Source organism: Callospermophilus lateralis, chromosome 9, assembly GCF_048772815.1.
Source record: "Callospermophilus lateralis isolate mCalLat2 chromosome 9, mCalLat2.hap1, whole genome shotgun sequence".
Taxonomy (NCBI): Eukaryota; Metazoa; Chordata; class Mammalia; order Rodentia; family Sciuridae; genus Callospermophilus; species Callospermophilus lateralis.
Genome location: NC_135313.1, coordinates 17531641 through 17649967, shown reverse-complemented (window position 1 = coordinate 17649967; position 118327 = coordinate 17531641). Strand labels below are relative to the sequence as shown.

Genomic DNA, 118327 nt, shown 5'->3' with positions numbered 1-118327 from the left:
TTCTTACTGCCCTTCCCTTGCCTGGGCCCCTCCTCAGTTCCTCAGATGAACGCCCTCCGCCCCATCTTGGACCAGCGATGCTGCAGTCGTGGGGACCCCTGGTCTCTGAGTGGGAGTAACTGCATAGGGATGGAGGGTGTGGGTTCAAGATACAGGAAAGGTGCTGTGCTGCCCTGGCCTCCGGAGGACAGGGTGGGGGGTAAAAAGTACTGGTGACAGTGGGGGCAGGGCCTGGCGGTGGGACGCTAACCCTCTTCAGTCCTCTCAGATCACGTCCAGGCCTCCCCACCCCCTTTCGCCGGGACTCTCATTAACCGCTTCTCCTGCCTCGTTCGCGGCATAAATAACCCAGATAAATCAGCCGCCGTCCGCCCCCCGCCCCTCACCCCCGCACAGCCCGTTTGTCACCGCTGCTCGCTCACTAGCCAGGCCTGGCCCAGCCCAGCTTCCCCTTCCTTGTCCCTTCCTGCCCACGTCTGTCCCACACTGGCTCATACCCTGGTCCGCACCAGAGGCAGGTTTCTGGTCGGGGAGGGTGGTGAAGGGGTGTCTTCTGAGAGTAGGGGAGGCTGGGGACTCTCTGGAGAATGCTACCTAGGAGTTTGAGGGTCATGTGGTTTATTAATGGGGCCAGACAGATGGAGCTTGGGGCCTACACATGTAGGAAGGGCAAATGCAGCTTAGCTTGGGGGTCCCTGTCCTGTGAACAGAAGCCCCCTTGGAACCCTGTGAAGTTGAGTCCTGGGATGTCTCCAGGTCTCCCTTTGGGGTATTTTGCTCAAATAAAAGCCCTGTGCCTCCTCCCAGATTCATTGAGCCAGAACCATTCTGCCCTCCCTGCTACTCCTCATTCCTCTGCCCCCATTCCCAGCCCTGCCTCATCTAACCTCTGCCTCCTCACTGTCACAAAGCCTGGGGGTGGAGAATTGGACTGTGAACAAATCTGTGGAATGGGGACAATTGGAGGGCAGAGAAACTCCAGCTGAGACTTCACGTCCAGACCCTGCAGCAATGCCCCCAGCCCTTCTGTTCAGCCCAGGGTCCCTATCAGCCCCACCCTGTTTGCTCACCCCCAGCTCAGGTCCTGTCCAGCCCCACTTGGCTCTGATTCTTCACTACAGGGGGCAGCTGGTCCCCTGGGAGTGGGTGGGGGGAGCAGGGAGGGGATGGGGAGCTTGGGCGCAGGACTGGGGATGGGGGTGGGGAAGAAGCTGGGCCGGGCCCCAGGGACCAGCTGGGCAATGAGCCGGGGAAGCAGCCGGGAGGCTAAATGAGGGAGATTATCACCCAACTGCAGCCGGGCAGAGAGAGAGGCAGGCAGGGAAGCAGGGAGAGGCGGGGAGAGGGGACGGGGGGCCAGAGGCGACAGGGGTAAAGAGGGACAAGAAGAGGGCCAGCAGAGGCTGGAGAGGAGTGGATGGTAAAAACCAAATCAAGAGATGGGCTGGAAGGATGGGTGGGGGTGAGGGAAGACTCCTACCGAGCATAACCAGATTCCTGGAGATCTGGGAGACTGGAGGTGGGGACTTGGGGACAATTGGAGACAGCTGGCCATCGGGCAGTGGTGGGGGTGCAAGTGTAACTAACTGCTGTACCACGTCCAGGCAGCCTGGAGTTCCTCCACAGCCCCCCATGCTCCCCCTGTGCCCAGTTACCACCCAACTTCATTCCTTTTAGAGGTTGAAGCTTCCCTGCCATCCCTCAAGGGGAAAGGGGGTGCGATTTGGGCTCTGATGGAGGCCAGTATGTGATGGGAGAGTGTGACCCTGAGATCTCAGCAGATGACAGGGGAATTCAGGGACATGTACAGGCGCCAGGGCAGCAGTGAGTGCAGGGGAGAGCTTGGGGGGCAGCTCCCTGCTTTCTTGGCAGAGCCCCAGACTGAAGTAACCTTAAAAAAGCAATTAAATCACCTTTTTTAAAAAAACCTAGTAAAGAAAAATCAATATTGGGAGAAAGGGGAAGAGAGAAGGATGGGGAGGAGCGGTGGGGGGAGCTCTGGAAATGTCTGTTAAGTCTACCAGGGAGGGGAGAGCCTCGGAGGGGGCTGCCAAGGCATGGGGCATGGGGGCTGTCTGTGGTCACTTGGATACTTGAGTAGTAATGTGGCAGCTGCTTCCAGTGCCAATCTCACTTTCCCCTCTAGGATGTTGTGTCCCAGCCAGAGTCAGCACTGGACCCAACCCCAGGGGTCTTCTCAGTTTGCCAAGCTTCTGACCCTGACTCAGCCTCATGGGAATCTATGGGAAAACCCAGCTGTGGGACGCCTGGAAGCCACTTTGCTGAAAGGCTTGGAACAACCTAGTCAGGGCACCATGCATAACCAGGGTGGGTGTGTGGGCAGGCTCCATGCTGAGGTGACCCTGAGAGGACCTGACCTGGCCTTGCAGCCAGGGTGGCAGAGCAGCTCCCTGCTCCCTAGGGAACATCCTTGGGTCCCTCCCTCAGGTCCAGGCGGAGACCGCGGGGCCAGGTCTGACGCAGGGGAGGGGTGGCCGACGGGCAGCGGGTGGACCTCGGGCTCTAATCCCCAGCAGCTGCCGTTTCCCTCAGATCGATTCCCTTCTCACTTTTTTTTTCAGCTGCTGGTTCCGCGGCTTGGATCGATGGAGCCGCCTCCCCCGCCCCTTGGAGCTTCCTCTCCCTGCTGCTCATTAGCGCCCCGATTAATCAGCCCCCCCGTTCTTGCAGGGGACAAGTGCTTCCTCCCCCATGAGGGTTCACACTCTCACATGGGTCCCCCAGAGCACAAGCAGCTCATTCTTGCCACCCCTCACCCTGGGGGCCACAAATGTATCCCCTCCTGGCAGGCCAGCCAGGCATCCTTCCCCTGCCTGTGTTGACAGACCACGTGCCCACTTGCCCCTCCACAAGAATATGGCAGTCCCTCAGGGTTACCCTGCCCCCATTCTACCAAGTGACAGGGCACCCCTGGCATTGGTTTCCTGAGGATGGCATTCTCTCCCACTGAAAACCAGCACATCTTCTCGCTCCCTGGGAAACCTCTATCTGGGCTCTCCTCTACCTCCTTCCACATTTGAGAGTTCCCATTTCCTCCCTAGCCTATTCACCCAGCACCCCCCCCACCCCCAGCCTGGTTGTGGCAAGAGACTTGGCGGACATTTGGGGTGAAAGTGGCCATAGACATGCAAGTTAGCCAGGGTGGCCTCACTCCCAGTCGTATGAGTGGCTCAGGGGTTAGGGACAAGATGAGAGAGACAGAGCCAGTCTCCTGGAGCAGGGACAGGGATACAGTGGGGCATTGAAGTCGACAGCAAAGCTCTAGGGAAGCTAGAATCTTAGTGGAGTCACGGTTGTCCCCTAGTCTGTCTTGCCTGCCCTCTTCCTCCTTTCCCCTTCCTCATTCAAACAAGTGGCTCTCTCAAGGAGTTTTTGGAAGCTGTTGTGAGCTGGGTAGTGGGACCAGGTGTTGGCTGGAGTCCGGAGTCAGGGAGGCTGGGAAGTGGAGGACAGAGTTGGCTGACCCTCCATGGGGTGTGGTTCAGAAAAGTGGCAGAGGAGGTTGAGCGCTCTGGGTGTTGTTCTCTTGCCTGAGTGCCCTGGGAGTGGGACATCTGGGGCTCCCTGCAAGTGGCTAGGGTGTAGCAAGACTTTGGGGGATAGCCCAATCCCTGGATCCCTGTCCTGGACCAGGGGTTTTCCCCTCCCCTGGCCTGGCTCCTGCCGCCCATGCCGCCGGTGAAACGCTGTTGACATGTCCTGAATTATTAAGCACGGGGTGGGCTCCGGAGCACATGCTGAGCGGAGCGGCTGGGGCTGCGCGGCGTGGCGGAGCAGCGCTAGCTCCCTCGCTCACTCGCTCGCTCGCAGGGACACACGCAGGGGCTGACAGCTGTGCTGGTGCTGATAAGGGAAGCCACAAGGAGACGATCGAGGAGAGAGACAAGCGGCAGCAGAGGCAGCGGCGGCAGAAGCAGCACCAGGGCTGCGGAGCTGCTGGGAGTGGGAGTGACGCCCCCACCTCGGGCCCCCACCCTGTCCCTGTCCTCCTCCTGCTTGCCCTGAGTTTAGAAGAGCAGCCGCTGCCACCACCGCCACTCCGGAGGGCACCAGGGCTGCTGGCCAGGGAGGGACAGGGGCAGGGAGGCTCTGGCCAGTCCCAGCAGCCAGGGACAGATGCCGATCGAGATTGTGTGCAAAATCAAATTTGCTGAGGAAGATGCGAAACCCAAGGAGAAGGAGGCAGGGGATGAGCAGAGCCTCCTGGGGGCTGCTCGGGGGGCAGCAGCCCCCCGGGACCTGGCCACCTTTGCCAGCACCAGTACTCTGCATGGGCTGGGCCGGGCCTGTGGTCCAGGCCCCCATGGACTGCGCAGAACCCTGTGGGCACTGGCCCTACTCACCTCGCTGGCTGCCTTCTTGTACCAGGCAGCTGGCCTGGCCCGGGGCTACCTGACCCGGCCTCACCTGGTGGCAATGGACCCTGCTGCCCCAGCCCCAGTGGCGGGCTTCCCAGCTGTCACCCTCTGCAACATCAACCGCTTCCGGCATTCAGCACTCAGCGACGCTGACATCTTCCACCTGGCCAATCTGACAGGGCTACCCCCCAAAGACCGGGATGGGCACCGTGCTGCTGGCCTGCGCTACCCAGAGCCCGACATGGTAGACATCCTCAACCGCACTGGCCACCAGCTTGCCGACATGCTCAAAAGCTGCAACTTCAGTGGGCATCACTGCTCCGCCAGCAACTTCTCTGTGGTGAGTTCTGCCAGCTGGGCTGCCTGGCCTGGGGTGGTGAGGCTGGCGTGGGGCGGGGGTGGTACGTGAGGGCATCCTCAACGGGGCTTCCCTTCCTTCCGCCACCAGAGGCGGGCCTGGTGTCTCCCCAACCGGTGTTTCCCTCTGGCTTCCCAGCCCTGGAGCGGTGGACAGTCCTAGGGACTTACCCCAGTGCTGCTGCTCCTCTTCTTGGTCCTGCCGCTGCTGCAGTACCCAGGGCTGGAGGCCAGGGGTTAGCCTGGGGTGAGCCCAGGGGTCTTGAAGCTGGTCAGCTAGCAGGGAAGGGATGTACCCTCCCAAGGCTGGACTGACTGATCCCCACTTTGCTCTTGCTCCCCTTTTCTTCTGGAGCAACTGAATTCTTCTCCCCCCCCAAATGAAGGTGAAAGGGAGGGGTATTTGGGGGGCTTTGGCTAGGGAAGGACTCAGGGCTGCCTTCTGGGGAGCTGGCCCCGCTGGCAGACTGGATAGAGATGGTCTTCGTGTACACTGGGTGCCAGTGTCTCTTCTGTCCCTGTGTCTCTCACTGCCCCCCTTCACGGATACCCTCACACATCCCTCTTTCATGCTCCCCCCAGCTTCGCCTGCCAGTGGCCCCCTCCATCCCCTTGTTGCTCCCTTGCCCGGCTCTGGCTCCTACACTGAGGATCACTCATTCACTCTGTGTGCATAATTCACCCTCAGTGCTAGCACACGCACATGCACGCGCGCACACACACACACACACACACACACACACTCCTACTGCTTGGGGACACAGTTTCCTGCACACTCCCTCTCACACGCACTCAGTGTCCCTGTCACTCCACTCACATGCACACCTGCACGCCCACATACCCACACGCCCAGAGAGCTATTCAGCTCCATGCCCATATTCCAGCTCCTAGCTGCCAAGGATGGGGTCATGCTGTGGGTGCCATTTCACCTCATGACGCCCCTTCATCTACCCCAAGTGCTGCTCCCCATTCTCCACGCAGAGATTGCTGGCGCCATCTCTCACACATGTAGGAACACAAACACATGTACCCTGGCTGGGAGTGTCGGCTCGGGCTGCTCTCCCTGCACACCTCCCACAGTCAGGTGTGTGAGTGCGAGGGGTGTGTCTGGTGTACTGTCTGTCTATCACCAATCCGTTCACCCACAGTCACAGGCTCTCTATTATTCACGGTGCTTGAGATGGCTGTCCCCAGTCCACAGTTGACTCGCAGCACTGTGTGTATCTGTGTTTTCATCCTCGGTACCAATGCCCATGCAGGTGCAGATGTGTGGTGTCAACACGGTGCCCACTCAGGCCAGCCTCCAGCAGCAATGGGGACTTTCCTTCCTCAAGGCCCAGCCCCCAACCAACCCCAGGCTTTCACTCACTTGCTGCCTCAGTGTCACCAGGAAACATACTCCAACCAGGTCCTGGCCCCCACCATGATTGCTGTCTGGGGCCTCCTGACATTGGGTGGGGGCAATTAGATGGCAACAGAGAGCCAAGAAGGAGAGGATTGTGCTGGGAGCAGAGTCAGAGGGCATCAGCCCATTGTCTGGCTGTACACCTTGTCTTCTAGGAAAACTCACTGCTCCTCAAAGGCAAGCCTGGGAGGGTCCCTGAGGAGGAGGTGGGATATAGAGTATGTGGCCTCTAAGATCCATGGGGCTCCTCTGTCCTGCAGCCTCACCCCTCCTTGTTGCAGGGGTCCAGTCTTAGCAGGTGCTGTTGGGGCAGAAATCAATGGGGTCTTTGTGTCCCCTAAGCAAGCTAGAGCAGGAGTTTGTGTCTCAGGCCCTTGTTGGGGGTGGGCAGGAAAGGGGAAGGGTAATGACATATCAGTGGGAGGGAAGGGGAGAAAGAGATGGAGGGGGGCTGAGGAAGTAAAGAGAGGGAGCCAGAGTTCCTGCCTAGCCTCCAGGGAGGGAGGAGGTGCCTGGAGGATACAGGGACAGGGAGTCCCCTGATCAAAGCTGGTGAGTCCCTGGAAATCCCGGGAAGGGCTGGGAGGAGTGAGGGTGGATTTCCCACAGGCCTTTTGCTACCCTGGGGCTGCAGAAGAGAGGACAGAAGTTGTGGGTCTCAGCTCTGGGGCTGCAGCAGGATAACAAGGGGAGGAGGAGCAAAGCAAGTACTGGGGGGTGAGTCCCCTTTGGGGTTCCTATTCTCCATGTCAGATCTAGATTCATACCCTTATGCCCATACCTTGTTCCCATCTGCTGAGTGTAACTTCCCTTGGATCTGACACCTTCGAGCTGAGCCTGCTGCAAATGCACCAGGGTCTGGAATTAGAGATTGAGATGGGGCCCATGATCCGCGGCCTCGGGGAAGATGAGAGCATGTCATCTGGGCAAAACTGGAGAAGGGACATGAAGACATTGCGGTGTCTGGTGAGGGCATGAGGTCTGTAATTGTCTCTGTGGAGAGGACATGGAGTCCATGTTGGGGATGTGTGGGGTCTGTGATGGGGAGATGGGTACCTGAGACAGTTGGTGGGGAACATGGAAGCAAGTGGGTCATGAAATGGTCAGTGACGGCGACAGCCTTCAGTAAGGGGCTATTATGTGTTTTCTGTTGCTTTCCCTGTTTCCTCTTTCCCACTCCCCACTCTGCTGTGACCTTTCCTCCGGAATCCAAGTTAATAAATGTCACATTTTCCAGCCTATTTTTACTCCTGGTAATGCACCCTCCCCCAGTCCCCTAAGCTGCTGCTCTTGTTTCTGTTACCACTGCAACTGCTCTCACCCGGTGCTCCCAGATAGCCCCTCATTCACTCCCAGGCAGTCCATCAACATGGAGCTCGGTGTACCTACTATGTGTTGGGATCCCTGCTTGGAGTTGTGGGGGACAGCAAAGAAGAGAAGCCCTAGTCCCTGGTCCCTGTCCTCAAGCAGCCTACAGTCCCATGGTAGAGCAAGGACAGGGATGCTCAAAAACTTAAGCAACCATGCAAGAGTTAATCAGCCATGCAAGTGGTGTCATAAGGTGCCAGGATTAATTGCCAGATGAGGTGCATGGATAGGAAGAACCTGAGTTCAGAGAGAGAGGCCACTTGGGCTGAAGAGGGCTGGGGAGGCTTAAGGGATGAGGCAGGATGAGGCAGGCTGGTCACGGTGTGGAGAGGAGGAGAGGGGGGAGGGGAAGAAGAGAGAAGAGGATGCTGGGGCTGGGGGTGCTCTCCCTCCACACTGCTCTCCTCTAGCTAGTCCCCAGCTCTCCTCCTCTTTCCCTTTCCCTTTCCCTGCCATGCTTAGTCTCACACCAATCCACTCCCACTTATACCTCCTACTTTCTCTGTCACCTATGTGTTCCCCTGCCAATTTGTAGATGGTTCTCTCTTTCTTCCCCATTCCTACCACCATTTGCTCCAGGGGTCCTGTGCCCCAAGCCCCAATTCCACTTTCACTACCAGGCTCATGCCCAGCCTGCCCACTTTCTGGAAGACAGGCATCACCCTTTAGCTGTACAAAGCCAAGGCGGCTCTAAAATTCAGCATCTCCTCTTAGCTAGAGACTGTACCTGGAGAGGTCAACTGTGTGAGTTCTGGAGTCTCCTGATTGTGTGGATTTGAACCTTGGCTCTACCCTTTCTGCTGTATGGCTTTGGGGGGACCTAAAAATGCTTCTGGGAGCTTCGGTTTTTATATTCATTAAATAGGATATTAGAACCTAAACATTTAGGGTTGTCCTAAGGATTAAAGAGATGCCTGAAGTGCTTAGCACGCTGCCTGGCACCCACATCCTAGGCACTCTGCAAGTGTCAGCTGTCAGAAACGCCACCAACCCTGCTCCTAGCTATCTTTAACCTGACTGTTCACAGCACCACCTACTGGTTTTGGACCCCTGGCATTGTTGCTGCTGTCCATCACCTGGTCTTCCCTCCCTGTTACCCTCGGGCCCAAGTCCTCCTCTGTGCCGTCGTATCATTTCTGTTTGATTCAAATAGGCACGCACATGTGCATATGTGCCAGAGTGTACGCACACTCTAGGTCAGTGCTAGCTAAAAGAACATTCTGTGATGACAGAAATGTCCTGTGTCTGTGCTGTCCAGCATGGTAGTCACTAGCCATACGCAGCTGATGAGTATTTGAAATGTGATTAGGCATGTGTGGCTAGTGGCTACTGTCTTGGACAGTGCAGCTCTTGATGATTCTAGGAATGAGGTTCAGACTGCCTGGCAGGCTGGAATTAGAACTGGGATCAAGGACAAACTGTAATGGCTGCAGGCTATGAACTACTGTTCAGGCTGAGGTACCAGGCTGAGCTGAGGAGGGTGCCTGGGGCACTGGGGCATCTAGAAACACCTTGCAAACCAAGGGACCTTTTTTCCCAGGTGCAGATCAAAAATTGGCCTTTCGTCTTCCATTCCACTTCTAGGAAAATTGAGGCATGGAGGAGCGGGAGAGTCCCTAAGGAGGGAGGTGTAGGACCCAGACCTTCTTCATGGGGGTTTAGAAAATTCCTGGAGGGGTGGGAGACAAGGGCCCTGTGGGTGCCTCACTGTCTCTATCCCCTCTTGGCTCCCAGGCTTCCCTCCCCCTCCCAACACTCCTTCCCCACAGGCTGGTGACTGCCGTGACTATTAATCACTCGCCCTGTTCTCTTCCTCTCTACTAATCAGGCACAATTAGACAAGGCCTCTTCCAGCTGGGCAGTCCCCCTCCCTGCCCTCCTCCCTCTTCTCCCAGCCCTACCCAGCCGCCACCCAGGGCAGCTCTGATACAAGAGGAAGAGCATGTAAGCCTTCTCTCTCTCTTTGGCTGCCCAAGTTCCCCGTTTGGGGCTCCTCAGCAATCCCCTCCTTCCATCCAAGCTTCCCCCTTAGCCCCTTCAGTTTCTTTTATGGTCAGACCAGTACTGATAGTCTCTACTCCCCGCAACACTAGACCCCCTGCCCTTGGCCATGGGAGTGGCCACTCCATGATCCATCCCAACTCCATTCTTTTGCTTTTGGGTCTGAGAACCTAAGGGCTACTTCTAGCCTTTGTTGGCTCTGGAAGGATTCCCAATTGGCTGGGGTTGGTTCAAGCCTCTTATATACCAGATGAGCTCTGACCCCCATACCCTATGTCCTCTGTCTCCTCTGGTACCATCCTCTTTCAAGGTGTGAACCTTGAACACAATTAGTTCAACATCTAGTTCAGGGTCAGTCCTTCAGGAGCCAGGCAGTCAGGTCAGGGAGGGAACACAGTGGGGAAGGGAGGGGTCTGAGGAGAACTAGAGATTACTTAACAGAATGGACAGCTGCTCTTCATTTCCAGTTAACTGGAGGGTGCCCAGTTAACATGAGGGTGCCCAGTGTTGGAAGGTTTCCTATTTTTGTCCAACTAAGGCCCAAATCTTGCTTATTTTAATATTTTTTTTTCTGATATAAAAAACAGCAAGGGCTGTCTCCAACTTACCCGGAACCCAGTGTGATCGCTGGTCCTGCTCACCACTTACTCCAACACTGGCTGCTGTCCCTTAGGCCCTCCTGCAGGGGGCGCCTCAGTCTGGCTACTTTAGCAGTGGAGTTGGTGGACCAGGATTTGGATGGTGTGGTCCTGCAAGGAAGGGCAGAGATTGTTACTGTCACAGAGGGCTGGTCTGCAAGGGCAGTGGGGAGGGTCATGAGGAACATGCCCCACCCGGCCCCACTCAGCAGCCCCGTGGCCTCTTCATTAATCAGGAATCAGCCCTGAGCTGGGCTCATTATCAGCTCAGCTTCTCCTGGCACTGCCGGAAGATGCTGATTAGCATTTGAAGAAATGGCCCCCACGTACTGTTCCCCTCCTGTCCTCCCTCTTTCTTCCCTACAGTATTCCTTCCTGGACACCCATTCCTGCCCTTCAGCTTCCCAGGAGCGATCTGCTCCCTCTTGTGGTTGGTGGCAGGGCTGCCTCTGTTAGATCAGGGCTGGGGGCAGAAAGAATCAGGAATGTAGGGGATCCCAGGGAGCACTGAGCGCACCCAGCCTCAAGGTTATTCCTGCTGAGGCCCCTGACTCAGTGGTTCAGTGGGTCCTACTGGGTGGGGGAGGGAGAGTGGGGGATGGAACCTGAGGGTGGTTCAGGAAAGATGCACAGACACCCTGGAGGAAGATGAGAGGGCAGCCTCAGGCTGGGGGTTAGCAGTGTTGCCTGCCCTTCCAGATTCTTCTGCTCTTCTGCATCCCACCTCCTTTGAGCAGCTGGGCAGAAGAGGTGGGGACAGCCAGCTTGGTGGGCAGGAGGCCTGAGGGGAGAAGACCTACCAGGGCATTTTCTTGTTGTCATTTTTTGCAAAACATGGTAGAGGCTTAGGATCTTCAGAGCCACCCCAGATTTGGGGGGGGGGGGGTTGGGGGGTGGTGGACAGGGACCCTGAGGGTGGGGACAGGAAGATTCCCCTGCTTTGTGTTTTCCAGGAAGGTGGTGGGGGTGTCTGTATTTCTTCTTTGGGTCCCCAGGCTGGGGGCTGGCAGCTCTGGAAATCCAACCCACCCCTCAAATGTTCACGGTGCCCTTGGGACACTCGTTTTGGTTGGAGGGGAAGCAGTTCCAGAGAGATAGGCATAGGCTGCGGCAGCCGAGGCAGCAGCGAGAGTTCAGAGAGGAGCCACGGGATGATTAAGGGGAAATGGAGGATTGATTTAGGAGGAAAGATTAAAGGAGCTAAATCCGTGGCGCTTGGCTCAGCGGTGACTAAGCGTGGACAGGATAATAGCTTACAAATGTGTGAAAGGTGTAAATACCAAACGGGGGGAGGGGAGGCGGCTAGGCGGGCCAGGGGAGCGGGGCCAGGGGGCTGGGCAGGCCCCGGGAGGGCTGGGACCCCAGGGTGACTGCTCCGTGGCGCTGGCCCCTCCCCAGCGGGAGTACAAAGCACAGAAACCCGGGGTAGGGGTTTCGTTTCTGAGGCTCCGCTTTTCTGGGCCTCGACTGACCTCCACGTCTCATTTCTGCCCGACGAGGCACCTGAGGTCCCGGGTTCAAATCCCACCCGCGTTCCTCGGTGCCCCTGAGCACCAGACCTTTAGGCTATCCCCACGCCCGCCAGCCACCCCCAGCTCTGCAGACATCTCCTCGCGACCCTCTCCAGGCTCTCCGGGCTCCCGCCCCCTCGTCCCTCCCTGGCCGCGGCGGGCGGCGGGCGACGGTGTCTCCCTCCGCCGTGGAAGCCTCTGGCGCTGCTGTGTGCGCGGAGGTCACTTTGCCGAGGAGCCGGGAGCCGAGGGAATGCAAATGAGGCAAACCCAGGGAGGAGAGCCGAGGCGCCCGGAGGAGAGGAGGAGACGGGAGGAGGGCGCTGGCGCGGTGATGGATGCCTGCCCCGCAGGAGCACGCGCGGGCGTGGAGAGTGGGCCCGGTGCGGCTCTGGGCTGCGGGTGGGCCAGGCCTGGGCTTTCAGGGTGGGGGGTATGCGCGGGACAGCAGTGGGGGCTTGGGGGCCGGTCAAAGTTCCTGGTGGGCACACAGCCACCCATGGCTGTCCCCAAGGCCACCTCAGCTTTGTTAGGAACTGGCAACTCACATCCGGCGTGGGTGTGTACTCCGCAGTGTAAGCACAACTCTTAGCGACAACTTTGCATGGGAGGGGAGGTCAGGGAAGGACTTAATAACCAATTAAAAATATTCTCGCCTGAAAAATTGATTTTCTAGGGTTTAAGGCCTAAGCGTGGCTGCCAGGGGAACATGGTTGACTGTCCGGCCTCCTCCTTCCAGTTAGAAGCTGGCGCTCCCTGGACCTCCACATTCTTCCATCATTCTTCCACCGCTTGAGCTCCCTGCTCAGAAATCTCAAGGCCTTGCTGGTCCTCCTTCCATCCACCACAGTGCTCACATTTACATTTGAACAAACACAGTGACCATTGCTTCTCAGACTCACCTTAGGAAGGAAGTCTCCTTGAAAAGCTCATGGGTGATAGTGGGGACTAGGGGCTGTGTTGACCATAAGGCAATGGAGACCTACACCATTCACATGACAGCCAGGACCCCTGGAGGGGATAAGTGTATTCTCTGGTCTTGACTGTGACACAATCCCTATGCCCCTCCTGGGCAGTGGAAGGTAGCTCTTCCTGACCCTCTAACCCAATGGTCCTGTTCCACCATCAGAGGGCTTGACTGGGCTTTGACATCATAGCATGGACCACAGCTAATAACCTCTACCTGTGATAGGATTGTTGGATTTTTGTGTTTTCTTCTTGTTTGTAGACCTGACACTTAGAATTTGCCTGGCATGTAGTGCTCAACACTTTTTGAATGAATGAATGCCCAAGGGCCGGATGGCAAATTCCCTAAAGGCAGAGACTGTTTTGTTCTATGATGCATCTGTACAGGCTTCACCAATAGTATTGGACACATGTTGTTTGAACATCCACCTTTCCTTGAGCACCTACTGTTTGTAAGTGCTGTGTGCCAGGTGTATATTGCACAGTGGCTGAATGCAGACTCTGGGCCAGACTGACTGGTCCACCAATCTACCATACTACATGACCCTGGCAAGTTCTTTATCTGTGCCTCCATTATCTTGTCTGTACAACAGAGACAGTAGGGATACTCCTATCATTTCTGTCAGCATTGACAAGCAAATTTATGTAAAATACTTGGACTGTGCCTGACACAGAGTAAGCACTCATTAAATGTTAGCTGATTCTAATATGTTATGTAATTATCTCTTTCTTCATAACACCTCAGAGAGGTGCCTATTTAAAAAAAAAAATTTTTTTTTAGTTGTAGTTGGACACAATACCTTTATTTATTTATTTTTATGTGGTGCTGAGGATCGAACCCTGTGCCTCACATGTGCTAGGCAAGCACGCTACCACTGAGCCACAACCCCAGGCCAAAGGGTGCTTATTTTGATTCCCATTTTATAGATGAAAAAATGGAAGATCAGAGCAGTTAAAGCCCATGGACTTAAGGGTAAGGCCTGCTGGTAAACGAGGCTAGGCTTTCCAGCTGGTAGGACAACCGTATCTATATCAGAGCCTGCGGGATTTTCTCTGACAAAGTGCCATCCTCTGAGCAGCTTCCAAGTTCCAGAGAAAGCCTTACCAAGGGGCATGCTGCCCTGTGAGGGTGGGCCCAGTGAGAATCCAAATCAGAGCTGCTGTACCATCTCTGCAGGAAGCTCCATTTCCCAAATGGGCTCACCTAGCATACGTCACTCTGAATTTCTCTAATCCTCACTCCTAATTTTAGGAAAATGAATCACCACTCCCCTTTTATAGAGGCACAAGCTGGGGCTCAGAGAGGTTAAATCAAGCTCCTAAGGTTCTTTGCCCAAGATTGGTGGAAGAGGCAGGATTTGAACCCTGTTTTGTTAGGCTCCAAAATGAGATACACAAAATGAGACTTCTGTGTATCCATTTCCAGTATGACATCCAATGGGCAATCCATGCCCTATCTTGGTTCATATTGGTCTATACAACTCCCATTACTAATATTGAGGCCTCATATACATAATTTCATCTTGCAAATGCCTTTTTTTTTTTTTTTTTTTTGAGATTGGATGTCACTCTGTTGTCCAGACTGGCCTTGAACTCCAGGGCTCAAGCAATCCTCCTGCCTCAGCCTCCTGAGTAGCTGGGTCTACAGGTGCACACCATCATGCTTGGTCTCTTATCTCTTTTGAGACTTACAACTACCCTGTGAAATGTCAGGCAGGAATTTTTGTCCCCACTTGAGAGATGTGGAAACTGAGGTCTAGAGAAGTTGATAAATCACTTGGCTAACCAAGGCCACAAGCTGTTAATGGTAGAGCTGGAGCTGGGACCAGCATTGACTGACTCCCAGAGAAGTGGCTGAAATGAGTGGAGAATGCTGGTGCTTATAAGGGAGGTGGGACTGTGTTCCAGTTTTGAATTTGTCAGTTTCCTGTGTGCACTTGGACTTGGACCTTGTCATCTTTAGGCTTCTGTTTCAGTCTTGGGCAAAGAAGGGTTGGACTGAGTGACATCGAAGTTCTGACTGGCATAAACACCCAGAAGTTTTGGGTTGGTGCCATTTTTCTTTCTCTGCTCCTGGAGGATAAAGAAGGAGGAGGCTTTGATCCTGGTCACTCCTGAGTAAAGCCAGGTCTGGGAGCTGTCTGACTGCAGAGTGCAAGACTCAGTCCAGGGAGGATGGAGTTGCACCCCCTTCCACTGGCCCACCCTGGACCTCGGGGTATTGTAGTGGTAAGAGAGGCCCAAGTGAGAAGCATGGGGGTGGACTTATCGGAGGAGGGCTGGTGGAATTTGGGAGAAGGAACTACCATGGAAAAGTGAGTGGGAGGGCGGGTGCCAGGGTTTTGGCAGAAGCAAGGTGCCCAGAAGGTGGTGGAGATAAAGCCTGGGCTGCAGATTAGCTCTGGGATTAGCCCAGTCTGGTCTTCACTGCTCCTGGCTGCTTCTTATCTCCTGAAGGCCCAGGGCCCTCTCCCCCACAGCTCTGAGCCCTGGCCCTGCTAATTGCCTATTAACCCTGTGGGCTCTGTGACTGCAGGGAGAATGAGGGACTGGGGAGGGCTCCTGGAGAAGCCAGCCAGCCAGCCAGCCAGGGAGAGCTATCTGAGGAAATAGGAGCTGTGGATAGATGGAGCTCAGGAGGCTGAAGGAAGCAATCGCTCAGGGGAGCAAGCTCTGGACAGATTGCTCCCAACTTCTGATCATTGTCTCAGACAGACCCAGAGAAGGGGGAGGAGAAGAAGGAGGGGCACCTGGTGGGGATGACCTCAGGCTCAGGGGATAATCTCAGAGGAAGACAAGAGACAGAGATCAGGCAGAGAAGAAAGCAAGTGAGAGAGGCAGAGGGCAGAGGACAAAGAGGCCAGGGGGCCTCCACACAATGTAAGAGAAAGACAGAGGCTGGGGGGAGGGACAGGCTGACAGAGGGCAGAGAAAAAGTCTAGACAGACAGTCGATCAGGTGCCAGAAACAGATAGACCAGGGATAGAGAAGCGTTGGAGAGACAGAACAAGATCAGAAAACAGAGGCTGGGGAGGCGGACTCAGGCTGGGCTCCAGGCCAGCTCTGTAGGGGACAGAGAGGTAGTCAGAAGGGACCGGCAGAGGATTGTCCAGAAAGGAGGTGGTAGAGGGGATCCAAGAGAGTCCTATGGAGAAGCTGTTCACCCTGAGTTCAGAGGGGCCTCTGGCAGGCCATAAGCTCCGGGTAGGGTCAGGAAGTGGGCCTGGGAGCCCAGGCAGAGAGAAGGAAGGACCAGACCAAGAGAGGTGATCGGCACAGGGTGCAGAGGCTGAGGAGTGGTGTGGGTGGGTGATCTGGAGAAAGCCCCACTGCCATCAGGACACTTCTTGGCCTGGGACTTTCCCCTCTAATTGGGCCATGGACTCTTAACCCCTGTCCACATGCCCTCCTTCCAGGACAGTCCATGTGGCAGGAGCAGTGGACTGCCAGTGGGACCTTGTGGCTGAGCAGCCGTGCCGTCTCCATGGAAGAAGCTGTGGGCTGTGCTGCCACCAGAGTTCTGCCACTTAGGAGCTGGCGGCCCCAGCGACGCTGCCTGGGCCAGGGACTGTCTCCGGGGCAACGCTGTGCTCTGCTCAGCAGTGGGGCCTGACCTGGGCTGTGCAGGTGGCCTGTCCTTTCCGCCTAGCCTGTTCATTCCCTGCAGAGGGACTCTCTTAGGCCTGGACTACTTCTACCTACCTCCCTGCACAACCACCTCAAGGGCACATGTGTCCCACAATCACCCCCTTCCCAAGCTAGGGATTTGTTCCATCCTGTGTGGGGCTGGCTGAGCATCCTGTAGCGTGTGTCCCTCCAGTACTGCCCCACCCAGGATCAGGAGCCTCCAGAAGTCACTCACTCACTGAACACCCATCTACCCACCAGGTATTTCGTAAGCACCTACTGTGCCTTCACAGGGGTCTGTTCTGTTTGCATCTTGCCCGTCATTTACTTGCTGGGTGCCCAGTCACTTTCCTTCTCTGAGCTTCAGTTTGTCTCATCGCTAAACAGGGGGCAATGACACTTACCTCCTGTGGCTTCCTTGGAGGCTCAAAGGAGAAAACAGATCAAAAGCATCTATCAGAGGACCTGGTAGGAAGTGGGAGTGTTTGATGGCGTTTGCCTTCCTCTGTCGCTCACCTCTCCTCTGCAAATCTCGTTGGGCTCTGGGTATGCCAAGAGGGAAACAGGACTCCCAGCCTCAGAGAGTTCATCCCCCCATTCTTGGGTGAGGTTGAGCTTCCAAAAGATCTTGGCATTGCCTGGCAGTCAGGGCTCTGCCAAGGTGGTATGAGAGTGGAGGGGAAATGAGTGAACTGCTCATCTCCCAGGTCCCCCACACAGTTCAGGCCTTGTTTATCCTCTCAACTGGAGCATGCCCTCAAAACTGGCTGTGTCAGCAAGAGCTGATTCCAGCATCTTCTTGGCTGGAAATAGTATGAGGTCAGGCATGTTGAGATTTGTATGTGTGTGTCTTGCTGGGGATTGAACCCAGGGCCTCACTCATGCTAGGCAAACACTCCACCACTGAGCTACATCTCCAGCCCTTTTTATTTTATTTTGAGACATGGTCTCCTTAAGTTGCCCAGGTTGGCCTCAAATGCTATCCTCCTGCCTCAACTTCCCAAGTAGTGAAATTACAGGCATGTACCACTATGTCCTGCTCACTTTGAAATTTTTGCAAATACTTACATATTCCCCCCATCTACATTTTCCCACCACCAGGGACCCAGGAATCTTGTACCCAGCCCATTTGGGGTTCCTCTACCTCTGGTGACATGTTGAAAGAACACAGGTCTTGGTTAGACCATTTTGCTGGCCTCTTACCCCTTCACCTAACATCTTTCTTCTCACAGTGTGGTCAGCAGGTTATTAGAAACACAGAATCTCAGTCCTGCCCAAATCCAACCCTATCTATTAAATCAGAATGTGCACTTTAAAAAAGTCCCCAGATAGCCAGCTTTACGCCATAGCACGTGCCTGTAATCCCAATGACTCAGGAGGAGAGATCCTAAGCAACTCAGTGAGACCCTGTCTCAAAACAAAACAGAACAAAAAATAAAAAGGGTTGGGGATGTAGCTTACTGGTAAATGCCCCTGGGTTCAGTGCCCAGTACCAAGAAACAAGAAGAAATAAAAAGTTCCCCAGGTGATTTGTGTGCACATTGGAGTTTGAGAAGCACTGATCTTGGAGATCTTGGCATATCAGCTTAATTATCTGAGCCTTGATTTCTTCATCTGTAGAATGGGGAGATAATAATACCAACCTCATGGTATTATGTTTTTCATGAGGATTCAATTAAACAGAGCATGTTCAGTCAACACTGCCCAGGGCATATCAAGGGCTCCTGGAACTGTGGGGCCTACTCCAGGCCCTCAGATGGACACAGGCAGGGAGGACACAGATGAGAGCAGGGGTGATATAGATGGGGATCAAGAACTGGAATGCAGAGGCTGGGCGGGGGACAGGTGAAGCACTAAAAAGCAGCAGATATGGAGAGAATGAGTGCAGAAGATGCAGAGGAGTGGAGCAGAAAGGAAAAAGGTACAGGGGAAAAGACACATGGGGTCGCATCCTGTCTCATTTCACCTGGATGGAGGAAAAGCCTCTTGAGGTGGAGTGAGCTTAGGGTGGGAGAAGCTAGAGCCTTGCCCATGGCTGAGTTCCACCACTCCTGCTCACCAGCTGTGTCACCCTGGGCAAATCACTTCACCTCTCTGAGCTGCAGTTTCTTCATCTGTAATAATAGAGATAATAAACCTACCTGATACCAGAGAGGCTGCGTGGATGAGATGGAGCAGCAGTAGATGTTGCCCCATTTTGTAAACTCCAAGCTACTTGTTATGCGTGTGTTTTTGATTTAGGAATCAGGCAGGGTAGCCTACTGGATGCAAGAACTGCCTGAGGGAGAGGAGCAGGGTGGGATCCCTGGAGCACTCAGGCTGGGTGGTTGACCCAGCGACAGAGGGAGGACTTAACTCTGCCCCATGAGATGTCCCCCGGACCCCCTAGGCTCTGCTACGATCTCTGCACTTCACTGCCCTCAACCCCGCCTCTCTGTCCCTTCTGCCCTCTCCTCCGCAGCGAGGCCTCCAGGAGATCTTTTCCTTCGACACAGCTTCGTGCCATTTGTCCCAGCTTTTACAGTGTGAACATGTTCCGCTGAGGAGCAGGGAGGGGGAGCGCAGGAGCGTGATTGAGTGCGCTGACCTCCTGCCCCCAGGGAAGGTGCTGCCTGTGATGGGTTTGACCCAGGGGCTTGTCTCTGTGGGGTGAGCCTGGCAGGAGGAACTAGATCCACCTCTCCCTCGGCCGCTTTCCCACCCCAGCTGCCGCGCAACTCTGGCTCAATCCCCAGCCCGAGCCTCAGCTTCTATCTCTGGGCCGTCAGCGCCATCTGGTGTCCATTCCGGAGAATCCTCCCCAAAGGAATAGGGAGAAGGACTTCGCTCTGCAGTTAACAGCTTACCTAAACATCGCTTGTGCTCCGCACTGGGGCAAGAGAGGAAGATATAAGGCAGGCTCGCTGCTCCTGCGAGGCGTGCGCTCTGGTGGTGGTGGTGGGAAGGCGGACAGGTAGACGAACCAGATCATCTCAGGTCTTGGTAACTACCTGAGCAGATCAACAAACTGAACATGTGTGTGGTGTATGAGCGAGAAGCTTAAGCTCAGGCTTAACAGCTGTGCCAAGAGTGTGTGTGTGTGTGTGTGTGTGTGTGCGCGCGCGCGTGCATGTGAGTGTGCATGCGCTCACTTGTGCATTCCAGGAGAGTGAACAACAACAACAAAGACCAGAGGGGAAAGGAGGGGCAGATGTTTGAAGTTGTCACAGATCCAGGGGTGGAGGGGCAGGAGAGGCAGGCAGGGGTTACATCATATGGAGACTTTCAGGCTAGGAAAGGAACTTGACTGCATTTTCTAGAAAAATGGGAATCCATGGTTGTTTTTTAAAAATAAAATTTATTTCATTGTGTATTTGAGGTGTATAACATGATGGTGTAGGATGCAGATAGTAAAAGCCAGCAGGTGGTTTGATGGCATCTAAGTGTTCTGGCTGCTGTGCAAAGGATGGAGGGGCAGGGATGAATGAAGGGAGATCAGTTAGGAAGAGATGATGGGGGCGTCACCGGAGAGAGAACAGAAATAGAGGGATTCTGTCTCAAGCAGAATTGCTGGGGACTTGCTGCTGGATTGGATGTAGGGTGAGGGAGATGGAGATTTTAAGGATCCTCACTTGAAAAACAGATAGCAATTATGGGACCCTCTATTCAGAGAGGAGAATGGTGGTTGGGGACAGGATATTGAGATGATATCAAGAGTTCTGGCATTGATGTGTTGTAAATTCGAGCTTCCCTTTAATCATCAAAGGGGCATGACAGTAGAAAAGATGGAGCTCAGGGGAGAGTGGACTGTACATTAGTTGCTTTTATAATGGCCTTTGGGGCAGGGGTGGCCTTTGGGCAATAGGGAAAGAGAATTTTGGAGTTGTTTCAGCTCCTGGTCTCTCACCTTGCCCCCCTCCAGGTCTATACTCGCTATGGGAAGTGTTACACCTTCAACGCGGATCCGCAGAGCTCACTCCCCAGTCGGGCTGGGGGCATGGGCAGCGGCCTGGAGATCATGCTAGACATCCAGCAGGAGGAGTACCTGCCCATCTGGAGGGAGACAAGTATACAGGCGGGAAAGGGACAAGGGCCAATCTGGGGACTGGGGTCTGGACCCTCTGTCTGGGATAGGTTTCCAAAGATTTTCATCTCTGCTGTGTAGATGAGACATCGTTCGAGGCAGGTATCCGGGTGCAGATCCACAGCCAAGAGGAGCCACCCTATATCCACCAGCTGGGGTTTGGTGTGTCTCCAGGCTTCCAGACTTTTGTGTCCTGCCAGGAACAGCGGGTGAGCACTCCCAGCTAGTCCTGGATTAGGCATGGGGTTGGGCCTCCATGATCAAAGGGGGTCCCAACAAGGCCTGCCTTCCAGAGGCTCACAGCCCACCAGGTCCCTTGGTCCTTGCTGTGGCTTTGGGCATCAGGAAGGACTCCTGGCCTTGACCCCTTCATGCCCTACCTCTGCAGCTGACCTATTTGCCCCAGCCGTGGGGCAACTGCCGGGCAGAGAGTGAACTCAGGGAGCCTGAGCTGCAGGGCTACTCAGCCTATAGTGTGTCTGCCTGCCGGCTGCGCTGTGAAAAGGAGGCCGTGCTTCAGCGCTGCCACTGCCGGATGGTGCATATGCCAGGTAGGCACCCCACCCCCAGCTGGTCCTCTGTGCCACTCTGCGGGGCTCCATAACTTCTGGGAATGGGGATGTGTGCTTAGGTACCTGCAGGTGTACAACATATGCCCATGTCTTATAGCCATGAGAGTGTGCTTGTGTACATGCTTGGGATCTTCTGCATGTTTTTACATAGACATTTGGGAATGTATGTTAATATGTATTTGTGCATGTGTGTGCTTATGTACATGTTGTGTGCATGTGTATTTTGGGGTATTGTATGCTTGTGCTCAAATAAATTGCATACCATGTATATATGTGTGTGCAAGGATGCATATTTACAGGCATAAATGCACTTTCACGCTTATGTGCAGAAGTGTGTATCAGTTCATCTGTGCATGTGTATGTGCAAACATGTACATTCGTGTACATATGGTGCATGCATGCCCACACTGGGTGTATGGTAAAAGAGGGAGGGGAAGGGATTGTAGATTCCAGGAATAATGTTTTCTCCTTTCAGGCAATGAGACCATCTGCCCGCCAAATATCTACATCGAGTGTGCCGACCACACACTGGGTCCGTGCTGCCTCCCCTCTCCCTCACCTCTTCATCACCCTCTTCATCTCTCTGTCCACCCTTTCCCTCCCTGTCTTGGCTCCTCTCCCAATCTCTCTCTGGAGGATTCTTCCTGGGACTTGAGCCTTATCCCATACCTCAGGGGTGTCTGAGAACCTCTGCAGGTGCAGACACTTGGGTAAGTGATGCTCACAGGGTGAGGTTGCAGAGAGCCCAGGACTGGGGCTGAAGGGCTGGGCTTCCAATCTTGGTTCAGCCAATGAGCTCAACTTCTCTGAGAAAGCAAAATGACTTCTTGCCTCAGGAAGAATACGTTGCTGCCTGTCGGTGTGAGCCAGGCAACCCCATCTGTCCACAGGTCTCGCCTGATTTGCAACTCACCCATCCATTCATCCATCGATTGATTCATTCATTCTTCAGACCTTTACATTCCTCTGGGGTGCTAGAGGTGGGAGTGCAACAAGAGTCCAGCCCTTGATGAGCTTACAGCCCACCTGGGCTGTGACACAGTGGGGATAGGGAGCCTGGGGGTGCTACAAGGCCCCAAGGATGGTCATGCAGCCCCAAGGAGGGCAGGAAAGATTCCTAGGAGAAGTGAAATATAGCTGAGCTTGAAGGGTGCATGAGAGTCAGCCAGCTGCAAAGGACATGTTTTAGGTGATGGGAACAGTGTGCACTAAAGAGCTTTCGGCCAGAGAGTGTGCTTTGCTAAGGCCAGAAAGGTCAGTGTGGCTGAAGGCAGAGAAGGAGGGGCTGACAGAATGGAAGGGGAGGCTCTGGGAAGCCAATGAGGGCTTAAGGCAAGGCAGGAATGCCACTGAACCTTCCAAAGGTGAGTCTGATAGGACTTGAAGCAGGGGCACTGGCCACAGCTCATTGTAATAATTCAGAAGTGATAGGACCCTGGGGGATGGGCCTGGGGGGCAGGGCGAGAGGCTGCATGGCAGACTGGCACATGCAGATCTTCTTTGACCTCCACACCACCTGCATCCATTCAAGGGGTGGTTGAAGAGTGTTCAGTGAAGGAACAGATGTGTGATCAGGGATAAGGGAGGTGAGAGCCCACAGAACTAGAGAAACCAGGGAGCCTTCACTCTCCCAGGTCCAAATCAGGCAGGAAGGGAGCACCATGGAACCCAGACAGAGACTTGGGGCAGAATGATGATGGCAGGTGAGGGGGAACCACAACCTCTGCCAACCTACAGTCTGACAATCAGGAAGTCATACCCTGGCCTCTCCTACCTCACATCCTCTGACCCTGCCCAATCCAAGGCCAGAGGGCAAGAGAGTCTAGGTGATTCATTTGACAAACAGCCTCCTGGGGATGGAACAAGAGAGAGGAGAGTGGAGAATAGATCTGAAGGCATGTGTGGAGAAACCCCAGCACAATGAGCTTGCACATCTTGTCTGCCTGTTTGTTTTGTTGTCTGTCTGTCCATCCATCCTAGCATCCTCTCTATACTTACTTGTGTGTCTGAGGCCTCGTGGTTGATTGGTTTTGCAGATGGGCTCTGACCTCCCTCTGAGCATGGGGCCTCCTTGACCCAGGGGCTGGGAGCAGAGGGATAAACCTATGGGAGGGTGCTGTGGGTTCTCCTACACCTGCCTTCTTGGTTTTTCTAAAGCTGGTCCAGCAAGAACTCCTGGCCAGTGTCCTCTAGGAAGTGCTAGGGCTGGCTCTCAGGGTGGACATGCCTGCCTCAGGACAACCCCTGTGCCTCCTCCCTGCAGCTAGTGGGCTTGTGGGCCACTCTCCCCTACTGCAGTTGATACCTCTGTGTTGCAGACTCCCTGGGTGGGGGCTCTGAGGGCCCGTGCTTCTGCCCTACCCCCTGCAACCTGACCCGTTATGGGAAAGAAATCTCCATGGTCAGGATCCCCAACAGGGGCTCAGCCCGGTACCTGGCGAGGAAGTACAACCGCAATGAGACCTACATACGGTATGTGCCTACTTATGGGTTTTGTGTGTGTGTGTGTGTGTGTGTGTGTGTGTGTGTGTATGGAGTCTGCCTTCAATAGGCCTGGTACATTATGGAGACTGAGAGTGGGCTGGATATTCATGTTTGATGAATCTTCTTTGCCAGGAATGATGTTCACAATTCTTTTCTTCTGACTACCCATCCTTTAAGTCCCATATTGTATCCACCTCTAGGAAAGTACTTCCTGGCCCAAATGTCCTCTCTCAGCTCCCACAGCCTCCTGTACATATCCCTGCTGTTGCATGGACTCCACTGTTTTAAAACCTTTTATATGTCTTTCTTCCTGGCAACCCCAGAGCCATTAAATACCCAGGGAGTGAACTGCATGCTGACGAAGAAGAGGGTGGGTGGGAGAGGCACGGGGAGGGGCTGTACTGAGCCTTGAGTCTAGTACTGCAGCCAGTCAACAAATACTAAGCATGGTCTACATGCCAGGCCCAGTGCTGGGTGGTGGGTACAAATAATTCTGATACAAAACCTACGTGCCACATTTGGAACAAGCCACATTTGATGGTGTTATGCTGGTTTTCAGACCCTGATGGGGGAAGGAAAGTAGGGGAGGCATGAGTTGGGTCTTTGAGGACTCTGGGTTGCAACCTTGGGGGAGAGAGGGGAGGCTTCTTAGTGGAGAACTGTAGAGTGGTGGGTACTCAGAAAAGCCTGAGCAGCAGGAAGCCTGTGTGGAGGGAAGCTCAGAAGAAAACTGGATAAGAAGACACAATGTAACAGATCCGGGGGGACAGCCTTGAAAGACTAATGAGCAGTAGGGAACCACTGAAGGTTCTTAGAGAGGCATAAGGAAGAGGCAAGGTGAAGATCCTGCTGATTTTGAAGAGATAGGAGACAATACTTCAGGCCTCAGAGGTCTCTTGGGCCTTTGCCTACCATTCAAAATATGAAGCTAATACCTCGGGGACTACCTCCCCTCATGGCCCTTGAGAGTCTGAGAGGGTGGTCACAAGCTCCCCAGCACACAAAGGGTATTCAGATCAGAATCTGCCGGAGCTGAGTTGCTCCTGCCAGCTATCTCCTCAGGAAGAGTGGCCCTGCAGATACCTTGTTTTCTTTTTCCACAGGGAGAACTTCCTGGTCTTAGACGTCTTTTTTGAGGCCCTGACCTCTGAAGCCATGGAGCAGCGAGCAGCCTATGGCCTGTCAGCCCTGCTTGGTGAGACCTAGCCCCTGCCCCTGCTCCCATGGGCTGGATCAGCCCAAGCTGCTCCCTCTGACCCTTCCCTCCTGATCCCCAGGAGACCTCGGGGGACAGATGGGCCTGTTCATTGGGGCCAGCATCCTCACGCTGCTGGAGATCCTTGACTACATCTATGAGGCAAGGGAGTCAGGAACAAGGATGTGGGGGAACAAGCATGTGGGAGACCCAGAGCTGGGTGGGCAGGCTCCTAGTGGAGCTGGTCTGGCTGGGCAGTCAGCTGGAGCTGGGCCTGACTGGCTGGAAGACCTGAGGGCCCTGAGGAAGCAGAAGGGTTTGGCCAGAATGATGTGGGATCTTACTGGGGAGTTGCTGGGCAGCAAGTCCTATAAGTCAGCCCTCTTTTTACCAAATTTCCTGAGCCCGCTTCTATACCCCACCCTGACCCTCAAGGTGTCCTGGGACCGACTGAAGCGGGTATGGCGGCGGCCTAAGACGCCCCTGCGAACCTCCACTGGAGGCATCTCCACTTTGGGGCTGCAGGAGCTGAAGGAGCAGGTGAGGGCAAGCTCTTCAGAGTTTGCAACCAGTGCCCTCTTCAGGACCTAACATCCCCCCAGAATTTCTGAAGGGCCCGAGGGGACAAGGAAAGGCTGTTGCTTGAGTCCTCCCGTTCTACTCCCTCTTCATCCTACAGAGTCCCTGTCCAAGCCGGGGCTGTGCTGAGGGTGGGGGCGCCAGCAGCCTGCTCCCCAACCACCACCACCCCCATGGCCCCCCCGGAGGCCTCTTTGAAGACTTCGCTTGCTAGGATGGTGCTGTGTTAGAAAAGCCCCAAGAGTCCGGAACCCCTCCCTGGATCCCCAATATTATCTCCTCCTGCTCCTGGGACAGAAGGCCTGGGGGCAGCACAAGCTAAGAGGTGCAGGCGGTGCTCACTGAGGGCCAGGACACAGTTCTTGCTCTCACCTGATCCTTGCCTCTGCTGCTCTTTAGGAGGGTCTCCCCACCCCCAGGGCTGGTGCCCAGGGAGGGTTGGGGACTAGACCAAGGGCCCCTGTGAAGGGGGAGGAAAGAATAGAGAGGGAGGTGGAGATGGAGCCCACCCCTGCAGGGTGGAACCCTCTGTACATTTGTATATATTTAGGGAAGACAGGGTGGGGGTGGGGTACATATGTAGAAGGTGGGTGGGGCTACAGGGGTGGGTGATTCCAGGACAGCCAGGGTCCGAGAGCCAATGTCAGCAGAAGAGGGCAAGTCCCTGGGACTCAGGTGTGCTGGGCTAGTCCTACTTCCTCCTCTCCAGGCTCAGTTTCCCTCTTGGCAGGGGGAGTGGGTAGCCCAGCAGGTCTGGCCTAGCTCCCAGTCCCCTTGCACTAACCCCTCCCCAAGTCCTCTCCTCAGGGAGCGGGTAGACCTTTCAGAGCTTGACTGAGCTTGGGTTGGGGTGGGAAGGCAACCCTCCCAGGCCTCTCTCCCTCCAGACTGGTTTTATAAAGTATTGACAAAATTATGAATAAAGAAGCATAAAGAATTCTCTGAGTGTGTGTGTGAGACCTAACATATGCCAGTGGCTGGGGCTGGGATGGGCATGCTCATGACTTGGTCCCCCAAAAGGAAATGCAGTCCCCAGCAAGAACAAGACACCTCCATCCTCAGGATCAACCCCCCACTTCTCCAACCCCTACCTTTCAAAAACTCAGATTCACCAGTCCACGTTCAGCCAGTTTATTAAGGGAGCTTCATCAGGGGTCCAAAAGGGAGAAGGTGGGAGATGCCCCCCTCCCTCAGCTCCCCCTGTCTCCAACTCATCTGCAGCCCGGCCCCTAGGACAAGAGCCCAGGAGATGTGGCTGGCGTCAGGCATAAATACACAGAGGCCACAGCCTGAATCAGCAGTGTCATGGGGAGACTGGGCTTAGGGCATGAAGGGGTGACTCTGGGGGTGCGTCCCCCAGGGTTTGTCCTGAGCCCAGGGTCCCACAAAGCCAGAGCAGGGGACCAGCAGGCAGCCCCGGGGTCTGAGGTTTTGGCCAGCGAGACTGGCAGGTGGCTGTGGGTTATTGGGAAAGAACAGGGCAGGGTGCAGCCGCGCCAGGGTACAAGGGCCCATGGTGGATGGGGTCAGGTACTGTTGCCCTGCTCCTGCTCAAAGAGCAGCATGGCAAGCTGGGTTCGCGAGCCAAGGCCCTCGAGCATGCTCTGGCGGCAGCGATGGTATAGGTCCTCGCTGAGCCGCGCACTGCAGGACTGGGCCCGATAGCGCTGCAGGAGTGCTGGCTCCACCGCACGCAGTACGTGCAGGCTGGAGTAGCGCAGAAAGAGCTCATACACATCCAGGCTCTCCAGCAGCTCCTCCTCCTGCTCTGAGGCTGCTGCCAGCCTCCCTCGGGCGGTCACATAGTCGGAGTTGTAGAAGCAGGCCTCGCTGGCTGCCTGGCGATCGAAGCGGCCAGTGTCACGGCCCAGTTCTGGTGGCCCAGGCCCCTGTGGTGGAGCCACAGCTGGGTGGAAGGCCTGAAAGTGCATGGGAAAGAACGCCTGCCAGCCAGAGATGGCATGCATACGGCAGCGGTTCAGGAAGTCAGGTGTGAGCACTGTGTCTGGCCCGGCCAGCAGGAACAGTGTGTCTAGCGGGTGCTTCTTGGAGAGCAGATCCATGAGGCGTAGTGGGGAGGGGGCGGCTGTCTGCACACTGAGCCAGGGCACCCGGGCACCAGGGAAACGCCGCTCCAGCTCTGCCACGTGGGCCTTGACAGGTGCAAAAACATCTGCATGGGCTGCCCGCTGGGCCTGTCGTGGTTCATACAGTAGCAGCAGTGTCAGGGCTGCTGCATCTCCAGGCTCCAGTGCTGCAGTAGCAAAGGCCTCCAGGAAGCCAGGGGCCAGGTCACGTTCGGTCGCAGCCAGGGGCAGCAGCACAGTGAGACGCGAGGCCTCAGTGACATAGGGCACAGGCAAGATCTCCACACGGCTCAGTGGTCGGAGCAGCTGCACCCTGCGGGTGAGGGGCCTGCGGCCACCCTGGGGAGTCATTGCCTCCAGCTGCAAGTCCAGTGTGTACTCCATTCCCCTGGCCGGATCAAAGCGACGGTAGCCATTAACCAGCTGCTGCTTCTGGAGACGTAGGGTTGGGTGGTAACGGCGGTTGAGCTCCTCCAGAGCTGCCCCCAGAACGTCAGCCACATCAGCCCGGTCAGCCCCTCGCAGTGGGCAGCGGGGTGAGCCATCAGCACAGGAGAAGGCATGCTGCTCTGTGAAGTAGTCCCAGCGTAGGACCTCAAAGCGTGACATGGGGCGAGATGGTGCTGGGATGCCCACAGGCCAGGCAGCCGCCCGCTCTCCATCAGCAGCCAGACGGCTGGTGTTCTGGATCTCCCACTGAGCCGGAGAAACAGGCCATGAGCAAGGCAGAGACCCTAGCACCAGCACACAGTTGAGGGGCTGGGTAGGTGGCAGATGCCACTCAGGCTGGACCCCTAGTCCTCTACACAACTCTGCCTATCCAGGGCCCCCACATATTCTTTCTGCAGCCTAACAGTTACAAGGTGGGGAGGGGTTCTGGAGGCTCCTCTGAGAATGTGGAAACAGACAAGGACTGGGAAATAAGCTTGTTCTGTGATTCGGGCTCTAATTTTGTATTCCCTGGGATCTGAGACTTTAGGCCCTGTTTGTCCCACACCCTTCCCCCACACCTCCAAACCCAGACTATACCTGCAACTCCTGGATCTCCTGGTACGTGCGTTCCAGCTCAGCTCGAGCAAAGGCCTTGTGCAGCTGGTACATGTGCACAGGGTCATGCACAGGATGGGCTGTCAGGGCACTTCGGAAGCGAGGGTCTCCCTCCTGCACAGGCTCCCCAGAGCTCAGCTCCAGATAGCTATAGTGTACCCCCTAAGGAAAGGAAGAATAATGAATTATCTTCACCCTTGTCTCAAAGTGTCTCATCTCCTCATCTTACAACCAATTGTAGGCTTGGAGTCAGATTTCTGTGGGTTGGAGTATACTGTGACCCACTGAGCTTGAGTGACCTTGGCCTCTGCCAGCTCACCTGTGAACTGGACATACAACCATGTCAGAGCTGTCCAGGGTTTCAAATAAAATAACTAACACTGAACACCTACTGTGTGAAAGGTTGCCTTATTTTCTCTAATCCTTATAACAATCCTGGGCAATAATTATTTCCATTGGCATGTATGAGGATACTGACACTCAGATTTAGTTATGTACCCAGAGTCACAAGGACAGAAAATGACAGAATTGGCATGAACACCAAAGCCTGTATCACCACCACACCTTTGCCTCTCAGTGGGAAGTGTACAAGCTTATCTTCCCACCTCGTGGTCGCCTGTGCAGCCCACTCCAGTAGCATCCAGGATGCAACGTCCCAGCCACTCGTCTGGGCGTGCACTGACTATGTCATTGCGGCAGCCTTCCAGGTGGGGGCGCAGCTGCTGTAGTAGTGTGCGGGACAGCAGCACCCCAAAGCCACCGTGGCAGTAGCGGCCGGGGACGGGCTCTCCACCGATGAAATCCTGGGGTCGGCCGAGATAGAGGTGGGTAGCGGAGGCCAGACTGAGGCGGCCAGTTAGGCGTGTCAGTCCGTGCGCCTCAGTGTAGGTGGTGTCAGGCACTAAGAAGAACCAGTCAAAGTCGTCTCCGTGCTGCTCCAGCAGGTGGCGTAGTGCCAGGTGCAGGTGACCGATGGGCCGCTCCTCGCCTAGCGTCACCACAGCCATGCCAGTGGGTGTCCGGCGGCCCCGTGACCCAGTCAGGAACACCACACGCTCTAGCCGGTGTCCCAGTGTGCGGTTCACAGCCACTCCCAGAGTGGGCAATGTGGCCTGTGAGGTCAGCACCGCCACAAGCAGCCTCTGCCTGATGCCCAATTCAGTGCTGATGTAGCGGGTCCTGGGGGAAGAGACAGTTCAGGATTATAGAAAAAGACACCAGGGCATACACAGGCTCCAGCAGGCCATACCTTCTTTGGGCCTGTTCCCTCGCCTATGAATAGGATAAGAATAGCACATCTTTCTAAGTGAAACACGTCTTACCCACTACACTTTGCATTTGGGAATGGCAATATCCATGCAGCTATGAGAGATATATCATGGCTCTCGATTCCTGATTTTACTACTTAGCAGTTTTGTCCTGGAGCACGCTATTTAACCTTAACCCTCTTTAAAAGGGGATGTAAAGGGATAGCTGCCATTTAAAACACTTAGCCAAATGCTTGACACACCATGTATATACTTATTTCTATATAATACTTTGTAATATCACAAGCACATCACATGAATGATGTAAAGGAATATGTGGCACAGGGGTGTATAGAGTGTGTTCTGGGGAAGGGCAAACTAGGACAGTAATGCACCTTTGTAAGGCAGAAGGTAAATTGCAGAATTGGAATTTGAGCCCAGTGTTACTCAGGAGAAATGATTTCAACCCACGAGCAAGGACATTAATGAGTACATTCCTCCCTCCCCATCTCACCCCAAGATGGTCCTTGTAACCCATCAGGAATAAGATACAGGTAAGTCTAGTTTTTTTTCTCTCTCCCTCTCTTTATACACTCATCCTATATATTAGTGATTTATCCAACCTCAATAGCCCAGCCGAGGAGCTAAGAGGTCATTTGGGGGAACACTGCGTGGAGCCAGCTTAGGACAGGAGCAGGTAAGTTCAGCTCACATCGGGCTGGGGCCCAGAGAGGACCTCAAACCGGCCCCAGGGTTCCAGGAAAGCAGGGCCATCGGAAGTTATCTGGGCCCAAAGACTTCCTGGCCGGCCAGCCCCTTCCTTCCGGAGCCTGACCCGGCCTCCGGCTGCCTCCCCCGCGCGCGCGTCCAGGCCGGTGCCCGGGGATGGGGCAGGCAGGGCTGATCACTACCTGACGGCCTTCTTGGCGGCCTGGCCGGGCTGTGCCGGGTGGTAGGGCAAGACACGCGGCTCCCAGTTCTCCCCGGCGCCTGCGCCGGCCCCGGGCCTCTCGCGCTCTGCTCCCGGCTGCACCGAGTTGGGTCGGCGAGCCGCGTTGGTGTTACCGTGAGGCGGCAGCTCAGAGTCTCCGGGTTGTGGCGGCCCTGGGCCGCACGGCTCCTCCACCCAGGTGACGCTGAGCAGGCTCAGGGTGAATCCCAGGGAAATGCCCACAGCCACGGGCCCAGCGGGCCGCAGCACCGACAGCAGCAGCGATGCCCGCATGGCGCCCGGACCGCGGGCCCCCGGCCCGGGCGCAGCCCCAGAGCAGCCCCAGGAGGCTCCAAGGGGGCGGTACCGGGGAGGGGGCGGATCCGGAGGGCCCGGGCCCAGTGGGCGGGCCCGCTCCCTCCCCGCCGGGCAGAGCCAGCGGCCCGAGCCGAATCCCCAGCGCAAGGCTTCAATCTCACTCCAGTTGCGCTTGGCGCGGGAGCTCCGGCCGCAGCAGCCGCTGTCCGACGTGTCACTGCGAGGGCCCCGCCCCCGGGGTGGGGTCTCAGGCTCCAGCTACCGGGGAGGGAGGAGAAGGGGGAGGTTAAAGGGAAGGACCCCCGGAAGTGCCCCCTCCTCAATGCCGGAGAGGGAGACGCCGGGGGCGGAGTCCCCTATCTCCCCCTGGCGTGGTTGGTGCGTCCCGGGTGACGTCAGAAGCAGCCCGCCCCTGCTTGGATGGTGCGCCCTGAGTGACGTCAGGAGTAGAGGGCCGGAGCTGTCCATCAGCACCAAAGGCCGCGGGCGGGCTCAGGGCATGGGGCCGCGGCTCTGGGGCAGCCCGAGCCCCTACTCCTGTTCTTTTCTCTGTCCCGGGGTCCGGCCTGAGTCCCTGAACGCGGCGGGACTGGAGTGCCAGCCGGTGTTGGAGGTGGAGCGGCGACGCCGCCGCGCACAGACCGGTGTCTCCGGCCCAGCAGCCCCCTTCCCCGCACGCCGGACTTTCCCTAGACCCCAGTCAGTTGGATCCTCTGGCACCAAGCAACCCCGGCCCCTCCGGCCCCTGCACAGCCTCTTTCGCTCAGAAGCCCAGGTCGCCTCCAGCCCAGGTAGATCTTGGACAATCCCAGATTTAGCCTCCACAAACGGGTCTCCTGGCTGCCTCCTCACCGACTGCAAACTGCCCTCATCCCCACTCCCCCAGTCCCACTTTTAATTTCATCCCAGCCTCCTCTAGTCAGGCACTTTTGTTTCCCTTTGTCTTTGCTCCCCACTCCAGGATGCTTCCCGAGCTGCATGAAATGGGCACCATTCCTTTGTCCACCTTGTCCTTGCTGAGTTCTCCCACTCCCACCCTCATCCTAGGAGTACCCAGGACTCTTCCTTGACCTCAACTTCCTATCTGTCAGGTTGATCTGGGAGGGTCCCCCTTCCATTCCCAGCACTATGCCGGGCACTGTGGAGACACTACGATTCCAGCTGCTGCCCCCTGAGCCAGATGATGTCTTCTGGGGTGCACCTTGTGAACAGCCCCTGGAGCGCAGATACCAGGCACTGCCGGCCCTCGTCTGCATCATGTGCTGTTTGTTTGGAGTCGTCTACTGCTTCTTTGGTGAGATCCCTCTCATTCCTCACCTAGGTTCCCCACTGCTTCCCCCAGTTCTTTTCCTGTAGCTTCTCAAATCTTCTCCAGAATCCCTCCTTTCATTTCACACGTGTTTATAGATCATCTAGACTCTAGATTCTAGGGAACACCGGTTTTTGAATAAGGCATGCTTGACTTTGAACCTGGCTGTGTACTAATTGTAATGCCTTGTCTGTGCCTCAGTTTTCTCTGTAACAAAGGGAACAATGGTATTTGTCTCACATAGACTTGTTAAAAGAACTAGTAGGCACCTAATAAATAGCTATTGTAGTGGAGAGGAGTTTGGGTCATATATTAGGGAGGCACAGAAAACACTTAGCAAGGTGATTAAACATGGTCCCTTACAACAGGGCATATTGCATGATGGGGGAGAGACTCCTAGAATAGTCACACTTGTGATACATATTAGAGTGGGCTGGATGGTAGTCACACACATGGAGATCGCCTACAAGGCAGGCTCCAGTAATCAGGAATGCTGTGAAAAGTTGTATAGGTTGGGTATTGCAAAAGGGAGCTCAGTTGAGTAGGCAAAAGGGGCTGAAATCCAGCTCATGCTCCACTTGCCAAACTTGAGGCATTGGCACAAGGCTCCCTTCCTAGAGAACAGGACACCTTTTTTCTAATTTTCACAAAGTTGTCACATGGGCTAGTGGCAGCCTAGAGTAAGTGTCTGGTGGTTCTACAGCAATAATTACAGAATTTCAAAAAAGAAAAGCAGGTAGGGACCCCAGGAAAGCTTCAGGAAGGATGATTATAAGTTACTGGAACCAGTGGGCACAAAGGAGGCTGGTAGGTTTAGGCAGAGGTGTGGCAAGACTTCTCTCTGCAGCCTCTAGTATGGGTAGACAGATGGAGTGGGAATCAGATGGCCCCTTCCCTTCTCCCCTCCAAACCCTGGGCTGAATAACTACAGGAGGAAATATTCCCCACAAAAGTTCAGAACATGTTCTGGGCCTCCAAAAAGTCTGTTATCAACTCACCCCTTCCACTATCACACCCTCTCCCTCTGCGAGGTGCTCAGTGTGGCCTCATGTTCCTTTTCCTGGGTTGCCCTGATGTCCTACTTCTCTTCCTAGACTCTGAGACCTTGTCTAAGCCCTACTCCTCTCTCTGACCCCAGAACCTTCTGGACTCTGATACCTACTCTCATTGTTGGAACTGAATCTCTTCTTTATTATTGTTCTCTATGGGTCTCCTTGACCCCCATCTATGACTTCCATCTTCCCACCTGTTAAGGATCTACACCTCCCTCACTCTTTCAGGTACTGCTAATGGGCTTAATGGCCCTATAACCTCCTTTTCTTCTGAAACCCCACAATTGTTATTTCACCCTGTACTCCTCTTTGATTTCCTACTACCCATTATAAGCCCTAATGACCATCTTCCCAGCTGTCTCATTACCTTGCCTCCTTCTGAGTCCCTCTATGACTCTTAGATCTGATCCCTGGTTATTCCTATCTCTCTGATCCCTGTATCCCCATTAGTGGATCACCCCTCCCCACACTGTGATCTCAGTGATCCCATTTGTCTGGTCTTAGTGTTCCTATCTCTCAGAAACCCTTTAATAGTCCCAATGATTACAGTTCTGTCAATCCCCCTGACCCCCACTCCCACCCCATGGACCTACAAAGATCTTATCTTTTGGAACTCCTCTCCAAATAACCTACCTCTGTCCTCTTTGTCACCTTCCAATGATGCTTTGTCTCTGAAGCCCTGTGACCCCTCAAAGACCTCACCTTTCTGAAGCAGTGTGATCCCATCTCTCATGTTCTGATTCCTATATTACTGATCTCTGAACAATTCCTCTCCAAAGACCCCAGTGACTCTATTGCTGATCCCCTTGTGGCCCCAATGACTTATTTCTCTAAGCCGTATGATCCCAAATACTACAGTGTGCCATTACTAATTCACTCATGACGTCAATGATCTATGACTCCATCACTGATGCCCTCATGACCCCAGTAATTCCCAATTCTCTGATCTTAGTGTCCTTATCACGGATTCTACTGTGCTCCAACGTCCCTGAACCCTCTGAACTCCTCCTCTAGCTCAGTGACTCGTTTTGGCCCCTCATTGGCCTCTGTTCCCCTCTAGGTTACCGCTGCTTCAAGGCAGTACTCTTCCTCACTGGGCTGCTGTTTGGCTCAGTGGTCATCTTCCTGCTGTGCTACCGAGAGCGGGTGCTGGAGACACAACTGAGTGCTGGGGCGAGTGCAGGCATCGCACTGGGCATTGGGCTGCTCTGCGGGCTGGTGGCCATGCTGGTGCGCAGTGTGGGCCTCTTCCTGGTGGGGCTGCTGCTCGGTCTGCTGCTCGCCGCTGCCGCCCTGCTGGGCTCTGCACCCTACTACCAGCCTGGCTCAGTGTGGGGCCCACTGGGGCTACTGCTAGGGGGAGGCCTGCTCTGTGCCCTGCTCACGCTGCGCTGGCCCCGCCCACTCACTACCTTGGCCACCGCGGTGACTGGTGCTGCACTCATCGCCACCGCTGCTGACTACTTTGCTGAGCTACTGCTGCTGGGGCGCTACGTGGTGGAAAGACTGCGGGCCGCACCGGTGCCTCCCCTCTGCTGGCGGAGCTGGGCCTTGCTGGCACTCTGGCCCCTGCTCAGCCTGATGGGCGTTCTGGTGCAGTGGCGGGTGACGGCGGAGGGGGACTCCCACACTGAAGGTGAGAGGGCAGAGGCCAGGGTGGGCCTGGGAAGAGGGGACTGCTAGGGTTGGGTGGCAGGGGGCTGCTGAGGGACTGTGGACAAGCTCCCAGCTCAGGGTCTGGGAGGATGGGACCATGAGCCACTATTCATTCCACAACAATGTATGGAACATTGGTTCTGTGTCAGCCCCATTCTAGGTACTGGAGAATATAGCAGAGGTAAAAGAGAAAGGAGGGATGGGGTATAGCTCAGTGATAAGAGTGCTTGCCCAACTGCAAAGATGCTGGGTTTGATCCCCAGCACCACAAAACAACAACAACAAAAAAAAAAAAAAAAAAAAAAGAAAGAAAGAAAAGAAAAAAGAAAAGTTTCCTGCCCTTACCTGTGTAATCCAGGGCAGGTGAGAGATAATAAACAAGCAGACCAACAAGATAATTCTGGTTGTACAGAGTGATATGAAGGAGATACACAGGAAGTGATTATAGTTAAGGTGGTCAGAAAAGGCTATTTAGAAGAGATGACATGTAAGGAGAAACCTAAAGAATAAGGGGCAAGCCATGCCAGGAGCTAGAGAAGTGGGAACAGCAAGGGCAGGGGCCTGAGAAGGAACAAGCTGGGTGTATTTGAGCAAGAGGGCTGGAGTGTGGTAGGTGAGGTTTTGGAGTTGGGCTGATGATGTGGGTCTTCTGGGCTATGAGGAGAACTCTGGATTTTATTAGAAGGGCAGTGAGTTCCTATTGGAGGGTTTAAAGTGAGGAAGAATATAATGTAACTTAGTGTTCAAGATGCTTGTTCTGCTGCTAATTGTAGAAAGCCCTGGAAGGAGACAAGCCTTAGTGAGAAAGCAGCATGGCTGTCTAGTTGAAAGATGGTGGTGTCTGGCCTGGGAGAGTCACCTGTGGCTCAGGATTGGGAGAGGGACAGCAGCCATGAAGGGTGTACCTAGAAGTCTAAGAATCTTGCATAAAGACCATTGGAAGAAAGTAACTGCAGGAAGTCCTATCTGGAGGGGGTGACAAGGAAAGGAAGTGACAGGGTAGTGGTAGGAATAACAGACAAGGAGAATCTGAAAGCCTGAAACCTCAGGTGGGAAGAAAGGGGAGGGCTTGGAGAAGAGGCATGTGGGCTCTGAGACCCTGCTCTGCCCATACCTCCACAGTGGTCATCAGCCGGCAGCGAAGGCGTGTGCAGCTGATGCGAATTCGGCAGCAGGAAGAGCGCAAGGAGAAGCGGAGGAAGAAGAGACCCCCTCGGGCTCCCCCCAGAGGTCCCCGGGCTCCTCCAAGGCCTGGGCCCCCTGACCCTGCTTATCGACGCAGGCCAGTGCCCATCAAACGTTTCAATGGAGATGTCCTTTCCCCGGTGAGCACCTTGAGCCCCTCCAGCCTGAATGGAGGAGAAGGGAATGTGTAGACTCTGTCTAAGCATGATTCCCCAGGGCTGGTCACTGTCTTGAAGGCCTGGTGTTTGTCCAATAGAACCCCTGAACCAAGGGTGGGATGGATACAGCTCTGGTGCCAGGAGAAAGGTGTCCTAAATATGGATTTTAAGTGGTATGTGGTGGGTTTTCAGGGCTGGACACTCTGGGTATGGGCAGTCTAGGGGAGTATAAGGCTTGTGGAAGGACAGAGAGAAGTGATTTCAAGATAAGTGTCTCCAGCAGGAGTCTCACCCCTGTGTATATTCCCCCACAGAGCTACATCCAGAGCTTCCGGGACCGGCAGACTGGGAGCTCCCTGAGCTCCTTCATGGCCTCACCTACGGATGCAGACTATGAGTATGGGTCCCGCGGACCACTGACAGCCTGCTCAGGACCCCCAGTGCGGGTATAGCTGTATCTCTACCTGTCTAGACTCTGCAGTCACCAGCTCTGCCAGCTTGGGGAGGCTTGCCAGACCACCACCCAGGCTGCCTGGCCCCACGCCCTTCGGCTGTCCCTCTCGCCTCCCTGGAGAGGACTGGCCTGGCTACTAGAAGGAAGATCTATCTCAGGCTAAGCCTGGCCTGAGGGGAAAGTCCCCTCCCAAGCTCCCAAGGGATTCCTGGGGGACTCGGGGTGTGAGCCCCACTGGGGTGTGCTCAGGGTTGTGAGTGTGTCACCCATGTATGTGTGTGTGTGAGGCAGTAGGCTTGGAGGGGACACTGGGACCCTTGCCTTAGATTTCTGATTGGTAGGGCTTCTCTAGGGCTGGCCCACTTCCTCTCCTACTGCTGGGGTCCCATGGACCACTCTCCTGCATGTCTACACAAAGGAGGCCACCTTCTCCCTCATCACTCCGCCTCCCAACCACTCATCTAAGGTTCCTGTTCTTGTCTACAGGGCAGACTACAGCGCCCTTCACCCTGGTCCTCTGGCCTCTGCAAAGCCACATGCCTGAGGGCAGTGTCAGGGGGTGGGTGTGGGGTGGTGCTCTGGGCTGGGTTGGGGGGGTGGAGGAAGAGGGGCTTAAATGCACGGTGCATGTCTGGTGTCTGTCATGCCACCCTGGACACCTCATGCTTCTGTCTCTCCCCACCCCGCCCTGTTTTACAATCTTTTATAAATGTGCCAAACTGCATGGCCTCTGCCAGGAGTGGTGGTCTTCACTGGCTGGCACTTCTGTGGGCCAAGCTGGAAGCACTGCAGCCTTGGGCCCTGTGCCACTTACTACAGGGGCTGCAGACAAGGTCTGTCCTCCTATGGCACACAGAGAGGCAAGAAAATGAGCTACAGCACTTTTATTGTTTCCCAACACCTCTGGTTCCCATCACCCCACCCAGCCCTGTGTAAGGGCACACGCTTTCCAAGCTGTCCGAGGGCACCTGCCTTGCCTGGTTGGGTCCTGCTAGTCACCTGCAGAGGAATGACACCACGTGGGGCTGGGGGAGAAGAGGCCACCTTTCTCCTCCCTGGCAGAGCCTGGGCACCCACCCAGGAACAGCTGGACCCTCGGCCTGTGCCCCACCCTTTCACAGCCTCTGTTAAGGTTGTCATGGGGGCAGGGAGGTGGGGTCATTGAGGGTGGGGCAGAGCAGGGCATGTACAGAGAATGCAGGAATTTGGGTTAGACTGGCAAGGCATCTCCTACATAGCAGAGGAGGAAATGAGGCTAGCTTGGGAGCCCTCTGTTGATGTTGAACTTGCTTAGAGAGGCAAAAACCGGCCCAGCAGAGAGCAGGAAGGGTGAGGTCAGTACAGCTTTTGGTGGGTAAGTGGGAAAAGAGAGGAACTGGTAAAAAATGGGGTGTTCAGGAGAGCCAAACAGGGTCCAGAGGCAGAAGGGGGGTAAAGAGAAGCCTGACAGAGGAGGGGTAGGAAGCTGGGGACACTGGCTCTGAACCAAGCCGCTCTTGTTAAGGAATCAGGGCTCCCTCCCCTCAGTCCTGGGTGTGATCTATCGCACCCCTCCCCCACTCCCAGATCCAACACACCCCTGCTAAGAACCTTTCCCAAGTCCTGGAAAACCTTTCATAGGGTGTCTCAGTCCAGCAGCTCCAAAGCGTCCCCTCTTGCCTGGCCTGCCGGCCTGGTCGGAAGGCCTGCCCCTCTGACCTCTGCCCAGTGGGCTTTACTCACCCTCTACCAGCAGGCATGTGTTGACACTGTCCTGGCCGGCCTGGCAGCAGTAAGTGCCCTGGTCCTCAGGTCTCACGTCATGGATGACCAGGCTGTGGGTGGGGCCGTGGCTGCGCATCTCATACTTGTCTCCTGGGCACAGCTCGACCCCCTCCCGCAACCAGCACACGTGGCCCCTGGAGCGGGACACGGTCACCTCCAGCACCGCCCGGCGGCCGGCAAGAACAGTCTTCTCGCGAGGGGGGCGGCGACATATCTGGAGAGGCAATGCTGGGAGCGGGTGGCGGGGCGGGCAGGAGCTTAAGTTAATAGAAACACCCATGGCCCCAGGAGGAGACACGCAGCATCCCTCCCCGTGGCCTCCACTCCAGGCATCAGCCCTTCGTGCCACAGTCCATTCCTCTGCATCCCCAACCCACAGTCTCTTCTACCCTAGGAAACGCGTTGCCCTCTGTGATCCGCCCCAAGAGCGCCCTCGAAGAGAGAGGGGAGGCAGCGTTACTGGGACCAGCCGCCAGTCCCTCGGTCCCAGAGCGGAGGTGATGTCCCCTTCCCTGTTGCCCCGCCTCAGTAGCTTACCCTCCACCTCCAGCAGAGCCAAGGACTGGGCGGGTCCCGCCTGGAAGCGGACTTCACCCGCGTCCTCGACTCGCAGCTCGCTCAGCACCAGAATGTGTTTCTTCCCTGGGGGTGATGGGGGGAGCTAGCAAGGCCGGATCCGCCTCTGGGGAGGGTTCAGGGGCGAGGGTGGGGATAGAGAAGGCCCGGGGTGGGTTCGGACTAGGAAGGTGTTCCTTGGGATGCGGAGCGGGAAGCGGAGCAAACCGGACTCAGAGCTAGGGGCGGAGAAAAGTCCTGGAGAGTCGGTTTGTCGGGCGGGGCGGGGCCTATTCGAGCTGGAGGCGGAGCTTATTGTGGTGGGCGGGTCTGTCTAACCTGGGGCGGGGCAGCAGGTCAGAGAGGGTAGAAAGGCGGACAGACCTTCCTGTCGGATGCGGACGCGGCCTTCGGGTTTTAGCGGGCGGCCTCCGAGCTCCCAGCGCCCGGTGGTCTCGGTCTCTGATACCGTACACTCGAACGTGGCGCCGTCGCCTTCGCGGGCGCGCACGGACTGGAGCTCGGAAAGCACCGACACTGTGCGCTCTGGGGAGAGCGGGGCGGGAGGAGGGGTTGAGTGGAGGGGGAGGTGCCCGGACACACCCACGCCACGCCCCCTCCCTGAGTCCCCCCGCCCCCGGGGTCGGCCCTGGGGAAAGAACCGTCAGCGGTCCCAGTGCCCGCCGAGGGGAGCGCCCAGCCACCGCTCCGCCCGGTACACACCGCGCACGGTCAGAAGAACCGGCCTGGCCTGGGCCGTCCCCACCACACAGCTGTAGGTCCCGGCGTCCAAAGAACTGCAGCGCCGCAGCTGGAGAAGGCGGCGCGTCCCAAGGGCCTGGAGCCGGAGCCGGGGGCTGGGGGTGAGCGCGCGCCCGTCCTAGGGGCGGAGTTGCAGAGTCGGGCCGAGCTCACCTGGGGACTGGAAGCCGCGGCTCTGGAGGGCGGCGCCCTCTGTCGTTGCCAAGTAGTCTGGAGGCGAGTTTACTTGTGCCTCGAGTTCCCAAGCTAGGGTCAGGCTTCGCCAAGAGCCTCTTTGAAAGGTGTAACCCTTTAGAGACATTAGGACCCAGAAGGGGCACCACAAGGGGAATGTGCGGGGTAAATCTGGATTCCATTATGGCTCTAGCCCTTTTGTCTGCCTTTGGGCAAGTAAATTCATCTCCTTAGCTTAGTTTCTCCCTAGGCAACAAACACTGGAAAAAAGGCCTACCCCCGAGGTTTTAAAAAGTAAAGGTTTTGAAGACTAAAGGCCTCAATGTAATGTCAATCTTAGTGCAGTGCCAGGCACACTCGGTATTAGTTGTTTCCGTTTTCGTTATTGTGGTTATGCAGACAAGGTTTGCACTTGGGCTGGGCTCTGACCTTCTCCCAGGTAACATCAGCCAAGGCCTGGGAAAGCTCGCACTCGAATGTAGCTGTGTCTCCCTCAGTCACCTCTAGGTCCTGTGGCCCCTGCACAATGGTCACTGGGACCTCTGAGTGGAAAAGGGAGGACAGTACACAGGGATCATGGGTAAGGGCAAAATGACTCAGCTTGCAGGGACAAAGAGGACACATGTGGGCATAAGGGGTCAGTGTCCAACACAAGGTGATGAGTGAAGGCCACTGAGTGGGGGACATGCGGGTGCAGGTGGTTTAAGGGGGATGCTGGTCATTGGGGACACAGCAGAGTGATAGGGTCAATGGGTGAGAGTCACTAGCTGGAAGACACAATTTAAGGTGGTCAGTAGGGGACATGGCTGGGAGATAGAGGGGATTGGAGGAGACTGGAACAGAGGTGTCCATGAATTCACCAACAGACAGGCATGGTTAGTGGGGGAGTCCATGCTTGGCTGGGTTGGACAGCAGCAGACACTGGGCAGTGGAGGACCCTAGAGTAATCTAAGTGTGGTCAGTGGGGAGCACATTGGACTGGAAGCAAAAAATGGGGGCATTCCAGCAAGGTTGCTAGTGGAATCACCCTTAAGTACAGTCAGCAGATCAGAGGAATTGAGTGGCCACAGGCAGAAGGGCCTCAGGAGACAGGTGTGATCAGTGGGGCTATTTTCAGGCAGGCAGACAACAGGGACCACACTGGCATGGCCATTGCTCAAGGTGGGGAGCTCAGCTCACTGGCTGGGGCAGTGGGGCCACACGGGAATGGAAGGGGCAGAGGAGTCACACTGTACAAGGTAGGTCAGTGAGGGCCACACGGGGACAGGCAGGGTTAGTGGAGGCCACACAGGTAGTAAGTAGGATCAGGGGTCACATGCAGGCAATCAGCCGCACCTCTCACAGTGAGTCTGGCAGCACAGCGCAGGGAATCCGCCGTGAAGGAGACACAGCCCGAGTCTGCCAGGCTCAGGCCACTGAGTGCCAGACGGTGAGTGTGGCCCTCCGCGTGAATGTGGCACTTGGGCCCCGGCTGCAGCCTGACTCCACCCCGGGCCCACTCCCCAATCACACCCTCCTGGGACAGCCGCAGCTGGAAGGTGGCGCTGCCCCCCTCGCTGACTGTCACATCTTCCAGAGGCTGCAGGACTCTCAGCTGCCGTGCTGGTGTGGGGAGATGGGGATGGGGAGGACGCCAGCTCCAGCTCTGGGCAGGGGCCACAGAGGCTCACTCACCCCTTGGCTCTACCCACAGTCTCCAGCACCCAATCTGCAGCTCTGGCTACAGACTCAAGAATGGGATGGGGGCAAGAAGGGAGCACAACTGGCTGGACGTGGTGGTGGTGGGGAGCATACTGGGTTTAGGAAAGGAGGACACCAGAATCTGGTGAGGTGTGATTAAGAGGGTTGAGGAATCTAGGTAAGGAATGCTGTGATACTAGAAAGAGCAGGAGATTTGAAGTCAGATCCACTGGGACTGGAACCTAGCTCTTCCGGGTTTGTGTACTGTGTGGTTTCAGGCAAACTGCTTGACTTCTCTGGGCCCCAGTTTCTCCAGTTATACAAGATGAATAACATTGAAACATGTATTTATTGTGATGATTGAATTAGAAGAGAACATTATCACCAACAATAACCATTCACTAAGCTCTGGGTGAGCATTTCTTATGTTATCGAAGTTAATGTTCTTAAAGACCCTAAAGGTAGAGTTCAGCCCCCCTCTTCAGGAGATTTGGCTCAGAGAAATTAAGTAACTTGAGTGAAGTCACACAGCTAATAGAGCTCCAGCTGGGGTTAAGGAATGGAAAGTGCTATTTGTCAGCCACCCCAGGTTCTTAAATGGGCATGTGTGTCCCTGGGGCATGTGACTAAGTTAAACACAAAGAATCTTTTTGAAATATAATATTTATGTGTATAGCAAAGCCACCTTGGGTATATGAAATGGAATGCAAAAGCCATATGGGCTTCTGAGGTAAATAGAAAACATTAGAAAAAAGAAGTTTTGCTTTGGGCAAGCTGCTTCAGTTTGCACCCCTGGACTAGGATGGCCAGGGCCGACTTTCCTCAGCGGCAAGGGGCACTTTGGTGGGGGTCTCAGGGGCTTTAGGACGGCCAGCAGAGGCAGCGTCATGGGGTGGGTGATGCTTTAGGAGAGGACGGGGCACTCACGCCTCACACTGAGCCTGGCCAGGGTGCGATCGTGGTGGCTCTCACAGCCGTAGGTTCCCTGGTCGGCGAGCACGACGCCATGGATGAAGAGGCGGTGGACGTGGCCGTCCTGGGCCAGGGCCAGGCGGGAATCGAGCGGGAGGGGCTCCCCGCCTCGCAGCCAGCGAACGGCCCCCGCCGCGCCCACGCGGCCGGTCTCCACCTCCAGGCACACGTCCTGGCCTTCCTCAGCGCGCACGTCCTGCAGCCGCCGCAGGAACAGCAGCTCCGTCTCTGTGGGGCAGAAGAGGGGCGGCCATGGAGCAGCTGGGGCCGGAGGTTGGGGCCTCGCTGGGTCCCTCCCCAGGCAGGAGCAGCAGGCTGCTGGGGCCAGGGCAGGGGGACACAAACCTCGGACATGCAGCCGGGCACTTGTGACGGTGCTCCCCGCCCGAGCGGTCAATGTCCCCGAGTCCTGGAGCTTGCAGCCTCGCACAGTCAGGGAGTGGCTTGAGCCGCTCCGGGCTATCTCCAGCTGGGGCCCTGGAGTGACGACGGCCCCATTGCGTAGCCAGGTGACTTCTGCATCTGGTGGTGAGACTTCGCACTGGAACGTGGCGTCGTCGCCCTCGTGGACCGTTAATGGCGTCAGTTCAGAGAGAAGCTTCACTGGAGGTGGCTCTGGAGGGCAGTGGGGCAGTGAGCTGGCTGGGTTTTCCCCTCCTCTCCTTTCACCCCTGCATCCCCACTATTTAGCACATCTTTGCTGAGGACCTATTGTGTTGGTCAGGGTTGGCCCAGAGGGCAGGTGTCAGCTCCCTGCCACTCACTCCTTTTAGCCAGGTCCTCTCAATCCCAGCCTGGTGCCTGCCCCCACTCTATAGTAATAATAAATCATCTACCATGGATCGTATTTATAGCATTAACTGTCACAGCAACCCTAGAGGACAAGAACTTCCCCTAGTTGAAGAGCTGGGGCTCAGAGAGGTTGAGCTACTTGGCTCAACACAATGGGGGAGCAGAGGTGGGTTGACTCAAGAGCTGCTGCTCTTGGCCACCAGGGAGCCCTGTGTCCTCTCCAAGTTAACGATCACGCACACACTGGTGGGCGCCAGAGGCCTCGAGGTAGGGTGGGACATGAAAAGGGTCCAAAATAACAGGAAGTGGTCCTTGGGTTGCCAGGGCCAAAGAGCGTGAGGGGTACACTGTTACCTTCCACGCTGACGAGGAAGATGCGGCTGTCCTGGGGTGCGTCGCACAGGTATTCCCCAGCGTCCCCGCTCCGTGCCCCCCGCACCCGCAGCACCTGCCTGGCCCCGGCCTGCTCCAGCTGTACCCGCCCCTGGCTCGCCAGGCGCTCCCCGTCCTTGTACCAACGTGCAGGGCCCCCCGGCCCGGAGAGGTGCACCACCAGCTCCAGGTCCCCGCCTGGGGTGCTTCGAACCCTCGTCTGGGCCGCCTCAGGGGTCACCACCCGCACAGGGGGCTCTGTGGGGTCAGAGCTGGGGGTCACCAGAAAGGAGAGGCTCTAGGGCAGTAAGAAGGGGAGAGGGAGGCATGATGGGAAAGGAGCGACGGGTGGGCATGGGGTGGACGAGGGGTGCTAGCAGAGCAGGAGGCCCATGCGTTTTGGGATGCTTGCTACTCAGGTTTTTTGCCCACGTTCCACTCACCAGCCACCTGGACGGTGAAGCTGAGGCTTGGGGCCTCTGGGGCAGTCCCGGTCTGGCAGATGTAGAGACCTGTATGGGTTAGGTCTGCAGACCGGATGCAGAGGACACGGCGAGGACCCTCGGCTTGGAGCTCTAGGCCCTGGCCCTCCTGCACAGGCCTCCCGTTGTGGCTCCAGAACACAGGGGCACTAGCCCGGGACAGCTCGCAACTCAGCAGCACTGGCTCCCCAGGGGCCACACAGAGTGGGCTGGGGGCTGCCTCCGGAGCAAGGAATTGCACAGGAGGCTCTGCACAAAGAGAGGAGCGGATGAGCTCCCGTCTGCCTCTCCTCCCTGCCCCAGGATGGCTGGGAACACCCACCAGCAAGGCTGACGTTGAAGGTGACGGCCTCATCGCGGGTCTCACACACATACTCCCCGGCATCCTCAGGCTGGGCATGGGGCAGGGTGAGGGTGCGGGCAGGCCCCTCAGCACCCAGCTTCAGGGCATCTGAGGCTTCCACCTCCAGGCCGTCCTTGTACCAGCGCACCTGGGACCCCGCAGGGGCCACCTCACAGCGTAGCTCCACGCGCCCTGGAGCTCCAAACTGCAGATCCAGAGAACGGGCTGCTGGGTGCACGATCCTCTCTGGTGGGGCTGGTGGGTGAGCAGAGGTAGGGGCATGAGGCTCAGCCCAGTGGGCCTCTCCCTGCCTTGCCCACCAGAAAATAAGCCCTCTCCATTTGCAGCACAACCCAGGGGGCACTTGCTGTGTGCCAGACACTGTGCTGAGCACCTGCAGCTCATTCCTTAGCTACTCTGGACCACTGCACTGTATAGATGAGGATCTGAGGTCTCCATAGAGGAAAGTGACTTGTCCAGTGTCCCACAGACAGAAGATGTAGATGGATCCACACCCAGAACCAACCTCAACATACCCCCTCCTTCTTCCCCCCTCACTTCCCTCTCCTTCCCCTACTTTTCCTCTGGTGCATTTAGCACCACCTGTCTGTGTGCCCTCACTAGAATGTAAGATAGGAGGTTTTGTCTCATTGGTTCAACATCTAGAACAGTGCCAAGCACATAGTATTCACTCAGTAAATATTTATTGACTGACTGACTGAATGAATGAATGGTTCTAACTGCTGGGATTCCTTCCACCACACCTGTGGTCCCTGTCTCAACTTGACTTTGGAGAGCAGGACTCTCCCGAGGAGGCTGGGGAGTCCCTAAGATACAAGAATTCAGGATAGTTGAGTGTATCTATCCCTTAATTCCTACTGCCCTGGGTGCCCCAGAATCTGCTCACCTGTGACAGTGACAGTGAAGAAGGCTGAGTCATCTCCAACATCGCACACAAACTCGCCTCCATCCGCAGGCTGGGCAGCGGGCAGCACCAGGCGGCGGTAGCGGCCATCACTCTCCAGAACCAAGGCCTCGCTCTCCTCCACCTCCAGGCCATCCTTGTACCAGCGCACTGGGGCATCCTCTCGAGACAGCTCACACATCAGCACCACACACTCCAAGCTCACGGCGATCAAGGTCACCTCATCCCGAGGGTATATGATCCTCACAGGGGGTTCTGCAAAGGGGGGCAACCACAGGCTGTCGGCCTCTCTGGAGGTATCTGGCAGCATGAAGCCCCCTTGCTCATATGATAATAAGAATAATGAGTAGAATAATAACAACAATAGATCCAGGATCTACTCTTGTAATCTCTGGCACCAGAGAAGTTCCAGAATTCATAAGGATTTGGATTTTAGAAATGGTGCATTTCTCATATACCACCTATCCTCAGCCTCTGCTGGGCGCCTTTCCCCACTACCAACCACATCAACATTTCTGCAATGTAACATGTATTCACCTTCAGTAGGATACATGAAAAGATATATTTATATCTTATAGATGCAAATATATAAATACACTTACTCTAATGGATAATTAAAGAGTATAAATGGATTCACAGCAATTAAAATCAGGATTCACTGAAATGAGTTTGCATACCAAACTTACAGAAAGCCTTTAGTTTTTAAGAGTTTTTAAAAATTTTTTTTTTTTAAATTTTGAATAAGAGGTGGTCGAACTGAAATAGCAAACACTGTTATACTACCTCCTAAGATTCCAGAACAGTCCTTAGCACATTACACTTTAAACCTCACAGCATGAGGTTTCCATTTCCCAGATGAGGAAACTAAGGTGCAGAGTGATAAAGCAATTTTCTTAAACTCATAGCTGGCTACAGGTACTCAAAGGCATAAGGAAGAAGCACCATTTGTTCAAGGGAGGCACACACTCTGCAGGCAGCTATGGGGATTCCACACCTGGGCTTAAAGGAACTAAGTAACACTTTTTGCATTTGTGCATGAGAGTTGCCAACACCTAAGAGTTCTCAGGGTTGCTACGTGCTAATCCTGAGAGCTCATCTCCAAGTGCTGGTGACTCCTCCACTGAAAGGAAGCCATTTCACTATTGGAAGTGACCAGTGCAATGAGCCGAAGCATATCCACACCCTTTAGCGCCCTTGTTCCCTCAGGATCTTCAAGTCGGCGTAAGATTTTAGTGCCTTTCGCCCCCTTGTGGCAGGGGTGGGGAATTGCTAGCTTCCGGGCGTGGTGTGCGCATGGGCAGTCGTACCCAAAGCGCGGACCAGCCCTCGGCCCCCATAGGGACTGCTGGCTGGAGATCAGGCAACCCACCTTCCTACGTGGGCTTGCTTACAGAGACTAGAGGATGCAGGCTGGTTGTCCGGGGCCCATGGAGGCCAGTAGATAGTAGAGGGTGGCCTGTGGGGTGCAGGACGTGATGGGGGCAGTGATTGTAAGGGCAGGGTGCAGTAATGAGACCTGAACAGCCCTGGGACTTGAGCTTGGTGTGCAACTTGATTCACTCTGGCCTGGAGCTGAGGTGGTGTTTGTGTGAATAGCCTGGTGTTTTGTGGGAAGCTCAAGTGCAGGCTGAAATTAGATGGCTGTGGCCATTATATTTGGCCAGGACCGGGGAAAGGAGAGAGTGAAAGTGAATGGACATAGGCTAGAAGGCGTGCACAGGCCTCACTGGCACTAAGGGCTTGGTGTGCCATGCTCAGGTGACTGGGGTGCAGGGAGTAGGGCGCCCTAAGCAGCTCAGCTGGGCTAGGCATGGCTCCTAGGACATGGCCAGGGACAGGGGAACAGGACAGTACCAGCAGTGGGATGGTCTCTCCAGGGCAGCCATCTTCTGTCACCTACAGCTTCCTAAACATCGCCACCCTCCACACATGCACACTGGAATTGGCGCTGTGAGCTGCAGCCCAAAGTCTCCTGCATGGAACCAGTATCACTTCCACAGTTATCCTGTGCTTTTCTTGTCTAATTGTTCTCTGCCCACCCCCATCCCCAGTCAACTCTCCTATCAGTTCTAAAGACCCCGCCTGCTGCCCTTACCAGGCGAGCAGCTTGTAGCCTTGGGATTCCTATGGTGACCCTGGGCTACCTGCTCTCTGACATGTCTGGCTTTCCTGCCAGGCTGTGCATGCCGGGAGATCAGACTGAGTTTTCTAAGAGGTGCTAAATGTTGGAAGCTCAGCCCAGGACTGGCCCTGTGTGTGGAGTGGCAACTTCCTCCAAGGCCCTTCCTGCCTCTCCTCTCTGTTCTCAAGCCCTCTTCCCTCACCGCACTTATCACAAGGTGTCACTGTATGTTTATTTGCGTGTTTATTGGTTTAACACAGGGGTCGCAAATGCAGATGCCCACAAGGGCCAGGAACCTTAGGTCAGGGGCTGAAGCAGTCTGGGGAGAGGCAAAAAGGAATGGCAGGGAGGGTGGGCAGAGGAATGGGGGACCCCGTACTATGGGGCTATTCAGCACCAGCAGATCGTCGCCAAGGGGGGAAGCGGGACCAGAGCCGCCGGGTCTTCGGCCTTTTCAAGAGGACGCATAACTCCGGATTGTTATTTGAACTGTCCTGACTTTGGTAAGACTCTGCAGGCCAAACAAAACACATCTGTGGGCTGCCCAGGGTCCCAGGGACTGCCCGTTTGCGACCCCTGGTTAACAGCTGCCTCCCCAGCTAGACTGGCAGCTCCCCAAGGACAGGGACTGTATCTGTATCACTCACCAATTACTCCTGGCACCTGGCCCAGAGACAGTGCTTAATCAATGAGCTGGTGGAAAACAACTAGTCCTGGCCTTGCACTGGGGAAGGGCCTGTTCACTGGAATGGGGCATCCTGGGCTCTTCCCTACTGGGACCCTGGTGCATGCACCCGTGCCCAGGCCTTCCTCCTCCCATGTGCACGCAAGCAACAGGACATTCAGCCATTTCCCCCACGGGTCAGGACTGTTCTCTGGTCACTCTGGGGAGTTGGGGTGGACCCACACCTGTGACTGTGACAGTGAAGGAGGCCGATTCATCATCAATTTCACACAAGTACTCGCCGGAGTCCTCAAGCTGGACAGCAGGTAGCACCAGGCGGCGGACAGTGTCCTCCTTCTGCAGAAGCAGTGCTGGGCTCTCTACCACCTCCTCACCATCCTTGGTCCAGCGCACCTCGGCCCAGGGCCGACACAGCTCACAGGTCAGCACCACACGCTCCAGGCGCACAGCTGCTACATACACTTTGCCGCTGGGGTACACGATCCATGAGGAGACATCTGGGGAACAGGGACAGCCACCAATGCGCATGAGGGGCTGGGGCTGCTGTGCCTGCTGCCCTCCCTGATCCAAGCCTCTTCCCTATGTCCTGGAAAGTAGACCATGTGTTGAACAAGAAGGACTTTTACCTGTAAGCAGCTAGAGACACATGGTCCCCCAAAGATAGCTATCATGATCAGGGGGACAAAAGTGCAGTCACCAAAGCATTCCAGGCTTTGGTGTACAAACTGTATTCCTGGGTTGGGACAGGGCTGTATGAAGGGTGGAATGGGGGAGAGGAGGGTCGGGCCTCCAGGTAGAGCTGGGGTCACCTGCAGGGCTCTGAGATCTTTTGACCTTCTTGTTCCCGAGACCCCTGGCCCTGCAGTACAGTTACTGTCCCCAAAGATTCCCCTTGGTGGGGTCTCCAGGACAACGGAGAAGGCAGGGCTTTCCTGGTGACAGGTAGCCAGGACCAATGTGATCGTGACAACACACTTCCAGACTATGGCTAGGCCCTGGTGGAGAACAGGAGGGGGTCTGATCAGCAAGATGCAGGAGTATAACAGCTGCTGCTGCTGCTGGTCCCCCACCTGTGATGGTGACAGTGAAGTAGGCACGCTCCTCTCCAGCGACACACTGAAACTCGCCCCCATCAGGGGGCTGGGCAGCGGGCAGCACCAGGCGATGATGGGGCCCCTCATTCTCCAGTACCACGAAGTCACTCTCCTCCACCTCCTGCCCATCCTTGTACCAGCGCACAGGGGCGTCCTCTCGGTCCACCTCACAGGTCAGCATGACACACTCAGAGGTTATGGCATGTACAAACACATGCTCTTGGGGGTCCACGATATGCACTGGGGGATCTGGGGTGGGGAAAAGAGATGGATCACACACACACCCACACATAGGAGATAGGAGTCCAAACTGGTCTCATGGCAGGAGGTACTGTCTCTGCATGCAAAGACATTGAGAAGTGCTTAAAGCTACTGAGTAGGAGTTTCAGGGACAATGATATGGGTCCTTGATAGCATGGCAGGCGAGGCCATGACAAAGATCATATGGCCCTTGAGAGGTCCTTTGGTCCCCAGAGGATCAGAGGTAGCTGGATGGGGACATGGAGGAAAAAAAGCATAGAGTTCACACAGTGGTATCCACATTTGTCTAGGCAGGAGGGAGGTCATTGTCACAAGCCACACTGGCTGAGCTTGCTACTTCCTTCACAATAAAGTCCCCACCAGGGGCAAGAGGAGGAGAGTGGCTTAACTGGTGGGAACTAGCTGCTCCTATGGGTAGTACTATGTTTGATATGGTTGTGTCTTCAAAGTTCCATGTGCAAAAGACTTGGTCCCAGGGTGGCACTTTTGGAGATGCTGTGGACCTATAGGAGGAGGTGCCAAGCAGGAGGTCATTGGGGACATGCCCTTCAAGGGGCTTGTGGAACCCCAGCCTCTTCCTTTCCTTTGCTTTCTGGCCATGAGGTGGGCAGTTGGCCACTGTCACTAGCACTTCTAACTGAGGCTCAAAGTAAGGGGTCCCTGATCTTGGACTGGAACCTCCACCAACATGAACCAAAATAAACCTTGTCTCTTTGTAAGTTAATCAAGTTAATAATTATAATTATTTGTTATAGTGACAAAAGGCTAACAGTAGTGAGTTCCCTGTCATGGGGGCACTCAGGCAGGGGCCACAGGATCTCCTGGCAATGGTGTTGAGAACAGGATTTCCCCTTGGCGGGGAGGATGAGCAGGATGAGTGCTCCCATACTGCCCTCCCCGAGAGCTGGCTTGGTTAACAGAGGACCCCAGGTCCAGCCCTGGATGTTCAGCCTGGACATGTGCATTTATAATAAACCTCCAGGGTGCTCCTGAAGCAGTTGGACCATGGATTGTCTGGTGAGAACCACTGGACCAGGCACACAATGCTTCTGTATGATCTGACCATCTGGAGTAGTAAGCAGAGGCTAGTTTTGGGTGTGGTGTATGGTGTTTGCTGGCTACATATGGGGTAAACCACATCACCTCTTTGAGCCTCAGCCCCTTTATGTGAACTGGAATTGTATTACCCTCATCTAGGTGTGAAAAATTGAACCAAACAGTAAATATTTGAAGTCCTACCATAGCACTAGGCTCAGAGTGAGATGCCCAGTAAATGTTACCTCCCATCTTTTTCCTCTTAATTGCATTTGGTTCTTTTGCCTCATTCAGCAGAGGGTATGCAGGGTCAAGTGTGCTAGAAGGTGATGAGAGAGCAAAGAAGCAAGTGCAGCTGATCTAAAATATGCACCCTGGCCACTAAGCCCTGCTTCTAAGGGAACCCCAAGCAGACAGACTAGGGGAAAGGCTTGCCCTGCCCCAGAATTGGCCTCAGCAGGAGGAGCCCAGGCCAGTAGGTTTCTGACCTTGGACAGTGACACTGAAGAAGGCTGAGACCCCTTCTGTTCTGCATTCAAACTCGCCGCTGTCTTGGACTTCAGCCTCAGGCAGGATTAGACGGTGTCTGCGCCCATCCATCTTCACCACCAGCGACTCGCTCTCCTCCACTTTCTTCCCATCTTTGTACCATGTTGCTGGGAAGTCTACTCTCGAGAGCTCACAGGTCAGCACCACCCGCTCCGAGGTCGTGAAGGTCAGTGACACCTTGTCTTGGGGGCTCAGGATGTGCACTGGGCTCTCTGCATGGGGACAAATAGCCACACCCAGTTTCCTCAGCAAGCTCTGCCTCACATCAGCATCCCTCTCACTGTGCGCATGAACATCTGGGAGGAGAGCTGCCATTTGTGTATTTATTGGGGTTTAAAAATATAAGTTTGAGTTTTTGTGTGGTTATGACTTAAATGGATATGATTTGAATGGGAGACCCAAAGGTTCTTGGCAGCTTGGTGGCACTGGGACTTTACAGAGATAGAGCCTATCGAGAGGAAATTAGGTCGCTGGGAGCATCATCCTTGGAAGAGATCAATGTCGTTCTCACATGACCCCAGTTAGGTCTTGCGAGTGGCTTGTTACAAAGCAAGGCCATCTATTCACTTGTCATCCTCCACACACTGCCATCTCTTTCCACCTTGCTGTCATTTTATGACTCAGTCAAGAGGGCTCTCCCCAGAGACTAAGGAGATGATGCTGCCCAATCTTTCTGCCTTCAATATGGTCAGTGAAACAAAGCTCTTTTCTTTCTAAAGTAGCCAGCATCAGGTTCTATTAGGGCAACAGAAAACCAAATACCAAAGGCTGATATACTCACTCTTTAAAGCAGTGATTTGAGGATTCCTAGAGAGCCTGCCCCAAAGGCAGATTCTAGAAGTCTGAGTTTGCAGGGGCCAGGGAGTCTGCATTATCAACCAGCCCTCCAGGCGATTCTGAGGTGCTGGATCCTGGCTGCTGTTCATTTCTCCCCTGCTCTCGGCTTGCTGGCTGGTAGCTGGCCCTTTTGAGGCCCATACTTAGGCACTGCTCATTTCTTAATTGGTCTAACAAACTCCAGTAATGGTGAGATGGCAAACACTAGAGTGTTCCTTGAATTCTGTCACTCTACTTTAACTGTCCTCCTCAGGGATGCCTCATCCTCTCTCCTTCCCTGTCCCAACAGGTGGCATAGGGGGATTCTAGAGCCAGACTACTTGGGTTCATAATCCAACACCACCATTCAGTAGCTGAACAAGTTATTTAACCTCTCTGTGCTTCAGCTGTCTCACTTATAAAATGGGGATAACAAAAGAGACTATCTCATAGGGCTGTTAAGAGGATAGTGTTAATTAATGTCAAGGGATTAGGACTGGCCCTGGCACATAGGGAGACTGCTATGATGGAGCAGGAAGCAGTCAGGAACTAAAGGTCAGGGTCCATGCCTCCCAAATGATATGACAAAAGTGACAGATTTCTGTAAAGCATAAAACACTCTGGAGAATTGGGATGTGATGCTATAGAGAAAATGAGTGCCCTGTATGTTGCACACAGGTTGAAATTGGCCTATTGGCCTCTGACCTCTCAATATGAACTTCTTAGCCTGTGAGAAAGGGGAACAGTATTTGCTGTATTTGGCCAACAGGACTTCCGTGTCTTCATCCTGTCTGCCCTTTGGGGGGCCCCGCCAGCACCAACCTTGGATGGTGAGGGCAGCTGAGTCCTGTACACCAGGGCAGCTGAAGCCAACCAGGGCCCCACTGTCCTCGTGCTTGACGGCTTGCAGGATGAGTCTGTGCTGCAGACCCTTCTGTTCCATTCGGTACCTCAGGGCCCCAGGCTCCACCTGGCCCTCTGGCTTGTTAACCTTGAGTTCTTCCCCATTAAGGAACCAGGTCCCCTGGATGATGGTGGACAGATCAAGGGAGAAGACAGCATCTTCCCCATCGTATACCTGCACATCCTCCAGACCTGCCACCAGGCGAGCTGTGGGCACTGAGGTAGGACAGAGTATAGCCATCAGAACCGGAAGGGGACAGAGTGAAGAAACCAGAAAGCAGAGGGCTGGGCTGGCAGTCCCTGAGGACAGAGACTGAGGGCTGGGAGAGAGAGAAGGGGTGATGGGAGGACATGACTTGGGGTACAGCCACTAAAAGGCAGGGTCTGGCAGGATGACTCACCAAGGTGAGCAGAACCATGGAACACGACATGGGGACTGCGGCCATGTTCGCTAACTGTGCAGACGCGGAAACGGTAGTCACCCTCCGAAGGCACGCAGTCGCCTGGCACCTCCACGGCTCCAGCTTTCTCAATGCTGAAGCACTGGATCCAGTCTTCAGAGCCCACCTCCTGACGCTCCAGGCGGTAGATAAAGGGGGTCTCAGGAGGTGGCTCAGGAGGCTTCCAGGTCAGTAGGACCGTGTTCTTGTGGCCCTTGAACATCTCAGCCAGCACCGGAGGTCCTGGAGGATTGTGCTTGACACCTGAGACAAGGGCAGGATTTGCACTCAATCTTGCTCAAGCCTCCCACAGCCCTCCGTCTTTGAATATACTTTGCTGACCCCGGCTCTGGCGTCTGGTCACCCTCCCACCCTGGCCTTCCTGGGCAGAGGCCTTCATGTCCTCACATTTGACTCTGAGCAGAGTGGTGGTGCAGGAGTTGCCTAGGCTGAAGGTGACCTCGCCAGCTTCTTCTCGGGTGACCCCTGGAAGGACCAGGGCGTGCATGTGACCAGAACTGCTCTGGCAGGTGGCTGGCAGCTCCTCCCCGTCACGGCTCCAGCGCCCCTCAACCCCGGCCTCTCGCGTCTCCACCAGCAGCACGGCGTTCTCTCCCTCCAGCACATCAAGCTTCCGGGGCAGCCTCTTCAGTATGGGCCCTGAGATGTGCACGGCAAGCCATCAGCCCAGGGCTAGGTACCTGCCGGCCATAGCCTCAGCCTCAGCCTCTTCCCACTGGTCAGCTGACCTTTGACTGTGACATTGGCCACTGTGCGCACCCGGCCTCTCATCTCGCACAGGTAGACACCATCATCATCTGCCTTCAGCCTGTGGATGATGAGGCGCCTGACGGTGCCCTCTTCAATCTGTTCATACTTGCGGCAGGGCAGCAGCCGCTGGTCCTCTCGGAACCAGGCTGTGGGAATGCGGGAGTTGGGCACTTTACACTCCAGCACCGCAATCCCATGCTCCCGGCCCTCCACATCCTGCAGGGGCCTCGTGAAGCGGAGGCGGGGCTCTGCGGAGAGGGGAGAGACAAGAGAAGGCTCTGGAGAGAGGCCAGCCCAGGAAGAGGGCTCCTGAACATACATGAGATCTCGTTCTTTGCTCTTTCCCCAGAGACAGCAGGCACATGGAATCATAAAATCATAAATTATAAGAAGGGAAGTCAAATGACGGCCTTCTCATCTGACCCTGACACTTGCTAGCCACATCACCTTGAGCAAGACCTGTGCCTCAGTTCCCTTACTTGTAAAATGAGAAAAGTAAGGGGAGAAGTTAGATCTCAGGTCAGTGATTTTCAAACTGGTCCCTTAGGCTTCCCAGAGGCACCTCACAAATTCTGCCAGGGTCCGAGTCGAATTTCATTATTAAGGTATTCTAACCATTTTCAAAAATATAGTAAAAAGAAAGAAAGAAAAGTTAGGAAAGAGAAAAGATAAAAAGGCATATGATGCTGGAAAATACCAGCGGGTTAACTTGGGTTGCTGGAGAAGCTGGTTTTTATGGCACTCTGGGAAGTTCCTCTTGCTTTCCCTCTGGGCTTTTCTTTCTTGATGAAATTCCAATTCAGCACTGGCCTGGCAAGTTCGTGCACATAAAGCTGTACCAGTGAGGCCACTGCTACAGCCCAGGTGCCACACGCTTGAGTGAGTGCCAGGCAGGGCTTGGAAGAATTTGTCAACATTTTTTTTTCCCAGAAGAAAGTTGAGTAATAACCAGTGAAGGTATAACCCCTCATGTTGTGATGAAATCCTATTATAGAGAACTTTAACTTCCAGTGTGAGCGTGGGGTGTGTTTTTGTTTTGTATGAATTTTCTGTTTGTGAATAAGGTAAGCATTTATTAGATATTATTGGTGATTCAAGTTTGAAAAACAAATTTTCTCTCTTTCACCTTCCTCTTTTTTCAAACTTAAAAAAGCAGTTTAATGAAAGAATAGCCAAAAATTATGGGATATTTTTCCTCTCCTGTGAATGAATAGTTTCTCTACTTGATGTCAGCATTAGGGCCTTCCCCACAGGTTCAGAGACTAGACCCACTTTGCATCCAGCCTCCACTCCAAATGTGTGCACTTATTACTGCAGTCCCTTGTTCTCACTGATTAACCTTGTAAGTTTAGACCTAGCTTTATTCGTTTAGACAGATAAAAATGCTCCTTATATCTGTCTTACATATTGGAGTTACAAATGGGAATCCAGTTGAGGAAGGGCTAAGATAGCAAAGGTTGGAAACCACTGGAGAAGAGATCTAGGGTTCTTGCGGTTTGTACATCAACCATTTCTTAGTGCCTTGGAATGGGCTAAGAAATTCTCGAGTGTCTTGGAAACCTACTAAATCAAATCTCTGAGGGGTGAGAGGCAGTCAGTTAGGAAACTGGTATTTAATGTTTCCGCCTGTCGCCCAGACTTCGGCAGGCACCGAGGGGAGCACGAGTAAGGAGGACCTCAGAGGGCGATGGAGGCCCCTCCCTAGCCCCAGAACGCTCAGAGGGCGCTACCTTTGACGTGCAGCTGCACAGCGCTGAGCGTTTGGCCAGCAGAGTTCCGCGCCGCGCAGACATAGAGCCCGCGGTCCTTGGCCTGGCAGTAGAGCACCTTGAGCACAAAGCCGCCATCGCGATCGCGGTACATGAGGCGGCGGCGGTCAGGAAGCAGGGGGCGGCCCTCCCAGTGCCATTCTATCTCGGGCTCAGGCTTGCCCATCACGTAGCAGCGGAACTTGGCGTGCTTGCCCTCGTTCACCCAGAAGGTCTTGGGCGCGCACTTGAGAGGCTCCACCACCGGAGCGGGGGCCTCCTCGGGGTCCTCCGGCGGGCTCTCGGGGGGCTGGTGCACCTGGAGCAGTGCGCCGGCCTGCGCGTGGCCGTGCGCGTTGCGGGCGTGGCACACGTAGACGCCCGAGTCTGGCAGACGGGCCGCCAGGATGCGCAGTGCCAGGCTCGTGCCCGGGCCACCCGCGGCGCGGCCGGGCTCCAGCACGAAGTGACTGCTGTCCCACACCTCGTCCAGGGCCATCCCATCCTTCTCCCAGTACAGCGTGGGTTCGGGGAGGCCCCCCACCTGGCACGTCAGCACCACCTCCTCCCCCCGCAGCACCCACTGGGACCGGGGTCCCGTCAGGAACACCGGGGCGCCCTCCCCGGTTCCCGGAAGCGGCAGCGGGTGCTCGGCGGGTTGGGGCTCGGGCTCGGGGGCCGGCGGCTCCAGCACGGTGACCGCGGCCGCCGCGTAGGCCTCTCCGGCCGCGTTACGAGCACGGCACACGTAGACCCCGGCGTCGGTGGGCAGCGCGCCGCTCAGCAGCAGGCCGTGCTCGGCGCCGTCCGCCGGGAAGCTCAGGCGCTCCGAGGCCGCCAACTGCTGCCCGCCTTTCTCCCACACGACAGTGGGCGGCGGCTCCCCCAGGACCACGCACTTGAGCTCGGCCTCCGCGCCACTTACCACCCGCACGGGCCGCGGGAAGCGCAGGAAGCACGGGGGACTCCCCTGATCCCCTGATCCTGCCTTCATCGCGGTAGCTGCGGATGGCCCGCCGCGGCGCGGGGGAAGGGCGGTCGGCGGTGGCGCCGAGGCCGGGAGAGCAGCGCGAGTCCCGAAGGCTGGAGCGTTGGGGACCCGCGGAGCTCGCCCCAGTCCACCCCTTCCCGGCTCGCCTCCTTACCCTCGGCCTGGAGCAGCAGCTCTGGCGCGCGGCGGAGACTCCCCGGCCCGCAGCCCAGAGCTTAGGGGGCAGTCCTTCCTGTTTGCCTTTCCTGCGAGGGGCCCCGCAGCCTCCTCTGCCCGCGGCCTGGCTTCCTGCTCTCTTCCCAGCCCCCTCCCACAGCCTGGGCCTCTTTCCCCTCCTCCCTCCCACCTCCAGCCGCCAGGTCCCCAACTGCCCGCCAGGCTTGGGCCTGAGTGGCAGAGGCGCCTGCAGCTGCCAATCCCAAAAATATTCTCTGATGACACAGCTGGGGGACAAGGGCCCAGACTGGCTCCTCCAGGCTAAGTATGGAGCAGGCTGGACCACCTGCCCCCTGCCCAAGCCCCAGTTCTAGTTGCAGCCCAACCCTTCGCTTAGGCTAGCCCAGCAGTTGCTTGGTTGAAGGGCTCTCAGAGGGGCTAAGGAAGCTGATGCATTCTTTCTGACAAAAGACACTTTCAGAAACTGGCCAAACCCAGCTCTCAGGCTGCTTCTGTCCCACCTGAGGTCACCTCTGTGCTGGGTGCTGAGATGTGAGACAGTGTGTGTGTGTGTGTGTGTGTGTGTAGGGGGAAGAGGTTGTATGTTTGTATGTGTGGGTCAGGTCACTCCGGGTGAACATCCTCCCCAGCCCCCTCTCCACATTCTTGGCCCCAGTGGGAGATAAGGCTCAGGGCCACAGACCTCTGCGTCAGAGATAGGAGGTCTCAATGCCATGGGCAGGGGTGACTTGGACTACAGGGCGTGGGAAGGGCTGGGGAAGAGGGGTGAGAAGGATAGAAGAGGGCAGGTGGTGGGATGGGGAGAGGAGGTTGCAGAGGCCTTGGGCAGACCCTGATAGAGAGGACACAGGGCAGGGTGTGGGTTCCCCGTTGGCAGGGCCAGGTGAGCTATGGTACCTCAGCTGCCCCTGCTGCTGCTCTTGCTGTTAGCCCCGCAGGGTGGGCAGGGCTGCCATGGGCTGGAGCTGGACAGGGAACTTGTCCTGGCCAAAGTGAGGGCCCTGTTCTTGGATGCCTTGGGACCCCCAGCGGTGATGGGGGAAGGTGGGAGTCCTGGAATCAGGCGGCTGCCCAGAAGACACGCTGTGGGGGGCTTCACACGCAGGGGCTCTGAACCCGAGGAGGAGGATGTCTCCCAGGCCATCCTTTTTCCAGCCACAGGTAACAAAGGGTGGGGAACCAGCAAGGTGACTTTGAAAAGCACCTGGTACTGCATGGGCTTGGGAGCAGGATGACCTGGGTTTGAATTCCAGCCCTGCCACTCAGCTGGCTTAGCATCAGTGGGTCAATTACTAAAGTCCCCTGAGCCTCTGTCTCCTCAATAATGCCCACTCTTAGGGTTGAGTGAGCTGGTGAGCTTATAGAGTGGCTGGAACATGAGAGGCATCTAGAGGCAGAGCTCTCTGGGCTTGGGCTCTTCCTGCTCTCTTTTCTCTTAACTCTGCCTCTGCTCCCTGCCCAAGCCTTGTTTCTTCAGCTCCAGGTAGCTGAGACTTGAAGAGAGATATCAGGGAGGCAGGAGATGGTTTAGTTGGGAAGCTAGTCTACCTTCTCTTGAGTTCCTATCTCACTTCCATTTGTGTTTCCCCTCATTCTACTGACTGAATGAATAAAGCCCTCCTCTGGGTGTGCTTTCACCTCATCTGGCCCAACTTTCTCCCGGAGGACCCTCTGCCTCCCTGGCTTCAGCCCACCTGCAGCATACTGGAGAAAAGTATGACTTTAGAATCAGGCAGAATTCCAGTATGGCCATTTAGAGGTTGAAAAATCACTTCATCTCTCTAAGCCTCAGTTTCTTATCTGCAAAATGGATCAATTTTTATTAATTTATAATGAGAGAAGCTGTGTAATAGTATAGCCCCAACTGCCTGGGGCTGGCCCGTGATTATTTACTATCATCGATGTATGTCGGGGCAAGGATGCCAGCTGCTCTTTCTTGGGAAGGACAGCCCTCTATTCTGTTACATCCCTAGTCCTCCTCCTCTTCTTTTTCTTTCCTTTCTTCCTGTTGTGTGTGTGTGTGTGTCTGTGAATTAATCTGACTTTTAAAAATGGAATTATTTTTAAAAACTTTTCATATAATGCTTCTGACACTCCCAGAGTTATAAAGAGTAATATAACTAAGTCTAACAATTCTAAATATTGGTGAAGGTAGAGAGTGACAGGGACTTTCCTTTTTTTAATATTTATTTTTCAGTTTTTGGTGGACACAACATCTTTATTTTATTTTTATGTGGTGCTGAGGATCGAACCCAGCACCCCGTGCATGCCAGGCGAATGCGTTACCGCTTGAGCCACATCCCCAGCTCGACTTTTCTTTTCTTTTTTGATACTGGGGATTGAATTCAGGGGCACTTTATCATTGAGTTACATCCCCAGATCCCAGTCCTTTTTATTTTGAGGCAGGGGCTTGTTAAGTTGCTCAGGCTGGCCTCGAACTTGGGATCCTCCTGGATCAGCCCCTTGAACTGCTCGAATTGCATGTGTGGGTCACTGAACCCAGCTGACAGAAACTCTTACACATTGCTCTGTGGAATATTAATTGAAAAACTACCTCAAAGAGAAGTTGGTGATGTTTTGTGTGTGTATGTGTATTTTTTTTTCTTTTTTGCAGTGCTGGGGATTAAACCCAGGACCTCATGCATGTGAAGCAAGCACTCTACAAGTGAATTCTATACTCAACCCCTATATTGTATTTTTTTCTTTCTGTCATATAACTCTGTTTCACTAAGGATGATCCACAATGGTCAGGGGGCATACTAGATTGAAATTCTCATATTTTGGTTCTAAGCTTGGTCTTTCCTTTCTTTTGCTTTCTAAAACATTTACAAGGGGTGTGTGTGTGTGTGTGTGTGTGTGTGTGTGTATAATATATTTATTATATATATAACCAAGTAATTTTATTCTAATTCTAGTCCTAATGTTGTTTAATATAGTCTAATATTGTTTTCCTTCTTTTTCTTAAATATCTCTTTAGTTGTCAATGGAACTTTATTTTATTAATTTTTAATGTGGTGCTGAGAATCGAACCCAGGGCCTCACACATGCTAGGCAAGCTCTCTGCCACTGAGCCACAACCCCAGCCCTCTTCTTTTTTTTTTACTTATTTTTTTAATATTGGGAACTGAGCCCAGGGGCTCTTTACCACTGAGCTACATCTCCAACTCTTTTTATTATATATGTATTTGTTTGTTTTGAGATGGGATGTCCTTAAGTTGCTGAGGCTGGCTTCAAAGGGGCAATCTTCTTGCCTCAGTCTCCTGAGTTGCTGGGATTACAGGAGTGTGCCCCTGTACCAGCCCTGTTTTACATTTTTAAAATGCTTTAATAATTAAGTGAAAAAATGGGGAGGCTATTTCAGTTCTCCCAAGATTTGGGAGAAGCCCCAGGTCTGAGAGGGCCCTCAGCAGAGCGTATGGCATAACATTACCACTGGTGAATGGCGGCCACATCTCTCCTGATGAGGCGAGGGGAGAGGGTTCCAGGTCTTGCTGATCAGGGCTGCCCTCTCTCTTTTCTACTGTCCCTTGCAGGTGCCGGCTGTGAGGACCAGCCAGCTGTTGCAGGGCTGGTCCAGGAGGCTGAGGAAGGTGTCTTCACATATGTATTCCGGCCATCCCACCACACACGCAGCCGACAGGTGACTTCGGCCCAGCTGTGGTTCCATACGGGGTTAGACAAGAAGGGCACAGTGGTCTCCAATAGCTCTGGGCCCCTGCTAAGCTTGCTGGTACTGTCGTCTGGGGGACCCATGGCTGTGCCCATGTCCTTGGGCCAGGCACCCCCTCGCTGGGCCGTACTGCATCTGGACACCTCTGCTCTCCCTCTGCTGACTCACCCTGTCCTGGTGTTACTGCTGCGATGTCCTCTCTGTTCCTGCTCAGCCCGGCCAGAGACCACACCTTTCCTGGTGGCCCATACTCGGGCCAGACCACCTAGCGGAGGGGAGAGAGCTCGGCGCTCCACTCCCCCAATGCCCTGGCCTTGGTCTCCTGCGGCTCTGCGCCTGTTACAGAGGCCTCCAGAGGAACCTGCTGCCCATGCCTACTGCCACAGAGCTGCACTCAACATCTCCTTCCAGGAGCTGGGCTGGGACCGGTGGATCGTGCACCCTCCCAGCTTCATCTTTCACTACTGTCATGGTGGCTGTGGACTGCCCACCCCGCCAGACCTCCCCCTGCCAGTCCCCGGGGTTCCCCCTACCCCTGTCCAGCCCCTGTCTTTGGTGCCAGGGGCCCAGCCTTGCTGCGCTGCCCTCCCGGGAACCATGAGGCCCCTGCACGTCCGTACCACCTCAGATGGAGGTTACTCTTTTAAGTACGAGACAGTACCCAACCTTCTCACACAACACTGTGCTTGTATCTAAGGAGTGCTTCCTTAGCTCAAAGCTGGTGACCAAACCCCTACCACTGTCAGCTGGGAGGAAGGGCAGAGTGCAGAAAATAAATGGTTCCCCCTTCCTCCTTTCTTCTACTTCTCTGCCAGAGGGATCCCTCCCCATTCCCCCTGCCATGGGCAACATGTGATAATAAAGAACAGTGCATATGACTTGGCATGCAGTCTCAGGCTTCTCTGAATTGGTGTAGGGTAGGTTTGGGCCCCAACAGCATGAGATTGTGGGATTTCAAGTCACTTAGCCATACTTGACCTCACAGATCTGGGATCTAAGAGCTGCAATTGAGTGTGTTTCTGTTGGGAAGTTACAAAGGTGTCCCAAGCTCCTTGGAAGCCACTCTGGAGGCAGAATTGGCCCTCTTGCAAGCTGACATGTCAATCAGGCTGCCTGCCCTGCCACACCTAAAAGAAACGGCTATACTCAGTATCTCTATCCACTGTGGCCATAAGACCCCTCCCCTGCCATTCTCTACCCTTGTTGAGGATGCCCTGCTCAAGGTCAGGGGATTCAGAACCTGGTCTTTGGAATCTCATGGAGAAAACTGTTCAGAGTTAGTCAGATCTTGGGATCTCTTGGGAGGCTGGGTGGAAAGAAAAGGACAGATGTATGAGCTGGTGGTGTCAGAAAGAAGTTTAAAAGGGCAGAGAGGTGGTGTCATGTTGAAGTCAGATCACCAGAATGAAGACCCGAGAATTTCATTTTGCTGAGTTCCTGGAATTTGAATCTTTCCTTGGCTCCTGAGATTGATTTCATGAGGCCTCGCTGAACTGGGGTTCTGGCTCTTGAAATCTTGGGCTCCCTTGATGTCCCTCATATACCTTGAGGTAACTCCTTAACTCACCACTTAACACCAGAAGGATGGAAAGACAGAGACCACCACAGGGGGATGTGTACCCATGAGAGGGCAGGGCATAGTGCCAAAGGTCCTATCCTTTCCTTTTCCCGTTTGTTTCCTATTGTCCATCTTCCTCCAGAATTGGGCATAGGGACACCCCCTTCTCTGGCCTTCCTCTGTGCTTTTGTCATGCTCTCATTGTTTCCATCTTATCTACCCCAGGGTTCTGGCTCTCAACTGATTGGTTCCATCATCCAGTCTGTGAGAGTGTATGTGTGTGTGTGTGTGTGTGTGTGTGTGTGTGTGTAAGAGGCAGAGATGTTCCATCTATTAGAAACTCATTCTAATACTGACTGCATAACTCCAGCGTGTATTTGTGCTGAGAGTCTGATTTATCAAAGGCTCCCTGCTACCAGCCCTGCTTAACGGGTGGGTGAAGAAGTGCCTGCCCCAACAATGGGGAATGGAGGGGAAAGAATCTCAACAGGTCACACTTGTGCTAACACCCTTCCCCCCACCTGCAGAAACCTGAAGGAGCTACTGTTCTCCCAGCACAGGGGCCCTCAGGAGCAGTACAAGTGCACTGCATACTTCAGCACAAGTCCCAGGCTCTGTCCACAGAGTCCCCACTGCTACCCCCACACTGGAGGGGCAAGGGCTTCTGTTCACACTCTGGAATCTCCCTTAATCTCTAACCAGCATTGCAACTACTTGTGCCCAGGGCCAGTGGGGGATGGGGGATTTTCCTCAAGGCTGTTTGTGATCCCTGTTCCCTGTCCTTCCCTAGGATGCTGGGGCCTCTAAGTCTCTGAGCTCCCTGTCCCAGGGAGGTGGCTAAGCTCTGAGGGTTGGGGACATTCTACTCAGGGTCACAGGCCTCTGCACTAGGTCAGTTAGCAGACTGGTGTTGTAAGTAAAGTTTTTATATGTCTGAAGCAAAGTAAGAAAAGAGAGTACAGCAAAATAAAGCACAGCGCCAAGTGTATTCATTTTAAAGGGCTGTTCTGTATTCCTGAGTTAATTTTTCTTTGTGTGTGTGTGTGGGCATGTGCACGCATTTGTGTGTGTGTGTGTGTGTGTGTGTGTGTGTGTGTGTGTTATTTCTTTTATGATATTATAAAGATGAAAGGTAGTAGGTGTTTTACTTCTTTTTAAGTTCTACCTAACAAAATTAAACTTAGCAACTTCAGTTTGGACCCTAAGATTTTTCTTTAGATTTTGCTGTATGGCAAAATCCCAGTCTGGGTCACTGGTCTGGGCCTTCTGGAGTCTCTGAGGCTTTAGATTCTGCTAATTTAGCAAACCAGAGAGCTATGTCCGGCCCTCTCTGAGAGGGGTCCAACAGTGGCTAAGGATATCTTTTTCTCCTTGCTCCTCACCATGAATCCAATCTCAAAGCAGTGGATTTCAGCTAAGCTCCCTGTTCCCAGTGCTGCTCTGTGAAAACTCTTAATACAGAATCAAATTAAACAGAAACCCAACATAGACAAAAAATAAATTAGATAATAACTGGATAATTGGCTCATGACCAGTACACAGATACCACTGACTAAGGTATGGCTTAACTCTAGGTTCAAAAGATGCTACTTACCTGCAGGTGCTACTTTCCCTGGGTCAACTCCATTCAAGGTTCAGGGTAACCCTGGGTAGCTCTAGGCTCCCATCAATTCACCACTTGGTCTAGCATCAGAGAGTTGGCTTCCAGAAGTCCTAGGAGAGGTCCATCCTCCACATGACTAAAAATGATCCATCTATGTGCTCATGTCACTTAGGTGACTTAAAATGTTTAGTTTAATTTCCTTTGTGTGGTGTGGAAGCCTTTGGCAATCTATCCTAAACCCATCTATGCAGCCTGATTTCTTACGCATTCTTCTCTTCCTCTCTGCCTGTATGGCCTGAGTGTTGGTGTCCCTCCAAAATTCATATGTTGGAACTTAACCCCCAAGGTGATGGGTTTAAGAGGTGAGTCTTTGGGAGTAATTGGGTCACGAGGGTTCTGCCCTATATGGGATTACTGCCTCTATGAAAGGACCCAAGAGAGGGAGTTTATATACTTCCTTCCCTCCCTACCACCACGTGAAGATGCAGCAGCAAGACACCAAATAGAGAGGACAGAGCAAATCCCCATCAGGCAATGAGTTTGTCAACCCCTTGATTTTGGACTAGAACTATGAGAAATAAATTTCTATTATTTATCTGATGCAGCTCTAGGGATCAAATCCAGGGCCTTGCACGTGTCAAGCAAGCATAGTACCACTGAGCTTTATCTCCAACTCAATTTCTACTATCTACAAATCACCCCGTTGAAGGTATTTGTTATAGCAGCAGGAACAGACTAAAACAGCACCGAACACACATACCCAGACTCTGTTGGCGCTAATCCTGGTCATTCCCCAAAAACATAGTTGTCTTTTCAAGTAGCCCTGTGTTTAGCAGGGCTCCTTTTCTTAGGCCACGCCCCCTTTAAGACACAATTCTGATGATATCTATACTGTGACTCTTCCCTTGATTCCAGTTTTTCCTTTTTCATTGCTTCTTGGACACTTTATTCTTTTTTAATTTTAATTTTTCCAAAAAAGTTTTTCTTTAAAAAAATTTTATAAGTGGGCTGGGGTTGTAGCTCACTGGTAGAGTGCTCTCCTCACATGTGGAAGGCACTGGGTTCAATCCTCAGCACCACATAAAAATAAAAATAAAGGTACTGCATCCATCTACAACTAAAAGAAAATTTAAAAAATTCCATAGGTAACATAGATCCATTCTCACAGTAACAATTAAAATACTGAAGATAAAGCTGAGGTTCCCCTTGATCATTACTGCCGCAGTCTGGCTGGGCACAAATAACCAGGGTCACGAGCCACTTGTAGATTCAAATAGGAACTACTTTATTGCCCGAACCCCACGGGAACTCTCCAGAACCCCATGGAAACTCCGCGAGAACCAACGGAAACTCAACGGGAACTCCGGGAGAACTCAAAAGTAGTGGGCACCCGAGGTAGCAGGAGCCGCCTTATTGCCTGACAGCAGAGGTTTACATACACAACTGAATACACAGCTTGCCCTTATCCAGCATCATTCAGTTACAGCAATCAGTCACCATCCCAATAATTATATACAGCTTAACTTAATCACCATCATCCCAATGGCTCTGTGGCATCACCTCCCAACCACTCCTTCTGGCAAAATGCCAGGCACCATCTTGACTTGGTTGTGGCTCTCAACACATTACAATTTTTTATATTTATTTTTTAGTTATAAGTGTACACAATATTTTTTATTTTATTTTTATGTGGTGCTGAGGATTAAACCCAGTGCCTCATGCATGCTAGACAAGTCCTCTACCTCTGAGCCACAACCCCAGCCCCTGATCATTATTATTAATTCCAGTTCCCTCCACAGCGTCAAGTATCCTACCCTACATTGTTCTATGAGTTTGCGTATGTAAATGTGCCTTGTAGAAAACATCTTTTCCCCCAATGATAAGTATCATGCTATATGTATTGGGCTGCAATTATTTTGCTTTATGTTATGAGTTTTCTTTAACTTTATTTTCTAGTCTATTACCTTTATTCCTGTAACAATCCCCTCTAGTAAAAAATAAGCTTCATTTGTTAATTTTATTATTTATACATCAAGTATTAATATAGCACTATGTACCAGGCACATTGCAACTGAAAGCGCATAGCAATCATATGAAGCAGTCACTGATCTTAGCCCATTGCATAGATGGAGAAACCAAGGCATGGAGAGATTAAATAATCTATCCAGAGTCACATCCCTGGTAAGTAGTAGAATCTGGATTTGGATTCCAGAAGTTTAGTTCAAGACCTCCCCATACTATGTTCCTCCAAATGTTCTTCAAATGTGATTCCTGAGGAGATGAAATTATTCCTGTCCATTGATGAATCCTATGACATTCCTGGTTCTATAACAGTTCCTGGAGATAGCAATCCTTCCTTCCTTCCTTCCTTTCCTGGGGGTTGAACTCAGGGGCACTTTACCACTGAGCTACAAAACCAATCCCTTTATTCTTCAATTTGGGACAGGGCCTCATTTGTAATCCTCCTGCCTCAGTCTCCTGAGTCACTAGGATTACAGGTATGTACCACCTCATCCAGCTTAGTCTATGAAATTTCTTATCCTTTTATTATTTCTTTTTTTCTTTCTTTTTCCATCCTTTCTATTTTAGTAAATTTGCAGAGATTTGTAAAATCTTTGCTTACATCACTTTTTACCTCTTATTCTCCCTCATGGATCCATTCTTCTTGATGCTGTTACATCCTTTTTACTATTTTTTTTTAAAAATGTCAACCACATTTCATATATATATATATATTTTTTGAGAGATAGAGAATTTTAATATTTATTTTGTAGTTTTTGGTGGACACAGCATCTTTTGTTTGTATGTGCTGCTGAGGATCGAACCTGGGCTGCACGCATGCCAGGTGAGCACGCTACCACTTGAGCCACATCCCCAGCCCCCTTTTTACTATTTATTTCAGAGAATGTCTGCAGATGATACTTTCTGAGTTTCTGCCTAACTAAAAAAGGTCTTTATTTTTCACACTGGAATGATGGCCTGGTTGTATATATAATTCCAATCCAAAGATATTTTTCCTCTGAACTTTGAATTTTTTCCCTTTTCTTCTTGTACCTTCTATTCTTCAATGAATGACTCTGCTTCAATATGATTCCCAGACTTTTGTAGCTCATCTATTATTTTTTTCTTCCTTCATGGGATGTTTTCAGGATTTTCTCCTTACTGTGGTATATGAAATTGTATTACAGTAGAGCTACATGTTAGTTTCACAAATGGATGCTGGTTTCATGGGGCCTTTCAAACTGAAGGTTCATGTTTTTCTTCAATTTCAAGACTTTTAAAAAAATTTATTTGAATATAACATCATCTTACATTTTTTCCCCATTTTCTATTATATTTTTCCCCATTTTCTACTTCAGAACCTAGAGGTGATAACAGAAGTTTTAGGTTGATTCTCTGCATATTTTAGTCTTTTTTTTTTTTTTAAAAAAAAAAAGCACTTTCCATATTTTGTCTTGTGCTATATGCTAGGCAAGTGTATTTGCTCAATTTTCCAGGTCACCCACATACACATTTTAACTATTCCCTTTCTGATCATACTATAGAGTAAATATTCTTTCCTAATTATATTCCATTTTTCAGTTGACTTAAAAAAATGAACAGAACTGGGCGTGGTGGTGCACACCTACTGTATGTAATCTCAGCAGCTGGGGAGACTGTTTTAAGTAACTAAAAGTTGGTATAATTTGTTACAGCAGCAACAGGGCACTAATACAATGTTTTCATTATTGTCCCTAAATAAAATATAAAAAAGGGCTGGGGATGTGGATTAGCGGTTAGTGGTTAGTGATTAGTGGTTCAATCCCCAGAACAACAACAACAAAAAAAAAAAAAAAAGAAAGAAAGAAAGAAAGAAAGAAAGAATAGGATATCCTTTTACGGTTATTCTAAAATCCTGTTCACACACTGTCAGCAATTTTATTAAGGGAAAGTTCTTTGAGATGTTGGATCTAATATTTCCCTTTCAAAATGTTGACTTTCTTCAAATGTTGGGTACTTATTGGTTGGGGGTGTCTTTTGTCCAAGATTCTCTGTGAGCCTGTTTGCTTCTCTGTACACTCCTTGGCAAATATGGTGTGAGATAATCCATAATGTGTGTCATAGTCTATTGTCAATAAATAGTGGGGATGGGATGTACTGCTGAGTGGGGCACTCTGGTCTTCTGGAAGTGGGTGCTTCCCTTTGCTCTCATCAGCCACCAGGAACACTGTCCTTTTCTCCACGTAATTAATAATTTCATACCCACTGTTCCCATCTTCAGGCAGAGAGTCCTGTCATTGTTTCTTGGCACCAGGAAGTAAAACTGGGGCACGGAGCAGTTGACACTGTTGGCGGTGTCTGTTATAGTATCCTAAATACTAAAACAGTGCCCCATTGGTTGCTCTGAGTACCCTGCTTCCAGAGGAACCCACCTCCCTTGAGCACGCAGTACTGTTGGTGCAGTTTTCTACTCTTGGGGAACTATATTGCTCTGCAGGTTTGGGGCTGTGGTTTTTTTTTTTTTTTTCTTTGATCAGTATCTACCTGCATTCATCTTTCAGAGATTTCTTGTGATTTCTGGTCCACCCAGAGTTCTCCTTTTTATCCAGGTTGATTATGAATTTATTTATGTATTTTTATTTCTAAACATCTTTCTGTAATGTCTAAGCATCAGGGATGGGAGGGAGAGGCCAGAGAATGTATTCAGTTTGCAGTCTAGAACTGGAACCATCTCCCATAGAACTCTCTCTACTGTAATATGCCTCATGTTTGTGCTAGATGGAAGTTAGCCACATCCTAATCCTCAGCACTTGTGAATATGTTATGATGTCTTGCAAGGGAATTAATTGAAGGTAGAATTAAGGTTGCTAATCATTTGACCTTAAAATAGAGTGATTATCCTGTTTTTTCTGGGTGAACCCAATGGAATCACAAACGTCCTTAAATGTTAAAGAGGGAGGCTGAAGAGTCAGTATCAAAAACATATGCTATGGGAATGACTCTGACAGCCATAGCAAACTGGCAGCCACTTGAAGCTGGAAAGACGAGAATACATATTCCCCCCTGGAGACTTCAGAAAGGAACATGGCCTTGTGACATCTTATTTTGGCCTTCTGACCCTTAGAATTGTACAAAATAGGTTGTTTTAAGTAACTAAAAGTTGGTATAATTTGTTACAGCAGCAACAGGGCACTAATACAATGTTTTCATGTGATTATTAAGAATAGTCTCTTCTACTATAAGGTCAGCTTCTCCAGAAAAGGGTCATACCTTTGTCACCTTTATTTACCTAGAATCTAAAAGAAGGTCTAGCACATAGTCAGGGCGGAGCAAATATTTGTTGAACAAACCAAAGAACAAAAAGCTGCTCTTACTCTGGTTCTTATTCTTGCTTTGAGATTACAACTCCTGTCTCCCTCCTTTCCCAGAGGAGGCCCTTAGCCATGTTCTCATTTTGCTTTTCTTTCACTATTGTGCCATGTGTCACATTGCAGGTTTCATTGCTATTGCACTTGCAGCTTGCTCCCTTACTGTGGCCCATTCCCCTCCTCTCTCTGGGCCTGTGTTCAGCGAGAGTCCAGATGGAAGGCATGCGTCATATATGTACTTGGCTTCACCAATAGGCATTTGGCAGGCTACGCCTGAAATGGTCTTTTTCTACTTCTCTCTGATTCTGTCTGCTTTCCTTTCCTCCCCTCTCCACAGCTGCCTCCACCCATATTTCCTCCCAAGCTTCTGCTCTTTTCAGACAGGTTTGAACAGGAAATAATGTAGCCTTCATCTCTCCTTTTCCTTCCCATGTACTGAATTAAGTACCTAGTCCTGGTCTTTCTGTAGTCCTTCTTTACCCTCTACTCAGAAGATTCCATGGATTTCCAGGATAGACAGTGAAGTAAATTAAGGAACTCTCAGGTTCCCTCAAGGAATCCCTCTGCTTATTTTATCCAGAACTTTGAGGCTGCAAGGCTGGGGGCTCCCGGGCTGGGAGACCAGAGCTGATACTAGGTTCCCATACTGTGGCTTTTTTTTTTTTTTTTTCTTCCTTCTCAGCCATTCTCAGGCCTGAACTTCTCAGATTTGAAATTGAGCTTGACTTCTGCCTCTCTGGCTCTCTTGTCTCAAGCTCAGTCCAGTGTCTCCAGGAACCAGTCTCTGGTAAGCAAGACTGGTGATGGTCTAAAGCTGAGTTCTCAGGCCAGACCTCCTCCAATTCTGCTGCTAGGTTCTTTATGTTTGATTTGGGTGGCTGGCTCAATTCCTGTGCCAGTCCTTTGTGGTCAGGTCTGGTAGCGTAGCCAAGAGACACAGTGTGGTAACTCATCTAGAGAGGACTGCCTCTGACTGGGGCTGAGGATGCTGGACACAGGGACTCTTCTCTAGCACAAATTCTTTCACCAAAATCTATTTGTGGAGAACATTCTTTTTGATCCGTCTGCCTTTCCCACTACATGAAGACAGAAAGTTGATAAAACAAATAGATTATCCAATTTACTCTCCTCAATCCTAATCTAAGTATGAAATTCATATTTTGGAGGAATCTTTAGGTCTCAGACATCTGATCTCTTGGCGGCTGTAGCATCAGAGGGTGAAGGTCAGGACAAAGGCTCAAGTCCTAAAGATGAACTATGACTTCTCTTACTCTGTAGACAACAGTCCTGGGTGTTCATCATATCAGAAATAAGCAGGTTCTGAGGTCTGTATTCTCCTGTAGATGACTCTCATTCTTGTATGGAAATACATTTTATCTTTCTTTTCATGCCAGCAGCTTAAACCTATGACCTGAATGCCTTTCCTTAGCCCTTTTTCTTTTCTGTTTTTTAACTTAGGATTGAATCCAGGGTCTTTTAACCACTGAGATACACCCCAAGCCCCTTTAATTTTTTGAGACAAGGTCTTGCTAGGTTGCTGAGGCTGGTGTCAAACTTACTATCCTTCTGCCTCAGCCTCTTGAGTTGCTGGGATTACAAGGTGTGCACTCCTGCTCTGGGCTTATCCCTTTTCTTTTTTCTTTCTTTCTTTTTTTTTTTTTAAGAGTGAGAGAGGAGAGAGAGAGAGAGAATTTTCAATATTTATTTTCTAGTTCTCGGCAGACACAACATCTTTGTTGGTATGTGGTGCTGAGGATCAAACCCGGGCTGCCTGCACACCAGGCTAGCGCGCTACCGCTTGAGCCACATCCCCAGCCCCCTTATCCTTTTTCTTAAAAGCATTTGCAAAGGCTACTCCAGAGAGCTTAGGGTGGCAAAGAAGCTACCCACAAAAGGGTTCTCCTCATTCAACACGGGAGTGGAAGGGGAGGGAGATGAGGCATACATCCACACCTGGGCTGAGAGGTCTTAATTATGTACTTAGAAGGACCAGTTTCACATTTCTGATTTTAGGTGGCATATTACTCTTGGGGATGAAAACTCAGAAGAATACTTTCAAGTTAAGGGTGTGATATCAAGACATTTCTTAGAGAAAACAATTTAATGTATGGTAATAAATTATGCAATGCTATTATCTAATAACAAGTTTTTAAAAAGTGGCATAACTTTTTTATAAAAAGTAAATTTGAGTTTCAAACTTTTAAAGAGTGCTTAGATTTAATTTTTAATCTTTTTATCCTTTTTTAGTTGTAGTTGGAGACAATACCTTTGTTTATTTATTTTTATGTGGTGCTGAAGATTGAACCCAGGGCCTCACATGTGCGAGGTGAGTGCTCAACTGCTGAGCCGCAATCTCAGACCCCATAGATTTAATTAAAAAAAAAAACGGTTTCTTTAATCTTTCTGGAATCTAATGTGCAGGATGTAGGGGAAGAAACAGCTTTTTCTGGATGGACAGCTAGTTGTTTCAAAACTATTGAATAGGTCATTATTATCCCATTGATTTGAAGTCAATTTTATCATGTACAGTAAAAAAAAAAAAATTCCCTTGTAATCATGGTTGCTTCTGTGTTGTGTCTCACTGATATATTAATATCTGTCTATTTCTTTGTCATTACTGCACTGCTTTGGTCACTCTGACTTTATAAGACATTTTGCTATCTTGTAGCACAAGGCCCCTACTAGAGCCTCATGTTTTGTTTTGTTCTTCTTCAAAGTTTCTTGGCTGCACTCATGTGTTTAGTCTTCCAAATGAATTTTAGAATCAACTCGTCAAGCTCTAAAAATCATCCCACTGGGATTGGGATTGAAATTGCACTGAATTGACATCATTGTAATATCAAATTTTCCCATCAGGAACATGATCTCTTCATTTGTTTAGGTCATTTTTATGTCCTGTGAGTTCTCTTGTTTTCTTCATATAGCTCTGGCATACTCTCAAAATATTTTATATATAAAATGTACATGTATTTCTGGGGGGCTGGTATAGTAAACAGGGTTTTCTTTTTCCTTTTGACTAATTTTTAAAAGAGTTTTGTCTTTGTCAAGGTTCTTATGGTAACAATTTACAGAAGTACACTCAAACTAACTTAGGCAGGGGGGAAAAAAAGAGAATTCTTTGGAAGGCAGCCAAAGCTTTGCCTGTAGGCCAAGGCCAGAAAGGGGAGTGGGCCTCACAGGGGGATGGAAACAAGAACTACTTCATCTCCTGTTGCTTCTTTCAGTAAATCTGTTTTTCTTTCCCTCTGTAATTCAGCTTTCTTTGCTTCTGTTTCACTTTCACATGTCTGGAAGCAAAGGAATATAGAACAAACCTGGCTACAGTTGCTACCCCTATGAATGGAGCAATTCTCAGAAAATTAACTGTGGACTGGGGAGGCCAGAAGGAAAACAGTTCCTGCAATATTAGGAACTTCAAATCTTTTTTTTTTTTTTTTTTTTTTCCCTGAGAGGTTGAGTTGGCAGTTACAGTGAGGGAGCCCCTGCCCTCCCCAATACCAGGTGATTGATAAACAGAGACGACAATCAAGTCATGGAATTAACAATTCAACATAGATTTGTATTACTCCGATTTTATATTTGTGAACAGTTCTGCTTGCTGTTCATGATATACTTCTACTTATTTCATTTAACCAACTTTTAGGCTTTTGGCTTAGATCACAACACTAAATTAATGCGGTTTAGGAGAATATATTTATCATTTCAAATACTTGTCTTTAGAAAATCAAATCCTTCAAATTTGGCAATTAAGGAAAAAGATAAACATGAGCCTACTCTTACTCTCTACTGACTTACAATTCATTTTTATTTTCTTGGGCAGAAAAGGGGCACGTTATAAAAGAAACCCTTCTAGAAAACCATAAATTCTGTTAAGACATTTTTCTTAACCTAGTTCAGCAGCTGACGTAAGCATTTGACCAGAAGCCCAGTAAAAGCTACAATGGAAACTTGCAACCAAGAAACTTTTGCAGTCTTGGCGCTATGGGTTACTAATTGAATGACCTTGGCAACTAACCTGGCCTCCCCAACCTGTTTTCTCATTTTCAAACCGAGATAACAACTTTTCCATTCAGGTGTGATGAGACCAAACAGTAAAAACAAAGGGCTAGGTTCACAAGGGGTATTACCAGCGGCTAATTTAAGAGCCTGATATTGCTTAAGGAAAAAAAGTTTAAAGACTAAGGAAAAGGAGACAAAGAGACCCCAAAGGTGGCACCTCCACAGGCCTCAGTTCTTTAACAGCTACCGAAAAAAGTCTTTCCAGGGGACATCCTTTCTTTTAATTGGAAAACAAGTATTCGCTTTGAATGAGTTTTTTTCCTAATTAACAGAAAATTCCATTTCTCCCAACTGCTTCTCCTCCCTATCTGCAAGAGTCAAATTTTAGGCACCACCAAGAGCCAAACGGAGTGAGCGGGAAGGTGACGGAGGCCCTCTACTCTGGGCCAAGCCTGGCCCCCTCCGGCCCCCCTCCAGCACCTCCCAGCCCCCTCCGTTTCCCCTACCCCCTCCGACACGTTTGCGCGTCTTGAGGCGTGGCTTCCGGTAACGGAGGCGTGTCTTCCGGTCGTCCTCGGCTCACCTCTTTTCCGGGGCGGGACTTCCTGTCCATCACATCTAGGCGCCGGGCTGCAGGACTGGTAGGAGTCCGGGACTGGAGGGTCAGTCTAGATGGCTAGGCTTTATGTTCCTCGAAAGGGCGCCCTGGAGGACGTTCTTTCTCGTTCCTCTTTCTTGCTTTTCTGTCCAATTGACGCTTTCTTTTGCGTTGACACCCTGGGTTTTTGGCACCACCGCCCACCTGAGGCTCTTCCGCTTCCTCTTTTCCCAGGCTCCGCCTCCGGCGTCCCGTGGCCATGACGACCGCTTCTCGGGACTCTGTGGTGTGGAAGCTCGCTGGGCTGCTGCGGGAGTCCGGTGAGTGGACTTCCGGTTGGACTGGGCCTCAGGAGAGGTGGGATTCTCCTCACCTTCCGGAGACACGCCTTGAATCACGGAGTTGTGACTAACACGGGTTACGAGGTGTCAGAGTTCATTCATATCGTTAGCCCTCCTGAGTTTGTTAGCTGTTTGCAATGCCCTTCGTCTCTGACAGTGTAAATTCTAGCATTCCATAGAGACCAGGCTCCAGTATCACTTCCTCCACGCATTCTCTTATACTCTCAAAGGGAAATGATCCTTACTTGACTGTAATCCTCTGTACACCGGGGACAGATCATAATCATTGTTGTATAGCAAGGCACCAAGTGTGGTACTTTATAAAGTTAAAATAGCATGAGATTTGAAGTCAAAGCCACCTAAGTTTAAACCTTAACAGTCTTTCAAACTTGGTCAATTTGTTTAAAGTTTTCTGAGCCTCAGTTTTTTTTTTCACCAGAAATCTGTCTGACATAATTATTGTACTTAACTAGAAAGCTTTTGGGAATTCATTTTAATTCACGTAAAGCATTTAGTACCGTGTATACACATGTAGTGACTGTTCAAAATTGGAAACTCTATTGTTATAGTTGCCTGGGCACAGTGAAACTTCAGAATTTCAGTAGTTGTTCACAAGCCTTGGCTTTGAGACCAGAAAGAAGCAGCCACTCCTACCAGTCATATGAGTGCAATCAAGATTCTTTGTGACTCAGTTTTCTCTTAAGAGGAAGTTAAAAGGGCTGGGGATGTGGCTCAAGGGGTATCGCGCTCGCCTGGCATTCGTGCGGCACGGGTGGGTTCGATCCTCAGCACCACATACAAACAAAAATGTTGTGTCCGCCGAAAACTAAAAAATAAATATTAAAATTCTCTCTTTAAAAAAAAAAAAAGAGGAAGTTAATAGTGCTTCACTTTGGGAGATTCTGATGAGGTTTAAATGAGGTAACACAGTCATTTGGCACATGTTACCCAGTTAACTTTAGTTGTCCTCTCTCTCACTCTGCACTCTCATTGATGGTATCTGTGGAATCTATCTTTATAGCAGTGGTATTTTCTGGTTTGTATTAATAACTGTGCACATGTCTTATCTCTTCTAGACTGGGAGGCTCTTTGAGGGTGGGAAGAGCCCTTGAACCATGTCTGTATCTATCCTTAGTGTCTGGTACATAGAAAATCCTTCATGCAAGTTGTAGGAATTGTTTTATTTATTCAGCAAAAATGTGATGTGTCTCCAGGGGTTAGAAATGATGGGAAGTGTGAGTGTGTGACTATGAAGGTAGTAGTGAGAGGCAGATCTTTTTGGTGTTGGAATAGTTTTGTATCTTGATTGTAGAGGTAGTTGCATGAATCTCCACAAACAGCATAGAACTGTGTAACTGCACAGTGTGTTGTGGCAATATCAATTTTTTAAAGTTTTAAATAACTTATTACAATACATTGTTATAATTGTTTTATTTTATAATTATTATTAATCTCTTTTTGTTCTTAAATTATAAATGAAACTTTATCATAGTTACTTGTTTATAGGATAAAACCATGGCACATATGTAAAGAGCTCTAGACGACTCATGATCTCAGTCATCCACTGAGGGTCTTAGGAAGTATTCCTTGTGGATAAGAGGGACTGTTGTAATAAAATCTCTACTTGTATTTGAAAAACTGCTTCCTGATTAAAATTCAGAAGATTTTATAGTGGGAAATAGTTTTACTTTGATGATGATAATCAATTAATTGTATTAAAACTGACCCCCATGATTCTGCACCAAGCAATACCAATTTTTGATATTGACATTGTACTATAGATAAATAAAACACAAACATTGGGTGGAGGGTATAGTATTTCTGTAACATCCTTTGACTATCCTTATTTTCTAGAAAGTTTTTAAAAAATTCTCCATATGTAGCTTATAACTGCACTTTAAAAAGTATTTTTAGGGGCTGGAGATATAGTTAAGTTGGTAGAGTGCTTGCCTTACATGTAAAAGGACCTGAGTTCAATCCCCAGCACTACAAAAAAAAAAAAAAAGTATTTTTGGTTGTAGACGGACACAATACATTTACTTTATTTATTTATTTATTTTTAATTTTTGTTGTTGTTGTTGTTGTAGTTAGGCCCAGTACCTTTATTTTATTTATTTATGTTTATGTGGTGCTGAGAATTGAACCCAGCACCTCACATTTGCTAGGCAAGCACTTTACTGCTGAGCCACAACCCCAGACCTTATTTATTTATTTTTATGTAGTACTGAGAATCAAACCCAGTGCCTCACACATGGTAGGCAAGAGCTGTACCATTGAGCTACAATCCCAACCCATAACTGCACTTTTTTTAGGACCAGTGACAAGTACCAGGGTGACAAAAAGATGTGCTCAAGGATGACAGTCTCATTAGAGAGCAGTTTTAACATAGAGTAATAATAATACCGTAGCACTTTAAATATATGGTTATTTTCTGACATGCATTTTAGTACTATTTGAAAGTTTCTATAAATGTACATGTTATTTTTGCAATCAGAAAAAGAAATCAACATAAAATGTCCATTCGACTTTTATGTAAAATTGAGTTAATGCAGCATGGAAAGCTTAGCAGTGTTACTTATTGCGAAGGTTTGAGAAGGGAAAGACCCTTTCAATATACTCTCCTTTCTGTCTGCCCCTCTCCCTGCAGGAGATGTGGTCCTGTCTGGCTGTAGCACGCTGAGCCTGCTAACTACCACACTGCAGCATCTGAACCGTATATTTGAGCTATACCTGGGGCCATGGGGTCCTGGTCAGACAGGCTTTGTGGCTCTGCCCTCCCACCCCGCCGACTCCCCCATCATCCTCCAGCTTCAGTTCCTCTTCGATGTGCTGCAGAAAACGCTTTCACTCAAGGTTCTGTGGGTGGATATGGGTCAGGATGTGCAAAGAGCTGGAGGGAATGATAGAGACTGGGGGTGGGGTAGTGGTGCAGAGAGTCTGCAGGGCTGAAATCCACATGATGCCAGAGGCGTGGGTGGTTGTGCTGAGAGAGGGATGCTAATGAAAGGGAAGCTAACGAAAAGGATGCTGTGCCTCAGTAACCTGTAATATTTTTCTTGTAGCTGGTCCATATCCCTGGTCCTGGCCTCCCAGGGCCCATCAAGATCTTTCCCTTTAAGTCTCTTCGGCAGCTGGAGGTATGGGGGATGTCATTGTACAAAATCCAGTGTGAAGTATTCACTTGGGGCTTGGGATAGAGAGTTGGCCTCTTGGAGGAGAGGCTAGGCATTAGTGTACCCCTGCTCTGCAGTAATGTGGTATCAATACTTTTCCATTTAATGTTTCCCTGAACCATAGCTGGGCTTTGTCATCTTCTCCCTTTTCCCCATCCTGGGAGATAGGCATGAGGTGCTTGTCTTCTGTGCAGTTCTACCTCCCCCCTCCTTTCCGTTTTTGCCCTAGCTCCGAGGTGTCCCCCTCCACTGCCTGCATGGCCTTCGTGGCATCTACTCCCAGCTGGAGACCCTGATTTGCAACAAGAGCATCCAGGCACTAGAGGTGAGGAGAGTGAGGGGTGGGCCCTGATGCTCTGTCCTGGGAGACACAGAAGACCAAGCTCTGAGGGCTGAGGGCATAGCTCAGTTATAGAGCACTTGCCTGGCATGCTCAAGGACCTGGGTTACATCATTGGCACTGCAAAAAACCCAAATAAATAATCAAAAAACCAGAAAACAAAACAAAGCTCAGATGTTCTCTCTTGCTCCCTCCTGTGATCTTGTGTCCTCGCTGCCTCCCCTGTAACTCCACAGCATTCTGTACCTGTCCATATATTCACAGTCATACCTGCCATGCTGTATTAAACATTCTAGTGTGTACTTTCTTACTCTTTCCATAGTAAAGTCCTTGGGGACAGGGATCTGGGTTTTCTTTGAGTCTTCATCTCCAAATGAAGTCTGGTATATAAAGAATGAATGAATGATAGAGCATGGTGTGGGCAGGAGAGTGAGGGGACTAATGAGGTGCTTTGCTTGTCTCCTGCCCAGGAACTCCTCTCAGCCTGTGGTGGTGACCTTTGCTCTGCCCTCCCCTGGCTGGCTTTGCTTTCTGCCGACTTCAGCTACAATGCGCTCACCGCCTTGGACAGCTCCCTGGTGAGTTCCTCAGAGGGAAGGTGGCTTTGGGCAAGGGCAAGGTTGGGTTTTTAGGGAGGAGGGCTTGCTGGTCAATGAGGTGACCTTGTATGAAGATCTGTTCTCTGCTTCCTCTTTCCATCTTCCTCAGCGTCTCTTGTCAGCTCTGCGCTTCTTAAATTTGAGCCACAATCGAGTCCAGGACTGCAAAGGCTTCCTGATGGTGAGTGTGAGCAGCTGGTGGCTGGCACATTTGGGCCTTGAATTGCTCTGTTCCCACCACGCTTCTGGACCCACTGGTCCTTTCCTTGTGCTTGCCTTCTGGGTGAAGCCATACCCTCCTGGTAGTGTTGGGCTCTAGATAAGACAAGGCACAGCTCGAATCTCAGTATCTAACACCTGTGTGACTTGGATTAAATAAGCTAGCTTGTTGGTTTGTTCACCTATGAAGTAGAAATTGTAGGAGTACTTATTTTTGTATAGATGGTTGTAAAGAGTGCCCACTGTTACTTAGTGTATTGCCCAGTTCCTTTTGTGGTGATGATGGAACCCTTCTGTATCTTTTTGTCCTTGTGAAGGATAAACAAAGCTGGGTATTAAAAGTGGTAAGGACAGATTTTAACCAGTCATACAATAAACTATTGCAATAGGGAAGAAGATTCAATGTGAACTGAATTCCACTTTAAAAAAATTTTTTTAAATTTGTTTTAATTAGTTACACATGACAGTAGACTGCGTTTATGCACTTTGATATATCATAAGTAGATGGGATATAATTTCTTATTTTTCTGATAGTACATGTTGTAGAATCACATTGGTCATGCAGTCACATATATACATAGAGCAATAATGTCGGTTTCATTCTTTTATCCTTCCTGTCCCCGCATTTCCTCCCTTCACTTCCCTCTACCTAATCTAAGGTAACTCTATTCGTCTCTAGTCTCCTCGCCCCCAATTGTGAATTAGCATCAGCATATTAGAGAAAATATTTGGCTTGTGTTTTTTGGGGATTGGCTTATTTCGCTTAGCATGGTATTCTCCAACTCCATCCATTTACTGGCAAATGCCATAATTTTATTCATTAAAGCTGAGTAATGTTCTATTGAATATATATACCACATTTTTTTTATCTATTCATCTAAAAACCACCTAGATTGGTTTCATAGTTTAGCTATTATGAATTGAGCTGCTATAAACATTGATGTTGCTGCATCACTGTGGTAAGTCCTTTGGGTATAAACCAAGGAGTGGGATAGCTGGGCCAAATGGTGGTTCCATTCCAGGTTTTCTGAGGAATCTCCATACTGCTTTCTATAGTGGTTGTACCAATTTGCAGCCTTACCAGCAATGTATGAGTGTACTTTTTTCCCCACATACTTGCCAACATTTATTGTTACCTATATTTTTGATGATTGCCATTCTGACTGGAGTGAGATGAAATCTTAGTGTAGTTTTGATTTGCATTTCTCTAATTGCTTGGACGTTGAACACTTTTTCATATATGTGTTGATTGATTGTATTTCTTCTGTGAATTATCTGTTCAGTTTTCTTAGCCCATTTATTGATTGGGTTATTAGTTTTTTTTGGTGTTTTTTGGGTTCTTTGTATATTCTAGAGATTAATGGTTTATTGAAGGTGCATGTGGTAAAGATTTTCTCCCAATCTATAGGCTCTCTCCTCACATTGATTATTTCTTTTGCTAAGAAGAAGCTTTATAATTCGAATCCATCCCATTTATTGATTCTTGATTGTCGCGACCCCTGGCCCGCAAGGAAGACGCAACTCAGGAATCTTCTTTCAGCAGTTTATTCAGGCCTTGATTAAAGTATCTTCTAGTGACCCCCCCTCTCCCGAGCGCCCAAGCACAGCCTAATAAAGCCTCCCACGTACCAATCTTAAGCCGCCATGTGGATCTTTCTTATAGGGTGGCAAGGGATAGCGTGCCAACTCTCCATAAAAGGAGTTGTTTACCACAGGCCACAGTGGAAGCTGGCGCCATCTTCTAATGGCGGCCACAATCTACAACAATGGCTTACCACACTTGATTTTACTTCTTGTGCCTTTAGGGGTCTTGTGAAGGAAGTCAGATCCTAGGCCCATGTGATGAAGATTTGGGCCTACTTTTTCTTCATTAGGCATAGGGTCTCTGTTGTAGTACCTAAGTCTTTGATCCACTTTATTTTTGTGCAGGATGGGAGATAGAGGTTTAATTTCATTTTGCTACATATGGATTTCCAGTTTTGCCAGCAGGATACAAAATCAACACCCATAAATCAAATACATTCCTATACATCAACGATAAATCCACTGAATTCCACTTTGATTCATGCAGAGATGCCTAGATATTTTAAATAAATAATAGGGGAAGTGGAGGCTTACAATCAGGGAAGTAGAAAGCAGGAAAGGGGATGTTGTCTGAATCAAACCCATCTGAATTTGCTAATTAACTGGCACTCATCAAAGTTAGGTCCTTGCCCTCCCACAGAGGCTGGGAGATAGACTGTCTTCAAAGGTTCGCTGGAACAAACAGAACATTTTGTTTGTATTCTTGAGTTTTCCCAGGCAGGAATTTCAGGAGGTTGGAGTCACCATCCTTGGGTGCAACCTGGAGCTGTTAGGAACTATACTAGTGTTTGTTCAGGTTGTTTAATGTGGGGATCAATGTGGGTGAAATCGTTTGTGCTGAGAATTTGCAGTTTTCATAGGTAGAATGGGAAGGCCTTGTCCAGAAGGCCCAGAGGACCCTAACTAGACTTTGGTCAAGGTGAGAACCTTTGTCCTCCCTGTCCCGCTGAAGGATTTGTCTGAACTCTACCATCTGGACATCTCCTATAATCGCTTGCACTTGGTACCAAGAATGGGACCTTCAGGAGCTGCTCTCGGGATCTTGATACTGCGAGGCAATGAGCTTCGGAGCCTACAAGGTGAGTGGGAGCCTACAAGGTGATGGGGCACATGTGGAGGCGAATGGGGGAAGTACAAGGCTTGTGGTAGCCCAGGGACCATATGGCTAAGGCACTCTGATTTGTCTATTTCCTGTACCCTCCCCCAGCACACCCACCACCATACCCATGCACTCACTCCAATACTATTCCTCCCTTCTCACTTCCACCCCAGGCTTGGAGCAACTGAGGAACCTGAGACACCTGGATGTGGCATACAACCTGCTGGAAGGACACAAGGAGCTGTCACCTCTGTGGCTGTTGGCTGAGCTCCGTAAGGTGACATGGGTGCTTCAAGGGTTCAGGAGCCACTTTTGTGCCTGGTCCTCCTATGGAGGTCAGTGCTTTTTCCCACAGGAGGAACCCCAGGCCCTCCTCATTCTCTTCTCCTGCCCCTCAGCTCTACCTGGAGGGGAACCCTTTGTGGTTCCATCCTGCCCATCGTGTGGCCACCGTCCAGTACTTATCACCCCGGGTTAGGGATGCTGCCCACAGTGTGAGTGATTATCTTGTGTCCACTCTGCTTCCCCTTTCCTGCCAAATCCTACCCCACCTCTGTGCCCTCTTGCCATCCCAGGTCCCTGTTGTCTTTTAATACCTGAACTCCCTGGTGGTGGCTCTACCGAAAGCCCTCCTCCTCTTCCTTTGTCTTTGTGCAGTTCCTTCTTGATGGCGAAGTCTTGTCACTGAAGGATTTTCAGGTCAGTGAGGTGGGGTAGTGGAGCAGGATGGCAAGGCTGATGGGTGAAGGCATGAAGGGGGAGGGTGTTAGAGGGGTGACAGAAGTGGCTGGTGACTTCCTCCCTCCAGTGGCTGGAAAGTAGGGTCTGCTTCTTGGCAAAGTTGGGTGGGCCAGAGGTGTTCCCCTGAGCACCTCTCACTTCTTCCTGTTGTCACACACCAGACTCCTGCATCTTCAGGGCCTGGCCCCATGGTCCTACCTCTGCCCTGGCCGGTGGGGAGTACCACTGAAACTTCAGGTGGTCCTGAGCTGAGTGATAGCCTTTCTTCAGGGGGCATCATGGCCCAGCCCCTGCTGCGTAAGGTTAAGGTAAGTGTCATCCTTGATGCTTTGTGCCTGGGGTTGAGTCTTTTTGTGGGGACTCTGGGTTATTGATGGACTGACAGTAGTAGGGCCTTTTCCTTGCTAGTAGTTGTGTGGTTTTGGTAGGATGGGTGGGTGGCAGTGGAGGGCAGGGCTGGAGGCCTGGCTGATGTAGAACTGTGTCCCTCTGCCCAACCCAGAACCGAGTCCGGGTGAGGCGGGCAAGCATCTCAGAGCCCAGTGATACAGATCCGGAGCCCCGAACTCTGGATCCCTCTCCTGCCGGTAAGTCAGCTTCACCTGCTCACCAGCTCCTACTCTGCTCCAGCTCTCTCTAATCTTGATGAAGATCTATGAAGGCCTGGTAGTCTGTCTTTTAAGTTTAAGGAAAGGAGAAGGAACTGCTCCTGGGTAGCATTTTCTAAAGCTTTTCAGGGAGCATTAACTTTGAGGGGTATCGAAAGGTCATAATAAAAGGATTTTGTGGCCAGGTAAGTTTGGGAAGTGCTAGGTTAAACAAAAAATATGTTTCTTTCCTGTGGGCCATCTCAGGGCTTTACTTATGTTACTGTGTTTGTGGCTCTTTAGAAGTAGCAAAGTGCAATTGCTCCTTGTGTGACCATAGTGTTACATAGGACATGCTTGGGGACGTGCTGCTGGGAGGGAGCCTGTAGTCCTCCCATTGCTTTACATTGAGGAGTACTCATAGAAAGAAGCTGGGGTCTTTGGGGTAGGGGCTGGGGCCTGCTCAGCTGTGCATCTTCCCCTCTTCCCCCAGGGTGGTTTGTACAACAGCATCGGGAACTCGAGCTCCTGAATAGTTTCAGGGAGCGGTTTGGCTGTGACTGGCTGCAGTATAGGAATCACCTGGAGACTTCTGGGAGCCCTCATCTGGCCACATCCAAGACTCCTGACCTTAGCACCCCTCTGCTGGATGCTCTGGGTCCAGAGACTCTACCTGGTCCCCTGGCCCCAGAGAAGGAAGCCAGAGGTCCTGAGGAGTCACCATATAAAATGTCTGAAGAGGGTAGGGTGGAGCTGGAGCCCCAGGAGGAAGATAGGGAGGAAGAGGAAAAAGAAGAGGGAGCAAAGGAGGGACAGGAGGAAGAAGAGGAACAGGAATGGAAGGAAGTAGAAGGTGAGCACCCTATGACTGTGGGGCAGGCCGGGGCCAGCCAGTGTTCCAGTGTCCAGGAGATTTCAGAACAACCACGGCCACTCATGGGAAGCAGAGACTCTGGGTTCATTTCCTTCCTCCAGGGCTTTTCTCTTGGTCTCTCCACAGCGGAACTCTGTCGCCCTATGTTGGTGTGCCCTTTGCAAGGGCCTGAAGGTGTGCAGGGCCAGGAATGCTTTCTCCGGATCACTTCCACCCACTTGTTTGAGGTAGAACTCCAGGCAGCTCGAACCTTGGAGCGGCTGGAGCTGCAGAGTCTGGTAGTGGCTGAGCTAGAGCCCGAGATGAGAACCCAGAGAGAGCCAGTGCCTGAGGTGAGTGGCACCTCCAAGACTCCTGACTTTAGCACCCCTCCGCTGGATGCTCTGGGTTCAGACTCTACCTGGTCAAGTGTGGGTAGGGTCTTGGAAGAGGCCCTGGGCTTTTTCAGGAGTCAGCTGACAACATGGTGGTGTTATGTGCCAGCACCAGACTGGGTGTTTCCCACCATCTCTTGTGGGCACTTGGAGCTTAGGAGAGGTACTTCAGGGGGCTGGAGCATGATGGCAAGCTGTGTAGGAAGCTGGGCAGAGGAGGGGATCCTTGCCCAAGGATCCAGCATTTAAATGGGGTCTGCAGTTATTTCTCTCCTCCATATTCAGTATAACCATAACTCCCTACCTCCTGTTGTTTTCTTCTGCTTTCTCCTTCCCATGCAGGGCTCAGGTCTGCTCCCTGGGGCCCCCATACTTGTGTTGCGCTTTTCCTATATTTGCCCTGACCGGAAGTTGCGTCGCTATATGGTTCTGGAATCTGATGCTCATGTAGCTGTCCAGGTGATGGGGCCCAGGAGGTTGTAGGGGAGATGGGAAGAGCCCCAGGCAGCAGGTCCAGGAGTCTGTTCTGCGGTCTGCCTGCTCACAGCTGCCTTCTGCCTGCCTTCTTTCAGGAGCTACTTGCTGTGCTAACCCCTTTCACCACTGTGGCACAGCAGCAGCTTAGGGAGGCCAGGGACCCACTGGGGACCAGATTCCAGTGTCTGCGTTGTGGCTGTGAGTTCAAGCCAGAGGAGACTGGGTTGGGACCAGATGGTGAGGAAGGCTGGAGGCCTTTGTTCCAAAAGACAGGTACTAACCTTGCCCCTGACCTCCTTGCCAACACAGCTTCCCCACTTCAGGGAAGGCAGCTCTGAGTGGGGGAGTGTAGAAGAGCAGCCCCAGGGAGGAAGGCCTAGAGTAATGGGGACCAATCATTCTACCAGAAGGAAAAGTAAAACTGCCTGTCTGCTATGTTTATAAAAAAAGAAATCTGAAAAAGATGGAACTACATCTTGGTTTTTTTCCTCTCTTAGTGAGGAAATATAATCCCCTACCATGCTTAAACATACTCATCAATTTTTCATAACTTGCAGGCTTTTTGGGTATTTTTGGCTAATATTTCAGAAATAACATAAAATTCAGTGAGGTTTTACTGTAGAGTCAGGTTGCTATGCTGCCCTCTGAGAATGGTGGCGGTTGAGTAAGATGCTTTGGGAGTTGATGTAGTTTGTCTTTGCCTGACTGACCATGTAAGCTACTTAATAATAAACGACCTTGTGGCATCTCTTCATATTCTGTTCTTTAAAAACTAGTTCCTCCCATTGTGGACCAATCAAAAAGCCAAGTCTTTGAAGACAGGAATATTCTGGCTAATAGCTGTGTTAAATGACTTTTTTTGTTTTGTTTTATTTTTTATTTATTTATTTTTTTGGAGCAGGGATTAAGCTCAGGGGCACTTAACCACTGAGCTACATCTCTAGCCCATTTATTTATTTGTTTGTTTGTTTATTTTGAGACAGGGTCTTTCTAAGGGTCTTGCTAAATTGCTGAGGCTAGTTTTGAACTTGTGGTCTTCCTGCCTCAGCCTCCCCAGGTGCTGGGTTACAGGTGTACACTACTGTACTTGGCAAAACATTGTTTTTTATTAGTCACTTTTTTCTTAGCAGTAGCTCCAGCAGAACATTAAGATGTAATTCAGAAAATTGAGCCCTACCCTGCTCCCCTCCCAGAGCTTGCCCAGGTGACTATAGCCCAGTACCCCCAGTGGCACATATGCAAGTGGAAATAGTCCCACTCCTTCCCAGGCCCTGGCTGTACTCCATAGACCCTGTAGCCTCTGGGGTCCCCCCTGAATGTTCATTACTAATGAACATTACCATGTGCTGCATGCTCATTTGATTTGGACTCCAGTTACCTCATCTGAACAAAGAAGAAAATGACCCCCACCACCACGGTGCTCTTACAAGATTTAAATGTGACAGTGCTGAGCACAGTACCTGACACAAAACTAAGTCCCTCATATATGGTGACTGCTGTTATTATTAGTCTGTGTAAATTATCTGATCTTTCCTCATTTTCAAAATGGGATGGGGAGAGTTTTGATGGGGCTGAGATGTGATAATATGGTGTGGGAGCTAGCACGCACCTAGCATCTCTGAGCTGCTCAGGAGTTTCTTCTGTCCTTATTGATCCGTGTCCTGAATTCTTTACCTGCTTCCACTCAGCTGACCCACCAACCCTGTAAGATAACACTGTTTTCATGCTCATCTGATCAGTGAGGTTCAGAGCAAAGATGACTGGCCTATGATTATAGAGCCATTGCAGTGGAGTCTGGAATAGAACCCCCATCTGGTACCAGAGTCCTCCCTGCCTTTCCCAGTCTCTTCATTTGGTTTTGCAGACATTGATGCCAGAGTACTGAAGTACTTGGTCAGCCCAAGGCTGTGGGACCGGACCAGATCAGGCTGGTTGAGTTTAACCCTATCTGAGAGAGCCTAGAATTAGAAGGCAGGGTGTATTTTGAGGAGATTGTGGGCCGTATGTCAGCTCAGTCCCCATTGGTATGGGTGTCATCCATCAGTGACTATGCCTGGAGAGGGAGTTGGGGATGATTTGGGAATAGTGCTCATGTAAGAAGCTTAGATGTGGCCCTGGGGATTCCAAGAGTAGCAGGTGTACTGTGAGTGTGGTGGGGGTATGCTGTGTGAGCAGGCTTCTAGGACTTGTGTCCATATTTCTATCCAGAATCTCCTGCTGTGTGTCCTAGCTGTGGTAGTGACCATGTGGTTCTCATGACTCTGTCTGAGGAAACCTCCAACAGGGAACAGAATCATGGACAACAGTCACCAGTTTCCTCTCAGTCTTCTAGTCCTGTCTGTGACACTCCTGGCCACAGTGACCACCCCAGCAATGCTGACATCGTCCCACCTCAGGCATCTATCTCCCATGGCCACAGCAGCTGGAGCCTCAGTCCACGTGAGTATAGGCAAAGCAAGATTGGGGTGGCTCAGAGGAGGGAAGGGGCAGCAGAGATGGGACTGGGGGTAGGCTGATGGCTCACGGGTTGCCCCCAGCCCCTGAGCGCTGTGGCCTCCGCTCTGTGGACCACCGACTCCGGCTTTTCCTGGATGTGGAGGTGTTCAGCGATGCCCAGGAAGAGTTCCAGTGCTGCCTCAAGGTCTGTGTCACCTGGTATTGCCCATGCCCCTAACTGACCATGGTATCTACTGTCTCCATTGCTCCAAAGGGAGCCTGGCCAGGTGCTTGGAAACCACCATATCTGGCTTCCGGTTTCACTTGTAGCAGTTCCCTGCTGTATGGTGGTAGACACATTCCTCATGACCTCAGTCATCCTCCTCACAATGGAGATAATGCTTCCTGTCTTACACAGTGTGGTGGTTGAGAGCTAGTGTCTGTCAGCTGCTCAACATGGCACCTGCACTAATACATGGGGCCTCCAGTCATTACAAATGCGCCGTGTCATTAGACCCTTCTATTGACACCTGATGTGTACTGTACACTAAGGATTCGTCTTGTCCTTAGTCTTGGAGTCTGGTGTGAGGAACTGACAATATCATGCAATGTGTATATGCCGTAATGGGGTAAGGTCTCAGGAGGGGTGTTTGATGCTGCCTGAGTGGGCCAGGAAGCCTCCCTGGAGGATACTGTTGAAGCCAAGCCTTGACAGATGAGCAAGGAGTAGGAAGGAGAAAGAATTACAGGTGGAGAAAATAGCAAACGCATAGAGGCATGAGAGACTGGCCTTGGGGAGAGCTGTGGGGGTGGGGAGCCCATGTGCAGAATGAGGGGCAGGTGTCCCTAGGTGAGTCTGTTCGGGAGCAGGTTGGTGTGTCTGTAAGGAGTTTGGACTGGATCCAGAGGCTATCACAAGCCACCCCAGCATTTGAGGCAGGGAGTGATGATAAGTTTTGTGATTGAAGACAATCTGGCAGAGTATGGAGGGCAGGTCAGAGGGCCCAGATGAGGATCACGGGGACCAGTCAGGAGACCACCAGGGGATCTAAGTGAGGGCGGTGCTGTGGATGGAGAGTAGTGGGACTCGAGGTCATTGTGACCCTGATTAGTGGTGGGGAGAGCAGCTCAGCTTTTGGTATGGTACTCGCTTTTCTGGTTCTCTTATTTTGGTTTCTCATCAACTTTCTCTTCTCCTTAGGTACCAGTAGTATTAGCAGGTCACTCCGGGGAATTTCTGTGTCTTGTGGTCGTGTCTGATCATAGGCTTTACCTGTTGAAGGTGACAGGGGAGATCTGGTGAGTGAGCCAGGTGTATGGCCAGGGCAGCATTGGGGTCTCCCTGTCATTCTCAGTCTGTCCTTATTCTTGGTCACTCTGTACCCCTTCCACAGCGGGCCTCCAGCTAGCTGGCTCCAGCCGACTCTGGCCATTCCCCTGCAGGATCTGAGTGGCATGGAGCTGGGCCTGGCAGGCCAGAGCCTACGGCTGGAGTGGGTGACTGGTGTGGGTAGCTGTGTTCTGCTACCCCGAGATGCCAGGTGTTGCCGGGCTTTCCTGGAAGAGCTCATTGGTGAGATAGAGGCAGCGAGGGCGGGGCAGGGAGGCCAAATGGGACTTGCCTCTTTTAGAGGTTTCTGAAACCCAATACAATGGAGAATAGACAGGTGTTGAAAATTGGAGAGCTTGGGATAGAGGAGAGCAGAGCCTTCTGAGGGTTCCTTGTCTCTGGCTGGCTCTTTTCAGGTGTCTTGCAGTCTCTGCCCCCTACCCAGAGGAACTCTGTCATTGCTACGGAGGAGGAGGTAACCCCGCAGCACCGGCTCTGGTGAGTAGACAGGACTGAGGTGGGGGTTGGTTCCCAGGCCCTCTCCACAGATCCCAAACATGGTCCTATGCTAGACAGGCCCTGAGCCTGCTCCCATCCTTGGGTGCACACCTCCCCACAGACCCTGAGCTCCTCCTGACCCATTCCCTCCCTTGAAGCCCTTCCTACACTGGCTGACCCTCTTCCTGTGTCTGCCACGGCTCCCAGGCCATTGTTGGGACAAGTCGCTTCCTCAGAGGCTCCCCAGTTCTTCTATCTTCGGGCATTCTTGGTTGAAGGTGAGGCCTCTATGCTGCAGGTATCCTTGGTCTCTGTATCCTGTCTCATCCAGTCTCTGTATCCTGTCTCAGCAGCCCCCATGCCTCCACAGCACCCTGATAACAACTCTCATTTTCAGGAATCTGGAATCCCCCTCATGGGTGTACCCACACAACAGCTGGGTGTTCTCTGTCTCTCTCTTTGGGTGGGGCCCTCAGTAACTTAGAGACCTTTGCTTTGGCATCCAGTCTTCCCTGATGTGGGCCAGTTGGCTGGGTCTGTTCCCTTCATCCCTTCAGAGAGGCTAGATGGGTCCTTGCTTCTGTTCAGGGCAACTGGTGGGGTGGGCTCTCTTTGTCTCACTTCTCAGAGGTTTTGGAAGTAGGTATTCCTGGAGTTTGGGAAGGGGAGGGCTTTGGTCCCCAGGGCACAGGCTCCTTTGTGGTCCACTCCTGAAGAGGTTCGTACCTCTTCTGAGCAGTGCTAGGACACTGTCCTCCAGGGATCCAGGCCTTCCATAGCTTTTTACTCTGGGCCTCACCCTGCCTCTCTTCCTCTAGGTTCCTCTACCTGCCCTATTTCCCTGTTGCTGACGCTGACGACTCTTTACCTGTTAGATGAGGACCCTGCAGGGTCCCAGGCAGAGTCCCCTCTCCCAGGAGCATCTGGTGAAGTCTCTGAGAAGGCCCCTCCCTTGGTCCTGGGCCCTTCTGTGCAGGTCAGGGAGCAGCAGCCACTCAGCAGCCTGAGCTCTGTGCTGCTCTATCGGTTGGCCCCTGAGGACCTGCAGCTGGTCTTCTATGATGAGGTGTGTGTGTGTGTGTGTGTGTGTGTGTGTGTGTGTGTGTGTCTCAGATGCAGAAAGAGGAAGAGTGAGTGTGTGTGTGTGTGTGTGTGTGCACATGTGCTCACACTGGAGATGGGCAGTGTGGAAATGGGTTTAGGAAGGCTGGGAATTGGTGGGAGAATGGAGCTGAGGGAGGAGCAGGCACAGTGAAGGGAACACAGAATTAGGGTGTAAAGAATCAGAGGTTCCTTGGGTTTGAATAAGAAGCAATTAGAGAGCATGGCAGCTGTAGGCAGTGGAAACATCTGGCCTTGGAGCCCTTTATTAGCTAGGGAGCCTTTAGGGAGACACTTGGATGCTGTGAATTTGTGTAATCAGCTCTCTGTTTGACCTTTATAACTACCAGGTAAGGAGGAGATATTATTATTGGTACTGTTTTACAGATGAGGAAACTGAGGCTTGGGATATTAACCAACTTGCTCAGGTCACAAGTGATAGAGCCAGGAATCTAACCCACTCAAATCCTTGGAATTGATTCCAGAACTTGTATTTTGTGTAGCTGGGAAGATTAGAGATGAGATAGTGATGGAAAGCCCTCTAGCAGCTTGGTTGGACTCTTATCTTCAAGGCTCAGGGTCAGCATCTTTTATGGGGAATGACATAGGCTTGAGGGTTGGGAGAGAAACAATGAGCCAAGGAGGATGGTGGTCCTTCCCTGAGACCTTCTTGTCCCCCTGGTGCATCTCACTTTGCTAACTGCTTGGCCTGCCAGGTGTCTCGGCTGGAGAGTTTCTGGGCACTCCGTGTTGTATGTCGGGAACAGCTGACAGCACTGCTGGCCTGGATACGGGAACCCTGGGAGGAGTTGTTTTCCATTGGACTCCGAACTGTGACCCAGGAGGCTCTGGACCTGGACCGATGACTTCCACGCTGACCCTAGCCCTGACCTCAGGAGCTAGGCTGCAGAGGTTCCCTCTCTTGGTCTCCGAATCTGTCTTCCAGACTCTGGTTGTGGACTTCTCCAGTCTTTGGGCATTGTTCAGTGACCTATGGCTAAAGGGAAGGACAAGAAAAATGATCTGGCCTGAGGGGACAGGCTAAATGGTCAGTGGGAATGTTTCTCACACACTTTTTCTCAGGTATGAATAAAGTAGTTTCTATTGCAGATGTTGTGGAAGGTAGTTGAATGTGTCGTTCATAGAGTTGCCGTTTCCCTGACCTTTTCTGAATGGGCATCCCTGAGCAGACTTGTTTGTACTGAGACCCCGTCTCCAATCCTACTGTGGCCCCAACTTATGGGATCAAGAAGGATTCCTGTCGTAGGGCACTTAGTCCTATTGTGGCCCCAACTTATGGGATCAAGAAGGATTCCTGTCGTATGGACACTTAGTCCTCCAGCTGGCAGCTACCTGTCATATGGCTAGTCATGGAATCACTGCCAATTAAATAGCTGGGTCTCTTAGATTCTCACTCTTGAATTTCATTTGGGAACTAGTGAGGACTTCAGGCCATTGTGGAGGGTGTCTGGGGAAAGGAACTGTAGTATTGAGTTGTGGAGGGAGGGCTTGGCATCTGGAGTCTTCTGCTTTTGCTTTCTCATAGCAGTGCCTCACCCAGCCAATGGCTCCATTGGTTAGCCCACTCCTTCACCTCTCCCTCTCTGTCTGGCCATGGTGATTAGCTCAGAAATGCTCTTGTGATCTGATGTGGCCCACCAACACCCAGTCCTGGTTTTGGCCACATCAGCTTACCCAAGAGGCCAGTTTCTTCCCTGAGAGTTGCTGAGAAGATAGGCTGGGGCTGCTAGCCATTAGGGGAAAACTTTCCTGAAAATGGAATCATGCAGAGAGAGGAAGATGGAGCTGAGATGGAGAGAGTAGGATCAAAACCTGGGGTCCAGGCTGGGGATGTTGCTCAAGCAGTAGCGTGCTCGCCTGGCATGCGTGAGGCCTGGCCACATACAAACAAAGATGTTGTGTCCGCTGAAAACTAAAAAAATAAATATTAAAAAAACACTCTCTCTCTCTCTCTCTCAAAAACAAAACAAAACAAAACAAAAAAACACCTGGAGTCCCTGCCTAAAGAAAACTTGTGTGTGTTTAAGCCAATATGAACCACTGGAAGGATCCTGATTAAAGAAACCCCCACTCCAATTTGAGCCAGCTGGGCTAGGGGATCTGTTTCTTGCACCCAAGAATAAACATGGTAGGAATAGTGACACCCATATATTTGTATCTATAGGCCCTGGCTCTTGGTTCCTATTTGTGAGTCGCAGTGTGATTAATCCAGATAACTTTGGGTCAGGCCATTTAAGGCCTTGACCAGTTTGTGGCCTCAGTGCTTAGTGGGATAGCAGGGCAGGGCCTCTGTCACAGTTGGGGCCTTATACCTGGAACTCTGTCCTGGTCAGCCCACCATATCTCTAAGTCCTTGAGATCAAAGTATTTAAAAATTAGGAAGGGTCATTTCAAAAGCTTTTATTCTAAAATTTATTGGGAGAGCTGGGAAGAAACAAACATTGTACTTAAATATAAAGTAAAAAGTGGGTTGCCCTTGTTGCTGCTGATCTCTAAATTCGCTTTTCAGACAAACATATTGCTGATTCTTTGTGTATCTGTCCAGGAATTTCAATGCGTATACATTTCATGTGCATACTTTCCCCAGAAAAGGGTAGTTAAGCCGTTCAACTTCCTAAAAAAAGATTGCTATTTAAGCTTAGTTACTCCCTAGATAGCGCCTTGTCTGGCTTGGCAGAAGGGTGGGGTGCTGTGGGCTAGGAACCAGCCAACTGGGAAAGGGGTAGAGGTCCCTTGGTAATAGGTCAGCTGAGAGCAGGGGCCTAGAGAGGCCTGTGTAGAAGCTCAGAAAATAAATTCACCTACTTCTACTTTGCTTAGAGCTGCCCTGAATTTTTTAATTGAAGCAAATTAAAACTTCCCAAATATATTAGTTCACTTTCTGGATGATGGCACATGGCTCCTTCCCATTAGTGTTGTGGTCCTGAGGCCTTCCTGGCTTCTCTGACCCAAAGCTATCCTTTATCACAGGGCCTCTTTGCAAGTACTTTTCCTTAAGCTGGGGGATCATGGCCCAACAATCGTCACTTATTTAGGGTGAATTGAGAAAAAGTGTGAAGTGGGAGAGCTGAAGGAGAAACATCTTTCAGTTCTTTGTGCTTCAGGTCTCTGTGAATGTCCTTGTTCAATAATGCAAGAGACTTCTGCAACCTCTGTGCAAAGGTGTTTTCTTTGATGGCCCAGAAGACAGGTATTATCAGGAGTAAAACCATTAGCATTCTTTAGTTTTGTGCCTTACCAGGAGCAGGGACCCTGATGAATATACTTTCTCCCTAGATCTTGCTATACTCTGAGCAAAGGTGACAGCTTTTTTTTTTTTTTTTTTTTTTAAACGCCAGGCATTGAACCCAGAGGTGCTTAACTACTGAGCCACATCCCCAGCACCCCCCCACCCTTTTTTTAAAAATATTTTATTCAGAGACAGGGTCTCACTGGGTTTCTGAGGTCCTCGCTAAGTTGCAGAGATTGGCTTTGAACTGTTCCTTCTGCCTCAGCTTCCCAAGAGGCTGGGATTATAGGTGTGCACCACTGTGCCCAGCAGGTGACAGCTTTTGCCACTGAGCTAAGCACAGGTGTCAGGAGATGCTCACCTCGCATATCCTGGACTTTCCCCAGAGATCGATTTGTCCATTCAGTCTGGCCTTTCCCCTCCTGCAAATGCTAATCAATTGCCTGGCCTCTGTCTGGCCTTGGGCTAGCTTGGAAGGGTACACAGTGGAAGTCTCCCAACTCCTAGACAGCAGTGGAGAGAAAGGATTGGCTTACTTGAAAATGTCTCACACCAGGCTGGGGTTGTGGCTCAGAGGTAGAGTGCTCGCCTAGCATGCACCAGGCACTGGGTTCGATCCTCAGCATCACATAAATGTAAAATAAAGATATTGTGTCCACCTAAAACTTAAGAATAAATATTAAAAAAAAAAAAGAAAATGCATCACACCATGCTGCATCTTCTGTAGAAAGAAGGTGGAAAGGAATAAAATACTTGTTTATATTTGCTTTTATTTATGTAAGTAAATTCCAGAGTGATGAATAAAAAAATAGATGTTAGGAGATGAAGAGGAGAACAAAGCATAAGGGATGGGGTGGTACTGAGGGTTTACATTTTTAATTTAAAAAAATAAAATGTAAACCTTCTGAATGTATTATAGATGCCAAAATTACATTTAAAAATTCATGAGACCCTATGGGATCTGTGGCCAGGTGGAGTGGTAAGAACATTGATTCCCAAGACTTTCACAGCGAAGAGCAGGCTAGCTTGAAGGACCCTCTTTCTCAAAGGAGATGCTCTATCTTTGCAGATGAATCATTCCATGGGAGTGATGGTTGATCTTTTTCCTCTTTCTTTGTCAAGATGCTGGGGATAGCTTTGAGAAGATCTTAACCAGATTGCTTAGCTGCAGTTGGAAATTCAGCTGTGGCTTTGTGCTGTAAGCTTTGCCCATCTCTGAGTGTGTGAAGACAATATTTGTCATCTATCTACAGGGGTCATTGTGACATGGTTGTGATATAGAAAAGGCACAGAGGTTTTATATCTGAAAGATCCAGGGTTATGTCTTAATATTGTGGCTCACTATTTAGCTAGGGCGAATAACTTACTCTGGCTCCCTCAACTACAGTGTGGGGATGAGACTAATCAATAACCCACCAAGTTCACAGAATCATTGAGTGCAATAATGTGCACGAAGTGCTGAATAAACCATAAATCATTAAATAAGCGCTGGTTAAAAAACCTGCCTGCTAGTTGCTACATGTTGCTTTGTTGCTTAGGAATGCCCCTTGTAATTGGAAGATGGAAAGCCTGCATCTTATTGCCCATGTGTTTATGAATGGATATTTCCCCAGTATGCCTCTGGGGGAACCTCAGATGCTTCTGAGGATAGGAACGAGCCAGGGCATGTTTTCTTGGCCCATCCTTTGTCATTTGATCATTCTGGACCCGGTGAATTCTCTTGTCCTCCACAAAGACATTCTTCAGTTTATTAGTTACTATAATTACATGCACACTTGTTTTCAGTTCCACAGATATTTACTGAGCTCTTCAGATAAGTCAGACTCTGTGGAGATGATGTGGGGGGGTGATGAAAGGAAGAATGAGACATGTGTCTGTTTTCAGGGAGTTGGTCCAGGGGAAGGATGCCCTGGAGCTTGTGGTAAAGAATGGGGAAGGTTGAGGGAGGGGAAGGTTGAGGGAGGAGAATGTTCTCATAATGAATATTTTTGAAGATATTGGTTAGCATCCTTGAAGTTATTCACTGTACCCTGAAGGAGAAGTTGATCTCCATTTTGCAGGGGAGGAAGCTGAAGCTTAAGTTAATAAGTAATCTCACCAGAGGATGCTGGGGGAAAAAAGCTCTTAGGTCCCCCCTGGTTCATCTTCTAGTCCTTTTTTATCTGTCCCCGGTGGTAACATCCTACCAGCAAAATATCATCACTTCATTCAAACATCCAGGCAGACCCATTTTTTCCTGCCCACAAGCCTTTCCAAGGTTCTTCCTTCTGCCTGGAATGTTCTTCCCTCAGCTATTCCAACCCACCCTTCATTGGATGGCTAATTATTTCATATCCCTTAGGTTTTTGCTTAATTTTCACCTCCTTACAGAGGATATCCTGAGCTCTGTCACCTGAATATCCTCTGATGGGACTTTCCCTTCATGGCGCTTGCCTCATTTCATAATCATGTTTGCTTATTTGAGGCCTGTAAGCCGCCCGCTTTTTTCACCAGGTTTTTTTTTTTTTTTAATATTTTTTTAAAGAGAGAGAGAGAGAGAGAGAGAGAGAATTTTTTGACATTTATTTTTTAGTTCTCGGTGGACACAACATCTTTGTTGCTATGTGGTGCTGAGGATCGAACCCGGGCCGCACGCATGCCAGGCGAACGCGCTACCACTTGAGCCACATCCCCAGCCCCACCAGGTGTTTTTCACAACCCTTGGCACTGAGTATAGAGACAGTGTGAGACTCACTTTACGCACTTGGGTATGCATGAAATATTAGTTTACAACATTTACAAAACAATCTAACTTATTTCAAGCCCCCATCTCATGGGGTTGACAGGACTCCCTGATGTCACTCTCTCCCTACTCTATATCTTGGGCAGCCTCCTTCTGCTTTACTGTCTTGGGAGGGCAAAGGGCCTGCTCCTCTACCCCTCCCCAGCTTCTGGCCAATTGCTGTGTCTCTTTTGCTAACCCACTTCATTTTTCTTCCCTCAAAATCTCTCTTGGTTTCCTAAGCCTTTGGCTCTGGGTGTGTGTGGGGGGCGGGGGGAGCAGAAAAACTGGTAGGCTGTTTCTGCTTTCTTTCTTTTTTTTTTTTTAAAGAGTGAGAGAGGGAGAGAGAGAGAATTTTTTAATATTTATTTTTTAGTACTTGGCGGACACAACATCTTTGTTTGTACGTGGTGCTGAGGATCGAACCCGGGCCGCACGCATGCCAGCCGAGCGCGCTACCACTTGAGCCACATCCCCAGCCCCTGTTTCTGCTTTCCGACTTACCCATCTTCCCTCTCCCCCCAACAACATTCAAAGCAGGTGACTTGCCCAGGAATAGGAGTAGAGGAGGAGCATGAAAGATGAGCAAGAGACTCCTATCTCAAAATGCCATGCTGGCCACAGAGACATTGGAAGAACAGGGCTGGAAGTTGGATTCTTCAGTGAAAGAAACTTCAGGGACAGTGGTGCTGTCTGGAGATTAGATTTCTGTCAAAGCTGAGTTCAGGTTTATTGCGGGACTTGTGGATTATAATGGGATAAATTACTGCAGAGTAACAACAATAGTAAGTAATGAGTGACATTTACCGAGCACGTATTCTGTGCCAAGCATCGAACTGGTGTTTTATATATAGCATCTCTAACTCCAGAGTTTGGGCCCTTTCTCAGTGCCATGCCACCTCTCCCGGAAAACAAAGATCTTACTCACCACAGGCCAGTCAACAGCAAATGGCATTGGATTCTCTGCTTTGGGGAGCAGGGAGATACTTTCAACAAGAGCCTAAGAAACAACCCTGAGGCTTGTCACTGTCTATAAAACTCTTCAGTCTGCTAATTTAGGGTTCCTGATGAAATATTGGTCTACTAGGGCTTGGGGCATAGCTCATTGGGTGGAGTGCTTGCTTAGCATGCACACGACCCTGGCCTCAACTTCCAGTACAAAAACCAAAAAACAAAACAAAACTGCTCTATTGGCCAAGCAATCTGTTTCATGGAGGTCAAAACCATTCTGAATGTCACCTACCTACTTTACTTTGCATGGTTGGCATCTTTAATATGGCTCTAAGACTTAGCTTACTGCTCTTATAAGCTAACTTTCACTTATTTTGTGTGTATACTTATCATTTTTTCATGTTGCAAGTTATCTGAGGACTTTTGGGGGCTAGTGTCTCTTAGTTTGTAGTAGTATTGCAACTGGCTAACATTTACTGAGCACATACTGTATATGTTAGTCACTGTCCTAAGTCCTTTACACAGATGGGCTCATTTTATCTTCTCAGTAACCCCATTGTTATCCCATTTTACAGAAGGAGAATCTAAGATCCAGAGAGGGTAATAAATATTTTGCTCAAGGTCACACAATTATCTAGTAGCCAAGTAGGGCAATGAAGTGAGGCCACTTGTCTTCAGGCCCTTTAGTAGCAAAGCTACAGTTTCCTCAAAAAATGAACCTGAGAAGTTAGTGGTATATTACAGTCATGCATGGCACGGATTTTTTTTGTGTGTGTGTGGGGGGGTTTCTGGGTATCAAACTGAGGCCTCATGCATTCAAGCATCCCAGGAAAGTGCTCTACTACTGTGCCATATCCCAAGCCCTGTCATGGAAGGTTTAGTGGTTGTGGGAGGGCATCAAGACACGATGGTGGGGGGGTGGTATGCCATACAAGGTTAAACATTAGACAGGAAGTCATAATGCCTGGGCTCACTTCTTGGCCATGCCTCCTTGAGCCCTGGATCTTGGGCAAATCACTTAAACTTCCTGAGCCTCATTTTCTTCAGCTGTCAAATAGGATACTCTGCCCCAGGGCGGGTTGTGAGGGATCAACAAGAAAATGAGTATCAAAGTGGCTTGTGTGCTGGAAAAATCCGCCTCAATTTTGGATGCTGAAGTATCATTTTTGTCAAGAGAGTGAAGGATGGGGATAATGAAGAATGACCTGGTAATCACAAGAGAGGCAGGGCTCCCTGGCCTGTTGATAAGAGGGCCACTTTCTCATATCCTTTCTACCAGTGGCCTGATGTCGGTGCCACTCATGCCTGATTCCTGCTCAGCCTGTGACTTGGACTCAGAGTCCCTTCCTTGGGTCCATCAGCCAGGGGGCCTGTTTGTAAACTACAGCTATTTGAAGCTAGAAAGGAATTTATTAAAGGAATATTAGTATTTGGGGAAGGAACAGAGAGTCAAGAATCATGACCAGCCATCACATGAGAAACAATGTTTCTCAGGCACACAAACCTCTGCCACTGTTGCTCAGGGAACAGCCACTTGGCTTTACTCCTCACCTGCTTGCAGAGGTGGACTCTCCATGCACATTGCTCACTTCTGCTTTCAGGTCTTACACTGGGGAGCCTGACTGGTAGGAACCCAGGTCAGTGTCTGTATTCTAGCTGCAAGGGAGTCTGGGAATGTGAGTTTTCTAGCTTCTACTTTGGGAAGAGAGGACTTACAATGTGTTACCAAAAATGTAAGAGAAGAGTTTCAAAGATTTTGGTGGCCACAGATGACAAATATCTGTTACAATGGCCTAGTTCCTATCATGTTGGATCCCAAGACAGTGATTTCAGGAAATGGCTGAGAGAGGAAACAATTCCAGAGGGCTCCAGGTCCATTTGTGAGGAACCCAGAGAATGAAGTGATTGTGTCTCCAAATTCGAGTGGTGGGTTGGGGTGGGTCCAGCTCCATAGAGGACAGACCATGTGGGTGTCACATGTGCCAGACAAGCATCCTGGGGCTTCAGTATGCAGGGTGGGAAGTTTAAATCAGTCTGGACTATGAGGAAGGATGTGAAGGGGTAACTTCTGCTCTGAGCTTGGCTGTTTCTGGCTTCTGCCTTTGCTGTCACCTTTTCTGTCACCATCTGAACATTTGACATACACCCTGAGCGGACATCCTTTGTGCATACAAAGGACACTTTTGTCATACAAATGGATACCACATCAGGAAAACACTGTAGGGGGCTGACGAGTATAGAGAGAGGACACCAGGAGACCTGTGGCATGATGGAAGCATACATTATGCCTAATAGGAGGAGATGGTAGGAAACAAATGGGCGGCGGGGGGTGGGGGTGGGGTCAGCATCTACGGCTCATTCTGCTCTGGAATGAGAGCCGAACTTGGGCTTCTAAAGTCTCTTCCACACTACACACCTGTAATCCTAGCCACTTGGTCAGCTTGAGCAATGTAGCAAGACTGTCTCAAAAAGTGAAAAGGGCTGAGGATATAGCTCAGTAGTAGAGCACCCAGGGGTTCAATCCCCAGTATCACAAAAAAAAAAAAAAAAAAAAAGCAAATAAATAAAATCCCTTCCAGGGGAGATTTTATTCCATCATCCCAGGGGGGCAGAGGATAGAGTAAGGAGCTTGTGAGGGTACTCTGGGTAGGGTAGGAGTCTCCAATGGGGCTCCTGGGAGAGAAGGACCTATGTTCAGCATACTCCCTGGGGTGGGATGGGGTTTTGGACAGATATTGTATACAGGATATACAGGGCCCAATACACCAGGGCTCCCAGGTTGGCAAGATCCCTGCATCCTGTCTCAGCATGAAGGTGGCTGCTGTCTGATTTTATAGGCTCTAAGAGAGGGACCAGTCTATGATATTGAGGATAGACTGATGATCAGAGGGAACCTCCTGCAATATTTCCAGTAGGGGAGGGCTCCAGCGCTGTCGAAACTCTCTAAGTAAGTGAAATGACACACAGGGTAGACTTGGAATGAAGACATCTGGCTCAGAGGAGATGAAGGAGGGATAGAGTGAACTAGTTTGCTAGAGTTGCTGTAACAAAATACCATAAATGGAGTAGCTTAAAAAACCGACATTTACTGTCTCACAGAAGTCTGACATCAAGGCATCCATAGGGCTGGTTCTCTTTGAAGATGCTAGGGAAGGACAAGTTCCAGGACCCTCTCCCAGCTTCTGCTAGTTCTTTGGCTCATGGTAGCATAAACTTCAGTCTTGACATGGTGTTCTCCCTGTGTGCCAGTGTCCAAATTTCCCCCTTTATAAGCATATTGAATAAGGAGTCCTTCCTACTCCACTGTAGCCCAGCAATGACTTTATTTCCAAACAAGGCACACTCTGAGGTACTGGAGGTTAAGACTGCAACATATAAATTTTGGGGAACACAAATTCAACCCCTGACAGATGGATCTCACATTCTAAATTTTGGGACACAATTTATATTTGCCTTGTATGCCGCGACTGGCATCTTCTTTCAACTTCCTTCTCACGGTCCTGTGAACTGGGAGGGCAGTGGGTGGCCTGGAGCAGTTAAATGGCCATGCCTAGAACCTCACCTTCAGATTTGATACCTGAATCTGTCAGCAGCCTGCTTCCCAGTCATGACATGGAAGTTAACAAGCCTCCCAGAAACTCCCCTTAGTACCTGAAATGGGAATAAAATAGCTCACTGAGATGAGGCAGGGAGTGTGGAGGGGGCCTACCTAGGAGGGGGCCTCCTAGCACAGGGCGGCAAGCACAAAGCAAAGTGGGTGTTCAGAGATCCTAGCACCCTTTCCTTCTTGCTCTTGGAAGGTTGTGCATGCAGAAGCCCTTTCCTTGGTTTGACAAGACCCTGAGGAGGGCAGGGGTCAGAAAAGTGCCCAAGGTCTCAGGGCCTGTTCTTTCTTCCTCTCCACTCCCCTTGCTGATCACATTTGTTTGCTTCCCCTACTGGCTCTGGCCATTCTACTTTCTGCTCCCCATCAGTTCCACTCCCAGCTCTTCCTCCTCATTGTGTTTGTCCTGGAGATTTAGGAACTGGCTTCAACAGATGTTTATCAAGGGATGTTACATGGGTCTTGTTGTGATAGGTGTCCAGTTTCACAGACCCAAGGATGGTCAGATTGGGGTCCAGTAGCTCCTTCCAAAGGCCTTTGCCCTTGCAATATGATATGTGACTTCAGACGGTGCAGGGGCGTGTGTGTGTGTGTGTGTGTGTGTGTGTGTGTGTGTATGTATGTTGTGGCCTTGAGTGGAAACTTAGCCGCAGAATTTCAGAGTTGCACAGAACTTTGGAACACTCCTGTTTCAGCTTCCTCTGGCTATAGATAGGGAAACCGAGGTCCAGGGAGGGGAGGTAATATGCCAAGGTCAAATGTTGGGTGGTGCAGGGCGCCAGAAGCCAGGCCTTTGAGGGACATAGGCTGTACTGAGACTTAAGGGGAAAGTGGTGGGTGCTTCGGGGGTCAATGATCTATGTTCCCAAGGTTGAGGGACTTGCATTTGCGGAGGGGGTCGCTTTCAGAGTTCTGGAGCCAAGGTGAGACGAAAAGCAAGGTGGCGGAGCGTGTTTGGGGGATTGTGGGAATTTAGGGCCATGCACCCGCCCCCAGCAATGCGTGGGGCGCCTGGAAAAGGGGCGCGTGGGTAGGTGGGGTCCGGCGGGGGCCGGGGCGCGGGGCCGGCCGGTCGGGGCGGGGTGAGTCACAGCCCGCCCGCTCCCATTGTGCGGCCCCGCGGCGCGGCGGCGGCGGCGGCGGCAGCGGGGGAGCCGAGCGCGAGGAGGTGGAGCCGCAGGCTGCGGGCTCCAGCGCCTGCGTCCGCCAGGCCCGGCTTGCGCGGCGAGAGGCCGGACGGGAGCCCGGTGGCCGCGCCCCGGAGCGCGTTGGGAGGGACATGGGGCGCGGCGGCCCGCCCCGGCCCCGCAGGCTCCGGAGCCCTCAGGTACCGCGGGCGGGACGTGGCCGCCAGGAGGGGCGGGGGCTCGGGCTGTCCCGGGAATGGCTGGGCCTGGAGGGACACTCCAGCCGGGTGAGGGGAGCCACCCCCGGGCGGGGGCCGTCAGCGCGAGCATCCTGACCCCGCCCTCCACCCCCAGGGCTCCCCACTAGGCCTTCGCAGCGCCCCCTTCTTCTCACCGGGGGTTCTGGTCCCTTGGTGAACCGGAGCCTCCCAAGCCGCCCGCCCAGCCATGGCCAACGGAGTGATCCCGCCGCCCGGGGGCGCCTCCCCCCTACCCCAGGTGACTGACGTTGGAGGGGAGGTGGGGGGAAGAGTGGTGGGAGGGACCCTGCTGAGGCATGGTGATTCTCCCGTAGGCCCTGGGACCCCCATATGTGCTTATCTCTCTGGGCTGGTGGAATGGAGAAAGAGGGGTCTTTGATATTTTTCAGATCCGTGGCCCCCTTCCCTCCCAAGGCCTGGTTGCCTGCAGGGGATTGGGGGCTGAGGGCTGTTGAAGATGGAGCCTGCTGGTTGACCCCGCCTCCAACTAGGGCATGGAGTTGGGGTGGGTGTGGGGCATTCACAGCCCAGGGGTCCTTAGGAGATGCTGTCTGGGCCTGCAGGTCCGGGTGCCCTTGGAGGAGCCCCCTCTAAGTCCAGACGTGGAGGAGGATGATGATTTGGGCAAGACTTTGGCTGTGAGCAGGTTTGGGGATCTCATCAGCAAGCCCCCAGCCTGGGACCCTGAGAAGCCCAGCCGCAGCTACAGCGAGCGGGACTTTGAGTGTGGGTAGCTTGGGGACCCCTAGTGTGGCTGCCCTCACCACCATCACCTTCATCGCCACCATCTCCGTGCTCACCTTCGGCTTGGTCACCTAGTGCCATCCTGTGCTGGACACTGTGCTGGACTCTGTGCTGGGCCACCATGCCATGTTAAGTCATTCTGCCTTTCTCACCCATCACCTATTCACCTGCCAGGGAAGCAGGGGCCCAGACCAGGGAAGATGTAGGGAGATGGGCCTGAGGCCTCACTCGGTGACCTTCATCTTCCCCTTTGGCCCTGCTCACCCTCCTCTCTGCCATGTGGTGACCCCTCTCAGCTCCTCTTATGCGTCCTTGCTGTATCACATCTTCCCCCACCCGAGGCTCTCTTTTGTGACCTTCCCTCTCCATCACTCCTGACCCCCACTCTGTCAGGCCTCATCAATGACAGGAGCCTGGACACAGATGTGGGGGGGAGCCAGGCCCTGGAGGAAGGACTAGGGTGCCCTCCTTTGGGGCCTTGAGCTAGAATAAGGTGTGTGCCCCTTGGGCGGGGAGGCTCCCCTGCTGATGCGGGGGCCTCACCAGCTCTCCTGCACCCCTAGTTCACCGGCACACATCCCATCACACCCACCACCCGCTCTCAGCGCGCCTGCCTCCACCACACAAGCTACGGCGACTGCCCCCCACCTCTGCCCGGCATACCAGGAAGAAGGGGAAGAAGGAAAAGACCTCTGCTCCTCCCTCTGAGGGGACTCCCCCCATCCAGGAGGAGGGGGGAGCTGGAGCAGATGAGGAAGAGGAGGAAGAGGAGGAAGAGGAAGGGGAATCTGAGGTAGAACCTGTGGAGCCCCCACCATCAGGGTCCCCACAGAAAGCCAAGGTAGGGACCTGCCACTTGAATGAGGGGTGGCTGTTCAGGGAGGGTGCACAAAGGATGGAAGAAGAAGGGTGGGGGCTAGTGCTTGCTGAGTGGTAAGTTGGGCCCAGGGCACATCTGTCTATCCACAGTTCTCCATTGGCAGCGATGAGGATGACAGTCCTGGCCTCTCAGGGAAGGCTGCTTGCACCAAGCCCCTGCCCTCGGTGGGACCACGCCCTGACCAGAGCCCCCAGCCTTCGCTCAGGTACTGGCCTCAGCCCCATTCAGCAGGCTCTAGCCCAGCCCAGAGTAGTTAGGCACAAGGCTCTTGATAGTCACCTCCTTCCTAATCCTGAGGAGTGTCTCCAGGTGTGACCAGAGAGGAGGGAAGGTGGGGAGCATTATATGTCTTCATAGTTTACAAGGGGGAGAGAATAAGAGAAGACAGGAAAGAGCAGAGCCAAGAGTTGAGTCCTCTAGGCCTGCGGTGTCAGAAAGGAGAGGACAGGGTACAGGCAGGAGGAGGGCCGGCCTGATGAGTGAGGGAGGCCTGTGTCCGGTGCCCAGGTGTCTATTCCAGGCCCCCCAATTGGAGAATGTACTGGAACCCATTAGCCTGGCTGTCTCCTTGGCCTTGCCCTGTTAAGTCCAAGGTGCATGTTGTCTTCTCAGCTCCCCCAGTCCCCGGGCCCGGGCCTCCCGAGTCACTGCCGAGAAGAGCCGGCCCTGGAGCCCATCAGCCAGTTATGACCTGCGGGAGCGACTGTGTCCAGGCAGTGCCCTGGGTAACCCTGGTGGTCCGGAGCAGCAGGTGCCCACTGATGAGGCAGAGGCCCAGATGCTGGGCTCTGCAGACCTGGATGACATGAAAAGTGAGTGATACCCCATGGTAGTCCTTGCTGCCCACTCCCACAGGCTCCCAGCCTGCCAGGGACCTTGAAGAGGCTTGTGTTCTCCCCCACGCAGGACTGAGTCCTCTCTGCAGTGTTCCTGTCTGCTGGAATGTGACCAATGACAGGGAGCTCACTACCTTACCAAGCCATCTCTCTGATTGCCAGAGCTGAGATTTCCATTTGTGACACCTTTGGTTCTGATTCTGTCCTCTGAGTCACCCCTGAAATAAGGCACCCTCTCTCCCTGTGGCATTTGAGGACATCATTATATTCCCTTCTCCCAAGGCCCTTCTTCTCAGAGAAAACTCTGAACCCCTTCTTCTTACCCCCTGCAGACCAGCTTTTTAAGCCTGAATCAGGCTGCCAGGCCCCTTCTCCTCCCTGAGCCAGGACCTCTGTCAGTCCTGTCCTACCACCCTTGGCTGGTCCTGGCTGTAATCTCTGTACATTCCTTCCATATTATCAGTGCCCTGGCTTTGGTGCCACCTGTCATCACCCGTGGGGCTCTGTGCCCAGGCCAGGGGCATCACTGGCCCCGCCCTCCTGCTCTTCAGAACCACTGGATGTGTTTGCGGGGGCAGGGTAGGGTAGGGCTTTGAGCTCAGTACGTCATGGAAAGTTGCCAGGGCCTGAGGACAGGGACAGGAACAATCCGATGGCAGCAGTAGCAGCGGCAGTGGCAGCAGGATGGTGGGGGGGGGGTATGGGGAGGGCGTGTTTACAGACCCAGGGTGGGGGCTGGAATCATCAGGGAGAAGGCTTGGGGTCAGGAGGCCTCGCTACCTCCGACTCTGCTTGGACAAAGACCACTGCTGCCCAGGCTCTCACTGTTAGGAGAACCCAGGATCTGGGAGGGAGCAGGGGCTGAGGCCTTGGCTGCAGGGGAATGACGAGCCTGCTGGAGGAGGTCACGGAGCCCAATGGGACACTGAGCCCTGGGCCTAGGGACACTGAGAGCCACAGTTCTGGGAGGAATCCAGCCCCCAGCCCTCGAGACTTGCTGGCCTCAGAGGACTTAGAGATGTTTGTGCTGGACTTTGAGGACTATGGCCTGTGGGAGCCCACCAGGGGCCAGGAGAGCCCCATGGCAGGGGCACCAGCTGGTGAGTAACTGGATGGCCAGCTTGTCCCCAGCTGTTGGCCTGGGAAAGGGCAGGCAGAAACATATCCTGCTGGGGTGTGTATCCATGGGGCATGGGTGCTAGGAAGTGTTGGGGGCTTGATGCCTAGGGACTGGTGTCAGTCATAGGGACCCCTGGGGAGGAAGTGGCAGGGACCAGTAGGTCCAGCTGGGGATATGGACTGAGTTAGGGTTCGATTTTTTGTGTGACTTGGCCAGTGGTTCTCTTTGTGATTTGGGGTTAACCATCTTCCCCCTTCCTGTCAGTCTCCTTATCCATGAAATGGCCACATCAGATGATGTGGTCCTGGTAGTGTATCCTCTTGGTGACTGTCACCCTCACCAGGTAGACTTGTTGGGCAGAGCAGAGGGTTGAAGTCTGTAGTGCGTGACTTTAAGGTCTGAGCTGGACGTGTGGGACCACCAAGCCCACTTTCTCTGCAGGTCACCGCCTGGAGGACAACCCTGGCGTGCGTCGGCACTTAGTGAAGAAGCCGTCCCGGACTCAGGGAGGGAGGGGCAGCCCAAGTGGCTTGGCCCCCATCTTGCGCAGGAAGAAGAAGAAGAAGAAGCTGGACAGGAGGCCTCACGAGGTGCAGGGACCTGAGGGCGTGGCCTGGGGTTTCCTCACCTGCTCTGCTAGGAGCCTTCTTTCTCTTCTTCCCTGCCCTTCCCTGGAGTGAATTTCCCATGCCACCCTGTCCCACCTGGCAGCCCCCAGGCTCTCACCCCTGTCTTCTACCTCAGGTATTTGTGGAGCTGAATGAACTGATGCTAGACCGAAGCCAAGAACCCCACTGGCGGGAGACAGCCCGCTGGATCAAGTTTGAGGAGGACGTGGAGGAGGAGACGGAGCGCTGGGGGAAGCCCCACGTGGCTTCCCTCTCCTTCCGCAGTCTTCTGGAGCTCAGGAGGACCATTGCTCAGGGTAGGGATCCTTAGGCCTGCCCACCTCAAGACCACAGCCCATGCCAGCCTGCCCAGTACCCTGGGCCTACTCCCTGGAGCTCAGGGCCAAGGCAATGAGATCTGGCCACCACTTTGGGGTCATGGAGTCCAATTGCCTCAGCCATTCATAATCTTGAGGGGCTGGATCTATTGGTACCTAATACTGTACCTGGTGCCCAGTGGATGTTCCCAAGGAAGGGGAAGTTGAATGCTGCAAATTCATGGAAGTCCTTCCTCGGTCAGGAGGGGCCTGCCTGCTTCTGTGCTTGGCTTTCACACCCCTTCACCAGCCAGCTTGTGGCCACAGGGGACCATGTATCTGCCTGAATGCATCGGGTACTTACCCAGCACACATGCTTGCCCTGTGGGGCAAGGTAGCATGGGAGGTGGTCTCCTATCTGACAGAATGTGCCCCCCTCCACCTGTATTCCTAGGAGCGGCCCTCCTGGACCTGGAGCAGACCACCCTGCCAGGCATTGCGCACCTAGTGGTGGAGACTATGATTGTGTCTGATCAGATCCGGCCAGAGGACAGAGCCAGCGTCCTGCGTACTCTGCTGCTAAAACACAGGTGCAGGCAGGGCACCTGGGAGTGGGTCTGGTTCAGCACAGGCTCTTTTGAATGACTCTCACCTCTGCTTGAATACCAGAAGTGATAGGGAGGTCATTCTCTTTCCATCTTTCTGTAGTTCCAACCGATAGAAAGTTCTTACACTGAGACAGAAGAAATGGAGGCCCTGATCTTCCCACTTCTTACCTCCTTGTGACCTCAGTCTGCAATGAGCCTCTTCTAACCCACCTTGTCCCCCTTCTCCAGCCATCCCAATGATGACAAGGACAGTGGCTTTTTCCCCCGAAACCCATCGAGCTCCAGCGTGAACTCAGTCCTGGGGAATCATCACCCAACCCCCAGTCATGGCCCCGACGGTGCGGTGCCTACCATGGCTGATGACCTGGGGGAGCCAGCCCCACTCTGGCCACATGATCCTGATGCTAAGGAGGTCAGTGGCCTTGCTCTGACTTGGGCTGGGGGACTGAGAGGACATCCAGTTTGAGTTGAGGTTGTCGACAGCTTCATTGAGCAGGTTGGGAAGGTCCTGGTTTGGCACTGTGCTAGGCATGCTGGGGACCTGGAGGTGACATTCATGACGGTTTCCTGTGATGGAGACATGGGGTAAAATGCCATGATGTGGCAGATCCATGGGGTCCAGATCTTGGCCTGGTCCCTTCTGAATGTGTAGCCACAGTACAAATGGTCCCTGTCTGGGCAGGGAGGGAGAACATGCGGCCCAGATCCAGGGCTTGAGTGAGGGATGGGAGGGCCTGCCATGGCCTCCGGTCTGGGTCCCAGCCCTATTCCAGTTCTGCGTCCTCAGAAGCCCCTGCACATGCCTGGGGGAGATGGTCACCGGGGGAAAAGCCTGAAGCTGCTGGAGAAGATCCCTGAAGACGCTGAGGCCACTGTTGTGCTCGTGGGTGAGCAGCGTTGGGTGCTGGGGGGCAGGGCCCTCCCTGTGGCCTGCTGGTCTTGAGCTCTGGCTTGGAGGCTGAGCTTTGTTCCCCCATCTCCCTCCTGTTTCCCATCTTGCTAGTCCATATAGCAACGTTGTGAGAATTAGAAAAAAGCACCCTTATTTAATATTTGTGATTTCCATCTATTAGCAAGTTGTAATAAATATATAAGTGCTTGAGTTAATAGGATCTTGTAGACTGGTGTTTCTTTGTGCAGTGTGCAGTCTGTTCCACTGTGCATAAAAGCCCCAGATCCCCCACGAGGGCCTGCACTGACTGCTCCCCTTTGCCCAGCACCTCTGCCTTCCTCTTCCCCCAGGCTGTGTGCCTTTCTTGGAGCAGCCAGCGGCAGCCTTTGTGCGGCTGAGTGAGGCTGTGCTCTTGGAGTCTGTGCTTGAGGTTCCTGTGCCTGTCCGCTTCCTCTTCGTGATGCTGGGGCCCAGCCACACCAGCACCGACTATCATGAACTGGGGCGCTCCATTGCCACCCTCATGTCTGACAAGGTGGGCTCTGCACCCCTAGGCTGGGATTGTAGGCCTATTTCCCTGGGCCCTGCTTGTTCTCTCAGTGCCCATGGAGGCAGGGGTGCTGAGGCCTCTTGCAGGTAGAGGCCCTGCTTTGGACTCTGGTTAGCCAATGGTAGAAATTGGATCCCCGGGCTGGGGCTTGGCAGGAGAGGAAGCCCAGACCTTGAGGTGTCAGATGTAACAAAGACTTGAATGGGAGAGCTGGTTGTACTGGTCTTTGCTGTGTTTCTCCTGGGTTGGACAGGAAGGTCCTTTAGCCAGGGCGGTATTCAGAATGTACCACCCCAGTCAGAATGGTTCAGGAGGCCCTGTTCTGCCCTGTGTTACTGCTTTAGTTGTTGTGTGTGGAAAAGTCTGGAGGCCCTGAGGAGAACAGAGGGCATCCGGGGAGTTCAGAGCAGCACTGCTCGCAGGCCTGCAGGGACGAGTGCCAATATTTTGATAGCCGATATTGCCGGACTGGCCCTGTGTCCGTGGCTGCTGTCCACCCTGCTCCTGGCTGTGTGATCCAACACCTCCTTCCTGGAGCCCTCCACCAAAGTCCTCCTCCCTCTTCCCTCCTGTCGCCCCAGCTGTTTCATGAGGCTGCCTACCAGGCAGACGACCGGCAGGACCTCCTGAGCGCCATCAGTGAGTTCCTGGATGGCAGCATTGTGATCCCACCGTCCGAGGTGGAGGGCCGTGACCTACTGCGCTCGGTGGCTGCCTTCCAGCGGGAGCTGCTGAGGAAGCGCCGGGAGCGCGAGCAGACCAAAGTGGAGACGACCACCCGGGGCGGCTATGTGACCCCTGGGAAAGGTCAGACCCGTGACACACCCTCCCCAGAGCCAGGGCCTGCACCAGACCTCCGCCCTGTCCTGACTACCCCAGTCCTTCCTGCCTGCTTTGGTTTCCCAGCCCTGACCCCACATCCCAGGCTGTGCAGCCTGAGCCTGGGGCCTCTAAGCTGGAGGGTGTGGTCTGCGTTCCAGTAGCCTCTTGTTCCCCAGAGCTGTCTCTGGAGTTGGGAGGCTCTGAGGCAACCCCTGAAGATGACCCCCTACTGCGGACGGGCTCGGTGTTTGGGGGGCTTGTCCGGGACGTGAAGCGGCGCTACCCCCACTACCCCAGTGACCTGTGGGACGCCTTGCACTCCCAGTGTGTGGCTGCTGTGCTCTTCATCTACTTTGCGGCCCTCAGCCCTGCCATCACTTTTGGGGGCCTGCTAGGTAAAGTGGGGGAGTTGGGGCTCCTGTGGTCACTTTGGGGGGTTGGGGTCACCTGCAGAGTTTCTGGGCTGTGGTGTCCTAGGGGTTACTTTAGGGAGCTGATAGAGGAACTAGAAAGATGTGACCACCTTTGGGAGCTGCTGGGTCAGCAAATCCTAGGGATCACTTTTGGGGGGCTATAAAGGGAGGTGGTAGGAGAGTTATAAAGGGTGATCACCTTTGGAGAGGTGGAAGGTGACTGGGAAGAATGAGGGTGGAGAGGGGGCCTTGTGTATCACTCTGGGGGCCACTCCTCTTTTGCTGGGGTCACCAGTTTATGATAAGCTAGAAGAGGAAGGAGGCAGGTATAAAGAGCCAGGCTAGAGCCTCCCCACTGTCCACTGCCCACCCAGGAGAGAAGACCGAGGGCCTGATGGGAGTGTCAGAGCTGATCGTGTCCACAGCTGTGCTGGGTGTCCTCTTCTCTCTGTTGGGTGCCCAGCCACTGCTGGTGGTTGGCTTCTCTGGACCACTGCTTGTCTTTGAAGAAGCCTTCTTCAAGGTAAATCTCTGCTTTCCCCAGGGCGGCCTGCCCCCCACTGTGCCTCTTTCCCTCCTCTCTCCTTTGGAGTGCACCACCTTCTTATCCAGCTGAGGACAGACGTCCTGTGGGTGACTGCCACATCTCTGCCCTAGTTCTGCCGCGCCCAGGATCTGGAGTACCTCACTGGCCGGGTGTGGGTTGGCCTCTGGCTGGTGGTCTTCGTTCTTGCCCTGGTGGCCGCTGAGGGCAGCTTCCTGGTCCGCTATATCTCGCCTTTCACCCAGGAGATCTTTGCGTTCCTCATCTCGCTCATTTTCATCTATGAGACCTTCCACAAGCTCTACAAGGTGGGGGTCAGGATGGGGTGGGTAGAGTAAGCCTGGCAGAACCCCAGGGAGTGGTGGGGGGCAGGTTTGGAGTTTGGGGGCAGGGGAACAAGGAAAGGGGCTCTGTTGGGTGTTGGCGTGGGAGGATCAGGGACACCCTAGGTCTGAGCTTAAGGGGAGGAGGTGAGACCCTGAGGATGCCAGTTGTACCCCGAGAAACTGGGGGCTTAGTGATGTGCATTTACCTGCACAGGTGTGTGATGGAGTTGGGGTACTGGCAGCACTACGAGGCTGCGTGTCCTTGGGTCACCTTTTGTAGAAGTGTGTGTGTGTGTGTGTGTGTGTGTGTGTGTGATGCTGGAAGTCTATGGGTTATTGCTGTCTGCTCAGGTGTGTGAGGGGGTACCCCCTCTTTCACAGGTGTACTGAAGGTGATGACATTGGGTTCACCTGCCCAAGTGAGTGGTAAGGTGTCCTTGTTGTGCACACACAGGTATTCACAGAGCACCCGCTGCTGCCATTCTACCCTCCTGAGGAGACCCTGGAGACTGGCCTGGAGCCAAATGGCAGTGCACTGCCCCCCACTGAGGGACCGCCTGGCCCCAGGAACCAGCCCAACACGGCTCTGCTGTCCCTCATCCTCATGCTTGGGACCTTCCTCATTGCCTTCTTCCTACGCAAGTTCAGGAACAGCCGTTTCCTGGGTGGCAAGGTGCATGGCGGCTGGGTGTAGTGCCCTCCCCAAGGGTTCCTCAATGCCACGCTGTACTCTAGAGATAGGCTGCGTCCCTCACCCTTCCCCAGCCAACCTATGGACTCACACCAAGTCTGGGCAGCCCTGGCACCCCATTAGGAGCCTCATCAAGAATTCTTTCACTGTTCCCCCAGAGAAGTTTCATAAAGATGATAATGCTCTCCTGGGTGCAGTTGGCACCCATGGGAGGGGATCAGAGAGACAGATAGGGGAACTTCTGGCTTCTGGAAGGGGATGGGAGGGGTGGGAAGCCAGAGTCTGCAGACGCTCACTCCACCTCTGCTCCTGCAGGCTCGCCGCCTTATTGGGGATTTTGGCATCCCCATCTCCATCCTGGTGATGGTCCTGGTAGACTACTCCATTACAGACACCTACACACAGGTGGGTGAGCCCTGTCCCTGCTGCATCTGGTTCTTACCCAGGGCCAGGACCATGACTCATTTCCACTGTCCCTGGGTCAAAAGCAGGACTGGTCTCCTAGTAGAACAGTGACCTGTTGTGGCCATGTTGGGAGGGTGGGGCTGGGGTTCCAGGAGCAGGTTCAGGTTCCAGGTTCCAGGTCCAGCCAAGAGAGGAATCCTGAGGAGCAGGTGTGGGCTGGGGCAGGATGACAGGTCTCCCTGTGGCAGGTCTGCTGACTGCTCTTGCGCTCTAGAAGAAGGTATTTCATTTCCCTTCCTGCTACTGGATCCCTGGAAGGACCGAGACTTTGGAGAATATAAAGTGAATTTCCCCATTCCCCAAAATTCTAGTATTGGGGACACAGAGCTTGGCGGGAACAGCTACTCCTTGGGCTTCCTGTATGGGGAGGCTGGCTGTGTCCCTAAGCCCAGTCTTCTTTCCTGTTTTGCAGAAGCTCACCGTGCCCACAGGGCTCTCGGTGACCTCCCCACATAAGCGCACATGGTTCATCCCACCCCTGGGCAGTGCCCGCCCTTTCCCACCCTGGATGATGGTGGCAGCTGCTGTCCCTGCCCTCCTGGTCCTCATCCTGATATTCATGGAGACACAGATCACAGCGTGAGAGGACTGGGGGCACTGGGAACGGGGGGAAAAGGGAGAGCCAGGGCCAGGCTCCTTGGATTGGTGTCAAGGTTAAAGTGGGGCATCTTGTCGGTCTGGGGGCAGCAGGAGATGTGGCAAGTCTTGAGGAGGAGCATGTCGGAGCTGGCAGGGGTGTGGAAGAGGGGGGTTTGTGGGGTGGGGTAAGGGTGGGGCATGGGGGTCTGGACATGGTTCTCCTGGGTGGTTTGATGTGATACATGTCTTTTGCCATCACGGTTTGCATGGAGCACTGACAGTCCTCAGAATGCTCTGGCAGGATGTTCTGTCACCCGGGGATGCTCACATGTATCTCATTTGGGATAAACCAAAATAATGTGGTGAGATCTGGCATCTGGCTTTTGTGGTGTTTTAAATATTCACAGTATGAGAATTTGGCTCAAATTTGCTGCAATGTGAGAACTTCTATTTGGGAACTTGAAAGAGGAAGCTGGCAGGTCCCTGGGAGAAATGTGTCTGCACATCCCTCCCTCACATTCCTGACCTTGTGTGTGTGTGCTGGGCTGTGCCTGTTGCAGGTCCCCTGGCCAGTCATCCCTGTTCCCCTCCCCCTGCAGGCTCATCGTCAGTCAGAAGGCCAGGAGACTGCTCAAGGGTTCTGGCTTTCACCTTGACCTGCTGCTGATTGGTTCCCTGGGTGGTCTCTGTGGGCTCTTTGGGTTGCCCTGGCTTACAGCTGCCACCGTCCGTTCTGTCACCCATGTCAATGCGCTGACAGTGATGCGCACTGCCATCGCACCTGGTGACAAGCCCCAGATTCAGGAGGTGCGGGAGCAGCGCGTCACTGGGGTGCTCATCGCCAGCCTCGTGGGTGAGAGCCCAGCCTTCCCTGCAGACCTGCCTTGGGCCCCATGGCCTACAGTCCTCTCTGTCCCAGGCCTGACCAGGTCGCCTCTGAATCTGCAAATATGTCACATCTGGCTGTTCCTCTGACTCCCAACCTATCTCTCACCTTGTCAGCCCTTTCTTGAGCCCCTTCCTAGTTCTTTGTCCTGTTCCATCTTCTGTTCTTGTGGCCCAGCTGACCTGTCAGGGGGTCCATGTCCCATTGTTCCCAGGCCCATCTGTCTTCATGGAGGCTGCCTGAGGGGTCAGGCAGGCCTGTGTCACCTCTTCCAGGCCTGTCCATTGTCATGGGAGCTGTGCTGCGGCGGATCCCACTGGCTGTGCTCTTTGGGATTTTCCTGTACATGGGTGTCACATCTCTGTCTGGTATCCAGTTGTCCCAGCGTCTGTTGCTCATCTTCATGCCGGCAAAACACCATCCAGAGCAGCCCTATGTGACCAAGGTCAGGCCAAGAAGCATGGAGGTAGGGAGAAGGGGTGATGGGGCAAGGATCTGGAGAGATCCCTGGGCCAGAAATGGACAGGGTGAGTATGAAGGATCACTTGGGTCTTGGAGCAGAGTTCCTAGGTGTGGGTGGGAGCTGACTGGGGGTGCTGGGTGGTGAGGCCCGATGCCTGTTCCTCCAGGTGAAGACATGGCGGATGCACCTGTTTACCTGCATCCAGTTGGGCTGTATTGCCCTGCTCTGGGTGGTCAAGTCCACAGCGGCCTCTCTTGCCTTTCCCTTCCTGCTGCTGCTCACGGTGCCTCTGAGGCGTTGCCTTCTGCCCCGGCTCTTCCAGGACAGGGAGCTGCAGGCGGTAAGGAATGGTGGTTTGGGGTAGCAGGCTTAGTGTGAATGGGCATTGGAATCAGATACTTGGGTCCAGTCTTTCCTGAGCCACCTGCCAGTTTGTATGACCTTAGCCAAGTTAGCTTCTGAAATCTCATTTTCATCTGTATAATGGGGCTGATAACAGATTCTACCTTACATGACTGTTGGAAGGATTAAATACTAATCTAGATAAAGCACTTGGCATGATGGTTTGATGCAAGAGTAAACACAGGGCTGCTGTGGGCAGCCTGTGCCCTGAACAAAAGCACACAGCTGAGGGATGTACAAGTGGGGGTGGCATGGTGCTGAGGTCCATCCTGAGCCCTGTTTGGTTGGCAGAGGAAGGGACATCTCTTTGCAATTCATCCATACTTAAACATTGCATGTAGAGGTGCTGCAGAAACTAGAAGTGACCCTAGGAAAGAATATCACGTGTAGTATTTGCCATCATGATTATTATTATTACTAGGAGATACTTAGTAATCTGGGGAGTGACCCAAAGATTTTGGTCAAGGGAAATGCTTCAACTTGGGGTTATGATCCCTTCAGAGAGTGAAGCTGGGGAAGGTCTGGGAGCAAGGAGGGCTTGTGGGTGAAGGAGGGTATGGGGAATTGTTTCCCTGACCAACCCCATGTTCCTTTCCACAGTTGGACTCAGAAGATGCCGAACCAAACTTTGATGAGGATGGCCAGGATGAGTACAACGAGCTGCACATGCCCGTGTGACCCTCTGGGATGGTGCCCCTCACAGACCCTACCTTAGTGATCAACACCAGGGCCCCTGGCAGAGCTCAGCACCAGGGCCAGGGATATGCCTGGAGCTATGACTGATGCCAGGCCAGAGTGGCCCTCTGACTTCAGCCCAGGACCTTGCACAGACCAGACCGGCATAGGCTTTCAGCTCATTATAACCACACTCCTTGTCTTGTGTCTGCCTCACTTTCTTGGTGCCATCTCTGGTTTCTCAGTCATATTATCCATCCGGAAGAATCAGAAGAATTCTATTATCTGGGTCATCAAAACCTGGGAGAGGTTTAAGGCAAGGACAAAGTCCTTGAGGTGAAAGGGGAGAATCAAGACCACAGAAGGTCAGAGCTGGGCCTTATCATCCCTGCCTCAGGCCCCCTCAAGTACAGCTGAGGAGCAGGAGGCTCAAGGTCTGCTCAAGGTCACATGCCCTGCATAGAAAGGGGGAGGAGTGGAGGGAAGAGGGAGGTGGTTGCTTCACTTTAGCCTCTAGGAAAATTAGAGCATCTCCAATGGCTGTGAGTCTACAAAGAAGAATGGAAGTGTTTATCTTCTTTTCCTGTTCCCTGGCATTCTTGGGGGACAGACAGCCGCCCAATCTCCTAGACGCCAGAGTGGTGCTGAATTGGGGATCCCTTGGACCATTTTAGTCTCCAGGCTTAAAAGAGAGGCAGTTCTAGGATTCCTGAAACCACTCCTTGTGCAACAGCCTCTGTTTTGCCAGAAATAACCTGAGAGGCCTTGAGGAGGGTGGAAACAGGAGCCTGTTGCGTCACAGTTGCTAGGCAACTAGCAGCCTGAAGGAGTCGGTCTTCCCATGTTGCCCTCTGGTGGTCACTCTCGCGGATTGCAGGCTCTGTCCCGGCTGAACAGAGTAGCGCTGCCACCTGGTGGATCCGCTGCGATCCAATCCCATTCAAGTGTTCTGTTCCTCTTGGGGAGGCATGCAGCTCTGAGCATTCGGGACGGGAACCCCTTCGGCCTCAGCCTTTCCCTCCGGAGTCGGGCCTGCTTCCTCCTTATCCTCGCCCCATTTTCCTCCCAGGGGCTCTGAATAGCTAGTGTCCTGAAGCTGGTCAGAAGAAGCAGGACAGAATGCTCCGAGGCTGTTTGTTGTGTTTCTAAGCACCCGCTGAGCCTTCCAGCTGTCCTGGATTATGATCTGGGTTTCAGCATTTCATTCCAGCCCCACTCCCTTGGTTCTGACGCCTCAGTGCCTCTAACTTCATCTGGCTATTGCTGGACTTCCTGGCTCATGTGAGAACAAGATCCCTTTTCCCTTAGATTGGCCAAGGATAGGTGGAATTTCAAAAAAACTTTGCCAAGGAACTAAGTGAATGTCAAATGAAAAACCTACAATATAGACATGTGCAGAGCAAATTAGAGACATGAGATGAGAGGGCCCATGAGATGACAAGGCCCAGAGATGTGGGAACCCCACTTCCTGCCCCCAGCCTGGATCTCCTTTCTGGGCCTTGATGCTGGTGGGCTCTCCTGTTGGGTCTGGAAGATTCCTAGGTCCCTCATGAAGAAACCTACTCCTTTTGCTGCATCCCAGAGATGAGATGGTAATCTGAGCCAGGAAGGCTATACTCTTCATTGGGCACAGATTGTGTCACTCATCTGTGCTTGGCCAATAGCCAAGAAGTGTGGGTGTTCTGCAATTGCAAAACAAAAAACTAGGGGAGGGGGCTTTTCAAACTGGATTTAGTCTTGGCTGGTGGGTCAGGGAAATGACTAATAAAACTAGATCCTGAGGTATTAGAACAAAAATCTTTAGTGGTTGAGCCAGATGTAACTTCATGTCATCCAATATGGAAAGAATGAGTACAGCCTAAGAACCTATAGTTTAAAGACTGCCCCACCCCCACCCCTTGTCACCATCCCTCACAGGGAGATCCAGGAGGCCAAGTCAGCAAACTAGCTGAGCTGAGCCTGGTCAGAGGAGGGGGGATTCCTACCCACCCACAGTGCATGCCTGAGGAGGGTTTGAGAAGGCAAGGGAGCTGCAGCAACTAGAAGTATACTGGGACTGGGACCTCAGGGGAGAGGTGCAGAAAGTGGCAGTGGTGGCCAGGTCAAGTGTGATAGACAAGAGATGACAAGACATATGGCAAACTCAGAGAAGGTCAGCTGGGCCTGGCCTGAGCCTGGATGATCACAGAGCATATAATTTGGGGATATTTGGAGTTTGTCCTGAAGCCTTGGTGGCCCCTGTAATTTTCACTTTCTCTTCACAGGGCCTCTTGCCTCTTATCTTTTGGAGGGGCCCAGGCCCCCTCAACTGAGGCCTTTTTCAAGGCATGGAGGGGAGTCAACAGGAGCTGTATGGGGGGATGTAATAAAGGTGACTAAAAAGGGGTTATAGGCCATGGTATTTTTGAACAACTTCCACTACCAACTGCTTTGTACTAGAAGTGGCTTGGGGGACTGAGCATATACATTGAGCATATACACAGTGGCAGAGCATATACACAGTGGCAGAGGACTCTCCAATAAAGCTGTGGAGCCCTTTACCATTTTATCCCTCCCTGGAAGCTCTCCCAGTTATGGCTATATCTTGGGCAGCTGCCCAAAGCTTTCATTACCCTTGGACAAGTTCAAGTCCATTTCAGGTCCAGAGGAGTGTTAGCTCTTTTTTTTTTTTTTTTTACCTTGAGCAAAGAGGTTGGCTGTCATTTCCTTGTTCCATGCTGAGGATTCAGCTCACTCAAGACATCTGATGCTCTCGTGACAGCTTTTGGCGGTCAGCACCCACAGACCATCTGCTTGGATTGCCCTGGGCCCCTCCTTTAGGGCACAGAAGCTGGCAATAATGTGTCCCATTTGGCAGGCGGTGTGACATCTCTTCTTGTATCGTGTCAGGTGACTCAAATAATGATCATGCCTGTTGACACTTGGAGCTCCCAAAGGGAATTCTAACTAAGCATAAAAGAAAGATGAAACAAAACTCAAGGGCACTTGGCCAAAGGCTGGCGGCACAGCCTGTGAAGAAGCCATTGCTGAAAACAACAATAAAACAGGTTCTGGAAAGCACCGAACAGTGGGTTGAATCCATTGTGGCAAATTAGGAAGTGCAAAGTGAAGAATTTGGTTTTCAGATAAATCAGTTACATGATCCTCTGAGAGAATTTGATGGGTTGTGTAACTCACCATTTGTGCCAAGACCACACTCCATTATTTGTAGGATTTATGTTTTGTAAGGAAGATTTAATGTTTGAGACCACTGCTGGGATTGTTTTTAAATTGAACAATGCTTTATCAAGCGCTAACTGAGCAGACAGCCATTGAGGTGTTCTGTGGGTGATGGATTGAGGTGGTGTGGAGGAATGGCATAGAGCTCCTCAATGTCCATTGTCCCCTGGATAGGGCTCAGGACTATGAGAGATGAGGACAGGAGGTGGGGCACAGCTGGAGCTGGGGCATGGCCAGGTGCAGTAGAGCTCAGAGCTAGTGGAAAGACAGCAAGGGGAATGAAGGGGCAAAGCCAGATGTCCTCATAAAGGTAGCATGTCCCCATGCTACCTTTCTAATTAGACTCCCATTGCTTGTACTTATCTGTCTCTCTCTAGGTGGTAAGATGGGCAGAGACTCAGCCTGAGCTATGTTTGTACCCCTGGTGCCACCCATAGTGCCTGGCCACAGTGCATGGAGGGCATGGGGTGAACAGGTTTAAGGGCCCAAAGGACCAAGAAGCTGCAGACTCAGCCCTATTTAGGATCTAGTAAAGGCCAATGGTGACACCAATAGAACTTTGAAAGCATCCTGAAAATGTTTTGGTTTACAGATTTGTTAATTTCAATGATAGCTGTATGTTCTCTGTGCCTGAGAGTATTAATGCCATCAGAATCCAAAGCCAGATGGAGGGAGAGATGTTGGTGATTCTCCATCCTGCATGTCAGGTTGATGAGTTGTCAGTGGCAGGTGTAAAGAGGAAGTTCCACCACCCTAGGAACTGCAGGATTAAGAGGTTGTGGA

The 118327-nt window shown here is 52.0% G+C and overlaps 7 protein-coding genes across 15 annotated transcripts; 5 read left to right on the top strand and 2 right to left on the bottom strand.

The window, feature by feature from the left end:
- Positions 1–3755: 3755 nt before the first annotated feature.
- Asic4 (acid sensing ion channel subunit family member 4) lies at positions 3756–25359 on the top strand. Of its 2 annotated transcripts, XM_076866136.2 has the most exons (10): positions 4138–4719; positions 20154–20298; positions 20397–20524; positions 20704–20866; positions 21363–21419; positions 23206–23359; positions 24475–24566; positions 24649–24728; positions 25002–25106; positions 25246–25359. In XM_076866136.2, the coding sequence occupies exons 1-10, from the start codon at positions 4138–4140 to the stop codon at positions 25357–25359; spliced, it is 1620 nt and encodes a 539-aa protein (XP_076722251.1). The 2 variants fall into 2 exon arrangements, with proteins under 2 accessions (XP_076722250.1, XP_076722251.1); XM_076866135.2 differs by lacking the exon at positions 21363–21419 and having other exon boundaries at positions 3756–4719.
- A 903-nt stretch (positions 25360–26262) lies between these two features.
- On the bottom strand, positions 26263–30980 carry Chpf (chondroitin polymerizing factor). Its single transcript, XM_076865843.2, has 4 exons — positions 30438–30980; positions 28885–29458; positions 28262–28441; positions 26263–27928 (listed from the first exon to the last, which is right to left on the bottom strand). Exons 1-4 carry the CDS (start codon positions 30749–30751, stop codon positions 26672–26674), a joined length of 2325 nt encoding a protein of 774 aa, XP_076721958.1. The 5' UTR covers positions 30752–30980; the 3' UTR covers positions 26263–26671.
- A 923-nt stretch (positions 30981–31903) lies between these two features.
- On the top strand, positions 31904–36716 carry Tmem198 (transmembrane protein 198). 2 transcript variants are annotated; one of them, XM_076866522.2, is made up of 4 exons: positions 31904–32069; positions 34197–34772; positions 35915–36117; positions 36450–36716. In XM_076866522.2, exons 1-4 carry the CDS (start codon positions 31904–31906, stop codon positions 36585–36587), a joined length of 1083 nt encoding a protein of 360 aa, XP_076722637.1. In that variant the 3' UTR covers positions 36588–36716. The 2 variants fall into 2 exon arrangements, with proteins under 2 accessions (XP_076722637.1, XP_076722638.1); XM_076866523.2 differs by having other exon boundaries at positions 31956–31999; positions 34195–34772.
- A 742-nt stretch (positions 36717–37458) lies between these two features.
- Obsl1 (obscurin like cytoskeletal adaptor 1) lies at positions 37459–57140 on the bottom strand. 3 transcript variants are annotated; one of them, XM_076865739.2, is made up of 21 exons: positions 55817–57140; positions 54065–54334; positions 53724–53975; positions 53277–53579; positions 52795–53091; positions 51096–51368; positions 49288–49560; positions 48442–48714; positions 45393–45665; positions 44465–44740; positions 44104–44391; positions 43643–43918; positions 42842–43111; positions 42452–42724; positions 41180–41446; positions 40274–40386; positions 39632–39788; positions 39293–39454; positions 38891–38995; positions 38312–38581; positions 37459–37588 (listed from the first exon to the last, which is right to left on the bottom strand). In XM_076865739.2, the coding sequence occupies exons 1-21, from the start codon at positions 56826–56828 to the stop codon at positions 37581–37583; spliced, it is 5691 nt and encodes a 1896-aa protein (XP_076721854.2). In that variant the 5' UTR covers positions 56829–57140; the 3' UTR covers positions 37459–37580. The 3 variants fall into 3 exon arrangements, with proteins under 3 accessions (XP_076721854.2, XP_076721855.2, XP_076721856.2); XM_076865740.2 differs by lacking the exons at positions 37459–37588; positions 43643–43918 and having other exon boundaries at positions 38304–38581; positions 55817–57138; XM_076865741.2 differs by lacking the exons at positions 37459–37588; positions 38312–38581; positions 38891–38995; ... (8 more) ...; positions 44465–44740; positions 45393–45665 and adding an exon at positions 47788–48043 and having other exon boundaries at positions 55817–57133.
- Positions 57141–57807: 667 nt separating this feature from the next.
- On the top strand, positions 57808–61530 carry Inha (inhibin subunit alpha). Its single transcript, XM_076866190.2, has 2 exons — positions 57808–58163; positions 60536–61530. Exons 1-2 carry the CDS (start codon positions 57893–57895, stop codon positions 61366–61368), a joined length of 1104 nt encoding a protein of 367 aa, XP_076722305.2. The 5' UTR covers positions 57808–57892; the 3' UTR covers positions 61369–61530.
- A 12254-nt stretch (positions 61531–73784) lies between these two features.
- Positions 73785–90660, top strand: Stk11ip (serine/threonine kinase 11 interacting protein). 3 transcript variants are annotated; one of them, XM_076865977.2, is made up of 25 exons: positions 73785–73821; positions 74013–74098; positions 76767–76972; positions 77182–77256; positions 77522–77617; positions 78103–78210; positions 78341–78412; positions 80987–81113; positions 81307–81410; positions 81532–81627; positions 81791–81832; positions 82036–82182; positions 82377–82461; positions 82955–83314; positions 83462–83667; positions 84052–84168; positions 84282–84459; positions 86395–86625; positions 86724–86827; positions 87824–87921; positions 88017–88195; positions 88369–88450; positions 88658–88728; positions 89269–89516; positions 90268–90660. In XM_076865977.2, the coding sequence occupies exons 2-25, from the start codon at positions 74038–74040 to the stop codon at positions 90415–90417; spliced, it is 3243 nt and encodes a 1080-aa protein (XP_076722092.2). In that variant the 5' UTR covers positions 73785–73821; positions 74013–74037; the 3' UTR covers positions 90418–90660. The 3 variants fall into 3 exon arrangements, with proteins under 3 accessions (XP_076722092.2, XP_076722094.2, XP_076722093.2); XM_076865978.2 differs by having other exon boundaries at positions 73793–73842; XM_076865979.2 differs by lacking the exons at positions 88658–88728; positions 89269–89516; positions 90268–90660 and adding an exon at positions 88609–88647.
- An 11031-nt stretch (positions 90661–101691) lies between these two features.
- Slc4a3 (solute carrier family 4 member 3) lies at positions 101692–114328 on the top strand. Of its 3 annotated transcripts, none has more exons than XM_076865691.2 (22): positions 101692–101742; positions 102068–102230; positions 102812–103089; positions 103218–103333; positions 103741–103940; positions 105526–105674; positions 105829–106009; positions 106464–106599; positions 106846–107029; positions 107405–107504; positions 107860–108044; positions 108641–108866; positions 109058–109276; positions 109669–109817; positions 109952–110146; positions 110619–110837; positions 111171–111260; positions 111733–111899; positions 112499–112752; positions 113061–113230; positions 113415–113588; positions 114251–114328. In XM_076865691.2, exons 1-22 carry the CDS (start codon positions 101692–101694, stop codon positions 114326–114328), a joined length of 3684 nt encoding a protein of 1227 aa, XP_076721806.2. The 3 variants fall into 3 exon arrangements, with proteins under 3 accessions (XP_076721806.2, XP_076721805.2, XP_076721807.2); XM_076865690.2 differs by having other exon boundaries at positions 103218–103380; positions 103722–103940; XM_076865692.2 differs by lacking the exons at positions 101692–101742; positions 102068–102230; positions 102812–103089; positions 103218–103333; positions 103741–103940 and adding an exon at positions 104848–105064.
- The last annotated feature ends 3999 nt before the right edge of the window (positions 114329–118327 follow it).

Excerpts from the sequence above, each read along its gene's own strand:
- Obsl1 (XM_076865739.2), bottom strand. The coding sequence starts at position 56,828 with ATGAAGGCAGGATCAGGGGATCAGGGGAGTCCCCCGTGCTTCCTGCGC. Across the intron at positions 51,369-52,794 it reads AGCTGCCCTCACCATCCAAG|AGAGCCCAGTGCACATCCTG; the intron begins GTTGGTGCTGGC and ends GTCCCCATGCAG. Across the intron at positions 39,455-39,631 it reads GGTTCTTCTGACCGTGCGCG|AGCGCACAGTGTCGGTGCTT; the intron begins GTGTGTACCGGG and ends CGCTCTCCCCAG.
- Slc4a3 (XM_076865690.2), top strand. The coding sequence starts at position 101,692 with ATGGCCAACGGAGTGATCCCGCCGCCCGGGGGCGCCTCCCCCCTACCC. Across the intron at positions 103,941-105,525 it reads AGACCTGGATGACATGAAAA|GTCACCGCCTGGAGGACAAC; the intron begins GTGAGTGATACC and ends CTTTCTCTGCAG. Across the intron at positions 110,147-110,618 it reads CCTTCCACAAGCTCTACAAG|GTATTCACAGAGCACCCGCT; the intron begins GTGGGGGTCAGG and ends GTGCACACACAG.
- Chpf (XM_076865843.2), bottom strand. The coding sequence starts at position 30,751 with ATGCGGGCATCGCTGCTGCTGTCGGTGCTGCGGCCCGCTGGGCCCGTG. Across the intron at positions 29,459-30,437 it reads GCCGCCAAGAAGGCCGTCAG|GACCCGCTACATCAGCACTG; the intron begins GTAGTGATCAGC and ends CTCTTCCCCCAG. Across the intron at positions 27,929-28,261 it reads AGGAGATCCAGGAGTTGCAG|TGGGAGATCCAGAACACCAG; the intron begins GTATAGTCTGGG and ends TCTCCGGCTCAG.
- Tmem198 (XM_076866522.2), top strand. The coding sequence starts at position 31,904 with ATGCCGGGCACTGTGGAGACACTACGATTCCAGCTGCTGCCCCCTGAG. Across the intron at positions 34,773-35,914 it reads GGGGGACTCCCACACTGAAG|TGGTCATCAGCCGGCAGCGA; the intron begins GTGAGAGGGCAG and ends ATACCTCCACAG. Across the intron at positions 36,118-36,449 it reads ATGGAGATGTCCTTTCCCCG|AGCTACATCCAGAGCTTCCG; the intron begins GTGAGCACCTTG and ends ATTCCCCCACAG.
- Asic4 (XM_076866136.2), top strand. The coding sequence starts at position 4,138 with ATGCCGATCGAGATTGTGTGCAAAATCAAATTTGCTGAGGAAGATGCG. Across the intron at positions 24,567-24,648 it reads TGGCCTGTCAGCCCTGCTTG|GAGACCTCGGGGGACAGATG; the intron begins GTGAGACCTAGC and ends CCTGATCCCCAG. Across the intron at positions 24,729-25,001 it reads TCCTTGACTACATCTATGAG|GTGTCCTGGGACCGACTGAA; the intron begins GCAAGGGAGTCA and ends CTGACCCTCAAG.
- Stk11ip (XM_076865977.2), top strand. The coding sequence starts at position 74,038 with ATGACGACCGCTTCTCGGGACTCTGTGGTGTGGAAGCTCGCTGGGCTG. Across the intron at positions 81,411-81,531 it reads TGTTGGCTGAGCTCCGTAAG|CTCTACCTGGAGGGGAACCC; the intron begins GTGACATGGGTG and ends CCTGCCCCTCAG. Across the intron at positions 88,729-89,268 it reads TCGGGCATTCTTGGTTGAAG|GTTCCTCTACCTGCCCTATT; the intron begins GTGAGGCCTCTA and ends CTCTTCCTCTAG.
- Inha (XM_076866190.2), top strand. The coding sequence starts at position 57,893 with ATGGTACCTCAGCTGCCCCTGCTGCTGCTCTTGCTGTTAGCCCCGCAG. Across the intron at positions 58,164-60,535 it reads CATCCTTTTTCCAGCCACAG|GTGCCGGCTGTGAGGACCAG; the intron begins GTAACAAAGGGT and ends TGTCCCTTGCAG.